This window comes from Chionomys nivalis, chromosome X, assembly GCF_950005125.1.
Source record: "Chionomys nivalis chromosome X, mChiNiv1.1, whole genome shotgun sequence".
NCBI lineage: Eukaryota > Metazoa > Chordata > Mammalia > Rodentia > Cricetidae > Chionomys > Chionomys nivalis.
The window spans coordinates 99386766-99530944 of NC_080112.1; the positions used below are offsets into that span (position 1 = coordinate 99386766).

The following is a 144179-nucleotide window of genomic DNA, read 5'->3' on the forward strand; positions in this document are numbered from 1 at the left end:
AGGATGGGGAGAGCTTGGGGAAATGGGGCGGTTGGGATGGAGGAAGAGTGGATATGGGAGCAGGGAAGTATATATCTTAATTAAGGGAGCCATTTTAGGGTTGGCAAGAGACTGGACTCTAGAGGGGTTCCCAGGTGACCAAGGAGATGTCCCCATCTTGTTACTTGAGCAGCTGAGGAGAGGGAACCTGAACTGGCCCTATCCTATAGCCACACTGATGAATAACTTACATATCACCATAGAACCTTCATCTGGCGATGGATGGAGAGAGAGACAGAGACCTACATTGGAGCACTGGACTGAGCTCCCAAGGTCCAAATGAGGAGAAGGAGGTAGAACATGAGCAAGGAAGTCAGGACCGTGAGGGGTGCACCCACCCACTGAGACAGTGGAGCTGATCTAATGGGAACTCACCAAGGCCAGCTGGACTGGGACTGATGGAGCATGTGATCAAACCGGACTCTCTGAATGTGGCTGACAATGAGGGCTGACTGAGAAGCCAAGGACAATGGCACTGGGTTTTGATCCTACTTCATGTTCTGGCTTTGTGGGAGCCTAGACAGTTTGGATGTTCACCTTCCTATACCTGATGGAGGGGGGAGGACCTTGGACTTCCCACAGGGCAGGGAACCCTGACTGCTCTTTGGACTGGAGAGGGAGGGGGAGCAGGAATGGTGGGAAGGGGAGGGAAATGGGAGGAGGGGAGGAGGAGAAAATTTGTAATAATAATATAAAAAACAAAAAATGTGAAGCAGACATGAGACTTTGATAAAATATTAAACTAGCTGTTGTTCTTGTAGTCCCCCCCCCAAAAAAAGATTAGCGAATCCCAAAGAGAAATTCTATGGGGAAAAAAGCACCCAGATTTTCTCCCTTTCACTCTATGTCTCCTATCTTCATGCCTAGATATTACTGGGTGGCAGTTTCTCTGGTCTATCCCTGGCCTGTTGGAACCCTTGAGGAAAAGGCCATTATCATGCTTGTTCTTTTCCTCTCCACGATTTTTTTCAGCTGCCCTGGGACATCTCCAGTGGCTGGATACTGCCATTAAGGAAATCAGACAAAAAGTATAGGATAAGAGCAGAGGTCACATCATTGGAAGCAGAGTAGCAGTATAATAAACAGTTACTGCATCATTTCCCCTCCCGGGGTTCCTAAAGCCAATTCTACCTGTAAGGTCACCAACCCTCCAACACACATACACACACAGTGGGGAGGAGGGAAGGAGCTGGGAGAGGGAAATGGGGAAGGGGAGATACAGATACAGCATGGAGTAGGAGCCTAGAGAGGGAATGAGATGGCATTCAGGAGACACGAAGGAGTGAGGGAGTCTGGCATTTCAAGCACTATCATCTAGTCTGAATCACTACCACCCAAGGGGTGCCATTTTTCAGCTCCTACATACTTCGGCAGCAACTGCTGTTTCTGTGCAGGAATCCATCCTACAGGATGACTAGTACCAGCTTCTTGAGCTCCCGACCTGACAAACACACCTTTGATTGACTGAGGGATTATTCCATACAATCAATACTTTCATTCTGGACACATTTAAAAAAAAGGTTATCAAGCTAACACCTTGGACACCAGCTCAACCACTTTAACCTCCTGCCCCTTGTTTGACCTATTCCAATTGCCAGGTATGCCTTTCCTTTCCTTCTCCACGAAAGCAAATATATCTGTGTCCAAGCAAAAGACTCATCATACAACTTCCCATCAGACCAGCCAGACTACAGAGCATCTGTAGCACAGGGAACAGAATAATATCCTGTCTCTAGAGCTGAGCTCGTTACCAAAAGAACCTGAACCTCCTTACCTTGAAGACGGTTGGAGGGCTAGCTGGATTAGTGGTCAAAGCTTCCAGTCTGAAGCCAAGGGTCTTGCTCTCTAAGAGTGCTTGGTCTAAAAAAAAGGATCCCTGAGGAGTTGGATCATGAGACGATTCTTTAGCAGTAAATTATATAATGTCCAATAATATGGATATATAATGTCCAATAATATGGATAACATTAAATGTTCCAAAGTATTGCGTGTAAGATGGCAATCACCTTTTCTATAATATTAGTCTATCATTTGATTTCCTGTGCATATGAAGTTTGATATGTACTATTTATATCTATCCCCTTTGACTCTTTTTGATCTTAGCAGCTGTCCACCGTCTTGGTAAAATTTGTGCAGCATGCTCCCATTTTATTAACACGAGTTGCAATTTTATCTCTTTGAAAATATTTTCTGAACAAAGAAAATAAATATTTTTTTCTGTCTAACAATAACAAAATATTTTCTATTTCCCATAATTTGGACTCTATCTCCAAACCAAGTTTACTCGTGACTTGTGAAATACTCCTGGATGAAGGCTTGCTGTGGTCTGTGGCTTTTGTGTCATGGCAAAATCCCCAGAACATAAACTTACCATTGTAATCAATGTAAAGTGTACAAGTCAGTGACATAAGCGACCACCACCACTGTCTAGCTGCAGAACTTTGCTGCCACCTAAAAAGGAAATGTCATGATTGTTTGAGTGTCATAATTACACGAGAAATTTCATTTATTGTAGCATCAACAGCCCAATACAAACTTAGTAAACTTGGTTCTGAAGTCCCATTCATTTACAGCTTTTCTAAATCACTTTATCACTAAACTTTTTCTTAACATTTTAGGTTAATCATTTATACAAACATATCCTTTTCCTAGCATGCCCATCTACAACTAGATTCACTGGATGGGAACATATTAACTTTCGTATGTTTTGCTAAATTTTGTGTTTCTTAAATGCCTGTCTCTAAAAATTTAGCTTTGTATATTTTAATCCAGATAAGGGCTATATGAAGCTGCTTTAGTCACAATGAGCTCAGCCATTTTATTTATACATACATTTTAAACACATAGTTTTTCAAACATGATGCCAAATTCTTCTCTAGTTTGCTATAAAATTACTAATGTTGTTTCATGTCAATAAATCAATCCATACAGTTATTTCAATTGTTAGTACTTTCCTTGAACTATCATCATACAAGAAATATTACTTCTGAGCCCATTTAATTAGACACAGTGGTTCTCAACCTTCCTAATGCTGTGACCCTTTAAATCACTTCCTCATGTTCTGGTGACCTCTAACCATAGTTATTTCTGTTGCTACTTCACAATTATAATTTTGCTATTGTTATGAATTCTAAGTATGTTTTGGCTACAGAGGTTTATTGAAGGAGTCACAACCCACAGATTGAGAACCACTGAATTAGTCTTTTTCATTCACCCTTTAGGTACTATTGAAGCAAAATCTAAACTTCGAATTGTTAATTTCAGTTTGGTTTATGCAGTTCCTCAACACTTACCTTGCCTAATTTTCCACCTGTATGTACTTTCTACGCTCCTCTCAATTATTTCACTCATGTTATTGGAACATATTTTCCCAACACACACTTTGCTTCACATCACTATGGCTCATTTCCAAGATGCTTACTGTTCAGGGACTATCTAGGTCCCACTTCTTGGAAGCATTTCTTGAGTACCAAAGTTCACAGTAATCTCCCTTCCTAAAATAGGATTTTCTACTAAGCATGTGCTTGTTCTAATACTAATCATCTATATTTTGAATGTGTATAATAGATCTGCACCTGCTTTTTCAAGTGAAGAAGGGTCATTTATGCCAATTTCAACATCGAACTTTATTGAAAACACAGACTCAAGTAGAGAACCACATGTTTAAACAACAAAGAGCAGGGTAGCTTACTCATATGACTTGGTTCACTGGGAGCTCAACTCTAAAAAATATCACAATCTGAACAGTAAGACAAATATCAACAAATATGTTTTCGGTTCTGATATATTTTGGCATCCACAAATGATCCAGCTCACAACAAGAGTTTGACAAGTTAACAATAGCATTAAAAATCTAAGTTACAGCACAGAACCAGACTGTGAACACCAAAGCACTATTTGGGGCTCTTTGGGAACATAAGGCTGAGCAGTGGCAGGTGGGTCAACACACTGAATTTACTGTCCCTCCTCGGGGTCATCCAGATCGTCTATTTGGATTTGCAGCCGTTTAGCTAGCTCTTCAAACTCGTGGAATGCAGAAACAAGTGGTTCAAGACAGAAATCTTCATCAATTAAAGACATTGCGCCACTTTTTACAATACTACTGATATTCTGAAACATTTTAATAATAATCTGAATGTTATCATTTGTTTCCTCTACGTTAAAGAGACCCACAAATATGGACAGAGCATTGGCACTGAATAGTTTTTTTGCCACCATAGGATTGTTAGACAAGTTCAACAGCATTTTTAGAACATGAAACTTTGTTCTTTCATTGCCTGTGCTTAATAAGTTGAGAAATCCAGACATGTAATTGGCAATCAGTGTGTGATAATCAGTAGTTATAGTGAGGTGTCTAAGCATCCTCATTCCAGTGAGCTGCTCAACGGAATCCAAACCATGTGCAAGGGTTTCCTCACACACTTGGCATATAAAGGTCTCAATCATGTTTAGATTTGGATAAGGTGGAGCCATGTGGATCATATTTTCCAAAAAATTAGTCCTACCTCGGGAGGAAGGATAATTCATCAGGGTTTCAATCAGTGAGACAACACCAGAATCTCGAATGAAATCGCGGGTAAACTGAGAAGCAGTTCTCATACCCATTGCAATTTTAGAGATTTCATGGATAAAAGGATCGCGAATTTTATCCATTAGCAAAAGGAGTTCCTCAAATTCTGCAGAGCCAATTTTAAGCTCGCACTGTATGCAGTTGCAAGACCAGTTCTCAGGGTCTGCACTTTCCTTGGCCTTAAGGTGCTCTCGAATCTCCTGGACTGATCGGTAATTGGGATCATACTGAAATGGGAACTCAGGTTCAGGCAGATCAGGCGGAAGGCCAGATTCCTGCTCTTCCCCTTCCCCTTCCCCTTCCCCTTCTGCACCAAGTTCCTCATCCTTGGCTTTTGCCTCAGTATCTTCAGAATCCCCTTCAAATATTCTAAAGGGGAATTCAAAAGGGAAGCCAAGCCCACAGTAAAGAACAGGTTTGAATTCAAAAGTAACCTCATCCCAGGTTTTGGGCCTGGATGATTCATCAATGTCTTCAGTTGCATCTCTGAACCTGCTCTTATCCCTGTATACAGGGGTAGGATTTAGGTCAAAGCAGGCCTCATCTCTATCCCAGAACCAGGACCCAAATATGGCCTCTTCTTCAGACTCAGGCCTGACCTCATCTCTGGCCACAGCCCCCAAATTGGGCTTTTCTTCATTCCAAAACAGAGCTCCACCAATGGCTCCCTCTTCAGCCCCTGGTTCAGATTCACAGACTGCTGAAGCTCCAGCCTCCAAACCAGTCTCCTGTTCTGCCCAGAACCAGGATCCAATAATGACTTCCTCCTCAAAGCTGGATTCTTGTTTGACCCTGTCACTGGTTTTAACATCATTTTCGTTGCTGTTTTTCAAGATATTATTAGACTCTGCCTTGTCTCTGCGCCTGAACCTACTAGCTTCTTCCCCAGGCAAAAACCAGGACTCTTTGTAAAACTCATCTTCAGATTCCAATTCAAAATAGTTCTCTCTCTTTGCCCTGACCTTAGGTCGCACATTTGCCTCTTCGCTGGCTCTGGGCCTAAACAAGTCATTGGTATTTTCTCCAGCCCAAAGGCAGAATGGGTTGCCTGCCTCATCCTCAGACCCAGACCAAGAATCTTGTTTGGATCGGGGCCCGGACCTGTCATTAGTCTGATGTTTAGCCCTGTGCCTGGACCTAGTATTTGTCTCCTCCCTTGGCCAGGATCTGATACTGGTCTCCTCTCCAGTCCAGATAGAAGACATTGTAGAAGTTTCATCTGCTGACCAAAACCCAGACTCATTAGAGGTCTCCTCCCTTACTCTAGGCCTGGGATAACACCAAGAACCTGTATTAGTCTCTTCTCCAGGTCTAAACCAGGGCTGGAGTCCAGCCTGACCCTGGGCCCCAGGAAAGGTTTCCTCATTCATACTGACCAGTTCTCTATCCATAGAGAGACTCTTGGATTTGGGAACTGATGTAGACGCAGCACTGACCAGGGGCCACGTGACAGCATTAGGTAAGGGTGCTCTCTCAGCCTGTGACATTGCCTCAGCCCCAAACTCACTCTGGGCCCACACCTGGGCATCATCCTTAGGTCGTGCTCCGGGGATTGGCTTGGCCTCAGTCTTAGGGCGAGCACCACCTACTGCCCTGGCATCGGTTTTGGGCCTGGCACCAGGCATTACCTGGGCCTCAGATCTAGGCCTTGCCCTAGCCATTGTCTGGCCATTATTTTTAGGCCTTGTTCCAGACACTGACTGGGTTTCAGATTTAGGCCTTGCCCGAGATGAAGATTTACTCCCAGTTTTGCGCTTTGCCCCACTAGTGGCTGGAGCCTGGGGCCTGACTTTGGGTCTGACCACCATAGGGACTTCACTTTCTCGATTGGCCCCACCCATAACCTCTTCCTGAGGCTTCTTATCAGGTTTGGCCTGAGAGCCAGTTTCAACTTCTGCCCCAGTCATGGTTTAAATTAGAGAGAAGGCTCAATTAAGGATGCCTACCAAAGTCTCAGTCTCAACAAGAGATTTGTCACAATATTGTATCTTCTTCACACTCTGATCTTTTGATGATCCAAGAGATATAGTGAGTAGCAGAGGTAAACCACCAATCTGGCACCAATAAGATTCCTACCCAAGAACAATCTCAGTCAATAACACAGATACAGTGCAGAAGAGGCGAAACCAAGCCGGAGGAAGATGGACAGGTCCCAGGTGGGTGCAGACCTGTTGACTGCACTGGTCAGCAGCAAGCGCAGAATCACCAAGCAGCCACTGTAGGTGATCTAGGAAGAGAAAAAAGAGCAAGTCAGTCCTATACAGTTCGCTTGCCTCCTGGAGAAACTTACACAGAGACATTGCTGAATGATGGTGAGTGGAACAGCTCAGCTAGGAGAAAACCTCTATGTTCCTCTTGCCTGCTGGAACACAGGTGCAGGGTTGAGGAGACAGTGCACACGCTAGAAATGAAGACAGAGGGGAGCCCCAATCTCTCAGTAGTCAGTCTTGTTGATCTCTACTGCCCTCATCTAAACGTGAACCCTCACCCGTACCCACCTTCACCGATGTGGAGCAATTCCCTCCTCTCTTCTATGTCCAGGTGGTGCTAAGATCAACAGCTGACGGCAGGAAGTCCTACAAATGCATAAAAGAAAATGGAGGCTCGGTGCCTGCTACGTGGGCACACATCTCTGAGCCCAATCCAACAACAAAACCATGCCTGCTTTCTGCCTAAAGTTCCTGTTCCCTGGTCCCAGCTCTCATGTCTTGTCCTACGGATCATAGTCTAATTCACATGCACCTCAACATTCCTAGGAGCTCTGAAAGGAAACAAAGGATGCTGTGGCAGTGAGCAAATTTAGGGGACAGCAAAGACATCATGCATCCTCTTAGGTTAGAGCAGTCTGCATCTGCCTCCTCAGTTCCTGGGTCCTCCACTGCCCCCCATTCTCACCAACCTCCAGAGATCCGAGACAGTCTCCTCGATGACTGTTTTCTTTCTTGCAGAGCTGACAAGACTTAAAGCAGGTCTGTGGACAAAGAGGAAAATGTAAGACAATCAGGACATGATGGCAGCAGCTGTGGGCAGATTTAGGGGACAGCAAAGACATCATGCATCCTCTTAGGTTAGAGTAGTCTGCATCTGCCTCCTCAGTTCCTGCGTCCTCCACTGCCCCCCATTCTCACCAACCTCCAGAGATCCGAGACAGTCTCCTCGATGACTGTTTTCTTTCTTGCAGAGCTGACAAGACTTAAAGCAGGTCTGTGGACAAAGAGGAAAATGTAAGACAATCAGGACATGATGGCAGCAGCTGTGGGCAGATTTAGGGGACAGGAAAGACATCATGCATCCTCTTAGGTTACAGCAATCTGCATCTGCCTCCTCAGTACCTGGGTCCTCCACTGCCTAGATTCTTACCAACCTCCAGAGATCTTGAGATGCTCTCTTCAATGCTCTTCTCTTTCTTACAGAACTGATCAGACTTAAAGCAGGTCTGTGGACAAAGAGGAAAATGTAAGACAATCAGGACATGATGGCAGCAGCTGTGAGCAGATTTAGGGGACAGGAAAGACATCATGCATCCTCTTAGGTTACAGCAGTCTGCATCTGACTCCTTAGTTCCTGGGTCCTCCACTGCCCCCCATTCTCACCAACCTCCAGAGATCCGAGACAGTCTCCTCGATGCCTATTTTCTTTCTTACAGAACTGATCAGACTTAAAGCAGGTCTGTGGACAAAGAGGAAAATGTAAGACAATCAGGACATGATGGCAGCAGCTGTGGGCAGATTTAGGGGACAGGAAAGACATCATGCATCCTCTTAGGTTACAGCAATCTGCATCTGCCTCCTCAGTACCTGGGTCCTCCACTGCCCCCCATTCTCACCAACCTCCAGAGATCTTGAGATGCTCTCTTCAATGCTCTTCTCTTTCTTACAGAACTGATCAGACTTAAAGCAGGTCTGTGGACAAAGAGGAAAATGTAAGACAATCAGGACATGATGGCAGCAGCTGTGGGCAGATTTAGGGGACAGGAAAGACATCATGCATCCTCTTGGGTTGAGCATTCTGCATTTGTTTCCTCAGTACCTGGGTCCTCTACTGCCCACGATTCTCACCAACCTCCAGAGATCTTGAGACAATCTCCTCGATACCTATTTTCTTTCTCGCAGAACTGATCAGACTTAAAGCAGGCCTGTGAACAAAGAGGTGAAAATGCTAGGCAATCGGGAAATGATGGCAGCAGCTGATCTTCTTGAGAAGAACACCACAAAGGAGAAGACTGTGTGTCTTTCATCATTTAGGGTCCTACTGCTGGAACATTCTAGTTTTATTTTGCCTGGCTGCAGGGTTCCTGAGATAACACCCACTTCCTGATGTCATAATCATTAGTCCTTCTGCCATTCTCAAGATTCACCACTAGGTGGCCACATTTCCTTTTCTTGCGCAGCAAAAAATGGGGGAAGGGCGCAGCACATTCTAGAAAGCAGGTACTGAAGTGGTCCTTGGATTTATGACTCCGTCATCATCCCTAAACCACCTTTTCAGACCCCAAATTTGGGAGGGAGAGAGGGAGGGGAAGGGCATTGGGGAAAGTACCTGAAAGGCTGTGAGAAATGAGATTAGGAGAGAGACACTAATGCATACCCCACCTGTCTGATCTGTCACCCCCACCATTTTCGCATCTCCACTCACAGTCTGGTGCCCACTCCCATTGCCACACACCTCCAGAAATCCAGGTCATTTTCCTGTTCCTCCTTCCTTAAGCCTCTGGTCTACAGATGCTCACTGTGGCCTGTCAGAACACGCCAGACCTACCGCGCAGACAGGAGACTTTGCCATCAAGCAGGAGCCTGTGGGAAGGGACGGCACCCAGGGCGCAGGGTACAAGGGTCCCTTTCCGGAAACAGATCAGCGTCCTAGTAGCTTAGGCGACTCACCAGCCTCCCCCGCCCCCAGCTGAGCTGGCCCCAGAGATGGACACCCGCCCCGCACCCTAGGGCTCCCAGCGCGCCCCCCCCATACACACACAACTCCCGCACCGCCATTTTTCCCGCCGTTGCCTACCGTACAACATTTTCTGGGCCTATTCTGACACCTGAAGGGATACAGCCAGGCTGTCTACCCCGCCAGCCTCCAGACTATCACAGCCAGTCACTCCAGCCGCCCCCTGGGCCCGCAGCCCGAGCCGGGTTCCCGCTTCCTCCTCCCACCTAGGATCTCCGGGAACCGCGCACCACTCCGGGGAGCCCCCGCGACCCGCTCGCCCCCCACTGCACTGTCAGGGCCGGGCGGTGGTCCGCAGAGCGCGGCCGCCCCGAGCCCTCGACACACCCCCACTTGCCTGGCCAGGCGCACGGCCCAGGTCTGCGGGCTTCCCCGCGTCCCCCGTCTGCTCTCGGCTGTGCTCGGTCCTCCGCAGCTCCTCTCTCTGGGCTCTCGGCGCTTTGCGCGCGAGTGGAATGGCAGAGACGCGTCCCGCCCCCACGCCTCTGCAGCAAACGGGCAGGGGCTGTTGCGCAGGATGCGGCAGGCACAGCTCGCCTCGAGGGTGTCGGGAAGGGGGCGGAGGGATATGGCGCACGGGCTCGACGCCCCCTCCCGGGCCCACCGTAGTTCCGACTCCGAGAGGGCGGGGCCGCACGCAGCCCAGCGCCCCTGGGGAGGGGGTGGGTCGCACAGTGAGCTCCTGCAGCCCCCTGCTCACCCTAACCAGAGACCACCACCACTTTTCTGGTGCCACTCCAGGGTGGGGGGTGCCTGAGAGCTAGGGTCTATGAGGGCTTTGGGGAGGAGGGGACTACATGAAGGGGGGTGTCTGGAGTTGGGGAGCAGGAGGCAGCGGAGGGATACTGAGTGGGCCCCTAGGTACATCAGCACTTCAAAACGAGGCTGGACATTGCCTGCCCCTCCCTGCTTCCCCCTCTACCCACTCATATGACGCCAGTGGAAGTGGGGGGCGGGGGACACTCAGTACTGCAGCCTGAGAGGGGACAGGTGACCTAGCAACAGACAGCCAGTAGGTTGTTCCTGTTGGTTCTCCCATGTTTTTTCTCACTGGTTCATGCAGCCATGAAGAGGAGGGGGGCTCTTCTGTCTCTAAGGGATCTGAAGTGGGGGCTTCTGTTACATCCTCCCCCTCCTCAACTACCCTTATTCTAAAGGGAAACAGAGGCAAAGAGGAAAGACGGAGGAAGAGAGGGAGAGGGAGGAAGAGAGAAGAGGAGAGAGAGAGAGAGAGAGAGAGAGAGAGAGAGAGAGAGAGAGAGAGAGAGAGAGAGAGAGAGAGAGAGAGAGAGAGAGAGAATTTTCTCATTCTAAGTAGAAATTTATTGACTATTGCCCTTTCCCTGTCAGTATTTCAGGGTGTCTTAGAGTCCTGCCTCTCAGCTGTTCCATAGCTAAGTGTTGGGACACAGTTTGGGCCTGTTCAGTTTCCTTGCCAATGGTGCTCTGAAATCTTCTCTTGCCAAACATGTCCAAGCTCTCATATTCGCCCGTATGCAAACGCAGGAGGAATTAACTAGCTCCGATGTCAGCCATGTCTAACTGCCTAGGTTCACGGTGTATCTCAGGGAAAGGACCCTCCACGCATCTTTTCTCTTAAGACCCATATCTGACTCATTTTGAATCTTTCATTTTGCTCTATCCACAGAATTCCCTCTGCTCTTCATCCTCTTTTGTCTGTGCTTGTTTGTAGGAAAAACAGCAGTCGCATTAAGCACACACTGAAGCCGTTGGGCTTGCCCACTTAGAAATTCATTTAAGCACCTACCCAGTGTTTAGCAAAATAACAACCCATACCCAGTCCATTCCTGTGAATATGTGTTATTTGGCCAAGGAGAATTGAAGTTGCAGGTGTACCTATGGTTTTTTTTTTAATTCTTTTTTAATTAAAATTTCCAACTGCTCCCCGTTTCCCATTTCCCTCCCCTCCTCCCACACATTGCCCCCTCCCCCCACTCCCCTCCCCCATCCCCACTCCTCTTCTCCTCCCCCCAGTCCATTCCCCCTCCCTCTCGATACTGAAGAGCAGTCCAAATTCCCTGCCCTACAGGAAGACCAAGGTCCTCCCACTTCCATCCAGGCCCAGGAAGGTGAGCATCCAAACAGGCTAAGCTCCCACAAAGCCAGTTCATGTATTAGGATCGAAACCTAGTGCCATTGTCCTTGGCTTCTCATCAGCCTTCATTGTCCGCCATGTTCAGTACCTATGGTTCTTAATCGTGGAATTTAACACACAATTATGCTGGATTATTCTCTCCAATATAACTGCAAGAGTACTTCGGTGTGGCATAAGCTTCTGTGTTCGAAGCAAGCAGCATGGGGGAAGAAAAGCTGGAAAGTCCATTGTTGGCTTTGAAGATGGGAGTACGGTAGCCATAGAATGTAATCTGTCAGCAGAAGCTGGGCAGAAAACCATAGAAGAGCCGGGTGGTGGTGGCGCACGCCTTTAATCCCAGCACTCGGGAGGCAGAGGCAGGCGGATCTCTGTGAGTTCGAGACCAGCCTGGTCTACAAGACAGGGTTCAGGCTGTTCCAGGACAGGCTTCAAAGCCACAGAGAAACCCTGTCTCGAAAAACTAAAAAAAAAAAAAACTAGAAGATTCTCCCATAGTGATGGTAACAGGAGAGGAACCCTCAGAACATCTTTGCATTACTCTCATCTTTTAAATATAATTTATAACCTCCATAACTGTAAAATAATAAATGTGCCTTATCTTAAGCTACCACATTCGTAACACAGGTGCATCTGTCTAGTTCCTGTTCCACCTCTCTGTGTTCAAGGCATCCTGGTTGGGAAAATTTTTCTAAAATATGTTTCTGTGCATAGCAAAGTTTTCTTGCCAACATTCCTCCACTGCTTGTACATATGTACATAGTACATATAGTCTGTACATAGTATTCAGCATTTTAAGCCTTTTTAATGAATAATTTCTCATGTGCATAGCTGTTTTGTGTGTGTGTCTGCAACACATGCTTGCTTAGTACCTGCGGAGGTCAGGAACATGGGGTCCCTTGTAACTCAAGTTACAGATGTTTGTGTGTCAGTATCTGTGTGCTGAGAATAAAACTCAGGTTTTCTTCAAGGATAGTAAGTGCTCTTAACAGCTGAGAAATCTCGAACCCCTTGTATTCAGTATTTTAAGCAACCCAAAGCGGATGAAGTTATACTGGGGCAAGCACATGCATTATATGGAAATTCCTTGGTGTTTTGTGCAAGTGACTTGCATTCCCATAGACTTTGATCTGAGAAGGTTTTGGGACCCCTCTGCCGTGGATACTGAGGGAGTCCTGTAATTCATTATGTCAATATTAAGAAACTCCTTTCCCATCCTGACTCACTACACTCACTACCGTTTGCTATGTTTCCGTCTCTAGGAAAATCTGGTTTGCAATCATTTCTCAACACTGCTACTACCCCTACCTCTTCTCTCTCTTTTTACTAAGGAAGAAATATTTTTGTGATGGTCCTTGAAGCTCAACTTGGAGACTGCTACCTTTTTTTTCTTTTTGCAAACCATTACTAATTTGAAAGGAGAAACCTGCTTTCATTGTGAAGTTTTCTGTATTTCCATAACAGTATTTTTTGACTCACATTGTTTATATGTTAAGAAAAAAGCAACCCCCAAACAACCCAGGCTGTTGCCAAGGCTAGTTGTTGCTCTCCACAAACTGATGGGAAGGCCCTGTTGCTGAAGACAATTATCTCCATAGTTCATTAACTATTGGAGAAGTTGATCTGGTGCCTACATAGAGCCTTCACCCATACGGACTAGTGTTCGTGCTACTGAAGGTCCTCTACATGCTGCAAAGCTGCCCTGTTTATAAGATGCACTAAGGGAAACAGTGACGCAAACCTTGCGGGAGTAACTAGTCAGTATCTGATTGGATTTAAGGCCTACTCCAGGAGATGGAATTCATACCTGAAACTATTTGGTTGTCAAGAGTCTGATACTAGATAGGCCAGGGACCAAATACTATTACTGTTCTGCTAAGGGAAGGTTTGAGTAAAATGACGGCTAATGACATTCTGTTGTACTCATAGATCAGTGTCTTGCTCAGCCAATAGCAGAGAAGCTTTTTCCTGAAGCAGACAGTAACAAATACGGTGGCCCACAGCTGGACAGCACAGAGTGAAAGACTTTAGAACACTCAAGTCTTTTTTTCCACATTTTTATTTTTTAAAAATTTACTTTTCATTGTAAATTCCGACTCCAGTTCCCCCTCCCTCCCCTCCTCCTTCCCATCCCCATCTGTTCCTCAGAGAGGGTAAGGCCTTCCTTGGGAAGTTAACAAGGTCTGGGATATCAACTTGAGGCAGGACCAAGCCTGCCCCCCCCCCACCAATATCAAAGCTGAGCAAGGTGTCCCTCCATAGAGAATGGGCTTCAAAAAGCCAGTTCATGCACCTGGGATAACTCTTGGAGAGACTGCCAGGGCTCCCTCAACAGACCAGGCCACACAACTGTCACCCACATTAAAAGGGTCTGGTTTGGTCTCATGCAGGTTTCCCAGCTGTCAGTCCATAGTCCATGAGCTCCAACTAGCTTGGGTCAGATGTTGGCTGGCTCTGTGGTTTTCGCCATCATGCTCCTGACCACCCTGCTTTGTTCATGTGATCCATCCTCCCTCTCTTCAAGTGAACTCCAGGATCCCTCAGCCCAAGGAACACTCAAGTCTTAAATGGAACCTCACCATCAAATCCCTCCTCTCAAGGCTCAGGGAACCCTGCAGAAGAGGAGTCAGAAAGTTTAAGAGCAAGAGGGGATGGAGCACACCAAGGAAACAAGGCCTTCTAGACACAGCAGAGCCAATGCACATAGGAATTCACAGAGACTGTGGCAACTTGCCTAGGGCCTGCAAGGGGCTGAGACTGATAGGGTCCCAGTACTGAGAGGGAAAGTGGACACAAGCCCACATCTCTAACACAATGTAGTCTCTCTGAGTGTACATATAAGGCTAGGCCCCATGCCCAAGAAGAGATGGCCAACAAAAACTAACTCAATAGCATTTTTGGAGGTTCTTGGTCTTATAAAGCTTTGTCAGGTGTTTTTTTTTCATGCATGTCCTTTGGTGCATGCACACACACACGAATAAATGTGTGTATATATGTGTGCATATATATATATACATATACATAATCAGAGCTTTTTTTTTCCCTGAAGCAGATGATAATAAACGCTGTGACCCACAGTGACAGTGCAAAGTGAGCGACTGTGTGTGTGTAAAATAGCTACTGGTTTTATGTTTTATGGGTTTTCTGTGTGTGTCTTGGCATCTATATATGTTTCCTGTGCTTTTTCTTTGCTTCTTCTTTTCTGTTTGGTTTGTCCTATTCTGGTTTGTGGGCTTGTATCTACATTTTTAGATGCCCATTTGTATCCTAATGAGTGAGAACAAGAAAAGTTGTGAATTGGGATGGTGTGGGGAATTGGGAGGATCTTGGAGTAGTTAGGGGAGGGAAACATAATCAGAATATATCCTATCTTTTTAATCTATTTTCAATTAAAGAGGAAGGATGGAAGGAAAGAGGGATGGAAGGAGGGATGGAAGGAAGTTCTTGAGACTGATTTTAATAATATATTTGGAGATATATGGATACTGTCTATTAGAGAACGACCACTTTAATTCTGCTGCTAAAATATCTTTACCTGGGGCTGGAGAGATGACTCAGTGATTAAAAACACATTACATTTCCAGAAGACCCACTGATCAGTTCCCAGCACCATCCTCTGTGAGCCACCTGTAGCTCCAGCTCCAGGGAATCTGACTCCCTCTTCATGCCTCCAGGGACATGTTCACATAAACAAAATGAATCCTTAAAATGGTAAGTAAATGGTCTTCTGTTGTGCATTTTTCTTTTTCTCCACAGTATAATCTCACTGGTGAATAACACTTGAGAAATGAGGATCAAAGTCCTGAGAGAGAGAGTTTGTATTTACTGAACTGTTCTCCTTAATGCCACTGGTACTTTTCATTTCAATCCCCAATCCTGTAAGTTCAAAGGTGTTTGAAAATGATGGCAGCACCAATTCCTCTTCTAATTCTGGGGTGTGGGGGAGCACCCGCATATTGTTGTGATATTTACCTACAGAGGAATGCTTCTACCAAAAGCTGACAAGTTTTGCTGCCAGACTGAAAAACCTGTGGGAAAATGTGTTGTGAGCTTATTTAGTGACATGGGCTATGTGTGATGAGCAATTCTGGACCCGAGAACAGCTTTATTCTATGCTCTTTCTGTGCATGCCAGTGCTTTGCCTCCCCTCCTTTCCCTTCTGGTTATCTAAGTCCTGCAGCTGCTTGCCCTTCCTCCCCTTTCAACCTGTTTCCCTTACTTTGAAACTTAGCCTTGTTCCCTCTTCAGCAAAACAAAGGCATGAATAACACTAAAGATGCTTGAAAAATCCATAGAGACGCATATAGGTTCATGCTTACCTAAGGTCACACATAACATATATAAGTGTATATGCATACATAAACACACAGACCATAGTAGTATGATGTTATACCCTTCAGACTCTTTTTGTGGACCCACCATCCAGCTCCCAAATGAATCACACATGGAGTTTTATCCTTATAAACTTCTGGTTTTTCAAGAGAAGGTTTCTCTGTAGCTTTGGAGCCTGTCCTGGAACTAGCTGTTGTAGACCAGGCTGGTCTCGAACTCACAGAGATCCACCTGCCTCTGCCTCCTGGATGCTGGGGTTAAAGACATGCGCCACCATCACCCAGCTTCTTTGGCCTCTGTGTTTTTCCCATTCTCTTACTTTTTAAAATCTTACTCTTACTCTGTGGATTGCTGTGTAGTTGGGTGGCTGGCCCTGATATCCTCCTTCTTCTTGGGCTACTACTCTGAATCCCTTTTCCCAGTTTTCTCCTATATATTCTCTCTGCCTGCCAGCCCCGCCTATCATTGCTCCTGCCTGGCTATTGGCCATTCAGCTCCGTATTACATCATCAGGTGTTCGAGACAGGCAAAGAATCACAGCTTCACAGAGTTAAACAAATGCAACATAAACAAAAGTCACACACCTCAAAATAATATTCCCAACACATACTCACATGATTCATAGTTTATCTAACAAAAAACCCAACACCAACAATGAGAAACCTCCTTTAAAGTTGTTAGTCAGAGGAATCCACAAGATTCGCCCCAAACACTCCAGGCTATTGCCATTGCATTTGGTTGCCTTCTGGAATTTGAAAGTAACTATAGCGCAACACCTGCTCTATACGCCATGCACTATGGTACATTTCGCAAGTCGGGCAAGGGGCTGGAGACATAAACACACACAGAGAGAGAGAGAGAGAGAGAGAGACAGAGAGAGAGACAGAGAGAGAGACACGGGGGTGCAAAGAATGCTCACTTTACTGAGTTCCAGGGCAGCTTATATAGGGTCTCCTTGACTAATGACCATGCCCTAACTCTCAGCTGCAAGCCCACCAGAAATCATTTCCCCGCCATCAGGAACTCCTGAGGGTCTCGTGCTCAGAGCAGCTGCAAAACAAGTTGTTTACTCAGAACAGCTGCAAGCATAGGAAAACAAGTTGTTTACTTCGGCACGCAGGGCAGGCAGGGCGTCACAGGAAATTCAGGGTCTGGGGATCCACAGTCTCCAATAGGTAACTCTCAATGGCTGAAGATACCACACACTTTGGATATAGAGCTTGGAGGAATCAAGCTGGAAATGGCCTGGAAGCCTTTTTACTGCTACTTAGCTCTCACAGAACAAGAAGGAGATATGTAATCTGCCAAAGGAAAGACAAATTCAAGTCTTACCTATCTATGACACCTAAAAGTACCAATGACCAGCAAAGGAAGATATCCCCAAAGGTGTAATAGTGACACGTGTACCTTGTGAGTAACTAACAGCTGTCTAATTGGACTTATGGTCTTCTAAAGAGAAGGGAATTCCTGTCTGGTACTATAAATCTAATCAACTACCCTTGGCTGGTGATGCCATGAACCCTACAGGAGAGCATACAACCACCACATTTTAAAATCAGTAAAATTTCTAAATGCATTCTAGTAACACAGAGATAAGTATAACTCTCACTTATCTTCAAAGAAACCTTTTTGTAGCAGCATCAAAACAGAGAGGCACCATCACAGAAGCGTCAGTTGGTCAAAATGCAAAGAACAAGTAGCTGTGGGGTGCTCAGCCCACACTGGTACCTCTACAACCTAATCACTACATCTAAGGTTGTACATTCAGGGAACATGACCGGAAAAGGTCTGGAAAGACTGTAAGAGTCAGAAGATCAAGAAGTCTGTCATGAGATTCTATCTTCCAAACAGGACAAGAAAGTTTCACCTATATATGCTCAACAAAATATGGTAGCCTGATCAATGGCAATGCCAGCTGACATGCCAATGTGGATGGGTGAAATCTCACAAAGTCCCACCCTAAGGGAAGACCTACAGGCAATTAATGACTGCTGAGAGAAAGAATCATTCCTCCCCAGGGATGAGCTCCCGAATTGATTATCTAATAGTAAGTGGTCAGCCCCCAAAACATATATATGTGAGCAACACTAAATTAACTAAGCGGATTGTATTTATATATGTATTCGTAACAATAATAATGAAAGAAAAATAGAACAAAAAAAAATAAAAGGACATGAAGAAGGAGAGATGACGGCTAGCAGTTAAGAGCACTGACTGTTCTTCCAGAGGACCCAGGTTCAATTCCCAGCACCCACAAGGCAACAAACAACCATCATTAGCTCCAGTTCCAGGATACTGAATGCCCTTTTCTGGCCTTCACAGGCACCAGACATGTATGTGGTACACAGATATACATACAAATAAAACGTCCATAAACATACAATAATAGAATAAAATAAAGAAGAGGACATGAAGTTGGGAGAGAGAGATGTTAAGAGGCCCTAAGCAGTGTTTAAGAGGGAGTGGGAGTAGATATGGCCATAATGCATTATGTACATGTATAATATTTTCAAAAAATAAAGATAAAAATTTCAATAAAAATCTTCAGCTTAAAAGAACTGAGTACATGTGTTTCAGAGAGAAAGTGGTGGGGAAGTATGAAAAGAATTGAAGGGGAGGGAGTGTGGGATGGCCTTGATCAAAACACGTTGTATACTTGTATTCTATTTTTAAACGATAAGTAAAAACATATTGAATTTAATTTTTTAAAGGTTTATTTGTTATGTTTTGCCTGTATGTTTATATGTGCAGTGGGTGTGTACCTGATCTGAGAGGACACAAGAAGAGGGTTTTGTATCCCTTGATACTGGAGTTATGGGTGGTTGTGAGCCATCATATGGTTTCTGAGAAAACATCATATGAGTTCTTTGCAAAAGCAGAAAGTTCTCTCAAATGCTGATCCACCCCTCCAGTCCAATATTTCAAATTTGTAAATTAAGCAGTTACTTTTTATTCCCTTTCATGTTTTACTAACTTAATTATATTCTTTAGATTTTTATGTAATCTTTTTGGTCCTCGTGTTTACCTATTTTCTCCTTCTCTGCCATAATTTAGCAATGATTTTGTTATTTTTCTTAAGCCAAGTTTTCATTTTTCACTCCTCTTTGTATTTTTACATGTTGAGCCTGTGGATGCCATTTGAGAACTAAAACCCAGCAGTTCGTAACAAAAACACTGGAATCTTGCATTAGTGAAAGTGAGGGAGTTTATTTTCTGACTTTGCAGAGGAGGGGGTGCCTGAACTGACCTTGCCCCACTATTACACTGATGATTATCTCGAGTATCACTATAGAATCTTCATTCGACAATGGATGGAGATAGAGACAGAGACCCTCATCAGAGCACTGGACTGAGCTCCCAAGGTCCAGTTGAAGAGCAGAAGGAGGGAGAAGAGGAGCAAGGAAGTCAGGACCTCGAGGGGTTGGTCCACCCACTGACACAGTGTGTCTGATCTAATGGGAGCTCACCATTTCCAGCTGGACGGGGACTAATGGAGCTTGGGATCAAACCGGACGCTTTGAATGTGGCTGCCAATGGGGGCGGACTGAGAAACCATTGATAATGGCACTGGGATTTGTCTCTACTGCATGTCCTGGCTTTTTGGTACCCTAGTCTATTTGGATGCTCACCTTCCTAGGCCTGGATGGAAGGGGAAGGGCTTTGGACTTTCCACAGGGAGGGTACCCTGCCCTCTCTTCTTTGTTTATTTATTTATTTTTATTATTTAATTAAAAATTTCCACCTCCTCCCATTTCCCTCCCGCTCCTCCCATCCCCCTTCCCCTTCCTCTCCAGTCCAAAGAGCAGTCGGGTTTCCCTTCCCTGTGGGAAGTCCAAGGTCCTCCCCCTTCATCCAGGACTAGGAAGATGAGCATTCAGAAGGAGGGAGAACATGAGCAAGGAAGTTAGAACCGCGAGGGGTGTGCCCACCCACTGAGATGGTGGGGCTGATCTAATGGGAGCTCACCAAGGCCAGCTGGATGATGGAGCATGTGATCAAACCGGACTACCTGAACTTGGCTGACTAGGAGGGCTGACTGAGAAGCCAAGAACAATGGCACTGGGTTTTGATCCTACTGCATGTTCTGGCTTTATGGGAGCCTAGGCAGTTTGGATGCTCACCTTCCTAGACCTGCCCTCTCTTAAGGAGTGAGGGGGAGGGAGGAAGGTGAGTGGGGGAGTGGGAGGGGGACTGGAAGGAGGGAAGTGTAAATTTTTGAATGGAAAAATAAAAAAAGAAAAAGAATTGGATAAAAAAAGATAAAATAAGGACTACTTTTGAAGAATAAATGTCAAGATTGCCAAACAATCTTGGTTTTAGGAGTTTTTTTATTTTGTAAACCTATGTGTTTCTAGAGATTCATGACAATTGCTGATGGCCTCTCGCCTATACCTGATAGTTAAGTGCTAATCAGTACCCAGTTAAGCAGTAATCAGGAACAGGCATTCCCTTTGTTTTTAAAGTTCCTCATTGGTGAACAAATTACAGATGGCTGTTGTGGGATATTTGGTCAAAAGTGAGACCCCAGCCCTCTAACACCCCTATATCCAAGGAGTCTGGGAAGATTGGAAGCAGCACCCCAGTCCCTGGCATCCATCCTAAGCCCCTTCCCTCTGGGAGTTGCCTTGGTTCAGACTCCACCTCTGGGAATCCTGCCAAGTGCAGACCCTCTCCAGGAAGGGTCAGGACCACTCTTACAGGCTAGTTAACATATGGTCACAGGTTTTGCAGGATCTCTCTCTGTCTCCCTCCTCCCTCCCCCCTCCCCCGCCATGTTCCTGACAACCCAGGAGCATTGCAGTCATTAAACTTGGTCATCTTTGATTTGGTGTAATCTGGTCTAATTCGAGTTATTTTGTGTGGGTAGACAGGAGCGTTTTAAGGTTTTTCCTAACAGATGGAGGTTTCCTACCAAAAGGATCTGTTTTTCCAGCAGCACAGGGCCCAGGGCCACTTACTGGAAAACACCCTTGCTGTACAACCTCTCTGCCAGACTGGATCGACTTCATCTCAGTGAGTTCCCCTTTTTGCTTATGCTGGTAGGGTACCCAGGGTGACCCATTCACTTATGGGGCTTTCTGCTGAACTTGCATATCCATGTTCACTGTGGCTGTAGTCACAGAAGTTAAATGGAATCAGACTAGATTAGATGGTCATCAATAGTTAGCTAAATAATCAAACTGGGATATATATGGGGTGGGGGTGGAGAGAGATTTTATTCGGTTGTAATGTAAGTATAAAATTTGCAGGACCATGGATGTAACTGAAAAATATACTGAGTAAGATAACCCAGACCTAGAAAGACAAAAACTATATGCCCTCTCTCATAGGTAGAACTTAGCTTTTAATTTGTTTATTTAAATTCGAGTGTCTCTAAAGACCAGGATGCTGGAGAAAGGCCATTATGGGTGGGGAGAGAAGAGGCCTTAGATGAAGTGTGTGGGAAAACACTGAGGATCCATCAATTAAAGGGAGGCTTAGAAGGAGTTAAAAGAGAGGGTAAGAGATGGCTTGACAATACTAAAGTTGCATTATAAAGCCATGTAGAGCTGGGCAGTGGTGGCACACAACTTTAATCCCAGTGCTGGGGAGGCAGAGGCAGGCAGATCTCTGTGAGTTCGAGGTCAGCGTGGTCTACAAAGCAAGTTCCAGGACAGCCGGGGCTGTTACAAAGAAACCATGTCTTGAAAAACCAAGACCAAACAAACAAAAAAACCAAGCCATGCAAATTGCTCTTGTTCCCATCCCCAACCACTCTCAGTCACGATTAGGTTTGGGGAGGGCAGAGGGAGAAAAGTACTGAGAGACTACTAGAAAGGGGGGGGGCATTTCACAGTCTAGTAATAACAATAACCTGCCACAAGAGAATCTCCCAGGAATCTACAAGGAAGGCCCCAGCTTAAACTCCTAGCAAAAGTAGGTATGTAGCCTGAACTGGCCATCTCATGTGACTAGACTGGTGCCTGGACCAGTTGTCATCAGTGAGGCTGCATCCAGCAACTAAAGGAAACAGACACAGACTCACAGCCAAATATTAGGCAGATTCGAGGAATGCTACTGAAGAGGAGGAGAAAATTTAAGAGGGGTCAAGGACACCTTAAAAACTCACAGAATCAACAAACCTGGGCTCATGGGGCTTACGGAGACTGAACTGCAAACCAGGGAGCCTGCATGCAGCTGACCTAGACACTCTGTGTGTATATGTGACAGTTGTATAGTTTGGTCCTCTTGTGGGAGTGGTTTCTGGTGCATTTGGCTGGGGTGTGGCTATCAGTTAAGGATCCCTATATAAGCTGCCCCTGGACATGATAAAGGGGGCATTCTTGTTTCAAGGATGACCCGTGTCTCTGTCTGTGTGTCTTTGTGTGTTTCAGTCTCCAGGCCCTTGCCCGAGGCTCACGAATGGTCCTAAAGTGCAGGTGCCACAATACAGAAGAAGCACGGTACTGTCATGTATTACTGGCTTGTATTATAAATGGAGGACCCACCAAGATCGGAAACTAGGGAAGTGAAAGGTCACCCTTTTTCATGAAGCAGACAATTTCAAAGACAGTTCAATCACTTTCTTCTGTATCCTGCAGAATGTCTTGCAGACTCTGTCATGTAGCAGGAACCCCGAAGGATTGCCACACCAAACCCAGTAGATTCTGTGTGACAAGTTCCACAGAATGAGACATTAGACTCCAAATGGAGGAGGTCTCCTGGAACTGGTTGTGGAACTCTCTAGCTAGAGAGAAATTATTGAGCTATAGTTCTCATGGCAGTTTGTCTGCTTCTATTTCCTTTTAATATTGACAAGATGTTCCTGATAGCCTGGGCTGAGAATAAGCCACCTCCTTGAATTGGGGTTACTGGCCATGACCTCTTCTCTAAGAAATTCAATGCTTTGCTTCATAATCATTTACATAATTATAAAATAGTACTTTGATAGAATATCCTCCCAACAATATATGAATTTGTATGGCTGTGCATGAGTAGATGAGGTTGGCTTTGATATTGAGGTATAGAAAGCATTGTTTAAGTAGTTTTAAATTGAACTTTGAGGATCTTCAATAAGACAAAAGCTAGATGATAGATAAGGATTACACATGAAAATTTATGAACTTGATCAGGCCCTAAGATTCATTCCTTAACTATAAGGGATTTTTTTTGTACTGATTTAGTGTCATAATTGATTCTTTGAACCCATTGTTTAGTAAGTAAGATGTTATCTGTTTAAGTCATAATTGATTCTTTGAACCCACTGTTTAGGAAATGTAATACCTGATTGATTTTATGCTTTCCTGTGCCAAATGATTTAATTGTTCTTTGTAACTGCTTCACTGAACACATCTTTTAAGAACCGTAATACCTGTTCATCTCGTATAAAAACCCTTTTTTGAGAAATGAAAATTACACTCAGATTCAAACTGCCTCTGTGTTTGTTTCTGTTTGTCACCACCGAATCCTTAACCACCTAATCTTCTAGAAACCACGTCCCATAAGACCCCCATACCTGGCTGTGGTGGTTGGTGGCAAAGGATCATCTCACCTTTAGGCAAGTTCAGCAGTTATTTCTCTGTAGGTCATGCATGTACAGTGAAGAAGTCCAGGCAAGAGCAGTTTCTTGCCCAAATGGCTAAGGAGCCTCTTCAATGCCCATCTTTATCTCAAAGTAGTTGGTGCCGCCAGGAACAGATGTGTCTCACTGTCATGAAAAGTCCTAAATTTTTAAAACATTTAAATGCCATATTCTGAAGGTCTCTGAAAGAGTTGAAGAATGCCTAACTAACTGAAATATATCTCTAGAAATATAGAAAATCTAGCTAACATGATTACAAACTTGACTAGTATAGAGGATTATCTATTAACCTATATTTCTTAATTATACATTACATTTTTAAAAGGAACTACACAAACACAATACCTGAATCAAGATCAGAAATACATATACATATAACAAAATTGACCTTAAATTTATATCAATAAACCAAGATACATACCAATCCAAATTATTCATGTCTATATCATATCCCCCTCTAAATGTAAACAAACAATTATGAACCATATTTCGGAATATGGGTGTAATACTGTCCATACTGCTTCCTGCTGACTGGAGCACTGCTAATCAGGTCTTTTATGATGTATCCTGTGTGCTAGGTTCATCTCAGTCAGCAGTTGGACAAAGCAATTTTTTGAGGGTGTTCATGGTGACCTTTCAGGAGGCCTAGGTCTATGAAACCATATTGGTGTAGAAGCAATCCACAGGTTCTCATCTTCTGTGAAAACAAAAGAAGTATGACTTCCATCACTGCTCATTTTTTTTGTTTATTTATTAAAGATTTCTGCCTTCTCCCCGCCACCAACTCCCGTTTCCCTCCCCCTCCCCCATCAAGTCCCCCTCCCTCATCATCCCTAAGAGCATTCAGGGTTCCCTGCCCTGTGGGAAGTCCAAGGACCACCCACCTCCATCCAGGCCTAGGAAGGTGAGCATCCAAACTGCCTAGGCTCCCACAAAGCCAGTACGTGCAGTAGGATCAAAAACCCATTGCCATTGTTCTTGAGTTCTCAGTAGTCCTCATTGTCCGCTATGTTCAGCGAGTCCGGTTTTATACCATTCTGGAGACAACATAGAGAAAATAAACGCATTGATCAAAGAAAACAGCAAAACCAACAAAGTTTCGTCGCAAAACATTCATTTTTTTTTTAAACAAGAGAAAAATTACGGAGTGGGAAACTTGTACAACCTCAAGGGAATCTACATGCCAACCAGCTTACCTACATTACTTACTACAGTATTTGAGGGTCACCATAGTCATCATTTAGCTGAATGCTTCCATCACCGTCCTGGATTGTGGAGATAGAAGATTGTCCTCATGATGTTCATTATGAAGGTTCTCCTTACTACAACTTTCTTGGGAAGAACTCACATCTCCCCCCTTTTCTTGGAGAAAATTTTCTCATCATTTTGTTCTGGAATATGAGAAAAAACATGCAAGTGTAAGCACACATTGATTAGCTACACTCATCACAGTTTCAAAAAATAATAAAAAACAAAGAAACAACAAACCAAATTCAAAGTCAGTAGAATGAAACTTTAAAGAATAGAACACAAATAAAAACAAAAATTTAAAAAGTAATGTAGAAGATCAATTTAAATCCACTTTGTGGGGTTCCTAGTGGTGCAAGCAGAGCCTGTCCCTAACACTTGGGCCGGCTTTTGGGAACCTATTTCCTATACTGCTTTGCCTCATCCAACCTTAATACAAGGGGAGGAGCTTAATCATACCTCAACTTGATATGCCATGCTTTGTTGACATCCATGGGAGGCCTGCCTTTTCTGAACAGAGAAGGAGGAGTAGGGTGGGGGGGGGTTACATGGGAGGTGGGGGAAGGAACAGGAAGAGATGAGGTTGGCAAAACTGTGATTGGTATGTTATTAAATGAAAAAATTTAATTAATAATAAGCAAATAAAATTAAAGAAGGCATACATGATAAAAAGAGGATCAATTTTAAAAGAGCTGGGTTTTGAAAAGGATAAAGCTGATATTTAGCTAGAGTAACAAAGACAAAGACCTAAGAACTGACAAATAACTAGCTAAAGAATAAACTGAAAAAGGACACAATAGAAATGAAATACAAATAAGCCTAAGAGAATACTATGAATGATTATATACCCCAAAATGGAAAATCTAAAAGAAATGGGTAAATTTATGAACACATGCAACCTACAAAATCTGAGTCAAGACGCAATAGAAAGTACAACTAGCAGTATTCAAAAACAGTTATGTAAAAACTGTTCTGAACCTGATGGTTTACAGCTGAATTCTAGAAATCAGTTAAAGAAGAGCAGTTTTCTGGAATCATTTCAAAAATTGTAATAAAAAGAACTTTGCCAAACTTCCTTTACAAAGCCAGAACAATTCTTATGACAAAACTAAAGAGTTAAAAGTAATTTATTTTAGTTTTTATAGATAAGTGTTGTGCCTGCATGTATGTATGTGGATCACATGCATGCCTGGTGCCCTTGGTGGCCAGATGCTTTGGAATTGGAATTACAGATGGTTGTGAGCCACCATGTGGCTACCAAGAACTGAACCCAGGTCCTTTGCAACAGCAGTAGGTCCTCTAAGGCACTATAGACATTTTCTTTTCCTTTGAAGGGTTTTTATTTGTACATGATGTTAAGTACGACTTTAACACACTTGTTGGTTGCAAACACAATTTTTCATAATTTGACAATCATCAATTTTTCTGAAATATTGTCAGCAAGAGTGGAATTAATGAACCACATATTAGTCATGCAGAGTACAAATACACAGCCACCTGGAGATGTGCAATTAAATCAGATTTCTTTTTTATTATTTATTTTTCTCTCGTACATTACATCTGATTGACGTTTCCCTTCCATTTACTCCTCCCAGTCACCCCTCCGTGTCCCCTCTCTCTCAGATCCACTCCTCTGTTTCCCCTTAATAAAAGAGCAGGCATCTCAGAGATGTCAACAAACATGATAAAACAATTTACAATAAGACTAAGTGGATGGGTGGTGGTGGCGCACGCCTTTAATCCCAGAACTTGGGAGGCAGAGGCAGGTGAATCTCTGTGAGTTCGAGGCCAGCCTGATCTATAGAATGAGTTCCAGCCAGGGTTATGCAGACAAACCCTGCCTTGGAAAAAAAAAAAAAAACTACGCAATACCATAATATCAAGGCTAGATGAGGCAACCCAAAAGCAGACAAAGGAGTCAGAGACACCCCACTCCCACAAGAACACGAAGCTATACAATTATAACGCATATGCAGAAGACCTAAGTCAGACTTATATGGGCTCCTTAATTGTCCATCCAGTCTTTATATGTCCCTATGGTGGGGGGGGGGTATAGAAAACGCAACTTTCTGTCTTACACCACCACCCTGTGTTTACAGACAATAGAACCCTCAGAAGGTTGTGAGCCTTCTGCAACCCCTGCAGATGTAGTTACTCCCAGGGGCCTGCAAAGGGCCACACAGTCCAGAGCCCATAACTTCTGCCTGGCTGTATTGGATGAAGACTACTTTTGTGGAACTCAAGTCTAACTACAGCGTCACCTGCCGCTTTTTTTTTTTTTATTCTTTTTTCACCTGCCGCTTTTGCTCCCCCAAATTGTGATACTTTAATGAGGTGCAGGAGTTTAATTGGGGTGATTCAGAAGTACCTGGTGCCTCAGAAGTCAGAAGAAGGTGAAGGATCCCATGAAACTAACGTTACAGATTGCTGTGAAGCACCGTGTGGGTGTGCAAGACTGAACCCAGGTTCTTTACAAGAGCAGCAAGTGCAACTGAGGAGACTCTTCTCCAGCCTCAGCTTGTTTGTTTGTTTGTTGATTTGGGTTTTCTGGGACAGGGTTTCTCGGTATAGCCCTGGCTATCCTGGATCTCATCTATAGACTAGGCTGGCCTGGGACTCAGAGATCCGCAATATGAGTGCTGGGATTGAAGGCGCGCGCCACCACCACAGCTTGCTCCTGTTGGCTTTAACATTCACTCTCTAGCCTGTTTTTGGAGATGATGTCTCACAACCTGGAGCTTGCTGAGAATACTCACTATGAATCTTTCTCTCTCCATGTCTCTTTCACCCCACCCCTCACACGCACACTTGCACAGTAGTAAAGATGGGGTGGGGAGGAGCAGAAGAAAACTGTTGTTGTTAAGGTAATGACCACTAATGTTTTTCTTCATGTTTTTATTTGCTCCATAAAAATTAAAGGTTTACCTTGTATTAATTTTGCAGCATAAATTATATTTGAGAAATATTCCAATGTAATTTTACATGATTTACAAAGGTCTCTTAACTTACAGAAAAACTTTGGAAATTTATTATAATAAATTTCTTTAAAAAAATAACAAAACAAAATTCTTTACTGGGAGCTAAAGAGATTAAACGTTGGTTAAGTTTCCTTGCTGTTCAACACAAAAGTTTGAGTTTAGATCCTAGAATCCTTGTGAAAAATTGTGGCCATGCAGGTTCCTGTAAACCCTGGACTGTTGAGTCTGAAGAGAGTGGAGACCCCCAACATCACCGGGGCGTGCAGATGGCCAGCCTAGCTCCAGGTTCAGTGAGAGATGCTGTCTCAGCGGAATCAGGTGTAGTGATAGAACAGGGTACCTAGCCTCCTCTTCAGGTCTCTGTGCATGAAGGGTACACCACATGTATGAATACGTGTATGCATAGGACACACACGTGTATGCACAGAATACACACCCAAACACTCATATACAGACATAAAGAAGGAGAGGGAGATTGAGGTTTTGCCTGGATGCTAATATTTTGCTTTAAACTTTTTTTTGGGGGGGAAGGGGGGCAGGTTTCTCTGTGTAGCTTTGGAGCCTGTCCTGAAACTTGCTCTGTGGACCAGGCTGGCCTTGAACTCACAGAGATCCGCCTACGTCTGCCTCCCAAGTTCTGGGATTAAAGGCCTGTGCCGCCACCACCACTCAACTTAAAAAAAGTTTTGAGCCAGTATTTCACTATGTCACTTTGGCGGTACTGAAACTCATCACGTAGAAGCTGACTTCTAATTTCCTCAAATCCACTTACCTATTTCCTAAGTCCTGGGATTAATATAAACCACCATGCCTGGCTGGGTTTTGTTTGTTTGTTTTCGTTTTTAAGACAGTGTCATGAAGTTCAGACTAGTCTCAAAATTACAATCCTCTGCCCTCACTCGGTGTGTCCTCATGCCATAACTCAAGAATGTTACCACAGAATTGCCTCATTTTATTTATATTGGTCTGCTGAAACTAATTTCCATTGTTGATGAGAACTGTTTATTAGATTCTCTGACAAGTGATATTTGGGATTCATCTGCCTCTGTCCCCTGCAACACTGTGGTTATCAACATGTACCAGATCTGATTCTTAATTGGGTGCTGGGTATTAAAATTAAGGTCATCATTCTAAGGCAAAAAAATCAATAAAAATATACCCAATAATGTTGCTTACATAGTAAGAAAAAAATATAACTGAGTATAGTAACCCATGGAGCCTCTGGTTTATTTTAACTTAGACCAGTGTCCAATTAAGCAAAAGTCCTTCCCAGTTCTTTCTTTTTTTGTTAAAATTTATATTTATTTATTTATTTTGGTTTTTCAACACAGGATTTCTTTGTCTTCAGTCAAGTGACTAGTCATGCTATGCCCTAAAATAAAATTTCAAACATAATTTTCTGGAAGATAGCCTACTTAAGAAATAAGAAAGGGATTCCTTTGAGTTAATTTTTGTAAAACAAAATTTAATAGAGCCAAGTATGATGCATGTTTAATAAAATGGTATTATTAGAAAGTTTTGATCACCCCTGGGGCAGTCCTCCCTGAATTAAGCTACTAAAAACTACATTTGTTAATCTTAAATTTGATTGAATAAATGTTGTGAGAAAATATTACTAGCCCAGTGACTCCTCTCTCATCTCAATTCCCATACGGTAGAAAATATTTGTCTTTTTTTTTTTTTTGAAACAGGATTGGAACTCACTATGTAGACTAGGCTGACCTCTCCCAGAGATTCACCTGCCTCTGCCTCTGTATGCTGGGAATAAAGGACTGTAACACTCTGTCTGGCCAAAATATTTGTCTTTTTAGATGGCAATGATTTCCAACTGTTATACAAGGAGGTGGATACTGTCATAAAGGACTTTGTCCTTACTATCAAATACAGTCTAAATACCTACATTTTTAAGCACAGAGGTCCTAAAATCGAACAAACTCTGATACCCAAGTACTACTCTTTGTGGCTGAGGGAATCCCATTTCGAAGCCCACTTCACAGTGGCTTTGTTTCCTGTGTTGCTGTCTGGAGCGGGATCCTGGGGGTCCACCTTAGAAGGCCCAAGGGGACAGGCAACTCCTAGGAAAGGGCAAAGGCCAGGAGTAGAGTTGTGGCATGCAAAGGGGAATAGGGGGTGATCTTTTAGGTTTAATTCTCATCCTTTTGTCCCTTAAACTGGGCACTGGACAGTGACAAGTTATTTGTAAATGGCACAATTCAGACAAATGACCCTTCCCTGCCCTGCCCTGCCCTGCCCTGCCCTGCCCTGCCCTGCCCTGCCCTGCAGTTATAAATGTGTGAATCCCAATTTCCCCAGCTTTGAGATGGCTGCTGTTCACCTGGTAAAGGAGGGCCTTAGGATACCCTTGACTAAAAGGGTTTGAGAGGTGGAAGCTGGGGGTGGGGTGGGGTGGAGGGCTCTCTAGTCTACCCTGGTCACTGGATTGTGTCCTAGCCCTGCTAAGATAGAACCAGGCTCTGGCTGAAGAGCTCTGCCTTCTTATCTTTGGAACTAGGACTCAGCTGTATTTGGCGTTCCTCATTCTACTAAAGGTTTTGAGTCTTGATCATAAATAGCGACTTTTCTTTTTTCTTTTACACACTCTCTAAGGTTACAAGAAGGTACTATGAGACTTGTAATTGGCAATGACTAAGTTAATCCCATCCCTGTCTTATTGCAGTGCTCTAATATACTGACTTTGGACATTCAATAGAAATTAGTTCAGTCTTGTGTGCCTCTCTTTTAGTGTGTGATGCTCACCATCATTCCCAAATCCCCTAAAAGTAGCTGACTGGAAGGTGAAGATGCTCATAGTCTCATTTTACCTTTGCTGGGATTTTAAAAGTCAGGCTTTTATTTTCCCCTGGGTTTCTAGAGTATCTTAGCTTCTGGAGCATCTTCATCTGCTGTCATTTGCTGCCACCAGAAATGGACTAAAGCTTTGCAATCAGAGTACCCTAAGAAAACATGACTTTCTAAGACTGGCTGTTTTCTTGTTGAAAATCACAGTGCAAAGTATTCGTTGATATTTTGAATTTTTATGAACTTTTAATTGTTATTCCTAATCTGATCATAGTTCTAGCAGGTAACGTTTTGTTGTTGTTGTTCTTTCAGTCAAGATGGCTGACAAACTGGACATGTCGGAAATTGAAAAATTTGACAGATCAAAACTGAAAAAAATTACTGCCGCAGGAAAAAATACGCTTCCATCGAAGGAAAGTAAGTCATGGAGGTTTCTAGTTGAGAGGAACAGTGGTGAAAGTTGGCAGAGTCAGTTAATAAACCTAAGTAGTAGTAAGAATTATGATAATTCATGCAGCAATTAAAATATCAAGTAGTTGTCTTTTATTTAGATAATGTACATGGTTTGCATGCTAGGTTGCAGTAATAATAATGGAATCATAGATTCATTTCTTCTTACAAAATTACTAAAATTATATTAAAGCTAATTTTGGAATATTGGATATGGCATTATATAAATCTCGATTTTGCCCAAGTTTTATTCTAGTGTAAATAATAGATATTTTTCAGGATGCAACAGTTTGAATCTATGCTTTCACACACAAAAACTGTGCAACCTGTAGTTTTAATCTTCTAGAAATAGCTATAAAATAAGGTGGAAGACTAAGTTTAGAGTTTCTATGTGTTCCAGCTTCCCAGATTCAAAGGATCAGTTTGCTCTTCAGAATAACAACCACCTGGAAAACTCAAAGTGAACTTTTAAAAACTGAGTAGTGTAGTGTGAACAGTGGGCTGCATTCCTGCAAAGCTCCCACACAGCCAGCTTTATACCCGAAATAACAACACACAAATTGTATTCTTTTAAACACTGCCTGGCCCATTATCTGTAGCCTCTTACTGGCTAACTCTCACATCTTGACTAACCCATTTCTAATAATCTGTGTAACACCATGAGGTGGTGGCTTACCGGGAAAGATTCAGCATGTCTGACCTGGCGGCTGGCTCCATGGCGGCTGCCTCACTGTCTTCTTCCTCCCAGCATTCTGTTCAGTCTACTCCACCTATCTAAATCCTGCCCTATCAAAAAGCCAAGGCAGTTTCTTTATTAACAAATGAAAGTAACACAAAAACAGATGACCCTCCTCCATCACCATTTAACTTCTGTGACTATAGCCACAGTGAACATGGATGTGCAAGTTCAGCAGAAAGCCCCCCAAATGAATGGGTCACCCTGGGTACCCTACCAGCATAAGCAAAAAGGGAAACTCACTGAGAGGAAGTCAATCCAGTCTGGCAGAGAGGGTGCACAGTTAGGGTGTTTTCCAGCACGTGGCCCTGGGCCCTGTGAGGGAAGAACAGACCATTTTGGTGGCAAACTTCCATTTGTTAGGAAAAATCATAAGACGAGTCTTTTCACCCAGGCAAAATAACTCCAATTAGACCAGATTACACCAAACCTAAGATGCCCACATTTAATAAATGCAGTGCTCCTGGGTTTTCAGGAACATGGCCGGGGAGATACGAAGGGAGGGGGTGGGGAGACAGAGAGCATGCAAAACCTGGGACCATATGTTAACTAGCCTGTAAGAGTGGTCCTGACCCTTCCTGGAGAGGGTCTGCACTTGGCAGGCTTCCCAGAGGTGGAGTCTGAACCAAGGCAACTCCCAGAGGAAAGGGGCTTAGGATGGATGCCAGGGACTGGGGTGCTGCTTCCAATCTTCCCAGACTCCTTGGATATAGGGGTGTTAGAGGGCTGGGGTCTCACTTTTGACCAAATAACCCACAACAGCCATCTGTAATTTGTTCACCAATGAGGAACTTTAAAAACAAAGGGAATGCCTGTTCCTGATTACTGCTTAACTGGGTACTGATTAGCACTTAACTATAAGGTATAGGCGAGAGACCAACAGCAATTGTCATTCATCTCTAGAAACACATAGGCTTACAAAAAAAAGCCTAAAACCAAGATCGTTGGGCAATGTTGAAGTTTATTCTTCAAAAGTATTCCTCATTTTATGTTTCTTTAGCAAATTCATTCTCTTGTTGGATGGCTAAGGAAAGAAAAATAGAAAAAAATCATTAAAAGGGATTTTCCTCTTTATTTTTTTCTTTCTTTCTTTTTTTGGTTTTCTTAAAATTAAGTTCGGTTTCTTCTAAAAGATAGCTTTACTAAGTCACTGAAGGCTGATAAGCATGCCTTTTTAGTGCAAAAGCCCTAACCACTTATCCTCATAGTGGAGATGTGTATGTGTTAGAACACCTGAAGACTTTACAATAATCTATATATTCTCTATATTATATAAAGTTTATATTTAAGTGATAGATTTAAAATATTGTTATTGTCCACAGAGTGTTCTAGGAATGAGGAGTAAGTAAGAATTTCCTTTGGTTTTATCATTAGACAACTAGGAAGTTTAATCTTTTCAGATGATATTTTGAATTCTTCAGTTCTTAATTAAAGCTGACAAGACAAAAACGTGACTCTGATGGAGGAGGGTCATCTGTCTATGTGTTACTTTCATTGGTTAATAAAGAAACTGCCTTGGCCCTTTGATAGGACAGAAAATTAGGTAGGCGGAGTAAACAGAACAGAATGCTGGGAAGAAGGGAAGTGATGCAGTCACCATGATTCCTCGACCTGAGATGGATGTAGGCTAGAATCTTTCCTGGTAAGTCACCACCTCGTGGTGCTACACAGATTATTAGAAATGGGTTAATCAAGATGTGAGAATTAGCCAATAAGAGGCTAGAACTAATGGGCCAGGCAGTGTTTAAAAGAATACAGTCTGTGTAATTATTTTGGGTAAAGCTAGCCGGTGGCTGGGAGCCGGGTGGCTGGACACAGCCCACCGCTCCTCATCACTACAAAATGGAATCACACTAGATTAAATGTTCATCAATATTTAGATGAATAATCAAACTGGGATATATATGTGTATGTATGTATACATATATATACATATATATGTGTGTATATATATATATATATATATATATATATATATATATATATATATGGGGGTGGGTTGGTGCTGAGAAAGAGAGAGAGAGAAAGAGAGAGAGAGAGAGAGAGAGAGAGAGAGAATTTTAGAGAGATTTTATTCACTTGTAAGTATGTAATCTGCAGAACAGTGGATGTAACTGAAAAATATACTAAGATATATACCAGGCCTTGAAAGACAAAAACTATATGCCCTCTCTCATAGGTAGATCTTAGTTTTGAATTAGTTCATTTAAATTTGAGCATCTCTAAAGGCCAGGATGCTGGAGAAAGGCCATTATTTGCAGAGAGAGAAGAGGCCTTAAATGAAGTGTGTGGGAGAACACTGAGGATCTATCAATTAAAGTGGGGCTTCGAAGGGGTTAGGAAGGAGAGGGTAAGAGATGGCTAGTCAATACTAAAGTTGCATTAAAAAGGCATGTAGAACTGGGCAGTGGTGGCACACACCTTTAATCCCAGCACTGGGGAGGCAGAAGCAGGCAGATCTCTGTGAGTTTGAGGTCAGCCTGGTCTACAAAGCCAGTTCCAGGACAGCCAGGGCTGTTACAAAGAAACCATGTCTTGAAAAACCAAGACCAAACAAACAAAAAAACCAAACCATGCAAATTGCTCTTGTTCCCATCCCCAACCACTCTCAGTCACGATTAGGTTTGGGGAGGGCAGAGGGAGAAAAGTACTGAGAGACTACTAGAAAGGGGGGGGGGGGCATTTCACAGTCTAGTAATAACAATAACCTGCCACAAGAGAATCTCCCAGGAATCTACAAGGAAGACCCCAGCTTAAACTCCTAGCAAAAGTAGGTATGTAGCCTGAACTGGCCATCTCATGTGACTAGACTGGTGCCTGGACCAGTTGTCATCAGTGAGGCTGCATCCAGCAACTAAAGGAAACAGACACAGACTCACAGCCAAATATTAGGCAGATTCGAGGAATGCTACTGAAGAGGAGGAGAAAATTTAAGAGGCAGAGGGGTCAAGGACACCTTAAAAACTCACAGAATCAACAAACCTGGGCTCATGGGGCTTACGGAGACTGAACTGCAAACCAGGGAGCCTGCATGCAGCTGACCTAGACACTCTGTGTATATGTGACAGTTGTATAGTTTGGTCCTCTTGTGGGACTTCTAACAGTGGAAGCAGGGACTGTCTCTGACTCTTTTATAGGTTTCTGGAACCCTACTCTTCATACTGGGTCGCCCTGCCCCCTAGCCTTAATACAAGGAGAGGTGCTCAATCTTACTGTAACATGTTATGCCATGTTTTGTTGATACACATGGGAGACCTGCCCTTTCCTAAACAGAAAGGGAGGAGGAGGGGAATGGGGGGTGGAAACATAGGGTGGACTTGGGGGACTTGGAGGAGAGGAGGGAAGGGAAACTGTGTCCAGAATGTAAAATAAGTAAATAGATAAAATTGTTTTTTTTAAAGCCACATAGAAAACTACTATTTTATAAGCTAATTAAAAATCAACTTTTTGAAAGTATTTGAACAGAGATACTCTGCATATATTCAAATAATGCTATTTCTAGAAGTCATGGACTATTAAACAAAGGCTCCAGGAGCTGGAAAAATGATTAAGAAATCTCTTGTAGAAGACCTCAGTTCACTTCCCAGCAGCTGCCTGAGGAAGCTCCCAAGTGCCTGCAACTCCAGCTCCAGAGGAATCTGATGCCTCTGTCCTCAACAGGTATCTGCACTCGTTTGTACACACACACACACACACGCACACACCTTAGTGCCAGATATCAGGTACCTCACTATGAGCTGCTGATCTAAGAAGCCCCATTGGTTTCCCGAAAAATTCACCCAATTGCTATTGCTTTCAGTTATGCACCAGAACTAGAAATTAAGCCCCTACAGCTAAAGACATTCAATAGTTTGATATTTTGGTTCCAGAACCTAAAGGAATCAAGCTGGCAGTGAGCTGAAAGCTTCCTACATGCTGGCCACCTTTCCTAATGCCAAAGGGAGAGATTCATTCTACCGGAGAAAGAAAACTCATCGATGGTTTTATGCAGTTGTGAGCTCTGTGATCTACATTATTGGTATGTTAGGAAATATTTTCCTGATGTTGCAATAGCAGAATGCCAATTACTTGGGGCATGAACTACCTTGGTTGTATTTGAAGCCTGTTTCACAGGAAGGAATTCATGCCTGGTAGTATAATACTGGTCAATACTCCGTGGTTAGGAAATTCATGGGTACAAGGTGGAAATTTCTGTTGCTCTCTTGCTGAATAAACATTATCGAGCTGGTTTCTAAATATTTATGTATTGTAGTTGGTTTGGTTTGGTTTAGTTTGGCCTGGAACTTGATAAGTAGACTTGGCCTGGCAGCAAACTCACAGACCTGTGCCCGCCTCTGCCTCTAGACTGCTGGAATTAAAGGTATAAACCAACCACATCTGCCCTAAATATTTCCATTTATATCCATACAATAGTGCTCTTCTCATCCTTATGTTCAGTAGGGCAGTCGTGGTGCACACATTAAGTCCAAGTACTCAGGAGGCAGAGGCAGGCAGATCTCTGAGAGTTCAAGGCTAGCCTGGTCTACAGAGCGAGTTCCAGGACAGCCAGAGATACACAGAGACAGACCCTGTCTCTAATAGACAAACAGACAAATAAAGAAATAAAGAACAGAAGAAAGCTTCTGTTTGCAGTGGATGACAACGAAAAGATGTGTAGATGTTTAACTGGTCAATGAACTGAAAATAACTGCTTGTTGATTGCTCATCTACAAATGGAACATCTCCAGTTCCTTTCCAAGGTTCAGGGAGCATTGCAAAACTGGGGGTAGAAAGAAAATAGAAGCTGGGTGTAGGATAAATGCTGGGAAATGCTGTCTATCTTCTGGAAGTGATACGGCCCTTCCGCTATGGACCCACACTAGAAAATAGAAGCTGGGTGTAGGATAAATGCTGGGAAACGCTGTCTATCTTCTGGAAGTGATACGGCTGTTCCACCTATGAACTCACAGTAGAAAATAGAAGCTGGGTGTAGGATAAATGCTGGGAAACACTGTCTATATTCTGGAAGTGATACAACCCTTCCACCTATGAACCCACAATAGCTGTATTTTCAAACTGAAGAAAAATGACACAAGATAAGACTAATAAACATTTCATGATGAGTAGTTAGAGGGATATGTAGTACCAAGGCATCTGAGAAATTCATGGTGGTGACAAGTTTCTGGGGGATGAGGAGCCATTATATTTGATATTATAGCCATAGCTAACTTGTCCATAGTATGGTTCATAGCCTCCCAACTATGCTCATGCAAGCAACATTCATTATATTTACTAGGTCTCAAACAAAGAAACAACAAACCCCGAAATAACAATAATAAAATACTTGAAAGTAGGATTGAGAACTTGCTGGAAAGAAAATGTATAGCACAATGAGGGGTGACGAAAGAAGGCAATAAGGGGTAAAAATTCAAATTATATATTTGTATGGATTTGTCAAAGAATTAAAAAAAAACTTCATTGAATTTACATGGAAACACATCAAGACCATTGAAATAGAATAGATAATACAGGCATAAACCCTCTGAGACACACAAAAACCCATTTTTTGACTGTTAAAAAAACTGTTAAACAACCTTATCCATCAGAGAAATGCAACTCAAAAGAACTTTGAGATTCTGTCTTATACCTGTAAGAATGGCCAAGATCAAAAACACTGATGACAACTTATGCTGGAGAGGATTTTGTGTAAAGGGAACACTCCTGCATTGCTGGTAGGAGTGCAAGCTGGTATAACTCCTTTGGCTATCAGTATGGCAACATCTCAGCAAATTAGGAAACAACCTTCCGTAAAGCCCAACAATTCCATTTTGGGCTATATACTACCCAAAGGATGCTCAATCATACCACAAGGACACGTTGTCAACTATGTTCATAGCAGCATTGTTTGTCATAGCCAGAACTTGGAAACAACCTAAATGTCCCTTGACCAAAGAATGGATAAGGAAAATGTGGTACATTTACACAATGGAGTACTACACAGCAGAAAAAAATAATGGCATCTTGAAATTTACAGGCAAATGGATAGAGCTAGAAAACATCATTTTGAGTGAGATAACCCAGACCCAGGAAGACAATTATCACATATACTAACTCATATGTGGTTTTTAAACATAAAGCAAGAAAAACCAGCCTACAATTCACAATCCCAGAGAACCTAGACAACAATGAGGACCATAAGAGAGACATACATGGATCTAATCTACATGGGAAATAGAAAAAAACAAGATCTCCTGAGTAAATTGGGAGCATGGGGACATTGGGAGAGGATGAAGGTGGGGGGGAGGCAGGGAGGGGAGCAGAGAAAAATGTAGAGCTCTATAAAATCAATAAAAAAAGAAAAAAGACGTCATTTCAAATGATCTACCACTTGAAAGACAAAAAGTATAGGTATTCTGGATGAGGCCATCTATTACTTCAAGACAAATATGAAATTCAAAATGAAGCTTATAGGAATCATATTTATATTACTCTTTGCATTTATAAATGTTAAGAGCAGCTCCAAAAATGAAATTCCAAAATCGAAGCTGGAAAAGACATGTACATACTGAGAACTACCAATTTTCCCATTCTGAGAGAGCCTGGTTTTGTACTTAATGCAATTTACACCAAACCTACAAACAAACAAACAAAATGAAATGATGCAAGCCCTACACACACCAGCTTTGCCAAAAAACTGTACTGAGAATTTGTAAAGAGGGTTTTGACACTTAAAATACTAAACCCAGCAAATGTTAGACTTGTTTAGTGAAGACTTGTCTGGTCCTTTGTCTTTATTTTATAAAATTTTATATGGAATGAAGATGGACAGTTAAAAGAAATCCCACACTAGCTCAGAACTGAGAATAGAAGGTTATTTATTTAGGGGTAGACTCACAAATCACAATCCTCTGCTGGAATGGGGAACAGCAACCAAATCCTGCAGCAGGAAGAGGACAGACGCATGCTTTACGTTGGCATAAATAGCATAAGAGACCATTCCCAAGTGGGCTGGTATCTGAAAGGCTATTGGCTGAAGGAGCGAAATGTGCTCCTACAACAATGGAAGAGAGAAATAACGCTGAAAAGCTCTTGATCAAGAATTCTGGTAAGGGTGAGGGTTATGACTAATGCAACTCACAAGAATTATCAAAATCTATAACTTAAATGGGTGCAAACTTGTGCTTAGATTATTTATAAATAAATTGATTGTCATAGATAGAATTCTGGTTTACAGTTAATTACCCATTGAAGGACAGTAATTCAATAATTCAATAATCAAAGATGAGGTTAAAGAAATGTGGGCTAAAGAGGAAAAAAAAACGGGAAAAAAAAACCCCATGGAAACCCTGAACTCCTGTTTGGTTTTATCTATTCTCTCAGAAAAATCCTACATTTTTTTTAAAAGCTCTGTCTCTTTAAGAAAAAAAAAGAATGTTGAAGTCAATAGATCATTAAACAAACCATTTAACCATTTAAGAGCACAAAGTAATTTTTACAACATTACAGATTATTTGGAGAAAGGAAAAAAGTTGATAATGTGAACTTTAAAAGCACCCCTTCTCTCTCTCTCTCTCTCTCTCTCTCTCTCTCTCTCTCTCTCTCTCTCTCTCTCTGTGTGTGTATGTGTGTGTGTGTGTACACATGACATGACGTGTGAAGAACAGAGTATGACTTATATAAGTTTGTTATCTCTTTCTACCATGAGGGTTCCAGGAATCCAACTCAGGTCCTCAGCTTAGGGCAAGTGCCTTTATCCTTTATCCTTGGAATCATCTCTCCAGTGCCGGTGTGAAATGTGTAAGCAAAAGGAAGACCTGAGATTCTAGAAACAGGAAAAGTGAACTAGTATGGAAGTGTGTCACCTTATTAAAGTGGATATTTGTGATCACTTTTAGAAAAGAGTGTGCATGCTTCTGGGGGTCCATATGGATCCACCAATAATAAGCTGTGATTCATAGATTTAACATTTAGATAAGACAGGTGTCTCGGATGTACAGCTCAATGATGATATAATTTAGAGTGCCTTTTAAGAAACATGATGAGATAGAACTGAGCTGAGAACATTAATAATTTTGGCCAAGAAAATTAATTAAGATATTGCTTCCATGGTTACATCTTTTGATTGGCCAATGGAGTGAAATCAACCTGAAGAAGGGTACCCCTGGTACTTAGTACAGCAAGGTTAAATGCACGAGAGTCATGGTCCATGGTATTTGATCTACATAGTCTCTAATGTGTTGTATTTATGAAGATTTGCTTACAATAATTTTCACTTAATTTTATATTTTCTTCCTAATTTGCAACAATATAATGATATTGGAATTTGTAATAGGTAAATATACAAATATAATATGTATTTTTTCATAATAGGCTAATAAGAATCAAAAGATATTCAGTCCCTTTATTATCATAATAATATTTTAATACTACTTGGAATTGCCTTATTTCTTTCTTTGTAACATTAGAAAAATGCTTCAAGTTCAGAATATAATCTTTGGATGTCTCTAATGCAGCAAGAGGACATGAAGTACACATAATGAACATTAGTATACAGTATTACATAGAGTTTTTCATGAGAATGTTTTAATAAAACTACCATTATAACTTTAAAGTAAAATATTCTTGGAAATGTAAGCTAATTTATGAAGAACTAATTTTAATATGAATAGAAATAGAAATTTTCTAACGCATTTAACTAATAACATAAATCCAAAACAACAGAAAGCCATATAACAATATAAAAACCTGCAGGAGGATATCTTTTCTTATGTAAGTAGCTCTTCAGCCAGTTCTTCATGTCTTGAACTTGAAAAGTGAAATCCTGACATCACTCATCCTTTTGTGCAAACCCCCCTACTTTTCTGATATTCTTAAATCAATCTTGTCTGTTCACTGGACTTAAAAATAGTGAAGCCAAGCTTTTCTATAACTGTTGGAAGACATTGGTAAGGAAAGAAAGAAAAATAACCAACTGAGACATGGAAATACTAGTTCCAAATATCTGATTTGATTTTCTTGTTCCATTCTGCCTATAGCATGAGGTTACTATTGTAGCATGAGGTTGCTGCTGTAGCATGAGGTTACTGTTGGTACCATGTCCTTGTGTCCTTAATTCTAGTTGTACAGTAATTTTCATATATACACTTCTGTAATTAAGCAATTCTCATATATACACTTCTGTAACGATAAGAGGGCATATATAAGGGGCAACTGATCTATGCCAGGGCTCTTATAAAATCCTCACCATATGCCCCAGTAATTCACATCATAGATATACATTTCTGTGAAGATAAAGAACATAAGATACCTAAGACCTTTAGCTCCAACAAGTAATTTTTTATACACAAAATCAGAGTTGCATTAGTTTAATTTACTTCTATTACACATTCAATGTCCACCTTTGTTGATCTTTACAGAGCAAAATGATGCACTGGCTATTTGCAATCAATATATTGAACTGACTACAGCAAATGACTTCAATATCTGTGTTGAATTTTCTTCTACAAATTGTATGCTCGATACATTCTTGAAATTATAATGGGCATATCATTATATTATAAAATTTCTGCTTACTCCATCCCTGGTAATATTAACTACATAATTACTTAAAGCTATAAACAAAATACTTAAAAACATTCTTTTCTGACCAGATTTTCTAAGAAATTAAACTAATTTTTATTCCCTTTGGCAATGGTGTGGATAACATCTCCCAAATCATTTTGATATGTCTGGCATAACTTAAAAACAAAACAAAAAATATGAAAATGAAATATGGAAAGTAATGCTTTGCTTTATATCTTAGATAGGTGTATTTTTATCAGCAACTCTTGTTTCTGTCTATTGTTTGATAACTAAGGTATAAATCAACAGAAATAAAATATTACTAAATAATTATTCTTAGGAACTTTGTGTTTAGTGATATAACAGCCAGTGAAAATTAGCAAATAAGAACAGCAATACATTTATACCATAATGATAAATTCTGATTATCCTGAATTTTTTAAAACAAAAAGTTTATCTTGCAACATTTTTTGTTATTTTTGTATATTTAGTATCACTCATATTAAATTAAGAATATCACTTTAGGCAAATTGTGACTTTCCCCCTTTTTATTGAAAATAGATTCTTCTCTCATTCAATATATCCTGATTACAGCTTCCCCTCCCTCTATTCCTCCCAGTTTCCACCCACCTTCTCTCCCATCTGGTTCCACTCTCTGTCTCTCATTAGAAAAAAAACAGACTTCTAAGAGATAACAACAAAACACATCAAAATAAAATATAATAAGATAAAACAAAAACCATCATATCAAAGTTGGACATGGCAAACCAGAACTCAAGAGAAGGCCCAAGAAACATAGATTCACCTGGATTTGGTGAGCTCCCATTAGATCAGGCACACTGTTTCAGTGGGTGGACCAACCCCTCGAGGTCCTGACTTCCTTGTTCATCTTCTCCCTCCTTCTGCTCTTCAACTGGACCTTGGGAGCTCAGTCCGTTGCTCTGATGAGGGTCTTTGTCTCTATCTCCATCCGTCGCCAGATGAAGATTCTATGGTGATATTCGAGATAATCATCAGTGTGATAGTGGGGCAAGGCCAGTTCAGGCACCCTCTACTCTGCTGCCCAAGGACCTAGCTGGGGACATCCCCGTGGACACCTGGGATCCCCTCTAGAGCCAAGTCTCTTGCCAATCCTAAAATGGCTCCCTTAATATAGATATCTTCTTCCCTGCTCCTATATCTGTCCTTCCTCCATCTCCACCCTCCCTAATGGGAGCTCACCAAATCCAGCTGGACCAGGACTGAATGAGCATGCAATCAAACCGGAGTCTCTGAATGTGGCTGTAAATGGGGGCTGACTGAGAAACCATTGATAAAGGCCCTGGGACTTGTTTCTACTGCATGTACTGGCTTTTTGGGACCCTTGTCTATTTGGATGCAAAGCTTCCCAGGACTGGATGTGTGGGGAGGGTGGACTTCCCACAGGGCAGGGCTCCTTGCCCTCTCTTAAGGAGGGAGGAGGAGGGAGGAGGGTGAGTGGGGGAGCAGGAGGGGAATTGGAGGAGGGGAGGAAGTATAAATTTTTTGAATGGAAAAATAAATTAAAAAAGGAAAAAAAAGAAACATAGATTCACTTGTTTGCACTCACGAATCCCATAAAAACACTAAACTGGAAGCCATAACAAATCCACAAAGGACCCAATGTAGACCCTTGCAGGCCCTGTGCCTGCTGCTTCAGTCTCTGTGACAATTTCATACAGTATATTTTGATTGTATTCTTCGCCCTCCTCTAACTTCGTCCAGATCCTCCTCTACCTCCCTACCCACCTAACTTTGTGTTTTCTCTCTCTTACACACAATACACACACCAAACAGACAAACGAGCAAAAACATGGACATGGATTTGTATTGGTCAACTACTGCAGAGCATGGCACCTGCCCTGGAAAGTGGTTGATATATGCAGAGACACGCAACTGAAGAAAATGGATTTTCTCTCCCCCAGAAGCTATCAGTTGAGAAAAGCTTCTTGACTGGGGTGGAATTTTGTGTTCAGTGGCCCTCCTCCATGCTGGGACTTGGCCTGAGTCCACCTTGTGCAGGTCTTGGCCATGGTGTCACGGCCTCTGTGATTTCCAGTTGTGTCTGGAAAATGTTTTCTTTGAAGCCATGCACCACCTCTGTTGTTACAATCTTTCTGTGTTCTCTTCCACATTTAACTCTGAGCCTGGCTGGCAGGAGTGTGATGCCATTAGGGCTGAGTACTCCAAAGTCTCTTACTCCCTGTACACTATCCAGTTGTGGGTTTCTGGATAATATTCATTATCATATACTACAAGAAGAAGCTTCTCTGATGAGGGCTAAGCAATGTACTGATGATCTGTGGGTATAGGAATATGTCATTAGGAGTTGTTTTATTGCTACATTCATTTAGTAGAAGAATAGTGGTAACTTTTCCGCTAGGGTCCATGACCTATCTAGGCTCAGGTTCTTGGCTGCTTTAGTGATGGCAGATACAGGTTCCATCTCATGAAGTAGGGTTTAAATCTAATCAAGAGTGGTTGGTTACTCCCTCAAAATTCATACCACTGTTGTACCAGTGGGCATACCTTGCAGACAGACCATTTTTGTAGAGTGCAGGGTTCATAGTTAGGTGAGACTGATAATGACTTCTCTTTTAATAGCACCTTCTGTAACTATAAACAGTAGCCAGTAGAGATAAAGCTTCTAGCTGAGTACCAGCTAGATTTCTCCATGCCTATGGCATAAGTATGGGTGTGGTACCTTCAAAATAAGGTCTTACCACCAAGTTGTATAGGGTAATCAATAGCATTGGCAATTGCCTATAATATTTGGTGGGGGTCTATGGGGCCTCTTTGGCTAATGAATCAAAAAATGTATAACCCATTTCTGGTAATGGAATTTATACTTGGTAGCATAAGATAGATATATAATAGGGATATTAATACATTCTATTTTCCCTTCCTCTCCCTCCTGGTCACTCGCTCGCTACCAGATGTGGTTATCCTAAATCAAGCACACCTACCTAAAGCTTAAATGCTAACACCTACACATAAAAGAAAACATATACTGTTTGTCTTTAGGGTCTGGGTTACCTTGACCTCACTCAGGATGATTATTTCTAGCTTCATCCATTGACTTGAAAATTTCACAACTTCATTTTTCTTAACACTTTTTCATTATCCATTCATCAGTTGATGGACATCTAGGTTGTTGCCACTTTCTGTGAAATAGAGCAGCAATGAATATGGATGAGCAAATCCATATCTAGGTAGTAAAATGCTGAATCCTTTGGACATATATACACAAGAGTAACATAACTGGATCTTGTGGTAAATCTATTTTCAGCTTTTTGAGAAACTTCCACACTGTTTTCCTTAGTGACTATACTCCCACCAGCAAAGAATGAGTATTCCCCTTACCCCACATCCTTGCCAACAGGGGTTGTCTTTTGTTTTATTGATCTTTGCTATTCTAATGGGTCTAAGGTGAAATCTCAAAGTGGTTTTAATATGCATTTCCCTGATGGCTAAAGATAGCGAGTACTTTCTAAAGTGTTTATAAGGGCCAGTTGCTTGAGCCTATATGCAACATTTTCAATTCAAACTGCCACATTCCAGTACCTGGTCCCCATAGGCTCATGGCCATATTATAGTGCAAAAGCATTTAGTCAAATTTCTATTAAAGTCCCTATAGTCTCAACACTGTTTACATATCCAAAGTCCTACTGAGATTAAAAGTAACCTAACTCTGACTACCTCTAAAACCATTTACACATTTCCAGGATGTGTTGACACAGGGTATACATTTTAATTCTAAAGGGGAGAAATGAGACATAAAGAGGAAATACTGGACCAAATTAAGACAGAAACCCATAGCCCCATATCTGGTGTCAAAGGTCTTGCAGCCTGCAGCATACATCTCTCTTTTGGGCTGCTTCCATTCCTTATATGAGGCTCTCCATAGTGGCTGCCTCATAGCTCTGTCATCCCCTGTGTCTTAGAATCCCAATTTCACTTTTTCAGTTTCATATAGCAGCATCTCACTGTCTCCTGACCCCTTAAAGCAGGCCTTCTTCTCCCAGTGACTTTAGCATTTCCACGTTTCCTGACATTAGGAAAGTTTTTAGGTCCTGGGCAGAAGTCAGCCAGATTCTTTGCCAAAATTTCACATAAATGGTTTAAGTCCTATGGCTAATGGAGACCTCATTCCCCTATAAAGCCTCTTGAACCAGGCCTCATGCAGCCTACAGACTGATTTGCAGCATTTGGAGATATCAGTAATATTATTTGAGCTCCAATAGCCTTGGCTAATCCTACTGCTGTAGTTATTCTGCCTGTACCATGCATAGTCTGTCTCTCTCCACTGTGCATGCAGCTTTCTTCAGTTGACTATTCCACTATTCTGAGGTCTCCATCATCCCAAGTTCACCACTTCCACATTCAAGTTTTTCTTAACAGCCCTTTACACTTTGTTTACAGTGTTCAACTGCTTTTCTAGTCTGAAAACAACACAATTAAATTATTTACATCAATACCCTACTTTATGGTACCAACAACTTCTAGATCAGTTAGTTTTTGTGACTGTTACAAAATACCAGGACCAAAATCAACTTATGGAAAAAAGAGCTTATTGGATTAGTGGTACCAGAGGGAGAGTTCATAATGTTGGGGAAGGCATGGCAGCAGCTAGCCAGAGCATAAAGCTAAGACATCACACCTTCAACTACAAGCAATAAATACAGTGAACTGATTGGTGTGAGAGTATAAATTCTCAAAGCCTGTCCCCAGTGCTGTCCTTTGTCCAGCAAAATATACCAAAGGTTATGGGATGGAGCAAAACCATTTTTAACCTGTAAATGCTTATGCCAAAAAAGAAAAATCACTAACCAACAACTTAACTTTATATCTAAAGAAACTAGAAAAATTACACCCCATAGAAAAAATAATAAATTATATCACAGATAACTGGATTATAGAAAAAAACTAATAGAAGACAAAAGAAAGAAGACTTTTAGAAAACATCAACAAAACTGTTAAACAGAACAAAGATTCAAGTAACTAAAAGAAGAAATTAAGAAAATGTTAATTCCATCATGTAAGAATTAAGAATCATTATCATAATTTTTTAGCCTAATTTAAAGTTAGTTTTAATTAAGTACTGTCCAGGATAATGGGCCCTGGCCAGGTCCATTCCAGGGTTCCCAGAAAATGGCAATGAAACACATTTTGCCAAACCCACAAAGATAAGTATTTCCTGCCAGGTCCAATCAGGGGCAAGCATGTGTCTGATGTACTTCATGCCTCCATACCTCCTGTCTACATTCAATCAGGGGCAAGCATATATCCTGATGTACTTCCTGCCTATGTATCTTTCACACACACGTGATCAAGCACTTCCTGTGCAGTAGGGTCAAACAAATTTTCTTAGGGGAGCAAAAATGTGAGGCTTTTTACCTTACATAAATAACCTCCAACATTTCAGAAAGTATCTGTCCTTGGGCCAGAGGCTTATACAGATATATTTTATTTTATGGTTTTCTCAGGCATGATAATTAAAAGTTAAACGTAACTTTTGTTCTCACAAAACACTGCAACCAACAACATAAAGGGTTTTTTCAACCCTACTATGAAGAGTTATGTTCCAAAAGAATAGATAGGCTTTGAAGAATTGACAAATTAGTAGAAATACAATCAAAACTAAAAAAGAAATAGAGGGGCTGGAGAAGATTCAGTGAAAATAAACTGTTGTAGATTTGTCTGGGAAAATCCATTCTCTCCTTCATCTTTCCAAAGACTGGTGCTTGTTTGTTTGAGACAGGGTGTCTCTATGTAGCTTTGACTGTCCTGGAACTCACTCTGTAGATGAGGTTGACCTTGAATGCACAGAGATCTGCCTGCCTCTGCCTTCCAAGCAGTGCTGAGATTAAAGATCTGAACCACAGCCACCTGGCCCCAAAGACTGTTTTGATAGGCAAATTTCTTAATTGCCAAATTTTTCCTTCAGCCACTTGAATATGTCTTCTATTTCCTGGCCAACATAGTTCCTGTTGAGAAGTCCACTCATAATCTTATGGAAGTGCTATGGTATATGTATGACCAGTCATTTGTCTTTTGTGGTTTTCCATTCTTTGTCTTTGAGTTTAGACAAAAGTTTCCTGTTGCTTTCATTTGATTTATATAGTTGGAGTTTTGGATTATTGAATTTACATGCCAATTTCTTTCCTAGGATTTAGAAACTTTTCATTCGTTATTTTATTAAGCAAATGATTAGTCTCCCTTCTTTTTCTTTGTTAGACATTGATAGTGCATATATCTATTTCCTTTTTCTTTTCGCCTCTCTGACATTATGATTTCAAATGACCTGTCTTCAAGTTTGTAGATTTATCTCTTCTGCCTGCTGAAGCTTCCTACTGAATTCCTCTTGAGAACTTTCAGTTCATGAATAGTATTTATTGGCTCCGTAATTTCATCTCAGTTCTTTACTACAGTTTTTATTTCCTTGTTGATATTCACATTTTTCATCCATTCATCACTTTCCTGATTAAATTCACATTGTATTCATGTTTATTTGCCAGATAGTCACAGATATTTGATGGTCGCTTTTGTAGTTTTTTTAATTTTTGGTTTTTTATATTTTTATATTTTACATACCAATCTCAGTTTCCCTTCTCTCTTCTCTTCCTAATCCACCATTCCCCCACCCCATCCCCATCTGCTCCTTAGACAGGGTAAGGCCTCCCTTGAGAAGTCAACTAAGTCAAGGAGGTGATGGGACCATCACCTCCTTGAAGCAGGATCAAGGCCCTCCCTACCTCCATGCCTAGGCTGACAAGGTATCTCTCCATAGAGAATGGGCTCCACAAAGTCAGTTCATGCATTAGAGTTAGAACCTGCTCCCACTGCCAGTAGCCCCACACACTGCCCAAGTCACACCATTGTCACCTGTATTCAAGAGGCCTAGTTTGGTCCTATGCAGGTTCCCCATTTGTCAGTCTGGAGTCTGTGATCTCCCATCAGTATCTTATTTGTATAAATAAAGCTTGCCTGAAGATCAGCGGGTGGAGTTAACCAATAGCTAACCATAGAGGTCTGGAGGTCTGTACTGACAGACAGGAAGTAATATGGCTGGGCAGAGAGAGGAGGTGATAAGGCAAGAGCAAACAGGAACTCAGTCTCTTTTTGGCTGGAAAGTGGAGAGGTAGGATGGCTCGTGGTTTGGTTCCTTCGTCTCTCTGATTTCTCAGCATTTCCCCCTATATCTGACTCTGAACTTTTATTATTAAGACCTATTAGAACTTGTGCTACACATTGGTGCCCAATGTGGGGCCTTATTGCTGCTGCGTAGAACAGCAATAAAAGCTGGACTGGATTTCAAGGCAGCTACCTAGTTTGGCAGCAGCCCAAGAAGGGGGTTCAGGGAAAGTCCAACAAGAGAGAAGAAAGGAAAATGTAGCCCTTAGGGTGGTGACTCCAGTCAGGTTAGCTCCAGCCTATGCCAATGGCTGTAAAACCAAAGGCAAATGGTTTTTCCATGAATATGTATCCCAAACGTTTTATGTCTTTTCCCTTTGATTTGGGCTATGTTTCCATTTTGTTGTATATCTTGCAGTCTCTTACTTGGATTTGGACATTCATTTGAAATTTAAAAAGGCAATCAATGCTCTGTCTTTGTGTCCTAACTATGTGCAAATGAAGAGGTTTTACCAATCAACCTGAGTAGATGTTCCAGGACCATCTCTGTTCTTTGGCTCCCTCTAGTGTCTACCTGTAGTACTGTATCTCTCGGATGCAGTGGTAGTTTTCAACAGCTCCCGAATTTTGTCTCCTGCCTGTCTACTCATAAAGTGAGAGAGCTTCAAGTCAGGTGAAGGAGAAAATAGTCCCTTAGGCAGCTTCCATTAAGCATACTATCTACTCCTTTGTTCCCACCCTGTTCTGAAAGCAAAGCCTTTTATTACGTCTCTTCTTAGTGGAACTATGGTATGCTGTGGAGTGTATGTATGGCATGAAAAACACCATACATTGCCCAAAACCCTTTATTGGCATTCTTTTCTTGCCTTTATAAACACCTGGGTGTTCTTGTTCTCACCTCTTCTTTTACGTTTAACAGAACTTAATGCAGTCTTTATGACAGAGAAAGGTTTCCCTTACAGAGACTGCTCCTTCCAAGATTGGCTAAACTTTGTTCAGTTAGATAGAATAATTCCGACTCTTGTTATGTAGTAACTTCACCTCCTTATTCACCTGTAGTCGGTAATCCTCCTTCCTATTCAACTGTAATAAACACACCAAGCTGCTGGGGTGCTGGAGCTACTCCATCAGAGCAAGCACGATGCGCCTGATTCCAGCTTTTTCTGTACTCACGTTTGTCCTTTCTTCACATCCTCGCCACTCCAGTCAAGTCCCCGGAGACTTGCAGACACAGCAAGCACATCAGCTTTGGTTTGAACAGCAGCAGTTCCTGCGGAGATTCATAACTGATTATAGTGCTGAGAATGTCACTGTCTGTCCCTAAATGGGACATCTATAACACCCCATCCAAAGCTTAGGAAATACCATATAAAAGGGGACAAAAAGAATGTAAGAGCTGGAGGAGGGGGTGTTGTAAAATGCTGTCTTCTGGGCAGGATATAACTATAGCACTCTGGAACTCTCAGAAGCTGTGGTCACTTGCACAAGATTGGGCCTTTGACATTTGATTCTAAAGAGGTATTACTGTTAAGGCCTTGCCCTTCCCTGAGGATTTAGGAAATTAATGGTTGCTTGGAGGGAAGAACAAGCCCCCAGCTCTGTATGAGGTTTATAGGCAGTTAATAGTCACTGGGGCCACGAGAAGCATTCTAATCCATGTTGTAACCACAGCAAAGTTGCCCAAGCTCCCGTAAGTAACCTTAATTAAACTCACTGGCTCATAAGAAAATAAAAACTAGTCTGGCTAAGCTATCCTTTGAAATGAGAGATTAAATTGTGAACATAGTATTTTGAACAGCAAAGGCCTACTTGATCTTCAAAATTTACCTCATTTTCAATATAGTTTTTCAATTCATACTCCTCCCACCTAATCCAGGAAATTGGGTACATGTATAGAAACTTTTTCCTGCTCCATGCTTTTCTCCTCATCATAAGCTGTATTAGAGTATAACTTAAAGTGAGTCCTCTCCAAAGTAACCTCCGAGGTGCAGTCCATTCCAACCTTTGAGATTTAATGCTGAGAAAAAGCTTCGGTAACAAACACACTACTCATACATTATCTGTGTGCATGTGCATGTTCATCCTTACAGTGAAGGCAAAAATTCTGCTAACTTTAACATAGAACTTTATTGAAGCACAAGACTCAAATAGATATACACAAGAACAACAATTAGAAGGGCATCTTATTTACAATGGCTCAGTCCACTTTAAACTCACATATTGAACATCACAATCAAGAAACAAGTATCATCAACAAGTGTGTTTTCAGTTGTATATTCATTTGGCATCAGAAAAGTGATACAGTTACACAGAGTTGGGTAAATTTATCACCACCATTAAAGAGGTACACTGGAACACAGAATCAGCTGTGAAGCAAAAGCATTATTTTGGGAGCATTTGACTCAGGAACACAAGGAACACTCAGGAACATAAGCAAATGGTTAAGCATATTAATTTCTCTTGCTCTGCTTCAGGGTCATTTTTAATTGTCAGGTTTGCGCTTCAGGGTCCTAGCATAAATTTCAATCTCTTGGAATGCAGAAATAAGTGGGTCAAGATTCACCACCACGTCATCATCATCATCATCATCGAATAGTTCTTCTTTTTGTATATTTTTGCTAATATTGTCAAATATCGCAAGAACCAGTTGAATGTTCTCACTTGAGTCCTCCCTACTAAAGAGGGCCATAAATTCTGACATTGACTCAGTAGACAGTAAGCGTTTTGTCATGAGAATGCTTTCAGACAAATTCAGGAGCAGTTTCAGAACATGAAGCCTTGTTTTGGTATCGCCTGAATTCAGTAAGTAGAAAAACCCAGCCAAATAATTGGCAACCACTTTGTGATAGTCAGAAGTAGCAGTGAGGTGTGTAATCATTGTCAGCCCAGACAACTGGTCAGAGGAATTTAACTCATAATCAAAGGTATCCTCACAAACATGACACACGTATGTCTGAATCATGTTTAGATCTGGATATGGTGGAGCCATGCTAACCATATTTTCCAAAAACCTTGTCCTGACACGGGTAGATGGATAGTTAAGTAAGGCTTCAATCAGTGAGATAACGCCCGAGTTTCTAATGAAATCACGAGTAAACTGAGAAGCGCTTCTCATGCCCATTGCAATCTTAGAGATTTCATGGATAAAAGGGTCTCGGTTTCTGTCCATTAATAAAAGAAGTTCCTCAAACTCCTCAGAACCAATTCTAAGATCACACTGTATGCAGCTACAAGACCAGCTCTCAGGCTGCACACTTTCCTTGGCCTTAAGGTGCTCTCGAATCTCCTGGACTGATCGGTAATTGGGATCATACTGAAATGGGAACTCAGGTAGAGGCTGATCTGGAGATTCCTGCTCTCCTTCTGTCTTAGGTTTTCCCCCAAACATTTCAGCAAACAGAGATGCTGCTTCTTTTGGGAATCTGAAGGGGCTTATGGATGGGAAGCCAGCCTTTCCCCATGGACCAGGCTTAAACTGAACAGTGACCTCGTCCCAGCTCTGGGGTCTGCGGGAAGGATCAGGTTCCTGCTCAGCTGAAGACTTAGGCTCGCAAACGGCCTTGAACACAGGGGTAGGATTTGATTCAAAACTAGTTTCATCCCCTTCCCAGAACCAGGATCCCACCATGGTTTCAGCTTCTGTATTAAATCCACAGTTATCTCCACTGTCAACCTTGTTAATCACCTCATCTTTTGGCCCTTGCTCATTTTCTGGATTGGACCCACTGATGGCAGTTTCAGAGTCTCCAGTGCCCTTGTCACTAGACCAGAAACGGGACCCAACAATCATTTTGCCCTCACCCTCTGGCTTGGACACACGGTTTGCTCCTATATTGCCATTTTTTGCAGCCCACATCAAAGACTCAAAAATTGCCTCCTCTTCAGTTTCTGACCCAGTTTCGACTGTCTGCGACACAGCCCCTATTTTGGCTTCTTCAGCCCAGAACCATGACCCAATAATTTTCTCCTCCTTAATTCCAGGAGTGGACTCAAAAGCACCCCTCCTCCTTGCATCTAGACTGGCCTCTTCCTTGCCCCAGAACCAGGATCCAATTGTATCTTCTTCCTCTTCGGATGCTACCTTGCTCTCTTCATTAATCTCAGGAGCTGGCTGAAATTTGTCCTCATCCCCAGCCCAAAACCAAGAGCCAATGATGTCTTCCTCTTCAGCTTCTGGCTTGGCTTCCTCTCTGGTAGTAGCCTCTACAATGGGTTCTTCATTTTCGTTCCAGAACCAAGAATTGAATGTGTTATCCTCCAAAGTTGGTAGCTTGATCTGTTCTCCAGTCTCATCATCTATATTTCCCTCTTCTGCAGCCCATAACCAGGACCCTGCAATGGCCTCCGTCTTTGGATAATTATTGGACCAGAGCCATGAATCAACAGTGTCCTCTTGCTCTCTCAGAGTAGACTTCAAGCTTTCTCTATTGGTAGGGCACAAACTGGGCTCTTTTGCCCAGAAGCAAGACCTTTTATTAGTGTCCTTAGCTTCTGCCACAGGCTTGTATCTGCTATCAGCTGCGTACTTCATATTGGCTTGTTCTCTGGCCCCAAACCAAGGTGATATAATGGGCTCTTCCTCATCCTCCAGGCTAGACTTACTATTAACTTCAGCCTCCACACTATTGTCTACTTTAGCCCAGAACCAGGGCCCAATGATGGGCTCCTCCTCAGCTCCTGCCATGATGTCAGAACAAGGTTCAGTCCCTAAATCCACATGTGTCTGCTTTTCAGACCAAAACCAAGGCACAAAGATTGTCCCTTTTGCAGATGCTGGCCTGGCCTGTTCTTCAACCTCAGCCTCTGTATTGGCTTTTCCAGCCCAGAACCAGGAATCTGTACCTTCTTTTTCCTCAGGCTTTGGCATCTTTTCACAACTGACTCCAACGGATCTCAAGCTGTTCTCACCAACGCCCCAGAACCAAGATCCAAAAATGGACTCATCGTCAGCCTGTAAGTTGACATCTTCATCATCAGCCCAGAACCAGGACCCAACAATGTTATCCTCCTCATTAGCTACTGGCATAGGCTTAGAGGTACCCTTAGGTTCGTTTTCCATACTGCTCTTCTTCTCAGAACCCAGAGAGAAACTATTAACTTGTTCCTCCTTATCCCTTGGTCTGGATTTCAGACAGGTCTCAGAGTCCACACTGGCTTCTTCTTCACTCCAGAACCAATCTCCAACAAAGGGTTCCTCCTCTACATACAGGCTGGCCTTAGTGCTCACCCTCTCTACCTTCCTGGACTCCTGGGTATCCCAGAACCAAGCCCCAATGAGGACTTCCTCCTCTGGTCTGGCTTCTTGTTTGGGATTTGCTTTGGCCTTGGTTTTCACTTCTTCCTTTGGCACTGCTCTGGTTTTGGGCTCTTTCTTTGTCTTAGACTTTGGAAAGGCACTAGCCTTCTCTTCAGGCATGAACCAGGACTCTTTTTTATTTGTATCTAGAGATCCAGACGGGACATCACTGCAAGCTTCTCGCTTGGCCTGGTGCCTGGCCCTCATATTGACCCCTTTCCTGGCTCTGGGTTTGGATCGAGATTTGGCCTCTTCTCCAGACCATAGCAAAGATTTTGCATGATTTTCACATTCAGATCCAGAGGTGGATTCAACACGGATCTCTTTCTTAGGCCTAAACCAGGACCTATTGTTGGGCTCTTCTTTGGGCCTAGACCAGACTTTAGGCTTTTCTTTGGCCCAGAACCAGGGAGTCTTAGCAGACTCATCCTCAGAATCAGAGCTAGAAATATTATAGAACTCTTGTTTGTTTTTGTGTCTAGGCATAGTATTTGCCTCTTGTTTGGCCATGTGCCTGAACCTGTTGTTATTGGCCTTCATGTTTTTCCTAGGACGAAATCTTGCACTAGTATCATCTCTGTTCCAGAAGGAGGAACTTCCTGAAGGTTTATCTGCCCATCTGAATTCAGAATTCTCATAAGCCTCTCCTTTGGGGATAGGCCTGGTACGGTACCAGGATCCCATACTGGTTCCCTCTTCTGAGCCATAGGAAGGCTGGAATCCTGCTTGAGGATGAGCCTTTTTGGGAAAACTCTCAGTGTCCATATTACCAAGTTCTCTATCTACAGACAGGCACTTAGCTTGAGCAACAGCCCCAGAATCAGTACTGACCAGTGGAGAGTCTGCACTACTGATCTGACATTGCTTGCCCATCCTTGACATGGGCTCTGCCCGAAACTTATTTGGGGCCCATACTTGGGCATCATTCTTCGACCGTGAAATAGGGATTGCCTTGGGTTTGCATTTAGCGTATGCCCCGCCTGGTGAACTGACTTCACTCCTAGGTCTTCCTCCAGGATTATTCTTAGGCTTCACTTTGGGCCGTGCTCCAGGCATGATCTGTGTTCTAACCTTGGGTCTGACCACCAACGGGACTTCATTCTCTACCCCTGCAACACTGTTATTGTTGGCATTGGCATTCTCATCCCCAGGCTTCCTTTCAGCCTTTGCCTGGGCACCAGGCTCAATCTCTGCCCTAGTCATGGTATATGTTCGATAAAGCCCTGATGTATACCGATCAACAACAGTAACCCTTCACAAGAAATCTGTTACAGGATTGATCTTCACAACACCCTTTGGTAAGAGAGGCTACGAGATTGAAAAGAACCAGACTGGAATGACAATCCAGCACTCAAGGAGGCTCCTACCCAAGCAGTCTCAGTCAATAACACAGATACAGTGCAGAGGAGGCGAAACCAAGCTGGAGGAAGATGGACAGGTCCTAGGTGGGCGCAGACCTGTTGACTGCACTGGTCAGCAGCAAGCGCAGAATCACCAAGCAGCCACTGTAGGTGATCTAGGAAGAGAAAAAAAGAGCAAGTCAGTCCTATACAGTTCGCTTGCCTCCTGGAGAAACTTACACAGAGACATTGGTGAATGATGGTGAGTGGAACAGCTCAGCTAGGAGAAAACCTCTATGTTCCTCTTGCCTGCTGGAACACAGGTGCAGGGTTGAGGAGACAGTGCACACGCTAGAAATGAAGACAGAGGGGAGCCCCAATCTCTCAGTAGTCAGTCTTGTTGATCTCTACTGCCCTCATCTAAACGTGAACCCTCACCCATACCCACCTTCACCGATGTGGAGCAATTCCCTCCTCTCTTCTATGTCCAGGTGGTGTTAAGATCAACAGCGGACGGCAGGAAGTCCTACAAATGCATAAAAGAAAATGGAGGCTCGGTGCCTGCTACGTGGGCACACATCTCTGAGCCCAATCCAACAACAAAACCATGCCTGCTTTCTGCCTAAAGTTCCTGTTCCCTGGTCCCAGCTCTCATGTCTTGTCCTATGGATCATAGTCTAATTCACATCTACCTCAACATTCCTAGGAGCTCTGAAAGGAAACAAAGGATGCTGTGGCAGTGAGCAAATTTAGGGGACAGCAAAGACATCATGCATCCTCTTAGGTTAGAGCAGTCTGCATCTGCCTCCTCAGTTCCTGGGTCCTCCACTGCCCCCCATTCTCACCAACCTCCAGAGATCCGAGACAGTCTCCTCGATGACTGTTTTCTTTCTTGCAGAGCTGACAAGACTTAAAGCAGGTCTGTGGACAAAGAGGAAAATGTAAGACAATCAGGACATGATGGCAGCAGCTGTGGGCAGATTTAGGGGACAGCAAAGACATCATGCATCCTCTTAGGTTAGAGCAATCTGCATCTGACTCCTCAGTTCCTGGGTCCTCCACTGCCCCCCATTCTCACCAACCTCCAGAGATCCGAGACAGTCTCCTTGATGCCTATTTTCTTTCGTACAGAGCTGACAAGACTTAAAGCAGGTCTGTGGACAAAGAGGAAAATGTAAGACAATCAGGACATGATGGCAGCAGCTGTGGGCAGATTTAGGGGACAGGAAAGACATCATGCATCCTCTTAGGTTACAGCAATCTGCATCTGCCTCCTCAGTACCTGGGTCTTCCACTGCCTAGATTCTTACCAACCTCCAGAGATCTTGAGATGCTCTCTTCAATGCTCTTCTCTTTCTTACAAACTGATCAGACTTAAAGCAGGTCTGTGGACAAAGAGGAAAATGTAAGACAATCAGGACATGATGGCAGCAGCTGTGGGCAGATTTAGGGGACAGGAAAGACATCATGCATCCTCTTGGGTTGAGCATTCTGCATTTGTTTCCTCAGTACCTGGGTCCTCTACTGCCCACGATTCTCACCAACCTCCAGAGATCTTGAGACAATCTCCTCGATGCCTATTTTCTTTCTCGCAGAACTGATCAGACTTAAAGCAGGCCTGTGAACAAAGAGATGAAACGCTAGGCAATCGGGAAATGATGGCAGCAGCTGATCTTCTTGAGAAGAACACCACAAAGGAGAAGACTGTGTGTCTTTCATCATTTAGGGTCCTACTGCTGGAACATTCTAGTTTTATTTTGCCTGGCTGCAGGGTTCCTGAGGGTAACACCCACTTCCTGATGTCATACTTATTAGTTCTGCCATTCTCCAGATTCACCACTAGGTGGCCACATTTCCTTTTCTTGCGCAGCAAAAAATGGGGGAAGGGCGCAGCACATTCTAGAAAGCAGGTACTGAAGTGGTCCTTGGATTTATGACTCCGTTATCATCCCCAAACCACCTTTTCAGACCCCAAATTTGGGAGGGAGGGAGGGAGGGAGGGAGGGAGGGAGGGAGGGAGGGAGGGAGGGAGGGAGGGAGGGAGGGAGGGGAAGGGCATTGGGGAAAGTACCTGAAAGGCTGTGAGAAATGAGATTAGGAGAGAGACACTAATGCATACCCCACCTGTCTGATCTGTCACCCCCACCATTTTCGCATCTCCACTAACAGTCTGGTGCCCACTCCCATTGCCACACACCTCCAGAAATCCACGCCATTTTCTTGTTCCTCTTTCCTCAAGCCTCTGGTATACAGATGCTCACTGTGGCCTGTCAGAACACGCCAGACCTACCGCGCAGACAGGAGACTTTGCCATCAAGCAGGAGCCTGTGGAAAGGGACAGCACCCAGGGCGCAGGGTACAAGGGTCCCACTCCGGAAACAGATCAGCGCGCTGGTAGCCTAGGCAACTCACCACCCCCACCAGCTGAGCTGGCCCCAGAGATGGACACCCGCCCCGCACCCACGGGCTCGCGGGCTCCCGCCCCCCCCAACTCCCGCAGCAGCCTCCCCTGAACCCGTGGGCTCCAGGGCGACCCCCTACCCCAATATCGCACCGTTATTTCTCCCGCGCCTGCCTATTCCGTAACCTCTGCAGGGTCCAGACACCGAGGAGGGCGGGGCACGAGCGCTGGGAAACCCCACTAGGCTGTCTACCCCGCCAGCCTCCAGACCATCACAGCCAGTCACTCCAGCCGCCCCCTTGGTCCTCAGCCCGAGCGGCGTTCCCGCTTCCTCCTCCCGCCTAGGATCTCCGGGAACCGCGCACCACTCCGGGGAGCCCCCGCGACCCGCTCGCCCCCACTGCACTGTCAGGGCCGGGCGGTGGTCCGCAGAGCGCGGCCGCCCGAGCCCTCGACACACCCCCACTTGCCTGGCCAGGCGCACGGCCCAGGTCTGCGGGCTTCCCCGCGTCCCCCGTCTGCTCTCGGCTGTGCTCGGTCCTCCGCAGCTCCTCTCTCTGGGCTCTCGGCGCTTTGCGCGCGAGTGGAATGGCAGAGACGCGTCCCGCCCCCACGCCTCTGCAGCAAACGGGCAGGGGCTGTTGCGCAGGATGCGGCAGGCACAGCTCGCCTCGAGGGTGTCGGGAAGGGGGCGGAGGGATATGGCGCACGGGCTCGACGCCCCCTCCCGGGCCCACCGTAGTTCCGACTCCGAGAGGGCGGGGCCGCACGCAGCCCAGCGCCCCTGGGGAGGGGGTGGGTCGCACAGTGAGCTCCTGCAGCCCCCTGCTCACCCTAACCAGAGACCACCACCACTTTTCTGGTGCCACTCCAGGGTGGGGGGTGCCTGAGAGCTAGGGTCTATGAGGGCTTTGGGGAGGAGGGGACTACATGAAGGGGGGTGTCTGGAGTTGGGGAGCAGGAGGCAGCGGAGGGATACTGAGTGGGCCCCTAGGTACATCAGCACTTCAAAACGAGGCTGGACATTGCCTGCCCCTCCCTGCTTCCCCCTCTACCCACTCATATGACGCCAGTGGAAGTGGGGGGCGGGGGACACTCAGTACTGCAGCCTGAGAGGGGACAGGTGACCTAGCAACAGACAGCCAGTAGGTTGTTCCTGTTGGTTCTCCCATGTTTTTTCTCACTGGTTCATGCAGCCATGAAGAGGAGGGGGGCTCTTCTGTCTCTAAGGGATCTGAAGTGGGGGCTTCTGTTACATCCTCCCCCTCCTCAACTACCCTTATTCTAAAGGGAAGACCACACTATGCCTGGCCTCCCAACCTCCCAAATCGACCACCGGTTTGCTCCTACAGATAATTCTTTCTGTCACAGTGTGTGTGTGTGTGTGTGTGTGTGTGTGTGTGGTGTATGTGTGTGTGATGTATTTTGTGTGTCTGTGTGTGGTGTGTGTGTGGTGGTGGGGGTGTGCGGGGGGGGGTGTGCGGGGGTGTGTGTGGCGCATGCGCCTGTTAAAGTGTGCTTTTCATTCTACCTTTGTGGGGAAAACGCAGTTGCATTAAGCACACACTGAAGCTGTTGGACTTGTCCATTTAGAAATTCATTTAAGCAGCTGCCCAGTGTTTCACAGAGCAACAACCCGAAGTCCATACCCAGGATACGTAAACATGTTATTTGGCCAAGGAGAATTGAGGTTCAGGTAGAACTAAGGCTGTTAATAGTGGAATTTAGCAAAAAATTATGCTAGATCATTCTAGCTAATGTAACTGCAAGGGTACTTAGGTATGACTGGCAAAGGCCTAAGAGTTTGTGTCTCAGGAAAGCAGCATTAGTAAAGCAAAACAAAACCATTGTTGCCTTTGAAGAGGGAAAGAAGCCAGAACCCATGGAATGCAGGTTGTCCGCAGAAGCTATAAAAGATATTCTTCCATAGACATCCCTGAAAGAAAGGAGCTGTTTGATTTAGTATAGTAAGGCCCTTTCTGTATCCAAGGCTATATAATATTGTCTGTCTCATTTTAAGCCACTAAATTTATAGTGATTGTGATAGCAGGAACAAAATATATATGCCATCCTTATTCATAATGTCCAACACCCCCTCCCCTTAACTGTCTTTACTGCACATCAATGCCCTGGAAGAATTCACATTGTGTATGACTTTTCACGGGAATTAATACCAATCCTGTTTCAGAAATATAACTAAAATAACCCCAGTACAAAATTGGCTCACATAGGTGGAGGTTTATTGTCCTTTCTTGTTGCTGTGGTGCTCCTGAGGATTGAACTCAAGTTCTTGAGCATGCTAGACAAGCAATCTGCCAGTGAGTTCTATCCATAGCACTGCTTAAACATTGTACTGGGAAATGGGTCTCAGCAAGTTGCCCAGGCTGATCTTAAGTTTGCCATGCAGCCCAAGCTGTCCTCAGACTTACAATTCTGTTTCAGATGTCAGAGGGGATTACATGTGTGAGCAACCATGCTCCTAACCCCAAGTACCAGTATCTTTTTACCCATTTACTTACTGATAGGATTGGTTCTAGCAATAGTTGAAAAATCTGTTGGATAATCTCCTGTCAATTCATCTACAAACTAAAGCCATTGAATGGCTAACAATTATTGATCAAAGGGGCCCTATGGAAAGCCTTTTATGTATTGATCTATTGATTCAATATCATCTTGAACTAAGATGCTGACCTATATTATGACTGCTAGACATGATTTACTTCCTTCAAAAATGCATTCAAGTCCAATGTCCAACAATGACTATTGTTCTCCCATCTTTATTTTCTGTGCAACCTGGACTTGTCTCTGAAATATAAAATTCAGAAACAAGTTACAAACATTAACCCTGGGACAAAGAGGCAGCTGTGCTCCCTTCCAGCACCTCACTTACTTTTCTCTTCCTCGTCTCCTTTGCCTCTCGTGTTTGCTCATGAACTTGCACAGTGGCATGCTTACTGCCATTATGGCTCACAGTATCTCCTCTTGTACCTCTCAAGGAACTGCTACTAAAGACTGAGGTCAACTTACCGCTCTACTGACCTCCATGTCCCTCAGTTAAGCCTTCTTTAACAAACTCTCTTCTAGATTAGGTTGGGCCAAGTTCTGTGTGTTCTTAAAATGGATTTTTCTTTACCTGGACTCCAGAAGCTTCATGCTACAGTTAGAATTATGGATATTCCCCAAAAGTCTGTGTATCCCTTTTCTTTTATCTTGATAGGTGGGCACTGAGAAGTTTTGTTCTGCTGTGTGTGTGTGCCATGATCTTGCTGCAGTCACTGGATCATGGACTAAAACCCCCAAAATTGTGAGCCAAAACCCCTTTTCTCTTTATAAGTTGATTACCATAGGTACTTTCTTATACTGATGAACAGCTAATCTATTGTACGCAGGAAATTGAATCTCTCCAGTCAAGACAAAGTAAATAAAATTGGGTGAAATACCCCCAAAATATGTACTTCTAATGCGGGAAAGAGATGCTCTGGGCAGTATCTTGGACTGTTTCTACTACTTGAGATGGTACATTTACAGAATTGGGAGAGGCCACATCTAAGAATATTTTCAGGTTATATCAAATCAGGTTCTATACATACCTATAACCCCAGAACTTGGGGTAGAGGGCAGAGACAGTAGAATCACCACAAGTTCAATGTTCAAGACCAGTCTGACCAGCCAAGGTTACATAGTACGATTTTCTATCTCAAAATAACAGAAAGACAGAGAAGGAGAATAAGAAGAAAAATGGTGTGAATTGGGAAAACAGCTAGGAACAATGTCCTTAGGCCATGAATAATGACTGGTTTATCTTCGGGAAGTACAGCTGCTCTAATGGCAACACTGTAATTAGGAATTTTCTTTGTCCTGTGTCCAGCACATGTCCTCCCCTATACATTTGTCATAACAAAGGCATGTTTCTAAGTGATCTCAGAACAATTATTTCCAAATAAACTCTAAAGCACATTACTGTGTTACTGACATAAGGACAAAGTGTGTCCTACACAAAGGAAAACAGCCTATTATCCAACATGGCTTAAAGTTTTGGCTATTACTTAGTTTTGACACCATCTAGATTCTGTATAGGGTGTTGTTTGGGGAAATGCAAGGGAACAGATGGAGACACTTAAGCGCCTGGCAATATAAAGCTAAGAATGGCAGCAGCAGCTGCAAGAACCATGGTAAAAATCACTGAAATTCTGAACATGGGAAATACTCCTTGAAATGTTTACAATTATAGGAGCTGAGGAGGGGAGTTAACCAGCTTTGTGTGGACAAGAAATTGTAAATGCACACATTTAAAGAAAGTAATATAAATGAATGGAATGCCAAACTTAACGTCTCAAAATATAAAGTGTGAGAAGTCAGTCCATATTCCTGTTTTGTTTTTGTGTGTGTGTGTGTTTTTTTTTGGGGGGGTGGGTGTTTCTTATTACCTAACTATGACCTTCTGCTTCTTCATGAGAAGACCTCATCATGACCCTCCATTAGTCCAGAAAAATGGGGAAAGTCAGGAAAATAGAAGTAATTCTCTTTCTTAAATCCTTGGTTAGGAAATTTCCACCCACATTCCCAGTACTACCCTTCCCAACTTCACGTCACATATATCATATTACCCCCTTTTCAGTTCTCCCCAAGCCTTTCATTTTTCTCATGTTCACCCTTCTAGTTTCTTGTCCTCCACACATACTCTCTCCAAATGTATATACATACAAAGAAAGAAACTGAAATCTGGAATCCACACAGTAGCAAAAATATTCAGTATTTGTCTTGAAATAATCCAATTTTAAAAGACAACGTGTAGGCCAGCAGAGTATCAGGAAGTAGGACACCTGTTTGCCCTTAGGCTGCAGGACTTAGGTTCAGTACTTGCAAGCCACCTGGTGGAGGGAGATCACCAATTATGACAAGCTGGGCTCTAATCTTCACTGAAAAAGAATGGCCCCTACAGGCGCAGGTGTTTGAATGCTTAGGGAGTGGTACTGTTTGAAAAGATTAGGAAGTGTGTCCTTGTTGAAGGAAGTATGCCACTGGGTGAGCTTTGAGGTTTTAGAGAGCCAAGCCAGGCCCAGCGGCTCTCTTCCTGCTGCTGGTGGATCTGGATCTAGACTCTCTCCTACTTTCCAGCATCTTGTCTGCCCATGTGTCACCATGCTCTCTGCCATGATGATAATGGAGTAAACCTAATAAACTGTAAGTTAACCACAATCAAATGTTTTCCTTTACAAAAGTTGCCATGCTCATGGTGTCTCTTCACAGCAAGAACACCAAGGCATTCACATATCTGTCATAGAAGGGTTCTCTCTCTCTCTCTCTCTCTCTCTCTCTCTCTCTCTCTCTCTCTCTCTCAAACACACACACACACACACGCACACATGCACACACACACACACGCACAAAGACAATATGCTATTTGAATCCAATTATATGACATATTGAAATGGTAAAACTATGGAGATAGAAACAAGTTAGTGCTTAGGATTGGAGGTGTACCTCAGTCAGTAGAGTGCTTGCTAGCAAGCGAGACATCCTCAGTTCAAGTCCCAACACTTCAAGAGACTAGTTTTCCAGGCATGGTAATACATGTCTGTAATACCAGCAGGAGCAGAAGGATCACTCCAAATTCTAGGCCAGCTTGGCCTACAAAGCAATTTCCATGCTAGCCATGTCTAGGTAGTTAGGACTTGTCTCAAAACAATGTACAAATTAAGTGGTTTCCAGGGTTGAGTTAGAGAAAGATGACAGAAGTATTTTAGATAGAGCAGTGAAATATTTTGCATGATATTATGATGGAAGACACATGTCACTATATTATATATCTGAGTCCCGATATAAATTCATGAGTAAGTCCCGAGATAAAGAATAGAGTTTGCGTGATGATACTGTGTCAACATAGATTCATCAGTTGTAACAAATGCACCACCTGCAGAACTGTTGTCGGCAGTTGTAGAAGAATATGCACAGAGATATGAGATATATGGATATTTTCATTCTTTCCATTAACTTCCACTATGAATATAAAACTTGTCTTAAAAATAATTTTGAAATAGCCTCCTCTCTATCAAAATAGTCCCATCAGTATTGAAACATGCTATACTGTCTCCCATTTTGAAAATAAAACTCCCCTATTCCTGTATCATTCCATAGCTACTGTCCCATTCCTCCTCTTTTGCCACAAATAAGCTAGCATAGGTGTCTGTACTGAACGTCCTGATGCGATCTTCTTTCTTTTGAAACCACTCGACTCCTTAATCTCCAACATCCAATGACATTTCACTACTTCACTATAGTTTCTTTCATCTTGACTGCCAATGGTCTTTATGTTGGGAAAGTGAAAAGGTTTCTGGACCTATCATCATAGAGATCATATAATTTATCATCTGAATCATGACTCTAATGAGAGTAAAAAGTGTATTGTCAATCAAGTCTTGTGAAACCAACATAAATTAGGATTGTCCTGAGACACTAAAGTTATTTGGCCTCTTTACTAATCACTTGTGTTGAGTGTCACTGACATTGCATCTTTGAAACACCTTCATTTAATTTCCAAGAGAGCTAAGGTTTCTCATACATTTCTATCTTATTGGCTACTGCTCATCACACCAGCTTCTTAGCTTTCTTTGGCTTTGCTAGTTCATTCACATCTTATGTATTGCAACACTGAAATGTCCCAAAGTTTATTCTTTGAATGTCTTCCCTTAGTGCCCAACATCATTTATATTCCTTAGTCATCACATCCATTCTTTTACCTTTAAACATTCTGTCTTTACTTTGGTGCTTCCTAAATTTCTATGTTGATGGAGGAAGGTCATTGGTTAATTAATAAAGAAACTGCTTGGCCTGATAGGTTAGAACATAGGTGGGTGGAGGAAACAGAACAGAATGCTGGGAGGAAGAGGAAGTGAGCTCAGATGCAGGGCAGCTCCTCTCAGAGCCAGACGCGATGCAGCCAGCCACCAGGTCAGACATGCTGAATCTTTCCCGGTAAGCGCACCTAGTCGTGCTATGCAGATTATTAGAAATGGGCTAAATTAATATGTGAGAATTAGCCTAGAAGAGGCTAGATATAATGGGCCAAGCAGTGATTAAAAGAATACAGTTTATGTGTTGTTATTTTGGGGCATAAGCTAGCCAGGCGGCTGGGAGCCGGGTGGCAGGAACGCAGCCCGCAGCTCCCACAACACTATGTCTAGTTTGGATCTCTCTCAAAAATCTGAGAAGCATATGTCCAATTGCTCACTTTCAATCTACATGTAGATAGCTAAAAGGCATCTCAAACTCAGTAAGTTCTGAACTGAGCCCCTGATCTTCTCTCCAACATCTGTTCCTGCCAATCTTCATCCATATCACTAAGGGTTCTTTATTCAGAGCCACACAGCATCTGAATTACTGATTTCCGTTTCTATTTTATGTTCAATCCACTTACGAAAGCCATTTGCTTTACCTCCAAAACACATCAGAAAAGTGCCTACTACCACCATTATCCACAACCAACTCCTCATCCAAAACCACTATCATCAATGTGTGGGGCACTGTTGTTTTATAATTTACAAGTAAGTCTCTGAATTTCCATTCAGGTTTCCCTAAAGTACATTTTTTTTCACACAGTAGCAAGGATCATTCATTAAAAAATGTATGTCAGATTACAGTGATCCATTTGTCAAAACCTTCTAATGGTTTTCAACAAGCCTCAGAACAAAATCCCAACTCCTTTTCACAGTGAGTCTCTACCTCACATGGGTTGGCTCTCGTCTCACACACTAAAATAAGCTCTGTTCACTGTTTCTTTGCTGTCTTCATTTTTTTCTATAGTGCTGGGGACTGAATCCAAAGTTTTGTACATGGTAAGTAGTCAGCCTTACCATTTGTCAGCCACACCAGTAAATATAATTCTCTATTTTAGCCACACCAATTATGTTCCTGTTTTTAAAAACAACCCAAGAAGTTCATTTGTTCCTTCTCAGGCTTAGATTACTCTACCACACAGAGTCCTGTCTCACTCTTTCATTTCATCTCATGCATTTTACTTATAGAGAACTTGTCTGAGTATCTCATCTAAAATAATATTCCTACATTCTAACATTCACTAGCCTCATACACTATGATTTGTTCCTATCATTTATTACTATCTATTCAGTCTTCTCTCATATATTACATCCCGGCTGAAGCCTCCTCTCTGCCCACTCCTATCAGTTCTCCCTTCAAATCTACTGCTCCTCGATTTCCCTTCAGACAAGAGCAGGCTCCCCAGGGATACATCGAGGGTGTCCCTGCATGGAGGCTCAGAGAGGCCATTGCATGCAGCTGTGAAGGTGAAGCCTGGATTTCACTGGCGGCCACAGGATGTTGGGGATGAGATGCCACAGTCATGGATACTTGTCAAGAAGAGCTGCTAACAGGGTGTGGAACCAGGTCTAGAGAGAGAAGCGTGTTGCACTAACAAAGATGATAGAGTTGAAGATCTGAAGACTGTTTTGACATCGGACATGGAGACACAGAGTAGAGTTTGTCCTGCTGAGTTTTGGTCTTACATTGGTCCGGTATTTCCTCACTATTCCCCACTTTCTTCTCTTTTGGAATGGTAATGTATATTGTGTATCACTGTATGTTGAAAGCATGTGATCTGCTTGTTCATTTTGATTTTACAGGAAGTTACAGCTAAGAGATTGCCATGAATATCAGAGAGTTTGGACTTTGGACTTTTAAACAGTATTGAGATAGTTACAGACTATGGGGATTTTTGAAGTTGGACTGAATGGATATTTACATTACGATATGGTGATATAGGTGGGTCTTCTACCTATCTGTTGCTTTCATTAGTTAATTAATAAAGAAAACTGCTTAGCCTGATATGTCAGAACATAGGTAGGCAGGGAAGACAGAACAGAATGCTGGGAATAAGGCAATGAGGCAGACACCATAGCTCTCCTCTCTGAGATGGACACAGGTTAGAATCTTCCTAGTAAGCCACCACCTTGTGGTGCTACAAACATTAATAGAAACGTACTGGCTTTGTGGGAACCTAGGCAGTTTGGATGCTCACCTTACTAGACCTGGATGGAGGTGGGTGGTCCTTGGACTTCCCACAGGGCAGGGAACCCGAATTACTCTTAGGGATGACGAGGGAGGGGGACTTGATGGGGGAGGGGGAGGGAAATGGGAGGCGGTGGCGGGGAGAAGGCAGAAATCTTTAAGAAAGAAAGAAAGAAAGAAAGAAAGAGAGAGAGAGAGAGAGAGAGAGAGAGAGAAAGAGAGAAAGAGAGAAAGAGAGAAAGAAAGAAAGAAATGGGTTAATCAAGATGTGAGAGTTAGCCAATAAGAGGCTACAGATAACGGACCAGGCAGTGTTTAAATGAATACAATTTGTGTGTTGTTATTTTGGGTGTAAAGCTAGCTGTGCAGGAGCCAGGCAGGAACGCAGCCCTCAGTTCCTTCTACAATTGGTGCTCCAACGTGATGGACTAAATCCACTTAAAAACCTGAGAGGGCTTTCAAAAAAGGAGTGAGGGCCGTGCAGTGGTGAAGAACGCCTTTAATCTCAGCACTCGGGAGGCAGAGGCAGGCAGATCTCTGTGAGTTCGAGGCCAGCCTGGTCTACAAAGGGAGTTCCAGGAGAGGCTTCAAATCTACAGAGAAACCCTGTCTGGAAAAAACATAAATAAATAAATAAATAAATAAATAAATAAATAAATAAAGGAGTGAGAGTTTAACACAGCTGTTTGCTAGGATGTGCCTTAGAGAGATTTCCTGTTTCAGCAATAGCGGCAGAAAAAAAGCTGAGTCATTTTAAAACATGGCTACCTGGGGCTGTGGCGTCAGTGCAAACTCTGGCTTTAAAGTATTTCAATGGCTTTTATGGGACTGGATGTGTGTGTGCCTACTCAGGATGGGGAAGAATGTACTCTGAGACCATGCCTGTGCTCCCCACATGGGCAGACTGTGGGATCAGGCTTAGGCAGGAGGGAAAGCATGGCCAATTCCTACCGCCATACGGAGATACGGTTCCAGGCTGTGCAGTGCTCTGCCTGTCAGATGTGCCTGTAACTTGGATGAAAAGAGTTTCTGTGCCACAGGCTTAATCTCAGAATTAAACTGCTGAGTGTGGCTCCTACCTGGTGGCCCCAGAGCTAGTAGAAAATGGTATGTCCTCCATTTTGAAATTGGAGAGTGGTGGAGCCAACATCCAGAGCAGCCTGTGGCTCTGCAGCTCAGAGGCACAACTGATTCAGTCACAAGTGGCTCTGCCCACAGTACCTGTTTTGACCTAGGAATGTCACAGCTTAGATTCTTAAGTGCTTAGTGATTTAAAACTGCAAAACAAAAATACTCCTGGATAGTAAAAAATTACAGATTCAAAATAGGACAGATTCAGACATAAAAGACCTCTAAATGGATCACAGTGTTGGATGAGTGTACGTAGGCTTGGGAGAGAGAAGAAAAAGAATATAGAGAATAAAGTTAATGTCTTTTTTTTTTTAAAAAAAAAAAGGGTAAAGTCTTTAAAGAGACAGAGTAAAGACAGTTATAGACTAAAAGAAATGAAAAATAAGCCACCTAAAAATGGAAAATTCACAGAGTTTGGATTCAGTATATTGTATTTTCTTTGAACTTTTTGACTGTGAAGGAGCTAAATACAGAGAGACATTTCATTAAATGGGCTGCTAAGCTGAACCTGCATATATGTTCTAAAGGTATCTTGACTTCAGAATTTGGATCTAAGGATATCATGCTTTGGAGAGGGTCTTCTTTTGTTTTCACAGATGATGAGACCCTGTGGATTGCTTCTATCCCAATATGGTATAATGGACCACGCCCTCCTGAAAGGTTGCTGTGAACGCCTTCAAAAAATTACTTCACTCAACTGCCGACTGAGATAAATCTGGCACACAGATTACACAATGAAAGATCTGATTAACAGAGCCCCCATTCAGCATGAAGCAGTTCGGAGAAAAATAACTATGTCCATAATCCCAAATATTGTTTATAAATGTAAATGTTCTTTACATTTAAAGGGGGAAATGATATAGATATGAATAATTTACATTGGTATAAATTTTACTCTATTGATATAAATTTAAGGTCAATTTTGTTATATGTATATATGTTTCTGCTCTTGATTGGGGTATTGTGATTGTGTAGTTCATTTTAAAATGTAATATATAATTAGGAAATATAAGTTGTTAATGGATAATCATCAATAATAAGCTTGTAGTCATGTTAGTTAGATTTTCTAGATATATAGAGATATATTTTAGTTAGATAGGCATTCTCCATATCTTTCAAAGACTACAGAATATGGCATTTAATGTTTTAATAATTTAGGGCTTTTCATGACAATGAGACATGTCTGCTCCTGACAGCACCAAGCTACTTCAAGAGGAGGATGGGCATCGAAGAGACTCCTTATGGAGTTGGTTAGCCATTTGGGCAAGAAACTGCCCTTGCCTGGAGTATTGGATAAACTGGACATAGAGAACCTGCAGAGAGAGGACTGCTGAACTTGCCTAAAGGTGAGATGGTCTTTCGGGGTTCCTGACTCATGAAAGAGTCTGTGAGACATTCTGCAGGACACAGAAAAAAGTGACTGAACTGTCTTTGCATTTTCCTGCTTCATGGAAATGTCTGCTGGAAACTATGGGCCTGTAGGCTGAAGATGGATGCCCCAATGGTACAAAAGAACTTTGGGTCACTGTCCAGGCACCAAGTTGTCTCTGTCATTTCTAGAGTTTTGGAAGTTGCTTACTTCTTGTTTGCTTAGGTAATATTATATCCTTCTGGAGTCTTTTATGGAGTTGAAGAATTGTTAGTTATAGTTTTCCTTAGTTATGATAAAAGATAAAATATAAATATTGTAACTGCGATTCTTGCTTGATAACTGTTTTGTTATATGTAATTTTACTATGTTAAAGTAAAAGCCTTTCTTTTTTGCTTAAACAGAAAAAGGGGAAATAATGTAGGTGGGTCTTCTGACTATGTGTTGCTTTCATTGGTTAATTAATAAAGAAACTGCTTGGCCTGATAGGTCAGAACATAGGTGGGTGGAGTAGACAGAACAGAATTCTGGGAAGAAGGGAAGTGAGTCAGACGCCATAGCTCTCCTCTCTGAGATGGATGTAGGTTAGAATCTTCCAGGTAAGCCACCACCTCGTGGTCCTACACATATTAATAGGAATGGGTTAATCAGGATATGAGAATTAGCCAGTAAGAGGCTAGAGCTAATGGTCCAAGCAGTGTTTAAATGAATACAATTTGTGTGTTGTTATATCAGGGCATAAGATAGCCAGGTAGCCAGGAGCCGGGTGGCAGGAACGCGGCCTGCAGCTCCTTCTACAATAGGGCTACAAGCCTATGGGAGCCAGGAATGGAATGTCGTAGTTTGAATAGGAATAGCCTCTGTAGGCTTATATGATTGAATGCTTGGTCATTAGGGAGTGCAGCTACATAAGAGGGAATAGGAGTTGGATGGGAGTGTGGAGTGTTATTGGAAGTGTGTCATTGGTGAGGGTGGGCTTTGAAGTTTGATTGCCAGGTCCAGTGGCAATCACTCCTCCTGAAGTCTGTGGATCTAGATGGAGAAGTCTCATCTTCTCCAGCATGTCAGCATATATGCTGCCATGCTCCCTGCCATGAAGAAAATGGACTAAACCTGTGAAGCTGCAAGCAAGCCCTAATTAAATACTTTCTTTTATAAGAACTGCCATGGTCATGCTGTCTCTTCACAGCAATAGAACACTGCCTAGACATATTAGGTACTTGTTGCAATAAAAGATCATCAGAACAGCATTTTCCTACATCAGAATCTAGAGCAATATACCTTTCTCTCACTAGTGTCATTTAGTGTTTTTCTTTCCCATCTTCAATACACAGATATAGTCTTTTTAATATCAAGTAGCTGTTTCCAGAAGCCATAAGATATGTATAGTCATAAATATTACACAAGCTACAGTTGAGGCACATAGACAAACAAAAGATGTTGATTTTAGAAGTATTACAACACACCATTCATGCTCCTCTGAAACCCCAATGAGGAAGAAAGCCTTTATTGGCATTCTGTTAGGTAACAACTAAACTTTCCCATCATGGATCATGAATCCAATGTGTGCATCTCAGGATTAAATCTCTGGTTAATTGAGCTAATCACTGAAGGAAAACAACACCAACCTGCCTTAGCCTACGTGCCTCAGATTGGCAAAAGACTCCTATGGGGCAGTCTGGGTCCTCACGATCCAGCCCACCTGAAGCATCCACAGGCTTGCCCAGGAGGGGCCATTATGATGAGCAAGCATGTGGTGGAGAAACGGGAGAGAAAGGAAGGCAGAATGGTTCATATGCTGTGGTAAGAGGCAGGTCTGAAGAAGCCAGGATTGTGAGAAATCGGCTGATGCTGATGGCCTGCTTGCCACTAGGGACCAGAGTGATGCCCGGGCCTGAGCTGCTGACTACAGCCATATCTGGGTCTCTGACAGCCAAGGTCTACGCTGACATCCATGACCCATGTTGCCACACCAAGGCTATGGGGATGCCCCAGGGTCTGGGCCACCACCTGGACATTTTGGGGTCATGATACTACTGGGGCCATGTTGATCTGAGTGGTCTGTGTTGCCACTGTGAGGGGGGCACAGGATGACATGGGTTGATATACATGCCTCTGGCTCCTGATCTCACTGAAGGCCATGTAAATACTTGGGGTCTGGGCTGTTATCTGGGGCCATGCTGGTGTCTAAGGGTCACGCCAATCTGAGTGACCCACACTGCCACCTGAGGCCATGGTATCATCTGGGCCCAGGCTGCTGCCATGGGCATGTCTGAGCCCATGGTCCAGCGGCAGCCAGGGTCTGGGTTGATGTCTATAGCTACTGTTGCCATGTACGGCTCTGTGATCCCTGGGGTCTGGAATGCCACCTGAGATCATGCTGGTGTCTGAGGGCCTTGCTGCCACTGGGGCCTTACTGATATGAGTGGCCTGCGCTGCCACTGGAGCCATGGTGACATCCAGGCCAAAGGTCCTGGATATATGGGTTCATGTTCTTGCTGAAGGTGGGGTCTGTGATGATGTCCATGGCCCATGTTACCACAGGGGTTAATAGGAACCATTCCTGTTGAAATCTGAGAGGCCTGCTGAGCTGGTTCAGTCTCTCACAGGCCCTGCCCCTCCCTAGACCCTGCAGCAGGAGAGCTGCCTTCCCCCAACCCCAGAGCTGGCCCCTGGCACTACACTTGGGAGAGTCAGATGGCCCCACCCTTCACCAAAGGCATAGATCTTGAAGAGGTGGCTCTGCCCTTCACCTGAGGGAGGCACTCTCAGTGGTGTGACTGACCAGCTCAGCTACCACCCAGACCCACATCCTGGGCCTTGGGTTGCCATCCCCAGCATCTACCCCATCTGTGATCTGCTGGAGTGCACAAAGGAACTGGTCCTGCAGGGCAATAACCACAGGATCTCCATGACTCAGGGCAAGAACAGGATATCCAAGAGGAGTTTTGGTGAGGGTCCAGTGATGATGGTTTTATAGGGACCTGGAACCAGACCAATGACTCATTGCAATGCACATTTTGTGAGTGGGGCTGACTGAAGAAAAGGGTGTACTGCGTGGCACGTCACAGCTCCCAATGCCACTAGGATGAAGGAAGAGGGGTTGGAAAGACAGAGGAGCAAGGTGAAGATTTTGTTGTTGTTTTGTTTTTAATTTGGAGGGGTCCTGCTGCAGGGGTGGGGGATGCATATGGAGGGACTGGGAGGTGAGTGGGATTGGGATGCATGATGTGAAATTCTCAAAGGATCAATAAAAAAGTATGTTTTCAAAAATCTACAGATGGAAGACTTTGTATGCTTACCATAACACTTCATCTGAGAAAGCTATTGAATGGGTTTTCTTGAAAATACTCATTGCCATGACAAAAACAATTATGTGCAAACTTCAAGGCCTCTAATTAGCAGTTAAGAGTCTATACAAAGAGATGTCACTACCTGACTAAACATTTGAGAGATGGAATTCCCAGAGTTTATTACACAAAAGAGTAATAACACAGGCTCCTCTTCCTTGTGTGTCAGCTTCATTTCTTTGTTCTGGGCCTCACCTTCCTGTTGTAATATGAGCGGCGGGGCTGCGTCCCCGGCACCCGGCAGCCCGCATGGTTTAGCTTATGCCCCAAAATAATTACACGGAAACTGTATTCTTTTGAACACTGCCTGGCCCATTAGTTCCAGCCTCTTATTGGCTAGCTCTTACATATTGATCTAACCCATTTCTAATATTCTGTGTAGCACCATGAGCTGGCTTACCAAGAAAGATCTTAACCTGCATCTGTCTGGAGTGGGAGAATCATGGCGACCCCCTGACTCGGCTTATTTCTCCCAGCATTCTGTTCTGTTTACTCCACCCACCTAAGGGTTGGTCTATCAAGTGGGCCTAGGCAGTTTCTTTATTAATTAACCGATGAAAGCAACAGATTAATACAAGACCCACCTCCATCACCTTCCCACAGCCCAGGTGTCTAAGGGATCTATTCAACAAGTTCCTCAAAGATACATTGAAGAGTCACAAGTTTTTAGCCTCGCCTCTATAAATAACATGGAATGCTTTTATGCAGATTTCAGGCCTTCATTTCTATCCAAGATTTTTTTTTAATTTTATTCCCAACTTGCATGTTAACAATATCATTTTGTGTATCCAACTACCCACTTTAACGAAGGTGTCTTTTCTTATGATGTCATGTAGGGATATAGCCCCACCCCTTGGGGGCGTGTTCGCCTTGGGCTAATGTTTACGGATAAATCTGCCGGGCGTGATCCCAACAGCCCTTTCTTTTGCTCCGTTTTTCCTGTTCTCCACGGGAACCTGTGGTCCTGTAAGTCTATTTCCTTATTAAAGCTGTATATATCTATATAATCTGTCTACATTCATTTACACCGCCACAATGTCATACACTAATATAATACCTTGTGTACCACTATAATAGCCGGGAGTCAATGCTCTAAACCTCTAGTGGCCAGCAGTTTTCCATGTTGTAAATTTAGCCTTATTTCTATCTACTGAAATGGTCTTTCACTTTAAGGTCAACACCTATTGTTGCTACAGGTTCTGGATCAGAAGTATCATCTGTGAGGTTCAGTACCAGTCTGGATTTGCCCACCCAACTCTTGCCAATGATGAGGGTCTTCAGAGTGATCAGTGTTCAATGTATACTCACTCCAGTCTGACCCCAGCTAGGCTCCTGTGCTCAGCCCTTCATGATGAGGATGGTCCATGCCTGTGCTGATGCTTTCGTTTTTAGATTTAAATTGGTTCAGTGCAATCTACCTACTTTTCTCTATTTTAAGTATTTGTATGTATTTCAATTAAAATGGAAGGGACAAAAAGAGAGCACGATACTTTCACTAATTATACATCCAGTTTATTTTCAATTCACACTTGATGAAAATGTTGGGATTTAGTTTGGGGCTCCTTTTTTGCTTTTGTTTTTTACTTTGTAGACAGTGTCTCCCTGTGGAATTAGTCTGGTTCAAAGTGATGGTCCTCATGCCTCAGTTTCACAAGTGCTGGGAATGCACTGTATGTGAACAGGTCTGGCTTGTTTATTTCATAGACAAAAATCCTAATGTATTATCATATACAACATTTTACTTTGAGGTATATATACATTGTGGAATGGTTAAATTCAGTTAATCTTCAAAAACTTGTCTTTTTCTGATTAGAACCAGACATAGATCTCATTCTTCTTAGCATTTTTCCAAGTATACAATATATTATTATTAGCTATAGTTACCATGAGGAACAACTGATCCCTTGAACTTATTTTCCTATCTAACCAAATATTTATAACTTTTGACCAAGTACTTGTAGCCATCCTTCAACTCCTTCTGTGAATTTAGATCTATTGCATTCTACATAAAAGTGGGAGCATACATTATCCATCTTCCTTTGCCTACTTGTTTCCTCCAGGTTCACGCATAACATCCTCCAGCCTCAGCCACATTGTCTCAAATGGAAGGATTCTTTCCTCACAAAATGGTGAAGAGAATTTCTCTGTTCATGAGTTGTTAGATTACATTTGTTTCTAAATCTGAACTTCACTGCACAGTGCTGCACTGAGTATTGAAGTGCAGATATCTTTGTAGCATACTGCTTTCATTTCCTTTGGATATTGTTGTCTAGCAATTCCTCTGGGATTAAACTGCCCAACTTGAAGGAAAGCTCCTTAAGACATGGGAATTTTAAAGGAGGTGAAACAACTGGATGTTCTAAGGCGGGTATGGGAATCATCCTGTCCTTCAGCGAAGCTCCCAGAGCACAGGAAAAACACAATTTAGACGACCTGGGAAGTCCCTGAAACTAAGCAGAGTCACTAGCTCTCAGCCCCATTCCCAAGCATATACAAGCTGGAAGGACTACTGAGAGACACTCTCAGACCAGACAAGTCACTTAAAAGACACAGAGAAGTCGAGTTGCCTGGAAGAGGCAGACCAGCCATGCTGCTTGGAAGCCTCAAAGAACAGCCAGATTGCTTTGAAGAGGGTGAGAGTACCTGAGCTGCCTGGAAAGGACTCTCCAATTTGTGCTGCCAGCAGCTGTGTACTGTGCTCCAGATTTCTTAATTTTGTAGGCTGCTATGTTGGATGGGTTTTGGTGATATAGCTCTTTTCTGTAACCCCTCACCCACATTATTGAAAGTAACCCCAATAAAATTAATTGGCTCACCAAGGTGGACTTTATATCCTTACTTTGATCTGTTGTCCGTTCCCATTTGTTCACATCTCCCCAGAAATCTGTCACACAACAGATACACCCACATGTGAGTTGTTGGATCATATTTTATCTTTTAAATGATCTGTTTCATTTTCTGTCTTATATTCATTTACTTCCTCAACAACCATGTAAAAAAAGCTTCCCTTTTCTTTATATCCTCATCAAGTCTAGTTATCTCTTCTCCTTCCTCCTTCCCCAACCCTTCTCCCTTCTGTCTCTGTCTGTCTGCTCCCCCCCCTCTCTCTGTGTGTGTGTGTGTGGACAGGCATGCTCTGGACATGTATGTGGAAGTGTGTGAGTGTGTGTGTGTGGACAGGCATGCACTGGGCATGTATATGGAAGTGTGGGGGGGGGGACAGGCATGCACTGGGCATGTATGTGGAAGTGTGTGTGTGTGTGTGGACAAGCATGCACTGGGCATGTATGTGGAAGTGTGTGTGGACAGGCATGCACTGGGCATGTATGTGGATGTCAGAGAACAACCGCCAGCATGAATTCTTCCCTTCTGTCTTTTTTAAATTAATTTTTATTGAGCTCTACCTTTTTCTCTGTTCCCTTCTATCTTCTTTAAGACAGAAGCTCTTCTTCTTTACTACTGCATACACCAGGTTAGCTAGTTGGCCAGCTTCCTGGTGCTGTTTTCCATCTTGCTGTAGGAGTTCTGGGACTACAGATACGTGCTACCATGTCTGCAATTACAAGGATTCTGGAGCTCTGGACCCTGGTCCTTATGCTAGTACAGCCAGCACTTTCCCCAGCCCCTCACAATGAAGAAAACGATGAATATGCATAGTTCAGGGGATTCTTATGGTAGTAAATAATTCCTAAATGAACAAGTATGCATAGGAATAAAAATAGGAATTACATGGATTTTGGTTTGGAAACTACAATTATTAAGCGAGTACAGTAAATTATATAAAATGTTAAAAAATAGAACCCACCATTTGTAACTTGTAATCTTCTATTCAGCCAAATGATATTTCTTGGGTAAATGTGAAATACTTTTTTCAGACAAAAATTGAAAGAATTTGATGCTGGTAAGCCTTTCTTTAAAAAAAAAAGTGTTAAAACAAATTCTTCAGAAAAAATGAAAGTTGTGTAAGTTAGAAATGTAGATCTATATTATTAGAACATGAAGGTGTTTAAGAATAGGTAAATTAAACTTTAACATATTTTATTTTTAATAGTTGATTGGTAAATAACATTTGTCCAAACTAACAATAAAAAACTACTGCATTCCATAATTATTGCTCATGAATACTTGATATCAATGAAGGCAGTGTATCAATGGATAGGAGGGACAACTTAATCCTTTGTCATAAAGCATGTGAAATACCTATGAAGCAGCACAGTATCACTTGAAATGCATTGTAAAATACTTGATGGCATATATAACAAGTTCTAGAATAACCAAAAATTCAAGGAAAGTGTAAATTAATGAGCTAAAATGGTAAATGTAATAATTTTGTAAATCCTAAATTAAAAATAGACAAGGCAAAAAGAAAAAAAAACCATGAAGGTAAGAACATGGAAACATCTAAAATGTAGTGACAAAGGAGGTAAGTACTAATCCAAACATCTCAATACTTATTGTAAATATTCTAAAGTTTTAATCATGTGTACTTGTGTGCATGTCTGTGGGCGGTATGTGCATGAGTGCAAGTCCCTAGTAGGCTAGAAGGCTTTGGATCCCCTAGAGCTGGAGTGAGTGCAGCAAACCAAACTCCAAGTCCTCTGAGCAGTACCTGATCTTAACTACTAAGCTATTTCTCCAGACTCCAAAATTCACTGTAAATGTGAATTTTCTGAACACTCTAATTAAAAGATAGATAAATTCAGCATGCATAAAAACAAATGAAGATGGAACTATCTTTTTTATTGGAATCTACTTTAGAGACTGCTGAGTAAAGAAGGCTTGTTCTGCAATCATGAGGACCAGAGTTGCGATCCCAGAAACCACATAATAAGCCTGATATCTCCATAAACACAAGGAATCCTAGCTCTGAGGGCTGTAAGGCCATGAGGATTGTTGGGGCTTGTCGGCCCAAGTCTAAGGGTGAGATTCCTACCTCAAAGGAAAAATCAGAGCATGATAAGAGTGCTCTCTTCTGATTGCTGCATTCGCATGTGCATGCACACACATGAATGAATACAGACAGTCCCTACACAGAAACACATACATAAATAAAATAAAAATATCTTCAAGTTTTTTCTTCTCAAAGAACCAGCCCTCTTAGATTTATTGATTCTTTGTATTGTTTTCTTTTTTATATTTTATTAATGCATCATTTTCCTGTTTCCCTTTACTCCCCCCAAACCCTGCAATATGTCCTCTCTTGCCCTCTTTAAAATTCATGGCCTCTTTTTTTCATACACCTTTAATCCCAGCACTCAGGAGGCAGAGACAGGAGGATCTCTGTGAGTTTGAGGCCAGCTTGGGCTACAGAGTTCCAGGACAGGCTCCAAAGCCACAGAGAAACCCTGTCTCGAAAAACCAAAAAAACAAAACAAAACAAAACAAAAAAAAACCCTGTTGTTACATAAAACCATGATATGCATACATTTATAAATACATAAATATAACCTGCTTAGTCTACATAATGATAACCAATTAGTGTGCTCTTCCTTGTGAAAAACTATTTCTCCCACTCTCAGCATCCCATTCCTTTGCTGTCTATAGTTCTTTGTGTAGGGTTGAGGCCTCTTGGGCTTTCCCCTGGTCATGTTAGCATGTGTATTGGTGTCCTTGTTCAGCTCATGTTTAGGCAGTCATGCTGATGAGACTTTTCTGACATTACTAGGAGATACAATCTCACAGCAAACTTCCTGAGTCAGTCAGGACTACATAGTGAAACCCTGTCTCAAAGAATAAAAACAGTATAGTTATACAGAATAGCACTTACAGTCAAATTGATCTAATCGATGTCTATAGAATATTTCTTCTATAAATACCAAGATATACATCATGCTCAATCTCCTAAGAAACACTATCAAAATGCACTATATTATGAGCCATAAACTATAAGTTAGCACACTTAAGAGAACAAACAACATTCTTTTCAGAATACAATGTAATACAATAAGAAATCAATAAAATGAATACAGCTTCTAAATAAATTAATAAAAGACAAATTAGGAAAATTTTTTAAAATGTACTTTGAAAAGAATGATGATAAAAATGAAACACCAAAATCCTTAAAATAAGACACTGCTTAACAGTAAAATTATAGATTTGTGTGCATATATTAGGAAAGGAATGACTTATCATCACTAACCTAATACTCCATCTTAGAAAACTAGAAAAGAGCATAGTAAGAACAAACGAGAGAACTACAAATTAATAAAACACTGAGAAAAATAAGACATTAAATCAGGAAGGGGATTTGATAGTAGGGAGAAAAGTTTCAGTTAAAAAGTTTTCATGAGCTACTAAATATTTGAAGGATAAACTTTATATTTATATTAAATATTAATAATAGTCCTCTACAAAATTATAAAAAGAGAAGCAGGTGGAGAATACTGTATAACTTATTTCATAAGGCTAAAATTATTAGTCAGGTAAAAAAGACCCAGACAAGTTACCAAGAAGAAAACAACTATCTCTTATGAATGCTAATGCAAAATTCATCAATAAAACACTAGCAGATAAAATTCATCCGTGGTGTGGGAAGCCTTCTGTCTATGTGTTACTTTTATTGATTCATGAATAAAGAAACTTTCTTGGGCCTGCACAGGGCAGAATGGAGGTAGGTGGGGAAAACTAAACTGAATGCTGGGAGAAAGAAAGTGGAGTCAGTAGCCCAGCCAGGGACAGACGCTGGACAGAACCTTGCTGGTAAGCCATAGCCACGTGGTGATCCACAGATTAATAGAAATGGCTTAAATTAAGATGTAAGAGCTAACCAATAAGAAGGTAGAACCAATAGGCCAAGCAGTGATTTAATTAATACAGTTTCTGTGTGGTTATTTTGGGGCTGAGCAGCTGGGAACAAACAAGCCGCCTCCTACAAGATATCAGCCTATTTAAAAAATGATGTTCCATGACAAATGAATTTTATTTCACAAGTATAAGGTGATTAAAAACACAAAAATCAATGTATCATGTCCTATTAAAAATGAATAAATACAAATACTTATCATTTTATGTAAAAATAACAATCTATGAAAATAAAATATACAGCCAGGCAGTGGTGGTGCACACCTTTAATCCCAGCACTTGGGAGGAAGAAACAGGCAGATCTCTGACTCTGAGGCTAGCCTGGTCTACAGAGAGAGTTCTTTAACAGCCAGGGCTACACAGAGAAACCTTGTTTCAGGAAAAAAAAATGTATAATATTTTTTATTTTGAGATTATAATATACTTACATTTCTCCCTTCCCTTTCCTTTTCTCTCTCCAAACACTCCCAAATACCGCTCACTCCCTGCTCTCCTTCAAATTCATAGCCTCTTTTTTACTAATTGTTACTACATGCATATATATGTATGTACATATATATTCCTAAATATAACTTGCTCAATCTTTATACTGTGGCCTAGTATGTATGTTTCAGGCCTGACAATTTGACACTGATGTGCTCTTCCCTGGGGTGGACTTCCTTTCCTGCTTCCAGTTTTCCTCAGTTGCCTGTAGTTCATTTTCAACACACTTTCTAAAAGAGAAAGACAAACTAGGAACAAAAGGAAACCTCTTCAACATTATAATGGCCACAGATGAAATGTTTACAGCAAACTCATATAACATGATCAAAATCTGAAAGTTTTTCCCTTAAACAAAGAATAAGACAAGAATGTTCACTTTTCCTACTTCTATTCAACATGGTTTTTCAAGTCATAACTACAGCAATCGGACAAGAAAAATAAGAGCCATATAAGGCAGAATGGAATAAATAAAACAATCTTTTTGTAAATGACCTAATTAAATGGAAAAATAACCCTAAGATTAACAAAAAAACAGTTAAAGTTAACAAACAGTATCAACACATTTTCAACATACAAAATCAATATACAAAATGTGTTGTGGTATTGGAAAGATGGCTCAGTAAATATAAGTACTAGCTACTCAAGCCTGGCAACTGGAGTCAAGCCCTAGTACCCAACTACAAAGTGTAAGAGGCCAGAAGTGGTGGCATGCATCTATGATACTAACACCAGATGGGAAGTGAGAGAGAAGGGCCTGGAAGCTCACAGGCTAGTTAACTGGAGTACACAGGTCAGCAGCAAAAACAAAAAAACCTGCTTCAACAAGGTGCATGGTGAGAACCAATTGTTGAAAAGTGTCCTCTGGCCTCCACATGCCTCGTGGCACATGCACACCTGTATTCACACACATCAAATGAATACATATACACACACTAAATAAATAATAAGTAAATAAATAAACCTTATAAAGTGTTTATAAAGGTTATAACCACCTGCTAAAAATTTAAATTGCAATATTAGAATCTTCACAAATATACTTAAAGAGGCCAAAGACTTAAACACTGAAAATACGCTGGAGAAAATTAGAGACATAAATTAATGAAGAGCCATTTCATGCTAAGTGATTTAAGAAGCTCATATTAAGATGTATTAAAATGTCAACAAACATTTTGTTACAAAGATATATGCAAAATAATGCACAAAAAATCAGTTTCTCTGTACCAGAATTCCAATGATTTGGAGAATCTTAACCCAAAATTCATATGCAATTTCAAAATTCATATGCATCAAATAAAAAAAGCAATATTGGGAAAGAACAAAAGGAAGACTAGCATTGTTAATTCAAAGCTAACTTTACAAGTACAGTAAGAGAAACAATATAGAAGTGGCATAAAAGAGATGTATCAACCAAAATCTAAAAAAAAAAAACCTCTTGAATACAGGTTCAAATGTTTGACAAAAGTATTGTGATAGCTAAAAATCATTTTCTATTTGACCAGATTTGGACTCACAGGGGAAGTAGGTGAAGGACATTTCTGAAATACTCTATGAAACATTCCAGAGACAGTAAATTGAAGGGAAGTTATTTTCTTTGGAAAAATGCACAAACACTTTATCCTTTTTAAAAGAGAGGTTTCATTGGAAACTTTGCATTATATATTCTAGATATGAATTAGTTGCCAGATTTATGATTTTCAATTAGTTTTCCTATTTTTGAGTTGCCTCTTTTGAATTTTGATGCAGTCTAATTTGTATATTTTCTTTATTATTTCTGTTTTTGGCATCGTATTCCAGGAAGCATCAATAAGCCCAATGCTGACTACTTTTCCTCTACATTTTATTTACTGGATTTTAGTTCTGTCTTTGATTTATTTGTGTCATTAGCAGTATTTTTCATGATAAGCATAAGTTAGACACCAAAATGTCCACTCATGGAAGAATAGATGAAATGTGCTACATACATACAATGTAATATTAGTCAGCCTTGAAAAGGAAAAGAAATTGTGATACATGTAACAAGGATGAATGCTGAAAATATAGTATGTGGCCACAATACACAAAGGGACAGATATTGCAATACTTACATGAAGTACCTACGAAATTCACAGAGACAGAAAATAGAATCGTGTTTTTCAGGAGCTAACAGCAAAGACTAATAGGGTTATTTTTATAATGGGTATAGAGATTCAGTTTAAAATGATTATTCTTAAAACAATTGTGATATTTGCATAGCAATGTGTACTTCATGTTACTGGAAGGTTGTAGTTAAAAGTGGCAGATTTTAAGTTGTGTGAATAATACATTTTTTTAAAAAATGGAGGTGTACAACAGAAAGGGAATGAATACTCCAAAGTCCCAAAGAGTCAAGCTAATAATAATACACTACATTCATCAAGCAGTAGTAAAGACGTACTACAGAACTACAAAGTTCGAGTAATATGGGAACACGTGCAAAGACTAGGGAAGGAGGGGAGAAGTGCAGCCATATATTGCTTAACAAAAGGCAAATGCTTAACAAGCAGGAAAATTCTGAGGAATTCTACATTAAGCAATTTCATCACTATACTGATCATAAAGTATACTTACACAAACTAAGATGGTAATTGTGCTGCCTAATTTTTTTTATAACAACTCAACACAAGTCAGAGTCATTTGGGGAAAGGGGATGACAATTGAAAAAAATGCCCCTCACCCCCAGATTGGTCTGTGTTGATGCGGAAGGGCCCAGGTCACTGTGGGTGGTGCCATCCCTGGGCAGGTGGTCCTGGGTTCTGTAAGTTGGCAGGCTGAGCCAGCCATGAGGGGCAAGCCAGTAAGCAGCACTCCTTCATCGCTTCTGCATCAGCTTCTACCTCATGTTCCTATTCCTGTCCTGACTTCCCTCAGTGATGGTCTACAAGCTGTAAAGTAAAATAAACCCTCTTCTTCCCGATTGCTTATGGTTATGGTGTTTTACCAGAGCAATAGAAACCCATACTAAGCTAGTAATGTAATCTTTCCTGATCATTATTGCATATATAGTTAGTCTTAAAATGAGACATGGTTATGTATTCATAATTAGACCGCATATGTACCTTTTAATATGTACCTCTGGTCTTTTATTCTATAAATATAAAAAGTGCTCTGATACAGTAATTTTTTTGTTTTGTTTTAAATCCAGCATTTACAATATCTTTGCTTTGTTATTCCTGGATATTTTAAAAACCAATTCATAAATGTCTGTAAATGGATCTCCAGCAATATAAACTGAATTCATGACAAGTTCAGCATACACAGGGAAGACTATTCTGTAAGTACTGAAACTAAGCTAGTGTTAATTCCAACTTAGTGTTATATAGTTAAGATATTAACATTAATCTCTAGGCTAACTACCTAAAAAGTCCTAAAAACCTGGGGAAAACCCAAGCAAAGTGAAGCTGTGTGTGGTGGCATGTGCTTATAATTTCCGCACCTGGGAGGTAGACGTAGGAAGATCAGGAGTGCAGAGATAGTATCGTGAGTTCAAAGTCAGACAAGACCATATGAGACCCTGTCTCAAAAGCCAAAAAATAAAAAAGAATGAGAGAGACACAAAGAGAGAATTGAAAGCAGTGTGCTAGACAAAGGAACAGTTCTGAATATTTGCTGTACTATTTTATATTCCTACTAGTAATGTCTAACTGTTCTGATTTCTCCACATCCTTTTCCCATTTTTTTAAAAAATAGAAATATGAATTGCTATGAAGTGGTTTGTGGTGTGGCTAGTGGATGAAGTCTTGAGTCAGTGTGTATTGTTGACATGTCATGGACCCCAATGCCTTAGACCCACAGGAATGGCAAGGCCTTCCTGGAGTCAGGTTCAGGAGAATAGCAAGTGCTAACAAGCACTGATGTTTACAGTGTGTGCAGAAAGTATTAAACAAGCTTCCTCCTCCCAGGTGACTGTAACCTGAGACTGCTCCCCTACAGAGGGGCCCTATGGAGATTAGTTAATACACTTTGTTCAGCTGGATATAATCAATGCATCTCCTCAGTCAGCTACATATACACACACTGAGTTTGCCAGCTGCTGGTGTGTCTCCATCACAATGCACAGCCCACCCTATCCCAGGTTTTCTGTATGTGTGTCTGTCTTCACTCCCAGTTGCTCAGTCAGGTCAATCCCAAAGCCATGAATGTTGTAGCTCTGCGGTGTACATTTCATTTGCATAAAAAATAATAATATTAAGCATCTTTTCGTGTATTTTTTTGCTGTAAGCATATCTTCTTTAGAGAAATATCTATCAAAATCATTTACCCAGTTTTCAATTGTGTTAGTCATCCATTTATCAACTGATAAGAGTTACTTAAGAAATCTTAGCTGAGAATACTGGTTATGCCTATAATACCAGCACTTGGGAGCTCAAGACAGGAAAATTACTACAAGTTTGAGGTTGGCGATATTTATATAGCAAGATCAGCTAGGCTGCACAATGAAACCCTATCTAAAACAAACAAACAAACAAACAAAACCCAGGAGGAACAACCAGGTGGCTCTGCTTGTGTAAAGGCACCTGTCAACAGGACTAATGACCTGAGTTCAATCCCCGGGACCCACATGATTAAAGGAGAGAATAAATCCCACATATTACTCTCTAACCTCTAAATACACACTGTGTCAAGAGCATTCCCATATGCACACAAACATGTACACAAAATAAATAGGTAAAAAGTAATGAAAAAGTAAAAATAAAAGTAAAAATTCTGGCTACTAACCAATATCCCATATATATGATGTATTGGTATATTTTCTCTTTTTATGTCAAGCAATACCTCTTATTCTCGAAAGTACTAAAGAAAAATGATAATTATATTAATTAATGATTATACTAATCACCAAACCAAGTTACTCTTGTAATGGAACAAAGACTGCAGTTGCTCAGTGTATCCATACTACTGGTTTATTGAACCCCTAGAAATCTAGGCTATTCTTCTAGATTCATCTTTTTAGATCAAGATGCTAGAATATAGTGATCCACCACACTTAATATGTTGCTTCAGTTACAATGAACTCTATCTGAACATACTATACTTATGACTGCCAAATGGGGCAGATATTTTGCAATATTATGATAAAGGACATGGCTCCATCTTTTGATATTTACCTACTGACAGCTGTTAAGATTGACTTCCTCTTTTAAAATAATATTTATATTTATTCTTTGAACATGTCTTAAATGCATATAATGCATTTTGATCTCAATTACTTTTATGCACTCTGTCTTACTTATGGCAAGCTGATAACTCCCATATGGGCACACTGAGAAGAAAATCAGGGTGCTCTCTCCATAGGCATCTAAGAAAAGTTCAAACCAAATGCAAAAACAAACAAAAAACAAAATTCAAACAAACAGACAAACAAAAAAAAACTAATCCTGGCCCAATCCCCTCACTTCCAAAAATTCCCAAGAAAGTCACTGTTTTACTCTTTCAAGCCATTGTTAAACTACCTTGCATCTGAAGAAAAATTTCAGCGAAGGTCTATTCTATCTGATGGGATGACCACAATAATTCCTAAAAGAAATATATTTTGTTTACATAATGAAGCTAGTTTGTGTAGAATAAAACTGTAATTCTAAATCTATGTCAGTAGATATGCAGAGAAGAAAGGGAAAGTTGTAAAGGTTTTTGAAAAAACGGTTTATCCTTAACATTTTGAATGTTTTAAGATATATATGTGTGGGTGTGGGTGTATAAAACATTTAGTTTTATGCAGATATGTGAAAATTATTTTTGACATATCAGAGAATTACCCAGTGAAAAAGGCACAATCTTGGAGCCTTTCTGTCTTGCTTCTTTATCTCCTTGGGATTTATACACTAATGGATGATACATATATTCATTTTGATTTTTATGATAGATTAGTTTTAATTCAGATGAAATAACTGTTTAGGAAAACAGAGAATAAAGAGCTCCTAACTAGGAACATGATTTTTTTTTTAAAATTTGGTCCTAGGCTCATTAGTTTTTAGGAGGTTTTCATCTAAGATGCTTTGGAGAACAGGAAGTTTCTTCAACTGTGTTATCTTAGTGAAATAAAACCTTGCTAAACAACCAAGACTACTGGTACTGAATTCATGATTTACCATATTGTCCGAAGATTGCAGAATTTCCTGTGGCACTGAATAAGTTGTAATAAGAATTTCAAGTAGAACAGAAACTCGATTAAAACTGTAGGAAGACTAAAAGATAAGAAATAACAAAGACAACGTGACTGCTGTGAAATTACAGAGTTAGGGAGTAACTCGAAAAGTCTATCAGGGTGAAGTTGGAAAAAACATAGGGATATTTTACAAAGAGCAAAGGAAGAAAGTATAGAAAATGGGGTTATAATAGAGGAGAGGTAGGGCCAGTAAAATGGCTCAGCAGGTTAGGCTGACAACACCGAGTTTAAACTTCATGTGTATTTGCGTGTGTTCGCACACACAAACACACACACACAAAAAGAAATAAATAAAATTAAATGTTTACTCTATTAAGAATGGAGTAAAGTGATGGCAATCAGGAAAGGAAAGTTCCTAAGAAACAAAATTTGATAGAATTTAAAGGAGAAATAAATATTTTCAAAATAATAATAGGAAGCTGCAAATGCCACAACCAATAATGAATAAAATACCTAGAAGGGAGATCAGTAAAGAAATACAGTACCAAATATGAATATATATATATATAATTCTATATCCTTACATAAAAATATATGCCTATATATAGAAATAGGTATATATACATATATATAAAACATTATCAAATAACACGATATATATATAGCACTTATTAAATAACAGCAAAAAAACTCAACCCTAATATTCTTTTGAAATAAGTCTCAATGAACTTAATTTCAAGACTGTAATCTAACTAAATGTCTACCATTACAATGGATGAAGCTAGGATGACCTCTCCCAATCCTGGCCTCCTTGAGCACCTCATGTGCACACACCCACATCCACACACACTAACATCCACACACATATACATAATTAAAAATCCAATGAATTTACTAAAGTAGGCCTTTAAGTCAGGCATTTTAGCACACATAGGCTTGTGATCCTAGTAGTCCGGGGGCTTGGAGAGGAGTTGGAGGCTACCCTAGGTACATGGTAAATCCCTGTCAGAAAATACATCAATTAGGACCTTTAAGAGATCATGAGAGCTGTTCCTTGCTAAATGGATTAATATCATCATATTAGACTGGGATACTTACCTTGAGACTAAGTCTGTTATAGCATGAAAGCCCTCACATTCTCTTTCTGATTAGCTCGGGGCCACTTGTTACTGTGCATCAAGAAAGTCCTGACCAAATCCATTTTTTCTCCACTTGGATTTTCTAACCTTCAGAATCATGAAGCATATAAACCTCCACTATTTAAAATTTACTCAATCTGTGTCATTCTGTTCTAACAGCAGAAAAGAAACTAAGGCAGACTTTGAACTACAACAAGAGTAATAAACCTCCATATGATCATCTCCATTGAAGCAAACAAAGAGGCATTTGCTATGTGATACCCTTTCATAATAAAACATACTTGTGCATCTGGGAACAGACAGAAACGTCCTTAACATAGCAGAGCAGTCATGAAAAATGCCATCTAACACCATGTTAAGCAGTTAAGAAAAATAAGAGCCGGGCAGTGGTGGCTCACACCTTTAATCCCAACACTCGGGGAAGCAGAGGTAGGCTGATCTCTGTGAGTTCAAAGCCACTCTGGACTACAAAGCAAGTTCAAGGACAGCCATAACTGTTTCACAGACAAACCCTGTCTCAAAAAAACAAAACAAACAAAAAAAATAACCAAAAAAAAACCCCTAAAACCCATTCACAGTAAAATAAGAAACAAGACAATTATGATCTTTTCACAATTGTTCTTTGTACTGGACATCCTAGCTGGACAAACTAAATACGAAAAAGAAACAAAATGTAGCCCATAAGGGAAGGAGGGGGACTAGAGAGATGGCTCAGCATTGAGTTGGGTGCCCAGAACTCACATCAATTGGCTCACAACTACCTTTAAGTCTAGCTCCTCTTCTGACCTCTGAGAGTACTCAAATGCATGACCACAAAGACAAGAACAGGCATGCTTGTGTGTACACACACACACACACACACACACACAAACACATGGTATAGTGCTTGCTCAGCATTCTGGAAGGCTTGGGTTTAATCCATAGCACCATGTAGTGGCACATACCTATAGTTCCAGCCCTCGGAAGGTAGATGCAGGAGGATCAGAAGTTCAAGGCTAGTCAGGCTACATCATGAGTTCTTGTTTCTAAAATAAGGGGCTGGGAAAAGAAGGAAGAAAGGATAAAAGGTACTTCCATTTATAGATGATATTACATGGTCCTACATAATACAAATTCTTAAAGAATCCACTAGAAAACTATGAAAGTCAGTAAACAAATGCAACAAAATTATAGGCTTCAAGCTCAACTCATAAGTCAGTTATATTTCTGTATACTAGCAACAAATAATCTGAAATGGAATTTTTAACTGCAAAAAAAGTGACTGGAGGTGCATGCCTATAGTTCTACCCTTTGGAACACTGAGGAGAACTACAAGTTAAGAACAAATTGGGCTACGTAGAGCTCTTGGCCAGGCTAGGCTACTTAGTGAGACCCTGACTCTTAAAAGTGACTCTATTTATAATAGTATAAAAAGAACAAAATATCGAGGAATAAATTTCAGCAAAGAGATGAATTATGTATGAGCCTAAATTTCTAAAATACTACAATAGAAATGAAAGACCTATATAAGTGTTCTATATGCATACACTGGCAATTTAATATTATATAGATAATAATATCTCCAAAGCAATCTGTAGTTCCCATGTAATTCATGTCAAAACCCTAATGACTCCCTTCTTTAAGTTTAATTTTATCATCATCATAGTGACTGATGTATGTGTATATGATATGTGTATGGGGGTGCAGGAATGCATGCATGGAGGCCAGAGGACAACTTTTCAGGAGTTGATTGATTCTCTGCTTCCACTATGGGTTCCAAGGATCAAACTCAGGTCTTCAGGGTTTCAAGGTTAAGTGTTTTTACCTGTTGAACAATCTCACAAGCTCCCAGTGACTTCCTTATGTAACCAAGAAGCTGATTCTACCCTGTCTCGAACCCTGAATATTACAATACCATTTGACAGGAAAGCTGTGCCCATAATGTAATGCGGCACAAAGGCTATGGGAATAACCAATTGCTTCCTGATTGGATTTGAAGCCTGTTTTTACTGTGATCCTGGTTTGAAGCCTATGGTTGGATGGGGGAAGTCACAGGGTGGAACCTGCAATTGTTGTTTTGCTAAATGATAATGTTGTCAAATCGCCTTCTAAATATTCCAGTTGATAACCATTTGCCAGAGAAGCTTCTGTCCACAGTGGGCAGCAGGACATGCAGAAGGAGTCATAACCAATCAAAATGCTGAGAATATCTGACTACTGAGTCCTCAGCTCTAAAGGTGACAGCTACATCAACCTCTTCCTGAGGCTCAGGGAACATCTTGGAAGAGGGGGCAAGAAGAGTGTAAGGTTCAGCCGACAGGGAGAAGCAGTGTGAAATGCTGTCTTCCACACAGAACATGGCAGCTACTCCTATAAACTGACTGTAGTTTTGATTACCTGGACAAGATCAAGCCAATAGCAGTCAACATTCCAGCAAGCAGCGCTAACTGGACTCAGTGGAATACATTAAAAAGAGAAAAGGAAGGCCGGGCAGTGGTGGCGCACGCCTTTAATCCCAGCACTTGGGAGGCAGAGGCAGGCGGATGTCTATGAGTTCGAGACCAGCCTGGTCTACAAGAGCTAGTTCCAGGACAGCCTCCAAAGCTACAGAGAAACCCTGTCTCGAAAAACCAAAAAAAAAAAAAAAAAAAAAAAAAAAAAAGAGAGAGAAAAGGACGTGAAAGTGGGAAAGAAATGTGTTGATGAGCTTGTGGTGGTGGGAAGGCAAGTTCCGAGCCCATAAGATCAAGATACTTTGTACACTTGTATCCACTGAGGCCCTTCCTTTGGAGGTCAGGAACCTGTGGAAGAAGAATTGTAGGAGCCAGAGGGGTCAAGGACACCAGAGCACGGGCCACAGAATCAACTAAGCAGGGCTCATAGGAGCTCAAAGTGACGGAAGCAGCAACCAGTGAGCTTGTATGGGTCTAAACTAAGTCCTCTGCAAATAGGTTATGGCTGTTGGCTTGGTGTGTGTGGGGGACTCCTAACAGTGGGAGTGTCTCTGACTCTTGCCTGCTCTTAGGGACACTTGTCCTCCTACTGGGTTGCCTCGATCAGTTCTGCTATGAGGGCTGTGCCTGGTCTTACTGTAACTTTTTATCCCATCTTTGGTTGCTATCCCTGGGAGGCTTGCCCTTTTCTGAAGGGACATGGAGGAGGAATGGATCTGGGGGAGAGGAGAGGTGGGAGGAGAACTGGGAGGAGGGTGGGAGGGGACTGTGGTTGGAACATATTGTATGAGAGAACAATAAAAAAGTTTTAATTGCAAAAAGAAAATATAAACAGACAATTGTCACTAGAGGAAATTCAAATGACTGAGTTCAGCATCCTTAGCTATCAGAGAAATGCAAATCAAAGCTGCTTTGAGATCAATAGCACAGGTGACAGCTCTTGCTGCCAAGCTGTGGAGTAACGGGAACACTTTTCCATTGCTGGTGAGAGTGCAACCCCTTACAGATATTTACGGAAATCAGTGAAGCAGTTCCTCACGAAGTTGGAAACTGATCTACTGCAAGACCCAGTTATACCATTCTTGAGCATATACCCAAAGGACACTTCATCCTACCACAGAGATACCTGTTCAACCATATTAATTGCTGCTCTATTCATAATAGCCAGAAACTGGAAACAACCTAGATGGTCCTCAACAGAATAATGGATGAAGGGAACGTGGCACATTTACACAATGGAGTATTGTTCAGCAGTTAAAAATAATGACATCACAAAATTTGAAGGCAAATGGATGGGACAAGAAGAAACTCATTCTGAGTAAGGTAACCCAGACCCAGAAAGGTAAGTATGGTATATATTCACTTATAAATGGATATTAGCTGTGAAGTAAAGGATATCAAGCTACAATCCAGACCCAGGGAGGTTATATAAAGAGGGCTGTGGGGAACGGGGCTTGCATGGATCTCCCTGGGAAGGGAAAACAATAGATTTTTTGGGTGGACTGGGGGTGGGGGATGGGAGTGGGTTGGGTGTGTGCCTGGCACCTGGGAGGGAAGAGATGGATGTGAGAATGCTGTGAGAGACAGCTGGGTTTTGGGGGATGGGCATTTGGAAGGCAGGGTGGAAACCTAGTGCAGAGGAAACTTCCTGGAATCTGAGGCTGATCCTAGGATTGCAGGAATACAGAGTCTGAACTGGCCATCTCTTGTAGCCTGGCAAGGCCTCCAGTGGCAGGACTGTTTGCATTCCGTTGAGTTATTGGCCAAAGGAGTCCTGTGGAGATCCCCGAACAACCCAGGCTAGAGTGAGGGCAGAGGGTTGTTCTCCAAAATCTGACAGTGGGGCCCCACTGCTGAGGACAGCATCCACACAGCTCACTGAACACAAAGAGCCCCACAGGTACCCGCATGGGGCCTTCACCCCTATGTTCCAGTCTCCTTGGAGCTTAGGGAATATCATGGAAGATGATGAAGAAAGATTGTAGGAGTCAGAGGGGATGAAGGACACCAGGAGAACGTGACCCACTGAATCAACTAAGCAGGGTCCATATGGGCTCACAGAGACTGATATGGCAAGAATAGGGCCTGTACGGGTCTGCACCAGGTCCTGTGTCTATATATTAAAGCTGTTAGCTTGGTGGTTTTTTGGAACTTCTAACAGTGGTAGCGGGTGTGTCTCTGAGTCTTTTGCCTGCTCTTGGCACTCTTTTTCTCCTATTGGGTTGCCTTATCCAGCCTTGAGAGGAGAGCTATTGCTTTGTCTTAATATTCCTGTTTTGTCATATTTGGTTGTTGTCTCTTGGAGGCCTGCTTTTTTCTGAAGGGAAATAGAGGGGGAGTGGATCTAGGAGAAAAGGGATATGGAAAGGAGCTTGGAGGAGTGGGGAGAGAGAAACTGCAATCGGGAATGCACTGTATGAGAGAAGAATCTATTTTTAACAAACAATTATATTCTTAAAAAAGAAATTGACAAATAAATGCTATTTTTCTTTAATGTTATCTTTTTGAGAATTTTACATATTACATTTTAATCATATTCATCCCTCCTAACTCCTCCCAGATCTACCCCCTCCCAATCCCATACCCACCAAATTTCATGTCCCCATTTTTTAAAAACATGTGAAGTCCAGTTTCTGCTGCCTATATATTCTTGGGTGTGTAGCCATCCAGAGGGTGGTCATGTATCAGGTACCACACCACTAAAGGAAATTCTTCCTCTCCCAGAAGTTATCAATTACCAACAACTCTTCAGCTAGTGATGGGACTTCAGGCCCACTTCCCCTTTCCATGCTTGGATTTTGTCTGGCTTGATCTTGCACATATGAACTCACAGCAATTGTGCAGCTTGTATAAGACCTGTGCAAGATAAATGTTTTTAAAAAGCAGACCATTAAACTTTACACAAAACTTACTCAAAATAATAAAAACATTCTTGAAGCAACAGAGCAAAAGTAGAACATATTCCTTTACTTACTATAAATAGTGCATGTTTGTAGATACAGGTGATCAATAGTTCAAAGGGGACCTAAGCTACATATCAAGTTTGACAATGATCTGAGCTACATGAAACTCTGTCTTAAAAAAACAATACAACAAAAACCAAACAAAAAGCATTACTATAACTTTATGGTAACTAAACATTTAATATTGGCATTAAGGATAGAGACAAATGGGGAAATTTTCATAATCCAGAAACAAACATCTATGTCTATGGTTAGTTAGTTCGGTCAGGGTTTCAAATCCATTCAAGGAAGAAAGAATAGCCTGTTTAACATACTATTGAAGGGTAAGTAGATTTCCAAATACAAAAAAAAAGAAGTCATATATCTCTTTCAATACAACCTATAAAACTTAACTCAATATGGATCAGTAAGTGAAATATATATTATCAAACTATAAAATTTTAAAATAAAATATAGATGTAAAACCTTGTGACTTAGATTTGGCAATAAATTCTTAGATATGATACCAATGATTGATTGAAAATATAAGTCAATTTAACTCATTCACACTGAAACCTTTAGGGAGCTGAGAAATGGCCCAGTGGGTAAAGGTGATGGCCTGACTTTGATCCCTAGGACATACACAGTAGGAGAGAACTGACCAAGATGTCCTTTGACCTTCATCTGTGATTGTACTGTGGTATGCAGGGCTTATATCTAGGGTATAGAAAAAACTCCTACAATGTAACAACAAAGACAAAAATCCACTTCTAAAAATGAACAGAGAATCTAAATCAGGGGATAGTAGTTCATGTCTGTGATCTTGGCAGCTGGGAAGTGATGGCAGGAGAAACAGAAATTCAAAGTCACCCTAGCTTCACACTGAATTCAAAGCCATCCCTGAGTATAAGGCATCCCTATCTCAAAAAAAAAAAAAAAAACCAAAAAGATTTCTTACAAAAAGCTTTATATGAATATAGTCATTATACATGCAAAGGTGTTCAACATCATTAATAGTTAAATTCAAATCAGAACCACAGTAAGATTCTACAACATAGAGAAGGAGATGGTTATAAAAAATAAATTGAAGGATGCAGAGCAAGGTGGCTGTAAGACCCTCAAGTGATCTAATATGATTTCCGCCCCCCAGCCAAACAAATGGGACTGCTATTCACAAACTTCTTACAAAAGCAAAGGAAGCCAATTGAGAGACCATAGTGCAATTTTAGTATAATAATAAGAGAACTAATGAAGAATATAGAATAAACACAGAGTGTGTGTGTGCGTGTGTATGAGGGAGGGAAGGAGGGAGGGATGGAGGAAGAGGGAGAACGTGAGGGGGAAAGGGAGAGAGGAGAGAGAGGGAGAGAGGGAGGGAAAGAAGGAGAGAGAAGGAGAGAGAGAGGGATAGGAGAGGGAGAGAGGGAGGAAAGAGAGAGAGAGAGAGAGAGAGAGAGAGAGAGAGAGAGAGCGCTCATAATTTGTGATAAGAGAGGGAATTACATCCAGGCCTTAAACTTGAATCCCAAAACCAGACTCATGAGCATGATTTCAAGAGGACAGACAGAGACCCATAGCCTTGTGATCAAGCCAGTACTTTTAGACTGAGTTTCTGGACTCTCTTTAGCCAGGTGTATAAGAGACAGCCTGGCTCCCAATATTTGTCTGCCAACACTGGATAGCTGACTAAGCAATACTCTATTCTCTATAGAATATGTTAGAAAAATGAGGACACATCTTTGCCTTGGAGTCCAATACTGAGCTCACAACAGAGAGACCATGCACAAGGTACATCCCAAAGACCACCCCCCACAGGCATGCATGCACATATGGAGCCTCTAGGAATACTTGGCCATCAGATAGAGTTCTTTACGCTCAGGTAGAACAGACTTGGACTTCATCCTACACTAAAGACAACCACAGCACGGGCCTGGAGTACATACCTGAGACTGTGCAGGTCTTACAGCTGTGAGACTGGAGTGTATCGCAGCTTAGCATCAGCCTAGGCAACCAAGAAAACATTTCCACCACCCTTCCTCTAACCTTGGGTGACAGCAATGGGAACTTTTTCCCAGTAAAGGACAAATCCTTACAATCAGCATTCATAAGCCAGAGGTCCTATATCCAACCTGGTGTTAGATAGAGACTTGTATGTGGTGATATTTTGTTTGTGTTTTAACAAATAAAGCTTGCATGAAGATCAGAGAATAGAACTAAACCAGTAGGGGCCAGGCAGTGGTGGCACATACCTTTAATTCCATGACTCAGGTGACAGAGTCAGACGGATCTCTGTTAGTTCAAAGCTACTCTGGACTACACGAAAATGATCCAATCTAAAAGAAAAACAGAGCCAGGCAGTGGTGGCTCAAACAAAGGTGATCCCAGCATTTGGGATCCCACACCATTAATCCCAGCACTAAGGAGGTGGAGACAGGAGTTATATGGCTGAGTGGAGAGTGGAATATAAGGAGGAAGGAGACAGCAACTAAGGATTCAGTCTGAGGTTTAGTGAAGACAGCTACAGTCCAAGGATGCAGTCTGAAACAGTCTGAAGAGGCAGTCAGAAGACAGGATCACCCTTTTGGTCTGAGCATTGGTAGAGGTAAAAGGTCTCCCTAGTGGCTGGCTGTTCTGCTTCTCTGGTCCTTCAGCTTTTATCCCCTGATAGCTGACCCTCAGTTTTTATTATTAAGAACAAGGGCCAGGCAGTGGTAGCACACACCTCTAATCCCAGCACTTAGGAGGCAGAGGCAGTTGGATCTCTGTGAGTTCGAGGCCAGCCTGATCTAGAAGAGCTAGTTCCAGGAAAGGGTCCAAAGCTACAGAAAAACCCTGTCTCAAAAAACAAAAAAAGAACAATTAGAATATGTGCTACACTTGTGACCCACCAATTGTATTTCTACTCTGACAAACATAACCTCTGGCTGATTATAGTATTCAAGGACCAGTTTGCCTCAGCAATAAGCAAACCCGTACAACAGCATGGATATGAGTCCTATTCCTATGCTGTGTAGGTCTGATTGCCCTGTGAACTGTGGGTGAAACCAAGCAATAAGACACTGGTGGCCATGGGACTGCCAATTGCATTCCTTCCATAGCCCCAGACAGCACAACAGGGAGAAAGTAATTTTCCCATGAGGAGACTAAAAGGGAGCTGGGTGTCAAGTCACTGTAGTTTGATAGGGACGCTACGTGCAGGGTAATTATGCGCTAATCAGGGCAGAATCCCACCGTGTTTGAACACAGGGCAATGATGGCAAACAAGCCAACTGGGTCTACCCTGGCTCCTAATAGAGCTTTGTGGGGACAGAGTGCTAATCTAAGGCACTCACCAGTTCATTCAAAACAACCCCACAACTGCAGATTTTGGACAAATTTGAGCGTGGAACACCCTTTAGTGTGAAAAGAGAAAACACACTGGGGCTCAATAACATGCTGAACCAGTGGAAGTAACTACAAGCTCAGAGAAAATAAAACAATCTACTTAGGATAGCTACGAAAGACATAAATAAAGCCAGGTTATGAAGATGAAAGTAAACACCTAATCTTTTAATGTGCAAATATCATCATATGCTAACAAGGATGTGCTTGGCTGAACTGATTGTGACTGGAGATGAATTTCTTCTGTCTTTTATATACTTTTCCTATAACACACATGCTAACTTATAGTTTGTGTGGTGCGGTGTGTATATTTGTGCATGTGCACAAGCAAGTGCAGGTTTTTTAAAACTTGGAAAAAAAGAACTTTCAGAAAACTGTGACCTCACTTAATGGCTACACATACGTTGTCAAAACCAACCACAGAGCAAACAAACAATATGTACAAAATCTCGGATAGAGAATTCAAAAGAGCTGTTTTAAGGAAACTCAATGACAGGAAGAAAAATAACACAGAAACATGTCAATATTCCATAAAAACTTAAGAGATGGAAGCAATTGAGAATTGGCAAAGAGAAATTCTTGAGGTACAAAATACAGTTAAAGAAATTAAAAAACAGAAATAAGGCATCAATAGCAGTACATCTTAAACAGAAGGAAGAATTAGCGGAGCTTGAAGACATACTATTTAAATGAAAAGGAGTTGGAATAAAAAGCCAGAGAAGATAAATGAAGAGATGTGGTGATATTTCATTTGCATTTTAATAAATAAAACTTGCCTGAAGATCAGATAGTAAAACAGCCACACTAGTCAGCCATAGGGGCCAGGCAGTGGTGGTACACACCTTTAATCCCAGCATTAGAGAGGAATATAAGGCAGGATGGGAAAAGAACTCGCTGTCTTTCAGTCTGAAGATTTCATAGAAGTAAGAGTTCTCTAGTGGCTTGGTTGCTTTGCTTTTGTGATCTTCAGGTTGACCCTAATATGTGTCTCTGTGTTTTTATTATTCATTTGTGCTACACAGAGAAATAAAAACGATGCTGGAATGATGGAATGATAAGGTATTTTTAAAAGCCATTTATTTGGAATAGTGAGATTCAAGGAGGTCTTCAGATGATAAATGGGTATAGACTTATTCAAAGAAACTTCCCAAACCTATATAGAAGGATATAACACCCAATTACAGAAAGGCCAAAGGCTACTATTCAAATTTAACTCTATTAATCATTCAAACACATCTTAAAATCAAGCCTCTACAAGTGAAACTTAAAGATTCTTAGCTGAAGACAAAATAAACATAGGTGTGCCAATTTGTCCAGCACTACACTTTAGGAAACCACACCTATAAGCAGATGATGATGACAGATTTTTATTTTTATTTTTTATGGATGAATACTCTGCCTGCATGCACACCTGCATGACAGAAGAAGGCATCAAATCTCATCTTAAATAATTGTAAGCAGCCACGTGGTTGCTAGGAATTGAACTCAGGACCTCTGGAAGATCAGCCAGTACTCTTAACCACTGAGCCATCTCATAAGCTCCCACCAACAGATTTTTTTTATAGTACTAAAAAAACTGTCAACAACTGTCAACCAGGAATATTAGTCTGGCTAAGCTACCCTTTGAAATGAGAGATTAAAGGTATGTCCAGACAAACAAAAGTTGAGAAAATATATTTCCATCAGACCACTATACATGAAATGCTACAGAAATTTCTTCAACTGGACAGAAAAAAATATAATGACCATAAAGAAAACATGGGCATGCATAAAACACTATGATTTCTTATGATTGGATTTGAGGCTTACTCTATAGGAGGGAATCTATGACTGTTAAGCTAAGTTCAATTAACAACCCCTACCTGAGGCAGTCATATGTCAAAGGTATGAACTCATTACTCTTAATTAATTAAATTGATATAGAATCAAATTGCCTTCTAAATATGTAATATTTATATCTATAGTAAAAAATACTCTCAAAAGCTTCTCTTTGCAGAATAAGTGACAGTTGAGGGCTCAGCACTACATAAAACGTTTGCACTATACCTTCTAAAGCTTAGGGAACAATTTGGAAGATGCATCAATTAGTAGTTACGAAACAGAAGATAAGGTAAAGGACTAGGAAATGTCATCCTCTAGGATCAACACAACCATTACAGTCATGAATATAAAATAAGCGTTGAAAAACAAACAAAAAACCACACACATATGGCTTAGTGGTAGACTACTGGCCTAATGATAGTAATACCCTGAGTTCACTCCCAAGTGTAGTGATTTTTCATTTGTATTTTAATAAGTAAAGATCAAAGAATAAAACAGTCACACTGGTCAGCTTTACAGACAAGGCAGTGGTGACACACACCTTTAATCCCAGTAGATACCGTAGTTACCATAGAAACCTGGCAGTAGAGGTGCATGCCTTTAATCCCTATAATCCTAGAGAGGATTATAAAATGGGAAGAGACAACTCTCATTCTCAATCACATTCTGAGACTTCTAGAAGCAGGATCATCATTTTGGACTGAGATAGAGGCTATTTTGCCTTTCTGACTTTCAGATTGAACTCCAATTTCTGTCTCTGGGTTTTTATTAATTGTGCTACACCTGAGATTAGAAATCATTGACAAGAAAAAATTTTAGAAACTATATACATATATGGAAATTTCAAAATACAACCTGAACAACAGGAGGTCAAAGAAGATTTCAAGAAAGAAATTAAAATACTTCTTAAAGCTGGGTGGTGGTGGACCATGCCTTTAATCCCAGCACTTGGAAGGCAGAGGCAGGTAAATCTCTGTGAGTTCGAGGCCAGCCTGGTCTACAGAGCAAGTACTAGAACAGCCAGGGCTACACGGAAAAACCCTGTCTCAAACAACAAAACAAAAAAAAATACTTCTTGAAACAAAAATGAAGACAAGGATGTCTATGAGATATAGAAAAAGCAGTATTAAGAGGGAGGGCTTGCTGTGAACCACAAACATTATACAGTAAATGTACAGCTGCGAGATCACTATAAAAACTCACAGGAGTAGTGAAGAACCTGATTTGTAAAGCTTTGGGAACACCTGACCTTTAGACAATCACTATCAATTCTGTAGGAATCTTGGGAAGCCATGACTCTTCTTCCTTCTATACTGGGATTCAGCCTGAAGTATCCCAGCAGTGTACAAATCATTCGTTGAGATCACTTTTTCCTGTACGGGCAACTGGATGGCCTTCTCTCACACTGTGGGGCCCTGGTGTAAAGCACTCACTCAGCCAAACCTTTGTTCCCATAGTCAAATCTAAATAAAGCTAGTTCCCCACAATCATCCTTATTGACAGGACTTTCACAAAGAAAGGGGGCACTGAGCAGGAGCAATAATATGTCTGTTCTTACTAATAAACAGGTCTAGGAGACCCTGAATTCTCAGACAGCGAACTCAAGAGAGTATAACGTACTGGCCTAACAAGTATTAATATTCTGTACTTACTTTTACCTTTCACTTGACACAAGGTCTTAGTGTAGGAAATTAATTGTTTGTACCTTTACCCTTAAAATATACAGGAAAAAAAGCTTGGATAACTAAGCCAACCCTAGAGAAAGAAAGTCTATCTCATCTGGGTGCCAGCGGACACAGTAGCCTGATGCTTAGCTCGGGAGAAGGGGGTGTCAAGCTCCATTCTAATCCTCCTGGTATCTGCCAGGGAGCTTCACAGTTATGCCCCTTCTAAGACATAAGGCACCTACCTTGTCAGTCTTTTATCCATCCTGTTAGCCCTAAGAAATGCATGCTTGGGCTGGGCCATGGTAGGGCATGCCTTTAATCCCAGCACTCCAGAGGCAGAGGCAGAGGCAGGTGAATCCCTGTGAGTTCAAGGCCAGTCTGGTCTACAAGAGCTAGTTCCAGGACAACTAGGACTGTTACACAGGGAAACCCTTTCTAAAAAAAAAAAAAAAAAAAGAAAAAGAAAAAGAAAAAGAAAAAGAATGAAATGCATGCTTGGTACCATTGTACCATTGTTATTATCTGTAGAATTGCTAACTATGTCTGTAAAAAAAGAACACTGAGGAAGAACACTGAAAGGGAAACATCAAGAGAGCACAGAAAGAATAAATGGGACATGATAAAAAGACTCATATGAGCTAATTTATTTTGTTTACCCTCAGACCTTATTAGTCAGGTTTTCAACTGCTATAGCAATTCTTCTGAATCCTGAAAGGTTTAGTGGGGCTTATCACCAACAGAAACCTCAATAAAGGCTGTAGTAACCAAAGCCAATAAAATAGAGAAAAATCTATTAAAAAATCAGAAAGAATGCAAGTAAACAACTCACCATTCACTTTAATTATATGAAAAATAATAAATCAAACCCCAAATTAGCACAAGAAAGCACAATTAGTATTAGCAGTTGGAAGCACTGGCAACTTTTCCAGACATCCTGAGTTCAATTCCCAGAAACTATAATCATCTATAATGAGATCTGGTGCCCTCTTCTGGCATGCAGGCATACATGAAGAAGGAACACTGTATACAAAAAAGAAAAGAAAAAGAAAACAAAATGAACCAAACCTTAGGTAGACTAAGGAAGAGAGCATTCAAATACAATAAGAAGGAAAAGCAATACAACTCACACCACAAAAGTACAATGGATCATTAAAATTAGGAATACATGCCAACAAATTTGATAATCTAGAGTAAATGAACCAATTTGTAGACATGTATACCCTTGCAAGATGGAATCATGAAAACCAGAAAAGAACAGTATCTCCTAGCTGAAAGTTCTCTCTCCAATCAAAAGATACAGTTTAACTATCTCTCAGAGCTGGGCAGTGGTGGTGTATGCCTTTAATCCAAACACTCAGGAGGCAGTCTACAGAGTGAGATCCAGGACAGGCTCCAAAGTTACACAGAGAAACCCTGTCTCAAAAAACAAACAAAAACAAAAAACAAAAACAAAACGATCTCTCAGAATACAACAAAGTATGGGCAGAAACCAATCTTCTAAGACTGGTCAATACCAAGTTCCTGTAATTGCTCAACTAACCAGTTCAGCTACCTCCATCCAGATTAAAGAATACCCAATGATTCTGGAAACAAAAAAGGAAATTGCAGTCTATATTGCCTGGTTTGGAGAGACAGGCATCCTGATGTCCTGATAGTCGCACCTCTCCTGCCTGGGACCTCTGATTTTCATGAGTTTGAGTCCTCGAGAGAAACAGGTATACAATGTCTTGGACCTGAAAGATGCATTCTTCAGCTTCCCATTGTTGGAGATCAGTTAACTCATATATACTTTTAAATGAACAGACCCAGATGGAGGTTACAGTGGGCATTGTACCTGAACTTCATTGCCCCTTGTCCCAAGGACTTAAAGACAATAAATGTTCACTTCCTTCCCTTCCATCAGGGGTTTCTAAGGACCTGATGCATGATTAATAAAAACTCAGAGGCAGATATTGGGGTTCAACCTGAAGACCAGAAAAGCAAAGCAACCAGTCACTGGCTCTTACCTCTACCTCAATCCGAAATGGCAATCCTGCCTCCGGGAATCTCAGAATGAGACTGAGATTGAGAGCTGTTTTCTCCCGTTTTATAATTCTCTCTAGGGATGGGATTAAAGGTGTGCACCATTGGGATTAAAGGCATGCACTGCCCTGTTTCTATGGCAACTAGTGTGGCTACTGGGATTAAAGGTGTATGTTACCACTACCTGGTCTGTAAGGCTGAGCAGTGGGGCTGTTTTACTTTCTGATCTTCAGGCAAGCTTTATTTATTAAAATAAAAATGAAATGCCACGACAAGGACCATACTCTTAAGATATGTAAATGACCTCCTCCTACCTTCTAAAAGTAAAATAAATTATCAAAGGGCCACTGAGGGACTGTTGCAAGAGTTATAGACCTTGGGCTACAGAATACTGCTTAAGATAGCTCAACTTTGTACATCAGAGGCTACCTATCTAGACATTCAGCTGAGAAGAGGCAAAAAGAGTCTGTCTCAAGACTAAGATTGCTGTCTTCCTTCAGATCCCAACTACAAAGATTAAGAGACAAGTTTGAGAGGTCCTAGATACAGCTGGGTCTTGCTGCATCGGGATAATGGAGTTTGTAGGAATAGTAAGCCTTCTATACACCAGCATAAAGGGAGAGCCCCTAATCTGGACTGAGACTAAACACAAGAAATTTCAGGATTTCAAAACAGCTGACTTTAGCTCCATCCCTAGCACTTCCTGTTATCTCAAAAACCTTTTTATCTGTTTGCCTGTAAAAGAGAGAGAGAGAAAGACAGAGAGACAGAGAGAGAGAGAGACAGAGAGAAAGAAAGAGAAAGAGAGAGATTACAAAAAGCTTTTGGGGAGGAGGTGTTCAAGACAGGGCTTCTCTATGTAGCCCTGGCTGTCTTGGAACTCACTCTGTAGACCAGACACACTAGCCTTGAATTCAGAGGTCCACCCACCTCTGCCTCCCAAGTGCTGGTAGTAAAGGCATGTACCACCATTGTCCAGCACCAAAAAGGTTTTTTTAACTTAAACTTTGGGGTCATGGAAATACCCTGTGATATACCTGTTCAAACGATTGAACCCTGTAGCCACAGGACAGCCCACCTGTCTAAGAGGTGCGGTGCAGCTGTGGAAAGGTTTACAGCTAGTAGCCTCAGAGACTTTTTACCCGGATGTGGAAGCGCGTCCAGCTCCTTCTCTCGTACCCCTGCTTCCCGTTTGGCTCCTTTGGATTGTTTTGGATCTCATCTCTATCCGCTGTTCAAACACAGAATCCTGGTTTGTAAGTTTTCCTCCTAAATAAAAAACTGTCTATCTCTCAGTTCTGAGCGAATGTGAGATTTTTTTAAGTGTCCAGGTGGAATTATACCCCACACATCTTGGGCAGATTGCCGAGCCGATTCACTGCCCTAATCCCCTCAAAATCACCGCCACAATGGAGCACTTAATGGAGCACTTAAGCAGCAGCCGAAGCACAGGCAGCTGCAGTGTTTACCAACCCCTTTGTTGCTGGACAGCGGGCTGGTTTGCGGCTTCTGGGCTTCTGTTCTCTGCGCCTGGACTCTGGGTTTACTTACTCCAAGTATGGAATTGATTTGATTACATCTAATGTCTTGAGTGACTCATTTTTCCCCAGTTTTTTAACAAGCACCAAAGTGGATTTTAACACAGGACCTGTCCTGTCACCATTGTATTGATTCTAGTCATGACTAAGAAACAGCACCATCTGCTGGTTAACAGGTAAAATGGCAGATTTCGTTTCTGATGGGACTTCTGCTGCATTTTTCACTACCACAATGGAAAGCATTACACGAGGCCTATGTGACTATGGAGGTACCTCAATTTACTGGTTATTAGGTTTCAGTTTCCTTCTCCATATTATATCATTAAGGAAGAATATGGCACTAGTTGACAGGATTAATATAATCGAAAATCAGAGATTATCTGAACAAGTGGATACCATGATAGGCAAAATTGACTCCATTTCTAATGCTACCAGGAAGTTACCTGAAAGGGTTCATACTGTTGAATTTGATGTTCAGAAGTTATCACAATGCTTTGATAAGGTAACAGACAGAATGTACCTCCAGGATGGCAATCTATACACTATCCAAGTCAAGGAAGAGATGTTATCTTTGAAGGGAAACCTTGGAATCACAAGTACAGAATGGGGACCAGAAAATTGATACTTTAGGGAAATCACTAGAAATATAAACAGGTGAGGAGATTCAGGCTTTAGGAGAGACAATGATAAAAAGATTTGAAATGATCAAGGAAATGATTGGAGCTAGTGAACAGGATAAGAAATCACAAGGATAGAGTACAACCTCACCACCGGCTGTCAGAACTGGTTTACCCAGGGTTTTAGCATCATAACCTGTAATTTACTCTGACAAAGCATCAACTTCTAAAGCCTCAAAAGGAGCCAAAGAAAGTAGATGGACGCCAATAGCAATGAATGATCTAAAAGAAATTAAGCAAGTCATCATTACTTATGGCTTGCACTCTGCATTTGTTAAGGAAATGATTGGGCTGCTAATGTCAGAGCTACCCCCCATGATTTCTCTTGGTTACTGTCAGCGGTATTGGATGATGGCCCTTCCTTGATGTTTGGAATTTATTTCAGAGAAGAATCCAAACATATGGAACATCAAGGAAGAGCAAAAGGTGTGAAGGTTTCCCAGGATCAAATTCTTTGCGTAGGAGCATATGCTGATCCACGGGTCCAAGCTCTTTATGATGAAGAAGTATTGTCCCTATGCCACAAAGCAATACACAAACAGAAGGAACTCCTACAGCATGGTGCTACTGCTAGTCTAATGAAAGCAAGCAAGTCTAGATCAGTATTTTATACCCACAGTACCCCAAGACAAGGTTGAAGCCCTCCTCTGAGGAACACCAATGTTGGCCGTCTAATGCCTATTTGACCCAGAATCAGAATCTACTCCTGGCTCACACTCCAGTCCTCCTTGACAAATTTGCCACCATCAATTCTGCTGCCCTCTTGCCTGGTGATGACCTGCACGTGCTCATCCATGACTCATAAGATGAAAGATGAAATCAGGTATCTGGGAGTTGCAGTAGTTACTTTAACTTAAAACGATCTGGTCCCCGGTCAGGTTCCTCAGCTCAGAGAGCAGAACTGATTGATCTGACCCAGGCTCTCAGATGGGGAAAAGGAAAGTTCACCGACATATAAATGGAGAGTTGCCATGCTTCTACTACTGAGCATGTCCACGGTGTGACTGACAGAGAAAGTGGGCTTCTCACTACTGAGAGAAGGGACATAAAAAAACAGAACAAAAATGGCCCTTCTAAAGTCTATTTGGCTTCCCCTAAAATTGCTACCCTCCCCTGTCCACTCTGAGAACATAAAAAATGACTACCCCGCCGGGCGGTGGTGGCGCACGCCTTTAATCCCAGCACTTGGGAGGCAGAGGCAGGCGGATCTCTGTGAGTTCGAGGCCTGCCTGGTCTGCAAGAGCTAGTTCCAGGACAGGAACCAAAAAACTATGGAGAAACCCCGTCTCGAAAAATCCAAAAAAAAAAAAAAAAATGACTACCCTGAGGCAAGAACTTGACCACTGTCCTGGCTTCCTCACAAATGGCCCTAAGACCAGTGGGCCCTATTGATATTTTGAGGACATACCCTAACCTGATGTTGCTGGAGATTCCATGGTATAACCTGTGGGAGCCCACATGTGACTCAGTTTCCATCTGGAGTCAATTCTGACTTAAAAGTCATTTGAGTTCAAGCGTGCCTGCTCTTCCTGCATCCTTGAGGACTGTGAGAAAGTTCTGATTAAGTCCATGGGAAAGAGCATTTTGCCCATGGGAAAAGAACCCATTATCTATTAAGAAGTAGAAAAAAGAAACTGCTTGCTGCTAGCAGAATTCACAGGAGCAACATGAACCTGCTTATGCTTTCTCCCAAGGACAGTGCAGGGAGGAGGTTAGCTGACTGGACTGCTCTTTGTTCTGCCTTCTGCCCTTACTCTGTAAAAAAGCAAGTTCTGAAATAAACTCTGGGTTCTTTGGCTGCTTTGACATCATCAAACAGACCTCCTGATTCTATCCTGTGTTTTCTGTCTCAGTTTCTTTCATCTGACATTTCATCACACCCAATCCAGTATACCTAACTGACTTTCTTAGAGCAGGCTCCTACAATAATCAATAGGAAATAGAGAATGTAAACAAAGAAAAATGGACAGCTCAAACCTACAGGTTCGTGGAGGACATCAGAAGGAAAGATCATTACCCCAGAAAAAGCTGGCAGGACTCTGGGAACTGAACTTCACCAGGATACTCATCTGGGGTCCACAAAACTTTCTGTGTTACTCAGACCAAGGTATGTTATACCTAGACTGCACAGCATGGTTCAAAATGTCAGGTTTTTGTCCAAGTAAATCAAAACACAGAGTGTGTACCCAGGAAGGGTCTGAATGAGAGACCAGCACCAAAGAGAACTGCAGTGAGGAGCTGCGGGCGGCTTCCCACCACCCAGCTCCTGCACGGCTAGCTTTACACCCGAAATAACAACACACAAATTATATTCATTTAAACACTGCTTGGCCCATTAGCTCTAGCCTCTTACTGGCTAACTCTCACATCTTGATTAACTCATTTCTAATAATCTGTCCAGCACCACGAGGTGGAGGCTTACCGGGAAGGATCTTAACCTGCATCCATCTTGGAGAGGAGAACTATAGCATGTGTCTCACTGCCTTCTTCCTCCCAGCATTCTGTTCTGTCTTCCACACCTACCTATGTTATGACCTATCAGGCCAAGCAGTTTTCTTTATTAATCAACCAATGAAACAACAGATAGATAGAGACCCTCCTACACAGAGTGGATCCCAAAGTGGTAAATTGGATCCGTGTAAAACCTGAGAGAGCTTAATTTTAAACACAGAAAAAACAGAGTTTAACACAGCTTTTTGCTGTTTGCTAGGATGTGCCGTAGAGAGATTTCCCGTTTCAGCAATAGCGGCAGAAAAAAAGCCGTGGTCATTTTAAAACACGGCTTCCTGGGGCTGTGCCACCAGTGCAAACTCCGGCCTTAAACCATTTCAATGGCTTTTATGACACTGGATGTTTGTGTGCCTACTCGGGATTGGGAAGAAAGTACTCTGAGACCATGCCTGCGCTCCCCACATGGGCAGACTGTGGGATCAGGCTTAGGCAGGCGGGAGAGCATGGCGGATTCCTACTGCCATATAGAGACATGTTTCCAGGCTGGTAGTGCTCTGCCTGTCAGATTTGGCTGGGACCAACCATACCTCTTTAAAGCAAGATGAGGCCACAATTTGAGTCATTCGATAACACTAGTGGGGAAACTAACAGAGCCCCAGACCTTAATAGGCCTGTCAGACTATAGCATAACTGACTGACGTCATGATGGAAGTACCATTCAGGTCATAAACAGCACCACCTGCTAAATAAAACAAAGACCTACTCCATCAAAGGCCATAGTTCTAGGAAAGTCTTTAAATGTACTAACCTTGCGTTTTGGCTTCTGTAGTTCTACTTCTAGCTAACTGTTCTTGTTAAATGAAGTATGTCAACCCAGAAGATGGCTTTTGTGCTTAATAATTTACCCTGAGAAAGGCTCAGAGCTACACTGGGATCCTGAACACCCACTGTAGTTATCGGCTGGCTAACAAATGATGGAGGTGGGTTTTGTATTAATCTGTTGCTTTCACTGGTTAATTAATAAAGAAACTGCCTAGGCCCATTTGATAGGCCAATCCTTAGGTGGGTGGAGTAGACAGAACAGAATGCTGGGAGAAAGAAGCCGAGCCAGTGAGTCGCCATGATTCTCCCACTCCAGACAGACGCAGGTTAAGATCTTTCCTGGTAAGCCAGCTTGTGGTGCTACACAGAATATTAGAAATGGGTTAGATCAATATGTAAGAGCTAGCCAATAAGAGGCTGGAGCTAATGGGCCAGGCAGTGTTTAAAAGAATACAGTTTCCGTGTAATTATTTTGGATAAAGCTAGCCGCGTGAGGGCAGCCGGGTGCCAGAACTTAGCCCGCTGCTACATATTACTACAAACAAAGGCTTTCTACAAGTTTAAACCCATGTCTATGAGATCAGAATTATCCAGACAGTAACATACAGGCAAAACTATAAGCCAATGTATGATTGATCAATACATATGAAAAGAGCAGCAAATTAAACTTACTATGACCAAGTGGGATTCATTCAACAAATGCAAGATGGTTCAATGCACTGAGTAACCACATCAATGAAATGAAGGACTGCAAACCATACATGTGCAAAATATGTTTGATAAAATTTAACACCCTTTCATAATAGAACTGAAAAATTGGGAATAGAAGGAATATATTACAACATAATAAGACCTTTATAATAAGATGATAGTTAATAAAGTCAAAGGAAATAAGTTGAAAAGACTTCTTTCTAAGATCTAGAACAAGAGAGGGATGTTCTCGCCGGGCGGTGGTGGCGCACGCCTTTAATCCCAGCACTCGGGAGGCAGAGGCAGGCGGATCTCTGTGAGTTCGAGACCAGCCTGGCCTACAAGAGCTAGTTCCAGGACAGGTTCCAAAACCACAGAGAAACCCTGTCTCGAAAAAAACCAATAATAATAATAATAATAATAATAATAATAATAATAATAATAATAATAATAATAAAGAGAGGGATGTTCTCTTTCACCACTTTTATTCAGTACAGTGCCAGAAATCCTAGCAAGAACAATAAGGACAGACAAACAAGCATTCATTCGGACTGAAAAAGAAGTCAAACTGTTGCTGTTTTGAGGTTACATGTATATCCACCAAAAACAAAACAAAATTAGAATGGGCAAGTATATTCTGCAACGTTGAAGAATACAAAATTAGCATGCAGAAATTGCCTGAAATAAAAACCAAGAAAGCAATTCGATTTATATTATCTATAAAAGTAAAATTTTAAAAATAAATTTAAAAAGCCGGGCAGTGGTGGCACACGCCTTTAATCCCAGCACTCAGGAGGCAGAGGCAGGCGGATCTCTGTGAGTTCGAGGCCAGCCTGGTCTAGAAGAGCTAGTTCCAGGACAGGAACCAAAAAAGCTACGGAGAAACCCTGTCTCGAAGCCGGGCGGTGGTGGCGCACGCCTTTAATCCCAGCACTCGGGAGGCAGAGGCAGGCGGATCTCTGTGAGTTCGAGACCAGCCTGGTCTACAAGAGCTAGTTCCAGGACAGGCTCCAAAACCACAGAGAAACCCTGTCTCGAAAAAACAAAAACAAAACAAAAAAAAAGAAACCCTGTCTCGAAAATCAAAAAATAAATAAATTAATTAATTAAACAAATATGCAAAAGATCTCTATAGTAAGATGTATAAAACACTGATGAAAGAAATTAAAGGGATATAAAAATATGAGAAGCCACCCCGTGTTCATGGATTGGAAAATTCAACACTGTTAAAATATACTAGCAAAAGTGATTTACAAATCTGATCTAATTCCTATAAAAATACTATAAATGCTCTGTACAGAACCAGAAAAAATGTAGTAATAAAATCACATGGGCTGGGAGGTGGTGTCACACACCTTTAATCCCAGCAGAGGCAAGCTGATCTCTTTGAGTTCAAGGCCAGCCTGGTCTACAAAGCAAGTTCCAGGACTGTTTCACAGAGAAACACTGTCTCAAAAAACAAAAACAAACAAGCAAAAAATAAAAAAATTCAAATGGAACCACAAAAGCCCCCAAGAAACCAAATATATGCCAAATAGATAGAACAAAGTAGGAGGAACTATATTTCCTGCCTTCAAATCACATTGCAAAGCTAGAGTGATTTTTTAAAAAAAATTAGTGTGATATGATATAAAAAAGGACACACAAACCAACTACAAATAATAGAATCTAGAAACAGCCTACACATCTATAATCAACTCTTTTCTAACAAAATTGCTAAGAACACACAATGGAGAAAGAACCGTCTTTGTAGAAAACAATGCTGGGAAAAATTGATGGCCACAGGTAGAAGAATCTCTTGAAAATTACAAAAATCAACTATCTCTCACTAATTACAAAAGACCAATTTCGAATATATTAAAGGACTCTATGTATGACCTAAAATGATGAAACTACTAGAAGAAAAGTAGAAAAAATGCTTTAAGACATTGGAACTGACAGGAAATTTTAGAAAGGACCATAAAAGCAAAAGAAGCAAAAGCAAAAATTAAAATGGGGTAACATTTCACTAAATTTTCTGCACAATATAGGAAAGCAGAATGCAGAGACAGTCTACTAAATGGTGAAAATACTGGTAGTTCATACATCTGGCAAGGGTCTGATACGCAGACTTTATTAGGAACTGCAAAACACTCAGAAAATCCTCCAAAAAACACATTTAAAAATGAACAATATGCCTGGATAGGCATTTGCCAAAAGAAAACAAACATAAAAGTGGACAACAGGTGCTTGAAAAAATGCTTCACACTACTAACCTTTAGCAATAAGAGATGCCACCTGACACCAATAAGCATTGCTATTATCAAAAAGATTAAAAATAAGACATGCCAGTGAGACTGTGAAGAAAAAGATATTTTACTCTGCTCATGAGAATGCAAGTTGATACACATACTATAGAAAACAGTATGGAGGATCCTAAAAATACATAAACGGAACTACCATATGATCTAGGAATTCCACCATTAGGTATACTTCCAAAGGAAATTAAATTAGCATGCTAAAGAGCCATCTGCACTCACACACTCAATGCAGTACTGAAATTCACAATAGTCAAGAAATAGAAGAAAAACCGAAAGTATTCAAAAACTGATGAATGGATAAAGTTATGGTTCATGTACAGGATATAATATTATTCAGTCACGAAAGCCATTCTGCCATTCCTGACAACAGTGCTGGAACTAGGGATCAGTATGTTAAATAAAATAAAGTAGGCACAGAAAGACAAATGCCTTATCATTTACACATATGTGCAATCTGAAAAGGTTGACCTCGAAGTTGAGAGTAGAATTGTTGTTACAAAAAGCTAGAGAGAGTATGGGGTAAAGCTAATTAACAGTTACTAAGTTTCATTAGGAACTAGAAGTTCTGGTATGTTCCTATATGGTAGGGTAAGTACAGATAACAATAACGCACTATATTTAAAAAATCTGGAAGAAAAGACTTTTAAAGTTTTTAGCAGCAAAAAAAGATAAATGCTTGAAATGAATATGTTTAACTATATTTGAAAAGCACAGAAGTTATACATATACTACACATTACAGCAGGTTAGGCCATTAAAATATCAATTCATGTTTTTATGTATCTCTTAAAAAGAATACTTAAATGGTAGAGGAAAATAACAGCATTTTAAAAGATGTAGACACATTCAAATGATCAGATATTGATGACAGGAATACAAAATGTTATTTCCATTGTGGAAATCAGTTTGGCAGTTCCTTAAAAGCTAAACAGAATTATCATCACGTTCCCAAGCAATTCCACTTCTAAGCGCATTTGCAAAGGAAACTGGGGACTCCCACAGGTACCTGTACTGTGATGTTCACTGCAGCACTGGTCATAATAGCCCAACTGTGGGAACAGCTAAAGTGCACATCAATAGATGAAATGTCAGAAACTTAGAGAGATGGTTTTTGACTCTCAAAATTACCACTAGGGCAGGAAGACTGATTTCTTTCTTTGGCACCAATATATACACATATCCCAAACTCACCCTTCTCCTTAGCTGATACTGGAAAATTCCAGGCCATCAACTGATTAAGTGTGTGCTCCACAGGGCATTTGAGAAATAGAATGTTTCCAAAGGATTTGGTCCGATTGCACTGTGAAGAGCTCCAATGAGAGAAGTACTCACAGCTGGTATTAAAGGCTAGGGGAGATCTGTGGATTAAAAACAGTTACATAGAACTTCAAAAATCTTCTAAATCAAAGTGGCACATTGCAAGAAAAAAACACCCACTGCTTTCCCCCTAATTCACAAAGATGGAAATTATCCTTCATTTTTATTCCTAGGAATATGAAAAAGAGGTTCACATCTGACCTTCATAAAAATTAAACCAGGACTAGCTGTTAAAATTTAGGATATATTCAGGCATATTGATATTTTTTATTTAGACCTCACCTAGATACATGAAATTTGGAAAAGGAGGGTCAAAAGAAAGATCATAGGCACATTCGTGTGTGTGTGTCTGTGTGTGTACACACACACACATCCTCCAGGGATTATAATCTCTATTATTTCCAATGTTGGGGAGCAAATTGTGACTAATCAAAGCAAAAGACCTGCAAAAGGCCTGGGGAGTAGGGAAGGCAAAGGTAGTATCAAATCCCAATCTATACCTGTTGTTCTATACCACAACCCTCTGCTCTCAACCTAGCTTTTATTATATAAACGGGAGGCTGGGGTAGAATAAGCAGCATGGCTTCAAACAGTAAACTGAAAATAAGGATAGTAACGATGGGGAGATGAATTGCTTACTATGTACTACTAAAGGACTCTGATATCCGGTGGTTGTGTCACACACACAGCCATGCTCTGACCTTAATAATCAGCAAGAATAGGGAAAAATGACCAAATCAAAAGTATTGGGCAGAAAACAAAAGCAAGGGTGAGAACCAAAAATCTAGCAAGTGGAAGAGTGGATATTAATATTCAGTTTCTGTAGGTGATCCCAAGCCCTCCTCTGAGGCCCAGACTGTAGAGATAGAAAAACCTCGTTGGAAGTTGTAATCTGGTATTCCTGGATAGGGAGGGTGCTAATAAGGATACGATGTGAATGTGTGCACTTCCCACAACTCTCCATTATTTAACTGAACAGGCTGAGAAGCAGAAACTCTCTTGGGGATTAAAAACTTCAAGGCATCCTGGTGAGACAACAGATGTGAAAGGCTACTCAAAAGTAACATGAAGGCATCCGTATTCTCCTCCTCCAAAGTCTGCCATCACCCACTTCCCCAGAGTTGTCAGAATAGAAAACCCTCACTTGAAACTCTACAACCTCCAGAGAGTCAGAAGCACAGTCCTGTCTTCTTGGTCACAGAATGATTTATTTTATTCCCTGAACATGTATAAACGAAAAGATCTTCCAATCTGTGAACCCGTTTGTTTGTGCCACCCCCATCAGTAAATGGACAGACCACGATCATGGCTATCTTTACATTGTTCATCTCTGACTACAATTCAACTGAAGAACTAGGACAATGTTTTCATCATGTTTAGCATGCAACTTTATTAAAAACACGCAAATGGAATACGAAAATACACTCATATCAGTGTAACGCACAGAAATATAGCTTATTTAGGGTGAATAGGTTCAGTACTGGGTTACATTACAGATACCAAAAATACCAATTTATATTATAGATAAGCACAATAAAAACCAACAAGTGTTTACTCTCTCAAGATGACTAGCATCCATAAAATTGCCTCCCTCAACACAGAGAGTGTAAATATCAAATTTATACTTATAATATGCATTAGATTTATATTGGAAAGACAAAAATGCTCAAGGTTTTGTGAGAATATACAGCTATTCAGAGTTTGAGTATTAATCGGATAACTTTATCTCTCACATCAGGGTCACTGTGCTCTGCTAAATCATTGAGTTTCTGATCAAACTCTTTTGCCTCATGGAATATGGAAATAAGTTCAGATTTAGTGAACATTTCCTTGGTAAACAGCTTTGCCCTTTTTTTGAACTGGAAATTTATATTCTCAAATATATCAATGATATGTAGAATATTAGCCTTTGACTCGTTCTTATGAAAGAGAGCAACCAGTGACGACAGTACTTCACCACTGATCAGTTCTCTTATATTGGCTTGATTCTTTGACAAATATAAAATAACCCTTAAAATCTGAAATTTGATTTTGACACTTCCTTTGCTTAACAATGTGATAAAATAGCGAACGTAATTGACAATCACGTGGTGGTAATCAAATTTTATACTCAGGCTCGCTAACAGTTTTAGTTCCTCAACTTGTACAGAGCAGTTCAAAGGACAACAGAGTATGTCCCTACAAACTTTATTTACATGCGCTTCATTCTCTTTTGCTTCCTCAGAAGCATCAGTGCTGGCACTCACATTTAAATTTCTAGGGTACTTTTTAGCATTTGGATTGTTGACAAAATTTTCAATCATAACAGTAATACCAACATCATGAACGATATCTTGAGTAAATGGGTAAGCAGGACTGATGCCCATTATCATTGTAGCTATCTCATGAATAAAAGGATCCCTAGTTAACCTAAGTAGGGCAACAAGCTTATCAAACTCTACAGGCTCTAAACTAAAGGTACGCGATTTACAGCGACAGGTCTTTGGGTTGGGTTCATACTTTTCTCTTTCCCGGATTTGTTCTTTTACTTCAGCTAAGGTCTGGAAGTAAGGTCCTTCAAAAGGTGGAATCTTGGTCAATGGTCGAACACCCAGAGGAGTTTCAATTAAGGTCGCAACCAGAGTCCAGTTCCCTTCTGGAGGTAAAGATCGCTCGCCTTCCTCAACTGGAACTAGGACAATAAACCTGCCCCTTGCCCATGCTGCTGCTTTTTTTTTTAAAGTAAAGTCAAATGTATCTGCAGGTTCAGGTTCTTCCTCAACTTTAGGTGGGGGCTGATAAACTTGAAGAGGGTATTCATCTTTAGGCCAGAACCAGGACCCTACACTAGGCTCTTCTCCAGTCCAAAACCAGGAGCACACATATTCTTCATCATCATCAGTGGTGTTAATGACAATACTAGTTTTGCTACCAGCCCCAGATTTGACACAGGTCTCTTTCTTTATCTCAGGTTTGTGCTTCATATTGCCCTTATCACTAGCTTTGGCTGAGCACTTGCCAGACGCCTCAATAGCAGCGTCAACCTTGACTTCAGACTTGGTTACCGTAATGACCACAGACATAGGTGAGGCATCTGACTTGGAGTGAGGCACTAACCCAGGCTCTTTCAGGAGCTCTGTGTTAGTCTGAGCCTTGACTGTAATACTAGTCTTATCTTTCTTTTTTTTCACTTTCCATGTCACAGTCTCAGGCTCAGTGTGAGTCACTGTTTGTGTCCTGGCCATTGCTTTACCCCTAGCCTCAGCCTGGTTCCCCAATTCTTCTTTTGGTTCTGTCTCAACCACTTTCTTGGTCTGACTCTTGGCTTTTCCTTTAGCATTGGCAAGGCTTTTGCTTCCAGGTTTCGCGGAAGCTCCAGACTCTTCTCTACCTTTCGCTTTAGCTGTAGAGCCAATCATGGTTCAAGATAAAAGCAAAGCCCTTATATGCCCTTATCCCAGCTTTGCCTGAAAGTCAGCCCCAAGTTGGTGTTTTCACATAGAGTCCGGTAGTCAGTCAGCCCCCTTTCCAACTAGAGTTTCTGCCAATGATATAGACAGCATGCTGAGGAAGCTCACTCAAGATAAAGGATAGCTGTGCTTGGGCGCAGGCCTGTGGAGGGTGGTGGTCTTCAGCCACTCCAAGGCCACCAGATCTGGCACTGAAGTTGGACCTAGGGGTGGAGGAAGGAAATGGGGCTTTAAGTCTCTTCCAATTTTTTTCTCCTCATGCTGATTAGCACAGAGCGATATTTAAGTATGGAAATTCAGTGCTCTATGGGGGAGAAATAGACAACTAACAAACTCCTCCTTTCATTTCGCCCATTGTCTACACCTCCACGTGCTGCCAACCGTCTTTCCAGACACAAATAAGGTCAGGGAGAATAGGAAAGCGGGATGGACATGAGAGGCTACAGAATCCCTAGGCTGTTTCCTGACCTGGGATGGAGCCAACCAAATCTTGCCTATTCCATCCTCAAGGAATCCCCACATTCATACTAACCTGCACTGCTGTGAAGTAATTTTCTCTCTGCTTTGCTTCCACTGGCGACGGGCCCTGTAGTCGATCCGGTGGACCCTATATACAGACAAAGCGGACAGAACCTAAGCTCTTCAAACAAGTTTGTCTAGCTTTTCCCTTCCTGGTCCTCATCTCTACACATTACTCATCTTCAAATCTGTTCCTCCTCCTCCTCCCTTAAGGCCAACCATTTTCCTCTTCAGTGATTATTCTGGTAATTCCCTGGTTGAAAATTAGATAACAACAAGGTGTTAGAGCAAAACAAGGCAAAGGGCATGAAAAGACAGATCTGCATCCTGGATCTAGCTCCAAGGTACACGAAGACTCCTAAGGAAATTCACATACCAAATAGGGGTCACTGATAAACTGACAAAACCGAAGGATGTAAGTTTCTAGTGTCAGTGGCCCCTGTGTCTCTATCGTCACACCAACCTGAGAAACTCTTCATTATTTCCTAGGTTCCAGTCAGGTTGTTTTACAAATATTCAAACAGTCAACAGTTATATAAGCCTATGAATATGTCCTACCAATGGAAATTGGCAAATAGGAGAACATCACTAATGAATTTATTTTAGAAGACAGCATTGAAGGTATAAACCCTTTTTGGATGTAGATACTTGCTCTGCAAAGAGTTCTCTGATTCCCTTTCTTTTGTGCAACCCCCACCCCCACCCCGCCTGGAATCTCCACAATCGTCTGCTATGCTCTTAAAGCTTGAAAATTTCCATGAAGACAACTAAGTCATCCCTGCACGGTCACAGTGTTTGTTGTCAGCAGGGAGGGTAACGCCTGACAGTAACAGGAAGCTGGGAAGTAACGAAAAGGATTGTTTTCGATTTTCTTACAGGTTCTTATGATTCTTTCTCCTCCCCCACACACCTATCATATTCTGCAATATAGGTGGGGGAATGGAGAGCATATCTGGAAGGCTGGCACAGAGATCTAGAAATTGTTCTAGAGCCCTACCTATTCTTGGAGTTTTTTCCTACTATAAAGAAACCAGGTCAGTTTTGTTTATCTTCTCCCCTCCCCTAATGCCCTGAAACATGGTGAGCTGCAAACTTGGCAGCACACCTATCCACACGAATGCTTGCTAGCCCCAAATCAAATGAAAACAGTGGGCAAGATGTGGTTAAAGGTCAGATAAACAACCAGAACATGAAACAGTCTTCCATTCCAAGAGTTAAATGCCCCCACATTTGAAACCTCCCTCCCTGATTCTCAAGGCGCCTCAATTGCCCTCACCAGCTATGGCAGCCCTGCTTCCTCTGAAAAGTACCCCATCTCCCCAATGGATAACGCCATTACAGCCATCTCCCTTCCCGAACGCGAGTTGATGTGAAAATGTAAATAGCTTTTTACCATCCCCCCCCCCCTCCCGCCCCGGCGCGCCCGCTTCTGCCCCCCCCCCCACACACACACTTTTCCACACCCAGGTCACAAAATCCCGCCGCAATCTCAGAACCCGCATTCACAGCCCCAAGCAATGTCCTCCTTACTAACCTGTTCAGCCTCGGAGGCTGTTTTGCGTGTCTCCAGAGGTATCTCGCCTCAAGAAACGGAGGCAGGCAAACGCAAGCGGCAGTCAGGTGCGGGGAGCAGAGACAATGGCAGCCGCTGTATTTAGGGGCTGACCGAGCACTTGGGACAAAGATGCTTACTTTACTGATGAAGGGCCATGACTAGCAAACTATTATCACCTTTCGGCAGTGTCTCTCCACTGCCGCAGGCTCGTCAGGAACCCCCTCGAAGAGACTAAACACCTTCAGCCTACATCCGCCGGGACGCACTAGGCGTGGCTGCGTCACGTTACGGAAGCCCGCAGAGGGCGGGGCTAGAGTTGAAAGGAGATCCGGCTTCGGGAAGTGGAGTGATACTTCTGCTCTTGATAGATGGCCCCGTTTCTTCCACGCTGCGGCGCTACGGTTCTGGTGCCAAGCAGAAAAAACAGCGCAAAACATCAGGAAGGAGACTGTTACCAAATGTCTGTATTAGCTTCCCGCTTGGGAGTGCCTCCCATCAAGCTCACCATGCCTTGCCGTTGTCACGTATACTATTCATACGATTTTCATGTTGTGACGTCAGGAAAAAAGCTGTGGTTTAGCGCGGAAGGATAGCGAGAATTGTAGTGTTTATACATTTGTCACTAAACTCCAAAGCCCACCAAAGTGGGCTGATTAGGTAGGGGAGGGACCCAAGGTAGAAAAGCAGGGGTGGGGGATGCCGAATTCTCAATGCTGAGTTAGAAGTAGAAATGCTAAATTATCCCCCCCAAAATTATAATCCGTTCCTTTTACAAGGAAAATCCTCTAGCGATGCACTTGTAAATGCTTGTTTACATAAAATGTGTGGGCGTAGTGGCAGAGCCCAATAAAAATCGCTCCCATTTTATTTTTCCTGTTGCTATCACTTGAATGTTTTGCTCTTATTGCCTGGCATACTTCTTGCTTTGAAATCGTCTTACATAACATGAGATAAAGATATAGGAAAACCAGTGGTGGAGAAAAACAGCGGTCCCTCACCACCTAAAGATGCAGTGACCTAGATTTGATCTGGGCACAGGGAAAACAACTACATTCTTCATGAATAGAAATAATACCAAAATATTTTCGTATCTATGAACTGACACGGGTCCCTGCTCTATGGATTCCTTGATCCACCATATTTCTTGCCCCCCCAAATCTGTGATTATATAAACTCTTTAATTTTGAATGTTGGGCCTCATGTTTGTATTATATATTTGAAAATAAATTTAATGAAAATAAGCCTTAGAATTAGAAAGCATTTTAGACATGGATACCATATGTTCTCAGAAATGTTCCAGCACATCAGTCCGACACAACTCAACACTAAACTGAGTTGTCGACCATAGTCTATTATATGGTAAGAGGAATTTTTCCTACTTTAGGGATGATTATAATTTTGAAATTGCATTAGTAAAAGTAGATTGTTTTCCCTCAATATTTGAAAGAGAGATTTCTGAAGTTCCTTTAGCCACTTACTGCACAATCTACATTACCAGAAAACCTGATAATGTTATTAGACTGGAGGTTAACTTTTGGAAGGAATAACTGGGCCATAAGGAACCATAATGAGTGATGATGGTCAGTCTCACCAGACCATTTTCAGAGCCCAAAAAACAGAGATGCAAATCTATTTGGTGGGAGGTTCAATAAAACTTGATTGTAAAAATAAGTGGTAATAGTCCCTCTAGATGGGCCAGCTCAGGACCCTAAAAACAGTCCAAAAAGAAAAAAAGAGAAAGAAAGAAAGAAAGAAAGAAAGAAAGAAAGAAAGAAAGAAAGAAAGAAAAGAGGTTGTAGTTGCCAATTCTGGACAAGTCTACTCAAACCAACTTCAGAGATTTCTTGGCCATGGAAACATACACAAAGTGCTGTCACTCTTTCCCGCAGTGACCTTTAAGATTAAGCTTTAAGATTGTCTGTAAACACCTAAACATACACTTGCATGTTCAACAACATTTGCTGCCAATTGCTTTTTTTTTTTTTTTTTTTTTTTTGGTTTTTTTGAGACAGGGTTTCTCTGTGTAGTTTTGGAGCCTGTCCTGGAACTCACTCTATAGACCAGGCTGGCCTCGAACTCACAGAGATATGCCTCCTGAGTGGTGGGATTAAAGGCATATAACCACCACACATACAATTAAAGAAAAGACTGTCCCCTTAACAAACGATGGAGGAAAAACTGCATTTCCATATGTAAAAGAATAAAACTAGATTTACCCCCCCCACACACACACAAATTGAAAATGCCTGAAAGGTCTTTACATTAGCCCTCAAACTTTGACAATGCTAGAGGCATACATATGGGATAGAAGCCCTTTAATCCCAGCACTTGGGAGACAGAGGCAGGCGGATCTCTGTGAGTTCGAGACCAGCCTGGTCTACAAGAGCTAGTTCCAGGACAGGTTCCAAAACCACAGAGAAACCCTGTCTCAAAAAACCAAAAAAAAAAAAAAAAAAAAAAAAAGAAGAAGTGATAGAAAAAGTGATAGAAGCCTAGGCAGGGTGTTCCTTAAACGGACTCTATTATCAAAATAATTATCAAAAATTAACAAACAGGATTCTATGAAATTAAGTATGCCCTTGCAGCAGAAGAAGTTATAAGTAGAATAAGGAGATAGCTTTCAGAAAAACAAGAAGATTCTGCAAGCTATATTTCAGACAGAGGTTAATATTCAGAATACATAATTAATTGCAGAAATTAAATATAAGAGATCCTTACTCCTCTCATCAGTAGGGCTAACACATTGAACAGATAATTCTTAAAGGAAGGAACACAAATGACCCATAAATACTTGAAAATGTATTCAACCTTAGCTATCAGGGAAATAGAAATTAAAACTACTTTGAGATTCCTTTTCGCTCTTGTCAGAATGGCTCATGTTTAGAAAATAAATGTTTCCCTGATACTTCCTAGAGCACCAGGAACCAAAGACTGGATAGTCCAGAGACCCAGGATAGAAGAAGAAAAAAAAAGAAAAAGAAAAAGAAAGAAATGATTCGTAATGATATAGTGCTAACCTCATGGATATGAGCCTAGCATAATCATCATCAGAGAGGCTTCATCCAACAACTGATAGAAACAAATGCAGAGAACCACAGTCAAACTCAGGGAATCTTGTGGAAGAAGGGGAGAAAGGATTGTAGGAGCATGAGGGGTCAAGAACACTACGAAAAATCCCATGGAATCAACAGACCTGGGCTCATAGGGAGTCCACAGTGTCTAAACAAACAACCAGCATGGGACTTAGCTAAACCCTCTGCATATCTTCTTGTGGAAGTCCTAACAGTGGGAACAGGGGTTGTCTATGACTCTTTGTCAGCTCTTGGTACCATTTTCCTCCCACTCAATCCCTTTGCCCAGCTTTAATATGAAGGTTTGTGCCTAGTCTTATAGTAACTTGTTATATCAGGTTTGATTGGTATCACTGGGAGGCCAGCCCTTTTCTGAAGGGAAATGGGGGAGGAGTGGATTAAGAGGGGAGGTGGGGGAGGAGAGGAGGGAGGAGAAACTGCAGTTTGGATGTGATATATGAGAGAAGAATAAATTAAAAAAATTAAAAATAAGAAAAAAAAGAGGAGAAGGGAGTACACCTAGCTGTTGTATAAAATGTATCCTTTGTGCATAAAGAACTTTGTCATTCAGAACATCCTAGGGACTACAGACATCGTGACCATTTCCAAAGTGACGTCTCCAGTGCTTATGTGCTTCCACTCTGTATGTAAAGTTATCATGTGAGTTATGTCATCCCCTGCAAAAATATTCAGGAATTGATCTTGTGAGGCCCCATGACCTCCCCTACAGCCTATGCAAAAATATGATTTCTGGGACAGGGGGAGACCCAAACAGAATGAAAACTTTAAAAAAAAATCAAGCTAAAGAAAAATTTCACTCTTCAACTTTTTGTATGTATTCATATATAATCATTTATGTGATAGATGATTAACCCTAGATTCCCACAAAACATGCAATTTTGTAAGAGACATCTGATATGTATAACTAATTTTAAACCTCTTTAGCTTTTATATGTATGAGTTTTTGCCTGCATACATACTTAAATATGTATGTGTACCATGTGCATGCCTGGTATACACAGAAGGCAGAAGACAATGAATCCTCTGGAACAGAAGTTACGGGTGGCTGGGTGCTGTGAACTGAATTGGGGTCCTCTACAAGAGCAGCCAAATGTGCTTAACTGCTGACCTAGCACTCTAACCCCTCTATAACTGATTGACAACAAGATGGACTTTCTCATTTGTTGTATTTTTGTGTTGCTGTGTTCTTCTTTTTGAGTCAAGATCCCACCATGTAGCGAAGGCTGGCATGAAAGAGTCAATTCCCAATTCAGTCCCTTGAGTGCCACCAGACCTGGCTGATTATAGGGCATTTCTTGTTTGATTTTTAATCTATCTCTCACACTTTTAGGCTGGTCTCAGACTTGCTATGTAGCCAAGGTTAGCCTTGATCTCCCAATCCTCCTTGCCTCTAATTTCCTACTGCTGAGATTACAAGCATATACCACAACACACAATACATGGGGCATGTCATTGGACCAAAATGAGCCTAATGAGTTTCTATAGAACTTCTTTCAAAGGACTGAACCAGTAATTAATGTAACCATTCAGACAATAGTTGTTCCTTAGGAAATGCAAGTTCAAGTCTGTTAACACCAAGGTACTATTTATACATAGTTTAACTTTACCCTCCTTTGTGGTACTGGATAATGACCAGGGCCTTACATAAGCTAGAATCTCAATATACAGCCAAGGCTAGCCTGGAAGTTATGATTCCTCTGTATCCACACTGCAAGTACTAGGATTATAGCCGTGACTGATTTGTCTGTTTTGAGATGTCAGTATATGCTGCAGAGTCTGGCTTTGAACTCTTCATCCTGCCTCAGCCCTCTGCCAATAGCTGAAACTACATATGGGCCACAGCTAACAGTCTCACGTCTCTACGATCCTCTCTCCTCTGCTTCCTTTAGGGTATAACAGTTATCACCATTTAAGATGCAATAATTTGACTTGGTGGTTTATTATCTTCTGCTATGAAAAAATTCTGTTCCATGCTAGTCTCTGGCTTAGAATAAAGAGTGTGGCACACTCTATCATGATCACTTACTATTTTAAAAATGAACAAAAAAGAACTGTGAATGAATGAATGAATGAATGCCACAGGCCCTGAAAGTAATGTAGAAAGGAAAGGAGCCCTATACACTGCTGGTGGTAATGTAAACTAATAAAGCCATTTTGGAAGACAGTTGCTCCTCAAACTAAAACCTCAACCACCATATGACCCAGCTCTATATTTCCTGGATATAAACACCAAAGGACTATTCATTACTACCCCGGGTAGCGTGCAGGACCATATTCATTGCTGCACTGTTCACAACAGCTAGAAATTGAGTCAGCCTAGATTTTCATTAGCAGATTAATGGGTAAAGAAGGTGTAGTATGTAGACACAGTAGAATCTTATTCTACTCTATTCTACTTTAAAGATGTGGGAGCCCACATGTGACTCAGTTTTCATCCAGAGTCAATTCTGACTTAAAAGTCATTTGAGTTCAAACGTTCCTGCTCTTCCTGCATCCTTGAGGACTGTGAGAAAGTTCTGATTAAGCCCATGAGAAAGAGCACTTTGCCCATGGGAAAAGAACCCATTATCTATTAAGAAGTAGAAAACAGAAATTGCTTGCTGCTAGCAGAATTTGACAGGAGCGATATAAACCTGCTTATGCTTACTCCCAAGGACAGTGCAGGGAGGTGGTTAGCTGACTGGACTGCTCTTTGTTCTGCCTTCTGCCCTTAATCTGTAAAAAAGCAAGTTCTGAAATAAACTCTGGGCTCTTTGGCTGCTTTGACATCACCAAGCTGAGCTCCTGATTCTATCCTGTGTTCTCAGTCTCAGTTTCTTTCATCTGACATTTCCTCATCCATGATCCAGGAAACCTAGCTGACTTTCTTAGAGCAGGCTCTGACATAAAAGCTAAAATAAAATAAAAATCATGTTATTTTTAGGAAATTGGGTGGAATAGAATTTTTGGTGATTTTGTTCTTTGAGAGTTTTATATATTTATTTAGTGAATTATAGGCACTTCACCCCTTTCTTCTCCCCCTTCCTCTCCCATTGACCCCATTCTTTCCAACAAATCATCCTTTCATGTCTTCCTTTTGTGTATAACCCACTGAATTTAGACAGTGAATGAACAGTCCACCTCTCTTTCAAGAACATTAACTGCCAACAGTCTCTAAGGGCCAGTTGGAACTTCATGCTCTCCTCCCCGTCCACTGATGATATGCTGATGGGGGCTGACCTTGAATGGGTCTGGTGTCTATAACTACAGCCACAACAAGTTTATTAATGTAATGGCTATGCCATGCCATAAAGACATCTTTCTGCTCTACATCTCCCCATCTTCTGCCTGGGGAATGCCTCCCAGTTTAGAGAGGATGGGAGATAGTCTCCCAAACATGACTTCAAAAGTACTAAACTCCTTTGCTCAAAGTTTGTTTCCAGATGGTCCTATCTTGTGTCACCACCACTGCTCCTGCATTTCTGCTCCCATCTTGGATGAAGCTGCTCCCTTCTTTGAACAATATTTTCTCTAATAAAGCCAATAAGACATTAGTCAGAATGGGCCTGATGGCCTGAATCAGGCCAATTACCTCCAGTCATGCAGAGATTACTCAGGGTTGTCATCTGATAGGAGATTGGCAAGGAGAAGAGCCTATGTCTTTTTTTTTGAAAGCCTATGTCTTATGGAACAAAATAATATGGTTTATCCAGAATTGGGGCTTGGTTTTCGATCATCTGGGTGTTAGACATCCATCTCTCTGGAGATCCCCTTAAGAGGGCTTCAGTAGAGTATCGAACTGTGAGGACCAGTTCTTATCCTAAAGTTAACTTTTCAACTTTGTTGACCAGCAGGCATGGTGGTTATTACCCTTACACATGCTGGTCATCCAGCTTAAACTGGGTCAAGTATTTTGGACCTACCACTGGTCTTTTTTTTTTTTGGTTTTTCGAGACAGGGTTTCTCTGTAGCTGTGGAGCCTGTCCTGGAACTCCCTTTGTAGACCAGCCTGACCTCGAACTCACAGAGATCCGCCTGCCTCTGCCTCCCAAGTGCTGGGATTAAAGGCGTGCGCCACCACTGCCCGGCACCACTGGTCTTTTCTAAGTTCCTAGGGTTTGCGTGAGGACTCCCTTGGCAATACTTATGGTCTCATCCATATACAGATGAAATGACATAGTAAAGCCGGGGAAAGTCTAGGCTGGGGTAGACACCAGGGCCTTTTTAAAAGTTTTGGAGGCCCACCTGCTCATTCATAGCCCATTCAGAAGGCATGGTGCTGGCACAGAGGGACTTGGCTATCATCAAATTCCATTGTCTTAGTCAATGTTCTATTTCTGTGAAGAGACACTATGATCACAGCCATTCTTATGAAGGAAAGCATTTAATTATGGCTTGCTTACATTTTCAGAGGGTTAGTCCATTATAATCATGGCAGAAAGCATGGTGGCATGCAGACAGCCATAATGCTGGAGGAGAAGGTGGGAGTTCTACATCTTGATCTGCAGGAAACAGGGAGAGAGAGAGACAATGGAATAGGCTTGAGCATTTGAAACCCCAAAGCCTATCCCTAGTTGCACACTTTCTACAACATGGCCACACCTCCTAAAACCTATCAAGTAGTGCCACTCCCTAATGAACAAGCATTCAATCATATGAGCCTATGGGGTTATTCCCATTCAAAGCACCACATCCATTGTTTTAGTTAGGGTTTCTACTGCTGTGAAGAGACACCATGACCACAGCAACTTCACAGTTTCATGCAATGGTCTTTCTAGGCCTCCATCCAAGGACACCCCTGAAACATACATGGCCTCAGCATCTTTCCTTCGTCTCTGTGGCAAATTCCATGGTCCCTTTCTTCTATGGTTGATTTCCAGAACCACATGACTGAGGCTGCAAATTTCTGCTGTTTACTGGGCCTGGAACATGGCCCTCTTGTTCACTTACATCTTTGCTAGCTTTCTGTCCTTCACTGCCTAAACTTGGATGTCCTAAAACTGAATCTCTAGGCCAGGCTGACTTCAAACTCGAATTTGATAGCCTCTGCTTTCCAAGTGCATGGATTAAAGATGTGAGACACAGCAGCCAGCTAGCTCTAAGCTTTTCTTTAGTTCCTTTTCACAAATTGGAAACCTAGCTGGGTAGGATCTTGCCCTGAGGTCACCACTCCCTTTATTCCATTTCTTAATCTGTTTATGTCCTCCATCACAGGATTTAGCTCTATTCCACTTCCTGGTGCTCTTTTTCTCAATCTGTACATTTTATATTTTTATTTGCTCAGCTTGTTCCTTTTCATTATAAATCTTCATTAGAGTTACCACTAATAACCACACAAGAGTCTACACTAGGCTGTTTTGAGATTTCCTCTGCCAATGGAATTTTCCAAAGCTCTTCACTTTATCCTCAGACAGACTCTTCAGACAAGGGCAAAAAGCACCCACATCCTCATCTAAATATTATAAGAACCATCTCTAGGTGACATACTAAAATTCTTCTCCTCTGAAACCTCTTGAGCCAGCCTCCAACAGTTCAAATAACTCTTAGCACCACTGTCTTCCGTGTTCCTATTAATATATGGCCTGTTAAACAGTTCTTAAAGTGTTCCACTGCTTTCCTAACTCAAAGTACCAACGTCCAAATTCCTTCAAACAAAAACATAGTCAAGCATATCACAATACCCTAGTCGTTGGTACCAACATCAGATAGAGCCGGGCGGTGGTGGCGCACGCTTTTAATCCCAGTATTTGGGAGGCAGAGGCAGGCGGATCTCTGTGAGTTCGAGACCAGCCTGGTCTACAAGAGCTAGTTCCAGGACAGGCTCCAAAGCCACAGAGAAACCCTGTCTCGAAAAAGCAAAAAAAAAAAAAAAAAAAAAAAAAAAAAAAAAAAAAAAAAAAAAAAAAAAAAAAAAAACCAACATCAGATAGAGAGAAGAATAAGCTTACCTTGGTTTTACCTCACTTATAGGTAAGGAATGCAGTGACCCCAAACTAACCTTGCATTAAAAGATTCCTAACTCCTTATACTCACCTTCACCTCAGTTTACTGATGATTTTAGTCCAGGAAATTTACTGTTTGTGTTTTACTCTCAAGGACAGCAGAAGAGATAATTAACCACAACCCAGAGAAAAGACTTTCTTCCTGCTGATGCCACAGACCCACAATGCCTACGATCAGAATGACTGATAACAGCCTACCCCGGAAACTGATAATTTAGAGACCTGGGTCTCCACTTTGTTTCTACTGCTTAGAGGAGGAAGTGTAAACTCCAGACCTAGGCCCAAAGAAATTAGAATGTCTGGTGAATGTGCTGATCAGATCAGGAGCCATTAGCTTCCCCCTGACTGTTTACATAGGTTGCCTGGTTACCTGGTATACATGCTGGAAGAAAAAAAGCGGTGCACTCATTTAAAAAGTAATCCATGCTCTATTCATATTTTTACTGAAAATAAACCTTTTAGCTTCATCCAACCACCTAAAAATGTAGTGTAGTGCACTAGCCTTCCTTTCTAGAATTCTCTGATGATTTAATTCCTTTCTGAACTAATTTTCTCCATTAAGGAGTTCCCTGGACATGCACTAGCCGCTCTCACCTTTGAGCTGTCAGCCACAGATCTCTCTCTCTCTCTCTCTCTCTCTCTCTCTCTCTCTCTCTCTCTCTCTGTGTGTGTGTGTGTGTGTGTGTGAGAGAGAGAGAGAGAGAGAGAGAGAGAGAGAGAGAGAGAGAGAGAGGGGCTGGGAATTGCTGGTTATAAAGGTATATATTACTGGGAACATCTGTAACAGGAAGAGAATGAATAAGGAATAAGAGAAAAGAGGAAAAGAATAAAGAGACATAGACAGACGGATCCTGTTGTGAGTAGATTTCTTACCCTCAGATTTTAGGTCCTTTTGCTTTTTGTGGAGACTTTAATTGAACCCTGAGAGGGAATTCTTAAGAGCCGGACTCTTATAAGGACCCCATTAATCCAGCAATGCCCAACCACCCCCAGGAATTCTTGTACCTCTATTTTCCATATGGGAGCAGAGATTCGCAGAGTGTCTGAAATACAATCATTGGAAAGTGTCTACTTTCTTCTCAACAAATCTGCACTCAGGGCTTCTTCATCAAGCAACATTGGTGGGTTTCGAACCTGTGCAGCAACCGAGTCCATGTTAGTTGGCTGATATATCCACCCTCTGGGTCAGTCTATTCAAAGGCAAATATGGGTTGGCTGACTGGTGCCAGTGGAAGGTAGAAGAAAGCATCTTTTAGGTCTAGGACTATATAGATACAGATATTCCTTTCAGGAGACAACAAAGTTAGCAGAGTGTAAGTGTTCAGTGTTGTGGGATGGATGGTTTTGACACAATTGTTGACCTCCCTTAAATCCTGTACTGGTTGGAAGTCTTGAGTTTAGGGCTTCAGAGAAGGGAACAAAGGAGTGTTCCATGAGGAGTGGCAGAGAACAAGAATTCCTGCTTCCCTCAACTCCCTCAAATGGTTGATGTTTTTGATCCTTTGCTTGGCCTCCCAGCTCAGGAGGTATTGTTTGACCACACCTGTGTTACAAAACTTGAACTATGATGAATGTCTGGTATGCTTCTAAGCCCCTTAGCCCAAACATCAGGGTACCTTGTTTTGAATTCCTGCAGGTAGCCTGAGGATAGCTCTTTCTTACTAGTGGCTAAGTTTTTGTGTAAGGAGTATCTCTTACCCAAGAATTTGGCCACCATAAAGGACATGTGTAATTGGTAGGTGCTTGGCCTATGTCAAAAGTTAAACTAACCAAATTTCTCCTGAAAGAGATGATGGCTCTGAGTTTTTGTTAAAGTTCCTTCCTATCAATGGGTATAGACAGTCCAGCACAGCCATAAAAGAATGAATCACAGTTCCTTTTCCTAGGTCTAAGGTCCAGGAGGTTATCTATGGGAAGTAGGAGGCTTGCTATTCCTTGGACTGATGTCTTCCTGCAGGTGAGGAGTCCGAGAGGTTCTGTCAAGACAGAGTGGGCTGCTCCAGTAACTATTAGGAAGTTCCTAATAGTTTGTCCCCTGTCTTGCTGTCATCCTAGGCTCCCATGGGTAAGTAGTACAGAGCCCAGCCCATCAGTTTTCAACTAGCTGGAGGATGGGCTGACTCTCCTCTTTTTCTTTTCTGCTAGGACATTCATTCTTCTAGTAATCCTTGGTCTTAAAACAGGCACACTGGTTGTTTTCCAGATGTTTTTTCTTGACCTATTTCCCTAGTTCCTGTCTTGTGCATTTCCCTAAGGGCAGCAATCCCTACAAGGAGTATTTCTTTATCTGTCTGTCCTTGCCTGAATCTCAGCTATTGCAACCTTTTGGGAGCAATTATAAAAGTTGAGATGCATTTATCCCTTTAAGTTCCTCTAATTTCTGGAGCTCTCTCTTGGCTGTAAACAGGGTGGCCAAGAGATGTTGATAATCATTCTCAGTCAGCTGGTATGTATAGAAAATAGTTTCCAACAGGTTGGTAAGAGTCTTCAGCTTCTCTGAAAAAAGAAGGGTTTTGGGTCTTCCAATTATATAAATTACTAGTGGTGAAGAAGACGCATACCATAAATGGGAGCGGGGAACCTCCTCCCTTGCCTTCTTCTTTCCCTTGTCTGTAACTGGGTCCTGGCACTTCCCTCAAGGAGGAGACAGATGATAGTCTCACAGTGTCAGACAAAGCCTGTCTGTCCTTGCTGTAGGTATAGCCGCTTTGAGTGCATGCGAGAGAGGAAGGGTCGGGTGTAGCAGAGTGGGCCTCCTAGACTTCTCTCTGCACAGGACCACTTCGTTTGGTCCCTCTCACATTTCCTGTTGATTCAGTCAGAGCATAAGGAGGCAGAATCTCCATCTCTTTAGATGGAACAGAGAAAACCTGCAATAGTCTTGGCTTCTCTGATTATTCCTGCTGGACCAAGAGAACTCTGATTCTCATAGAAAGAACACAGGTTTTCGACCATGGTGGGTGGATGAGGGCAAGGGTTAGCCAACAATTTACATAAGAGAACTGATCAGGGCCAGGCAGGCCATTAATCTCAGCACTTGAGAGGCAGAGGCAGAAGCAGATGGATCTCTGTGAGTTCAAGGCCAGCTTGGCCTACAGTGCTAGTTTCAGGACAGTTAGGGCTGTTACACAGAGAAAACTTGTCTCAAAAACCAAGAAGGGAGAGAGAGGGGGGAGGGAGAAAGAGAGAGAGAGAGAGAGAAAGAGAGAGAGAGAGAGAGAGAGAGAGAGAGAGAGAGAGAGAGAGAGAGAGAACTGATCAGGAAGATTGGGGGAGCCTGTCACAATGTTCCAGACTGTCCTGACTGCATATGAATCCAAAGACCCCTCAGATGGCTACCCTACCTTAAGAAGAGGGCCACTGATGAATACAGAATGTGGCGTATTCCTCAGGAGAAATGAATCCCATAATACTCTACATCCTAGAAGCCCTCTGAAAATGTTTTAACATACACTGTTCTTGGGCAGCTTGCATTTCTTCCTACCACAAGGGCAAGTGGCAGACCGACTTAAAGAGACAGAGACAAACAACACACAGACAACAGCAACAACTAGACAATCGCAGATGGCCATTGAGCAATCATTCATCCAGCAAAACGGGGGGCTCTGGTGATGTTCCACACAGACCCCAGCAAAGAATCTAGAGGACCAGCAGTGTCTGACCTCCCTTCTTATGTCCTTTTCAATTGGTGCCCTCGACAGAGTGGACTCACCTCCAGAAGCATTCCAACCAAATGACTTCCGTTTTACCCTTTTGAGTGGTGATGTCTGCGTGCCTTTGGAGAACTCAGCAACAGTCCATCAGAGAGAATTTCTTGGGGCTCTGGAATATCTAGGGGCATGGGCTCCCTAAGAATCCTCTCCACCTGGTGCACTCTTCATCATTCCTGGGGGTCCCAAAACCCTAAGCATCTGGGTCCAATCTCTGGAATCTTGGAGGGACCTCCAAAATGTTATGGGGAGTTCACCAGAGATGACCACTCAGACACAGTGTATAGACTATTGAAAGTCTTTATTCCAGCTGTCTGGTCTGAGACCACACCCAAGTGTTCAAGGACCTGGGTGTAGCCCCTAGTGTTCATAATACAAATTTTTTAAGGGCAGAAACTATGTCTGGGCATCTTGCTTGTCAGCTGCAGGGGACTTCGTAGAAGTAAGCATTAAAAGTAAGTAAGTTTAACAGAAGCTAAGATAAGCAGTTAGTTGGTGGGGGTTCTGTACAAACAGGCAGCTAAGGTAAGTTAGGTGGAGGGGATTCCATACAAAGTTTAACAGAAGCTAAGTTAGCTAGGACATCCTGATCTTTGGTTTCCTAGAACAGAGCTGGGTAGTTTTCTGTGGGGTTCTCTATCAAGGAGATAAGATTCTAGTTAAACCTGGAATGGCTTCAGCAAGAATACACGGTGGAGGAACCTCTGTACTGTCCTGCTCCCTCACATTCCCCACTGGTTCTGTGGTCATGAACCAGAAATTCTTTTGTTTCCTTTCCCCATAATACAGGTTACAGGCATTTGTGCAATCACACTCAACTTGTGTGCAATCACACCCAACTTGTTAAATGAGTGTGGGGATCTAAACTTGTTCTCATGGTTGTACAACAGCATCTTAACCACTAAGCTATCCCATCCCTGTGATATATTCTTTTTCTATGGTACACTCTTATTTTTAATGGTCTTCTAAAGAATGAAAAATACATAGATGAGTACCAAGAATGATATTTGGGACCTTCAGATTGTGTAGGTAGGTTTTGATTTTCTGTTTTATTTTTACATGCATTGGACCTGAATTTTAATGGCACAAGCATTTGGTAAGCATAGAATTAGTGGAGGCAGGAAAGTAATGTGAGAGACTAAGAAAAGGCTGCATTACTATTACAGAGTAATGGACAGAGTAAATATAGTTTCTCCACCCGGATAAGCATCTCTGGTGATGCAGCAATCCAAACCAGACTAAATCAAGTGAAATTAGAAAAGATCCAGGTTTAAAGAGTAAAATCTTTCGGATGATTTTCCAGCCACTCCAGCGAGGAGATGGGGAGGAGAGCCTGAAAAACTACGTGTCTGTTTTTTTTGGGGCGGGGGGAGGACAGTTTAAATACCCTGTGGGAATGATCTTGAGCATCTCTTGAGCCATGTTTAGTGGGCTTTCTGAGATGAGGCAGGGTTTGGGGAGAGCGAGATGGGGAAGGGGGATTGAGATGGAGCTTCCGCCAGAACAGGGCTCTGGCTTACATTAAAGGTGGTAAGAAATGATGTGGTTCATCTTTTGAATCAAGTCTTGTACTTTCTCACTTGTTTCAGAACACACTCACAGCCAGAAGTCCATTATGCAAAGGCTTTTTCTTAACAATGTGCTGTCTTAGTGACTTGGACCTAATTCACTGTTATCTAGTAGTAAACTTCTTGCACATATATGAATTTAGATCTAGTTTTCTGTGATTCTTCAAATAACATTGAAACAATAGTTGTCATCCAGAGTCTGCTTCTCTCAGCCTCAAGTTAAGACATATATGTGCAAATGGAATGTGCTAGGCTGGAGCTCGACTTCTCTGCTAATGCTGCTGGTCACCAGTAGTTTTAGCTGTATTTTTCCCAAGCAGCTGAATTATTTGGGTATCAATTTTGAATTATGCCATCAGTGCACACAGAAAGATGTTACCTTGGTTACTAAGAACCGAGGAAAAAATATCAGAAAGGAATAATATGCTAGAAGCTAATCCAAAGAGGAAACATATTTAAATAAAATTTCATGCCTAGTTTATCTCTTAGATCAAAAGAATCTCATTTACTGTGATTTAAAATTTCTTATAAAATGCCACAGCGTATTAATTTCATTAATGTGGTTCTTGGCGAAAGCTTGACCCAGATGTCACCATGGACCTGGTGGCAGTAGAGACCTCCCAGATCAGTATGACCCTGACTGCAGCAAAGCCCTCAGATGCTAACATGGTCAAAGCTGATTGACTAGCCCCTGGGCATCCACAAAGCCCTTGGTGGTAAAAGAAGCCATGAATATTACCCAAGACTCATCTGGGTCCATGGTCCTGCTGTGGGGTGGTGGTGGTGGTGGTGGTATTTCTGCTGATGTCCATGTCCTGTGTTACCACAAGGGATCATAGGAACCATGCATGTTGAAATCCCAGGGCCATGTTGAGCTGGCCCCACCCCTCACTGGCCCTGGGTTAGCTGGCCCTTCCTGTAATATGATACTGCAGCAGGAGAACTGCCCACTCCACTAGGGAAGATGGCCCCACCCCTCACTATGGGCTATGGGCGTGAACCCCACCTAGGCAGCATACTAAAGCCAGCCCTGCTGTCAGAACAGAGGTGAGCTAGTCCTGAGGATGTGAGAGGCAAGACAGTGGAGCTGGCCCTGGTGGTGTGAGGGTGGGTGAACCAGATCTGAGGACCTGAGAGCAGGAGAACTTACTGCGCTTCTTGCTGCATGCTGCACTGGATGGACTGGCTGAGGCAGTGCTGGAGGGTTCCCCTGGATGGTGATGATGTGGGAAAGCTGGGCGGTTGACCAGCCCAGTTACCATTCAGGCCCAGAACCAGGGCTGTGAGTTAGCCCACCTTGACATCCACTCAATCTGTCAACTGCTGGAGCATGTGGAGGGGACGAACCTACAGATCCAAAACTTCAGGATCTTCATGACACAGGACAAAAATAGAATACCCAAGAGGAGTCCCCAGTGAGAGCCCATTATTGGTGCTGTAGCAGAAGCCAGAGACCTCAAATCAGGACAATGACTCAGTGCAAGGAACGCTTGCAAGTAAAGATGAAAGGCCTAAAGGGTGAACTGTGTGATTTTGTGACACACCAGGTCACACTACAGCTTTCACGACAGCATCCCCCCACAGTCTTTTTTGCTTTGCTTTATTTTGTTTGTTTGGTTTTTGTTTTTTCTTTTAAATTTTGTTTTGCTGGAAGGCAGGTAGGCTGCAATAGTGGTGAAGGGAAAAGGGTAGGATCGGGATGCATGATGTGACGTCTACAAAGAATAAATAAAAAAAGAAAATTAGTGTGGTAAGGTTTCTTTTGCCAGATACATTTATTTGAATATGAAAGCAATCACAGATATCTCAAATAATTTAATTATGTACTTCAATGTCCTGGGAAGATAAAAAAAAAAAAACAAAAAAAAAACAAAAAACAAAAAAAAAAAACAAGCAAAGCTCAAACTCTCTCTCTCTTGTCTCAGTCAATGAAAGCAGACACCAAGGCACAGATATTTGCCCACATGAGAAAAGTTGATCTGGGTGTACTTGCTTCTTGCCTCTTACATTGCTAGTCCTCAATTTTTCAAATTATTCGATTATAATTACCTCTTGGAAATTACTTGATTATCAAAACCAGTCATGGGCAACATTCCAATGTCATATTTTACAGAAATAGAAAAAAATCCTAAAATGCACACAAAAGCACAAATGATCCTGAATAGTAAAAGCAGTCTTGAGCAAAAAAAATAATGCTGTAGGCATCATCATATGTGATTTCAGCATATTCTACAGAGCAATAGCACCAGAACCAATGTGGTACCTGCGCAAAGCAAACATGTTGTTATTGGAATCGAACAATGGACATGGAACTAATGCACACAGCCTCAGTCACATAATTTTGACAAAGATACTGAGAACATACATTGAAGAAAAGATCATTTCAGTGTCTGGTAATAGCAAAACTAAATATGCACACATTTAACCGAAATATAAGATGATCTCTCACCCTGCACAAAGTTCAAATGAAATCAAAGGTCTTAATAAAAGACTTGTAACTCTAAAACTACTTCAGGAAGACATAGAAATAATGTTTCAAGATATAAGTATAGGGAAGGACTTTTTGAAAAATACTTAAATCTTGGGAAACAATTCCAAAACTAGACAAATAGCACTGTATGAAATTAAAAACCTTTAGCTCCCATGACAGTTTCTGCCAAATAAAGGAATCAATTAAATAAAGAGAGAGACAAAAAGAGGGTAGATGTTTGCTAGTTATACACCTGTGAGAGAATTTAATATATAGAATGTATACAAAGAACTCAATTGCTAAATACCAAGAGATCAAATAATTCAATCAGCAAATGAGTCAATGAAGTGAAAATACATTTCTCAGTAAATTGGCCATTAGACATGAAAAAATTCAACATCCTTAGCCATCAGAGAAATGCAAGTTAAAACTATATTGACACTCCCTCTCACCTCAGTTAGAATGACTATCAGTAAGAAAGCATGTAGCAAATGCTGTTGAAAATAAAAGGAAAAATGAACCCTTATACATACCTGGTGGAAATAAAATCTCATCCAGACACTATGTCGATCACCATGAATGTTCCTCAAAAAGACAAAGGTTAGACTATAATATGATCCAGCTACATAATTCTCAGCTGTATGCCTAAAGGATGCTAAATCATCATATCACAGAAATCACTGCCAGGCGGTGGTGGCGCACGCCTTTAATCCCAGCACTTGGGAGGCAGAGGCAGGCGGATCTCTGTGAGTTCGAGACCAGCCTGGTCTACAAGAGCTAGTTCCAGGACAGGCTCCAAAGCTACAGAGAAACCCTGTCTAGAAAAACCAAAAAAAAAAAAAAAAAAAAGAAAAGAAATCACTGCATATTTGTGTTATTGCAGCACTATTCATATAGTCAATTCTATAGAATCAGCCTAGACGATAGCCAAAAGGTGCATAGGATAAAGAAAATGTGGCACATATAGAGGTAGAGGTTCATGCATCCATAGAGAAGAATAAACTAAACTGTGGTTGGGATGTAATGTATGAGATAATATTTTTTAAAAGGAAAAAATGAATGAATTATTTCTTTTGCACAAAATTGATACAACTGTAAATAATCACATCTATTACACAATTTCTCTCATTTGTCAATATTATATTTTATGTAGATTCATAAAATCATTTATTTATATAGGACATGAAAGTGGATGTAAGACAGGATTTCAATTTCCAGCACCCGAGGGACTAGGGACAGAGTATTTATTGACAGGCAGATAAGGACAAGGACCACAAATAGATACTAAGAAATATGGCAAAGTTTTGTCTTCTTCCTCACTGTCTGGACTTCAGACAAAGGCCTGGAGGACTTTTATCCTGCCATAGGGCTACCTCCCTGCTAGTGGACAGGTCTGACAAACTCAAGGCTAGATAGGACACTTTACAAAAATGTAGATCTATCAGCTTTTCTTCCTTTGTTCAAACTGACCAACCTTAAATTAAAGGATGAACACCACCCCCTGACACACACACACACAGTCCAGTCCTTCCAGCCCTCCAAGGACCCTTAAGAACTTCAGCCCTTCAGAGGTAGCCCTTCAGCTTTTCAAGTCCCCTCTCTGATTTGCAAGTGTGCCTTGCTCCTTGTTTTATCTGTTGCCTCACCCTTAAAAAACCTTTTCTTCACTAGCTGATTCTGACTTCTCTGTCTAAGGTTCTTCCTTGCTACTACCAGTTTTTGTGTGTTCTAATTTTATTTATTTGTTTGTTTTGTTTTGTTTTTTCAAGACAGAGTTTCTCTGTGTAGTCCTGGTTGTCATGGAGCTCTCTTTGTAAACCAGGCTAGCTAGCCTTGAACTCAGATCTGCCTGCCTCTACCTCACAAGTGCTGGGAATAAATGTATTCACCACCATTGCCTGGCTCTGCCTTTTTTAACTGGCAAAGAAAACAAACCTGATCCAAACCTCTTAGATCAGTGGTTCTCTATAGTAACGAGGAGCTGTGGGCCACTTCCTGCTGCCCAGCTCCTGGTTGCCTGGCTAGCTTATGCCCCGAAATAACAACACACAAATTGTATTCATTTAAACACTGCTTGGCCCATTAGCTCTAGCCTCTTACTGGCTAACCCTCACATCTTGATTAACCCATTTCTATTAATGTGTGTAGCACCACGAGGTGGTGGCTTACCGGGAAGATCCTAACCTGCGTCCGTCTCAGAGAGGAGAACTATGGCATCTGCCTCACTGCCTTCTTCCTCCAAGAATTCTGTTCTGTCTACTCCACCCACCTATGTTCTGACCTATCAGGCCAAGCAGTTTCTATATTAATTAACCAATGAAAGCAACACATAGAAAGAAGACACTCTTATATCAGTTCTCAACCTTCCTCGTGCTGTGACCCTTTAATACAGTTCCTAATGTTGTGATGACCCCAACCATAAACTTATTTTTGTTGCTACTTCACAATTGTAATTTTCCTACTGTTATGAATTGTAACATAAACATCTGTGTTTTTCAAAGATCTTTGATGACCTTGTGAAATGTCATTCAACTCCAAAGGGGTCATGACCCATACATTGAGAACCCCTGTCCTAGACAGGAACATTCACATCAAGTGACTCCTGATGGTTGTAACTTCTGCTCCAAAGTATCTGATCCCATCTCGTAGCCTTTTCCAGTACTGCAGTTATGTGTACAAACACTCAACACATACATAAACAAAAATCATTTTAAAAAACCATCTAGACACAATAAACTGTGGAAACAGTGTCTATAAGTCACAAGAGAAATGTGTGTATGTGTGTGTGCGCGCACGTGCACGTGTTCCCATGATCATGGCTCAAAACCACCATATACCATATAGGTGAACAAAACATATATAACAACCCTAATCACCACTGTTCCTCCAACTGACGTTAGAATTTAATTTTCTCTTAAAATAATTTTTAATTGTTTGTCAAATTATGTGTACATATGTGTCTATATTTTGGTATGTGGATGTGAGCGCAGATCCCTTGCAGACCGAATTGCAGGTGGTTGTGTGCCACTCCACATGAGTGGTGCAAATTGGACTCAACAAGAGCAATACCCACTCTTAACAGATGATCCATGTAGCATAAATAATAAAAACTCAGAGACAGATATTGGGGTTCAGCCTAAGGATCGGAAAAGCTGTTACCTCTACCTCACAATGAAATGGTGATAATGCCTCCATGAATCCTCAGAATGAGATTGTGTGAGAGCTGTCTCCTCCGGTCTTATATTCCTCTCTAGTGCTGGGATTAAAGATATGCACCACTACTAACTGGTTTATATGACAAACTAGTGTGGCTACTGGGATTAAAGGTGTGTGCCACCATTGCCTGGTCTGTGTGGCTGACCAATGTGGCTGCTTTACTCTCTGATCTTCAGGCAAGCTTTATTTATTAAAATACAACTGAAATATCACGAAAAAGCCATCACTCCAGCCTAGAATTTCACTTTCTATAAGTTGGAGCCTTTGGTAATAAGGAGAAATGGGGAAGACACAACATGGAGACAAGAACTGAAGCCTAGGTACTAGAAATCCCAAACCTCATTCATGTTCCACACTCACTGTAGATGAGTACAGAAGGTGGGAAGCCACCATGGAAGAAATTTATGGTACCTCAAGCATATGACTTTGGTCCATAGTAACAAAACTAATAGAAACCCTAAAAGTTTTAGAACAGTATCCCATATATAAATCAAAAATTCCTTCAATAAATCAAGCCTTAAATAGTACATAGTTTATATCTTGATGTTAACTTGGAGTTTTTTCATTAGTATTAGCTGGCAAAATATTTTGTTGAAATTACTTACTATTATATTATCTTTAAAAACCAAGAACCAAGGATAGCAGAGATGCAATACTTTTGTCATAATGCTTTGTGATTTCTGGAAATCATTAACATTTTGTGTGCAAATGAATTAGTTATCCTTGGAATACCCTCCCCAGGGTCAAGAGTTGCTGGTCAACAATTAATCAAGAACTTAGCATAGTGTGTAATCATTTTTTTCTTGACCTTTAAACTTGTCAGGAGATAAATCATTGGTGTTAACAAAGGTTAGAGCTACCACAAGCTATTAGCAATGTTCTAATGAAGCAAATGAAATTTCCAACTATCTCTAAATATCAAGTTTGGTAATGTCATTGTTCTGACAGAGCAGATGCACTTTATAAATTTGGGAATTGAAAATAAGAATTTCTAATTTAGGGAATAAAAGATAAAACCATATCTTCGTGAAAAACCTTTTTGCCCAGTAAATATTAAGTTCAGAGACATAGTGAGAAAGTTGTTTTTAGCTTTGCATTCTTATTAATATTAGATCATATTGAAGAAGTAGAACAAAATCCATTTGGAGAAAGAACCCCATTTTAAACAGGACCTAACTAAGTGGGGGTGAATGTAGCCCAGCAAACTCATAAATATTCCCAAGAAACTATGACTGTCCTAGTCAAAGTGACCCACCAGGGTGTCCAAACAACATCTGCTTGCTTCAAATGTCCTTGTAGGTATCTGATTAACCTCTGTTTTGAAATTCTTGTGTGCTGACAGCCACTGTTTTGAAATTTCCTTATACCCCAACCAATGAATTCAAAAGTTGTATACTTTTACTCAATCCCCAAAATGCCAAGACTTGTGCCACCATGCTTGCTTTTTTCCCTTTAAAATCCCTTACTCTGAATCCTCAGGGTCATTCTCACCCACTCACTGTGTTGGTGTGTTGGATTACAGTCTGAGTTAGCTAACTTGTAATCAATAAATCCCAGTGTGTTTGCATCGGATACTGGCTCTGTGGTGGTCTTGATTGGGGGTCCTGTGAAACGGGCTTAACAATATCAGTCCAGGCACAACAATCCATTTTAAGAGATAAATATTCCACATGAGTGCTTGGCATTGAAATGTGCTGAAACTATGCAAGTATTTCAGAGATTAGAAACTGATTAGAGGTCAGTGTCCTTTTAGGTTCATGTTAACTTAGAGAACGTCTGTAACAATTTTGTGTCTTTCTGAATGTGCAGGGAGTCACACATGTATGCATCAACACATATGTTTACCCATGCTTAGGGAAATTTTTCTTATAAGTTCAATAAATATATTAAAGTAACAGAAGTAGAATTTAAAGTATTAGGACTATCTAAATCCACTCTCATTTTATGGATAAGGAACTAGTGACAAATTAGGTGTGTTAAAATTTTCATAGTTACTCATTGGGCTCAACATTAAGGTGTTGATATTTTAAAATTAATTTTGGGAGCAAGGGGGGCGTTCATGACAGTTTCTGTGTGTAACAGCACTGGCTATCCTGGAACTTGCTCTATAGACCAGGATGGCTTTGAACTCAGAGATCCACCTGCCTCTGTCTCTTGAGTACTGGTATTTAAGGCATGCACCACCATTGCCCAGCTTAAAATTACTCTTATTTTATGTTTTATTGTATGTTTGTTTCCTCTGTATGTCTGTGCACCATGTGCATGCTTGATTCACTCAGGAGTCAGAATAGGACATCAGATCCTGGAATGTCCTGTGGCTGAAGTTATAGATGATAGTGAGCCACCACGTGAATACTAGGAATTAAACCTGGGTCCCATGGAAGAGCGGCCAGTGCTCTTAAACACAGAGTCATCTCTCCAAACCCTAAAGATAATGATTTTGGTGACAACAAGAGAGGCAGAGAGAATGACAAGTATTAGTAATAGTTATTCTTACACATTTCCGTCTAGAATTGTTTCTAAAACCCTTGGTGGCCCAGGACCTGGCCCACACTTTCTTGTTGAGTGTGTCATTAAACTCCTTTAAAAATCAATCAACCACCCAATCAACTAATCAATCAATCAAACAAAAACCAAAAGCAGTCTTTCCATTCTCCCTTCCCTCTCCCCCTCTCCCCCTCTCCCCTTCCCCCACCTTCCCCCACCCCTACCCCCACCCCCATGGAGGGAGAAGGGAAAGACTGGCCAGCATTTGGGAGAGTGGGAGGGTGGAGATGGAGGAAGGACAGATATAGGAGCAGGGAAGAAGATATCTACATTAAGAGCCAGTTTAGGGTTGGCAAGAGACTTGGCTCTAGAGGGAATCCCAGGTGTCCACGGGGTTGTCCCCAGCTAGGTCCTTGTGCAGCAGAGTAGAGGGTGCCTGAACTGGCCTTGCCCCACTATCACACTGATGATTATCTCGAATATCACCATAGAATCTTCATCTGGCGATGGATGGAGATAGAGATAGAGACCCTCATCAGAGCAACGGACTGAGCTCCCAAGGTCCAGTTGAAGAGCAGAAGGAGGGAGAAGACGAGCAAGGAAGTCAGGACCACGAGGGGTTGGTCCACTCACTGAAACAGTGTACCTGATCTAATGGGAGCCTACCAAAGCCTGCTGGACCAGGACTGAATGAGCATGTGATCAAACTGGACTCTCCGATTGTGACTGACAATGGGGACTGACTGAGAAGCCATTGATAAAGGCACTGAGACTTGTTTTTACTGCATGCACTGGCTTTTTGGGACCCTAGTCTATTTGGATGCACACCTTCCTAGGCCTGGATGGAGGGGGGAGGGCCTTGGACTTCCCACAGGGCAGGATTCCCTGCCCTCTCTCAAGCAGGGAGGGGGAGGGAGGAGGGTGAGTGGGAGAGCAGGGAGGAGGGGAGGAAGTGTAAAATTTTGAGTGGAAAAATAAACAAATAAAAAAATAAACCAAAAGCAAATCAAGTAAAACAAACAAAACAATGCCTTTTTACTGAAGAAGCAGATACAGAGAAATGTGCAGGAAGGCATTTTGCCATGCTCTCCAGGAGAGGGCACACGTTTTCTATTTTTGCTGGTTAGATCAATTTTAGGTTTTTTTCACAATAGTTTTTTTTTTTTTCTACAATGGGACATTTTTTTTTCAGTTAAGATTTGAACCGTGACATGAATCAAATTATTTGACCTTATGAGGTTTAGTGTATTTGATAATCAGCATAAAAATCTCGTATAAGACCCTCAAACTCTATGTGGGATGCACCACTACTCCCCAGATAATCCATTTTGAAAGGTGGCCAAGAGGCATAAGTAGGCATATCAACATAAATAAATAAATAAATAAATAAATAAATAATCAAACAAATAAAACACACAAATGATCCATAGGCATGTGCAAAACTGTTCATCATCGCTAATCAAGAAATGTGAATGACAACTACACTGAGATATCATTTCACTCTTATTAGAATATTTATTATCAAAGGCTGAAACTAACCACAGGGGACAAAGACGAAGAGAAATAAGACCTTCCACATACTTCTGGGGAAATGTAAATTATTGTAGGCATTGTAGAAAGCAGTAAAACTACCATACTACCTAACAATATTACTACTACCTGAAAGAAATGAAAACATTAGACATCTGCACTTCTGTACTTATTGTAATACTATAACAACACTAAACTGAAGTCAATCTAAGTATTCATTGATTGATTAATGGATAATGAAAATGTTATGTGTGTGTGTGTGTGTATGATATATATGCATAACCTAGAACATTACTCTGCCACAAAATGCTGCAATCCTGCAATCTGAAACAAAATGGATGGAAATAAAAGACATTATACAAATTTGAAATAAACCAGGCACAGGAAGAAAATTAGCACATGATTTCAGTCACATAAGAGGTCTAAAGATGTTGATCTTTATTTATTTATTTTTTTCCAAGACAGGGTTTCTCTGTAAAACAGAGAACTCTCTCTGTAAACCAGGCTGGCTTCAAACTCACAGAGATCCACCTGCGTCTGCCTTCTGAGTGCTGCGATTAAAGTTGTGCGCCACCACTACCCAATAACAATGCTGGTCTTAACATAAGATAAGATGTTACATAAGAGGTTTAAAGATGTCTTACAGAAGGTAAGAAGTCACATGTTAAATCTAACTTAGATGGTGGTTACCAGAATCTAAGAGTAGTGGGGGCGTAGAGAAAACTTGGTGTAGGGAGACTATTCTCCAAATCCTACCCAGAGAGTAACTGCATCGGACAGCAAACCCTTTAACTTTCCTAACCAGCAGGCCACAACAAAACAAGTCGTTTTTTCTACAGTTGGACATACAACAGAATACAACTTTCTAGAGTCTGGCTTGGTCTGTGCTTTCTGTTAACTGAACCTGTTAGTCAACTCTGCTGCTTTAAACTCAGGTTTCTATTAATTCAGGGGACACATTGATGGCATTACAATAATTGTCCATAGCCTTCCACATAAAAAAAACCCTCCTAACCAATGAATTTAACTCATCAAAGGGAACTTGTATGAGTCATTCTTTGGGCTGTAGGTATAATTCCCATTTGGGAGTATGTTTTAATTTTATGTATCCCCAGAAAATCATATAACATTGGTACCCAAGTAGAGACCCAAGAGATTAATGGTATGCCAGGTCAGACTGTCAACAAGGATGAAGCTAAGGTAGTCTTTCTCCAGTGGTGAGTCAGAGCATGCCTTCTAGATGTGTGTGGCTTGGTATGAATATAGAGGATGCCATACAGCTAAATAGGAAGCATGGTGGACAGGACAAGTTCTTTCTCCTTTTTCCTCTCTCCTCTCCCAATATTCAAGTCCATTGGGCAAAAGGAAAACTAACCATGTGCTACCCCTCCTTAGTTTTTCAGAGGTACAAAAGCCTTTTTATCCTAACGCGTGGTTACAAGATGAACATGCAAAGATTTTTTTGTCCTCTGCATATTTTGTCTCCCTTTTCCCTTTTCTTGTTTGAATGCAAACAAGAGATTGTTTTTTAACCTAAATGCCTCTCGACCGAAGAATGGATAAGGAAAATGTGGTACATTTACACAATGCAGTACTTACTACACAGTGGAAAAAAATGACATCTTGAAATTTTCAGGCAAATGGATGGATTTAGAAAATATCATATTGAGAGAGCATCTAGTCTTCTTAATTTTTTTTTATTTTTCAGGTTATAATGTATATATATATATATATATATATATATATATATATTTCCATCCTTTATCCCTCTAAATCCTCCCATATATCTCTCTTTGCTCTCTTTCAAATTCATGATTTCTAGTTTTCATTAATTATTGTCATATGTATACACATATATTATAAATTCATAAGTACATAAATATACCATGCTGTCAGTATAATATTGCTTCTATGACTCTGTAGTCAAGGACATTTGATATTGGATGAACTACTGAGATGTCCTTTCCTGGTGAAGACTATTTGTCCCTCTCTCAGTCTTCCTTAGTTGTCACGGGTTCTTCCTGTGGGATTGGAGCTTCCTGAGCTTTCCTCCCTAGTTCACCTCACTACAACTGTTGTTGGCCTTGTTCAGCTTATGTTTAGGTTGATAAGCTAATATTCAACTTGAATCGTAATAAAGAATGGACTTAATTCAGCTGGAAGAACACAAAAGCCTAGGCCCCTTCTCTGTCCCTTGTTCTGGTTCTTTTACTACATAACTTCTATGACTTAAAAAAAAAACTAAGAATTTTTAATTTCTATGTTTGTAAACTGTGAGTTTAACAGTTTATGCCTCTGTTGTAGGGTATCCACAAGAGAAGGCTGCACAGACGGGGTCAAAGCCAATAGAAATTATTAGCTGGCCAGTGACAACACTGGGTGTTTGAGATCCCAGTGTAGCCTTGAATCTGCCAACGTTGTCTTTTAAGTATATGTCTATATCCTGGCTCGGTGTCCTCCAGTTAATAAGAACAATTAGCTAAAAGGAGAACTGCAGTGACCGAAAACCGAGGCTAGTTCATGTAGAGACTTTCCCAGAACTGTGGGCTTGGATGGAGTAGGTCTTTGTTTTCATTTTGGCAGGTGGTGCTGTCTATGTGCTGAATTTTATAACCTGAATGGTACTTTCCTCATGGGAGTCAGCCATGCTAAGGTCTGGGGCACCTCTCTCTCTGTTTTCTTTGTAGACACATTTACTCAAAAGGAAGAAAAAAAAAAAACACTTTTGCAGGAATTTGTGGTATTTCACTGTTAAGATAAATGTAAGAGAAAGTGACTTTTGAACAGCATGAAATTAAACAAGAATGTGTTCGTTTCCTTCACAAATAATTTACAATCTATAAGTTTTTTTAAAATATTTATTTATTTATTATGTATACAATATTCTGTCTGTATGTATGCCTGCAGACCAGAAGAGGGCACCAGACCCCATTATAGATGGTTGTCAGCCACCATGTGGTTGCTGGGAATTGAACTCAGGACCTTTGGAAGAGCAGGCAATGCTCTTAACCTCTGAGCCATCTCTTCAGCCCCTACAATCTATAAGTTTTATCTGGGGGTGTGGAGTTAAAAGCTTTGGATGGTTTCTTGATTTTAGACAAAACTGAAATTTAGAGATTAATTCTAATCTGGAAAGGATAGCTGCTTGAAGGCCCTAAAAAGGAAAATTTAGCCTCCTGCCTCTATTGTACAATAATCTGACCATATTTGCCTGACTGTCTACTTTGCATTTTGGGGTACCCTTGGTGTAAAATAATCCCCAACTTATTTTTATTTTGTTTTGTCTTTTTTTTTTTTTTTTTTTTTTTGAGACAGGGTTTCTCTGTGTAACAGCCCTAACTGTCGTGGCACTTGTTCTATAGACACGCTGGCTTCAAACTCAGAGAGATCTGCCTGTCTCTGCTTTCTACGTGCTGGAATTAAAGGCGTGCACCATCACAGTTTAGTGACCCCCAGTTTACTGCCCAGGAAGTCCACCATCCTTTGTGACTCAGTTTGGACTCTTTACATCAGCATCATGTGTAGGGGGTATCTGCCACGTTTCAATGATTCTGTCAAAGCCTTTCCTGCAGGTATCCCCTCTTCCTGGTTGTTCTATGGTATGGTCCAGGGACTCCCTGGAT

General features: G+C 41.6%; 3 protein-coding genes, 1 long non-coding RNA gene and 1 pseudogene across 8 annotated transcripts; all 5 read right to left on the reverse strand.

The window, feature by feature from the left end:
• Positions 1-3681: 3681 nt before the first annotated feature.
• Positions 3682-6692, reverse strand: Gprasp2 (G protein-coupled receptor associated sorting protein 2). The gene has a single exon (XM_057760455.1). The coding sequence runs from the start codon at positions 6514-6516 to the stop codon at positions 3994-3996; it is 2523 nt and encodes an 840-aa protein (XP_057616438.1). The 5' UTR covers positions 6517-6692; the 3' UTR covers positions 3682-3993.
• Positions 6693-6696: 4 nt separating this feature from the next.
• Positions 6697-73669, reverse strand: LOC130868537 (uncharacterized; annotated as a pseudogene).
• Positions 24004-32085, reverse strand: LOC130868205 (uncharacterized). Of its 2 annotated transcripts, none has more exons than XR_009056498.1 (5): positions 32017-32085; positions 31714-31823; positions 24772-24953; positions 24447-24599; positions 24004-24259 (listed from the first exon to the last, which is right to left on the reverse strand). It is a non-coding gene; the product is annotated as an uncharacterized LOC130868205 (long non-coding RNA). The 2 variants fall into 2 exon arrangements; XR_009056499.1 differs by having other exon boundaries at positions 24759-24953.
• Gprasp1 (G protein-coupled receptor associated sorting protein 1) lies at positions 50574-55273 on the reverse strand. The gene has a single exon (XM_057760454.1). It carries the CDS (start codon positions 54962-54964, stop codon positions 50948-50950), a length of 4017 nt encoding a protein of 1338 aa, XP_057616437.1. The 5' UTR covers positions 54965-55273; the 3' UTR covers positions 50574-50947.
• Positions 73670-91940: 18271 nt separating the features above from the next.
• Armcx5 (armadillo repeat containing X-linked 5) lies at positions 91941-116758 on the reverse strand. 4 transcript variants are annotated; one of them, XR_009056496.1, is made up of 5 exons: positions 116482-116758; positions 114961-115035; positions 110854-111020; positions 94544-94627; positions 91941-92208 (listed from the first exon to the last, which is right to left on the reverse strand). XR_009056496.1 is itself a non-coding variant. In XM_057760456.1 (3 exons), the coding sequence occupies exon 3, from the start codon at positions 114375-114377 to the stop codon at positions 112674-112676; it is 1704 nt and encodes a 567-aa protein (XP_057616439.1). In that variant the 5' UTR covers positions 114378-114631; positions 114961-115035; positions 116482-116758; the 3' UTR covers positions 112208-112673. The 4 variants fall into 4 exon arrangements, 1 of the variants encoding a protein (XP_057616439.1); XR_009056495.1 differs by lacking the exon at positions 94544-94627; XR_009056497.1 differs by lacking the exons at positions 91941-92208; positions 94544-94627 and adding an exon at positions 102332-102416.
• Between the last annotated feature and the right edge of the window lie 27421 nt (positions 116759-144179).

What these genes read in the sequence shown, in the direction of transcription:
- Gprasp2 (XM_057760455.1), bottom strand. Translation starts at nt 6,516, where the DNA reads ATGACTGGGGCAGAAGTTGAAACTGGCTCTCAGGCCAAACCTGATAAG.
- Gprasp1 (XM_057760454.1), bottom strand. Translation starts at nt 54,964, where the DNA reads ATGACTAGGGCAGAGATTGAGCCTGGTGCCCAGGCAAAGGCTGAAAGG.
- Armcx5 (XM_057760456.1), bottom strand. Translation starts at nt 114,377, where the DNA reads ATGATTGGCTCTACAGCTAAAGCGAAAGGTAGAGAAGAGTCTGGAGCT.